Source organism: Ruditapes philippinarum, unplaced genomic scaffold, assembly GCF_026571515.1.
Source record: "Ruditapes philippinarum isolate M1 unplaced genomic scaffold, ASM2657151v2 ctg148_1_1_1_1, whole genome shotgun sequence".
Taxonomy (NCBI): domain Eukaryota; kingdom Metazoa; phylum Mollusca; class Bivalvia; order Venerida; family Veneridae; genus Ruditapes; species Ruditapes philippinarum.
This window is the reverse complement of record NW_026862686.1, coordinates 1-113125: the sequence shown is the minus strand read 5'-3', so window position 1 is coordinate 113125 and position 113125 is coordinate 1. Positions and strand designations below refer to the sequence as shown.

The following is a 113125-nucleotide window of genomic DNA, read 5'->3' as shown; positions in this document are numbered from 1 at the left end:
TTATGTAGTCAAATTTATTTATGACAATTGTTTTACGGGTAATGAATGCATTGCGGCCTTTACAATTCGCTCAACACGTGAAGAAAATTATTCATTTTTTTTAGTACAAAATATTGCCGAGATTGTCAATATTGCAATATTCATAGAATAATTAAATTTCATTCATCATTTATATCATTACTTTTTTGTAAATCTGTTTTCAAATGTCGGTGCAGTGAAGTAGACAATTATCGTAACAGTAAAGTACTCTCGTGTGGCTGTCTCGATTCCGGCCTTTTTAATGTCACTCGTAAATTTAATCCGTATATTTTAATTATTCTTTTTATTTGAATGCCTGTAAAAAGATATATCTGAAACTTTTTATTGTAAAGCTAGAAAAACAATAAAAATCTGTACAGTTTGAGTCAGTATTTTGCGAAATAAAAGTAACTTTTGATTATTTTTTACACATCGCTTAAATTTCCATCAAGTTTAATTATTTTTGAATGGGGTAATTACCAGGTAACAAGCGATAATTGAAAAAGTTTATTTTCAAACTTTCATTACCAGGTTACATGTGATAATTGCAACACTCAATCTTCAAAAACAAATAGAATTTGAATGTATATTTTGTATCTGCGCAGTCTCACGTGTGATAAGAAAATGATTCTGAAGAGGATATATATAAATACAATGTAAATCTATTTTCTTTATTAACATTTATAAATGAAATTGAAAATAAACAACTTAATTTGTATAGTCCTTTCTTTAAAAAATAATGAAAATAAATATATGGGAAATAAAACATTTGACGTCAATTATGAAGGATAACTATGGAAAAAAACCAGTTTCAAAATAAAAAATAATATTATAAAACAGCTGTTCTGTATGCCACTAAAAATTTCTTCCTTGCCAACCTAATGAATTCATCTATATATGAACGCTTGTCTAAAATGATTTGAAAATATATTTAAATACTAATTAGTAGAGTAGTTACTATATTTATACTAATATACAGGTAATCAAATAAAAAATGTACAAATCATTTGGAAATAATTCACAAAAATAAAGACACATTTCAAACATGAATTTCTTTAAAAGTATTTTAGCAATCAAGAAACCTTTTTTTGCAATGCCACCATTAAACTATGTAAAAAATAATTATCTTAATCTGAATCGCGGTAATAATTTATGCTTGAAGTAAAAGGGCGTCAAAATGTAGAAAGAATGCCTAAACAATAGGCGAATATTTTTTAAATTAGGTACTTTTTAAATAAGCGTTGCAGCGTTATATCGGCATATTTTCTTATATAAATACTTTAGCGACACAAAATAATATTGTATCAATGCATTCATATGTGTATAATTTTTCACAAAGCTGCAATTACACCACATACTCTAGTGAAAATATGTCATATTTCGCACTCTGCGCGTTCCGCCCACCTTTATCCGATTCCGCGCATGCGCGCAACGGGACTTTTAGCTAAACGAAAGTGTCCGATCCTTGTAATATAAATCCGTGGTTCGATATAGTTTATCAAAAAATTATCGAAAGTATACAAAATAACGAAAAATAAATTCAAAAGCTAAAAAATATAAAATATCAAAATATCGTCTCGGTAGAAAATAATCTCATAATTTTTAAAATTATTTCTAAATTTCATATTATTTATTTATTTATTCATAAACATTGTTAAATAAATGAGAGAAAACTTATCTGATAGATAAAAGCAGTAGATAAAACAATTTTTGAAAAAATATAGTATATCAGAAATTCTGATATATAGGGACCTTGGTGGCAGAGATCTTCGCCGAAGAATTAAGGGGAGATCACTGTGTGGAGATTGTTTCGTTCAAAGCCTTGATAATGGCCGTGTTGTCACTTCGGTATTTACAGCTAAACTCTGGTATTTTCGATTACGGTAAATACTCTCAAGTAGGGTTATCATATAATTTAATAAGGATTATGAAAAGGAAAAAAAAAATCTTTTGGATGAAAAAAAAAAAAAAAAAAAATTAAAATCTTTTGGATGATTTGACAAATTCATTTGCAATGTTTGACAACTCTTGTCTATGGTCTTTGAATTGGTCTTCTTGTATGTCTGACAGCAACAGTTCTTTTGTAAATACACTTATTCCTGTCTTTAAGAATATTTCTTTCTTCAGGTTTTCTCTTGATGTCTCGTACAGGGTACAGTCCTCTATAAAATGTGTTACTGTCTCCACTTCTCCACAATTACATAGACTTGTGTTTTTAGCCCCAATCTTGTTCAAATAATCATTGAGGCAATATCCACTTTGTAGTTGAAGTAACTGTCTTTGGTTGCTCAAGCCATGGAAGTTAATTTTTTGGGGTTTAACTTGAGGCTTGAGTCCATAGAGATGCCTGCCAGTTTCAACAATTTCCCACCTTCTCTGCCATTTAATGCGGACTGATTCTCTAGCTGAGTGGCGAATGTCACTTTGACTTGTTATAATGAGTGAATCTTCTGTTTCCATTTCCTCAGCTTCTTTTGCTGCTTCTTTTGCAAGTCTGTCAGCCATTTCATTCCCTTTTATGCCAGCATGACCAGGAGTCCAATCAAAATTAACAGTAACATCAGCTAATTCAAGCTCTTTCCTCAACTGAATTATCTCTGTTGACAGGAATTTGTGTGTCTTATTTTCCCAGGCAAGATCAATGATACCAACAGCTGATTGACTATCACTAAGTATTTTTATCTTTTTTATTTCAAATCTTCCTATCTCAGTAAGTAGGGCTTGAAGTGTTATTTTAATGGCAACCTAGAATTGATGATAATTTTGATACTGGTTGTTTCAGTTCTATAACTTCTGTGTTTGGAAGAAGAATGCAGGCTCCAGCACCACATGGACCTGGATTTCCTCTACAGGAACCATCAGTAAATGCTACAGCTGTTTTGGTATCTACATCAAAAAGAAGTGATGAGATGTGTTGTCTTGCATCTTCTTCTTGTTTAAGAGTTCTTGATTTGGAAGACCCTAGATTGTTCCAGTAATCTGGTCTGGTTCTAGATGGTTGCAGGTATTCAAGATATGAAAACTCTGGTTCAATACTGTTCAGTGTGATGGTGGTTAATGATTTCATGTCTTCTACCTGTGTGAGCATGCAAAAGAATGGAGATTGGAATTTTTCTCTAACTTTTCCATATCTATCTTGACAGCTTTTTAGACTTTTTGCAATGTTTTGCCTGATATTTTTTGCAATTATTTTCCCGCATTCTCGAATGCTCAGTTCTTCTCGCCTCAAATCAAGTGGAAGAACTCCAGCCAGTACTTCAACTGCATCTTTACTGGCTGTGTTGTGTAATCCAAGGCAATAAGCTAAACCTTTCCTTTGTATCTTGTCCAGGGGCTGACAGTTGGCAATCTGCCAAACAGGGACTGCATACTCCAACTGAGGTAAAACCAAGCTTGTATAAAGATTTATCATATTTTTGACACTGATCTTCTCTGTTTTGGCTACTGACATCAAGGAAGCCAATGCTTTAGTGCCTTTTCTTTCAGTGTATTCTATATGCTCTTTGAATGCCAATTCAGAATCTAAGATAACACCTAAAATTTTTGCTTTATCTTTCTGTTGCAATACTTTCTTGTCTAAGCAGATCTCTATTTGGCCTAAGTTTTCTTTTTTCCTATTAAAGATGGTGTATTCAGTTTTATCTAAATTTAATTTCATTCTCCATTTCTTTGTCCATGTGTTTATTGTTGTTAGGTCTGTATTGATTGATTTCTCTAAATCATGTTTATCATTTCCAGACATCCAAATAGTCCCATCATCTGCAAATTTGATACTATTGCTTTTTATGTTTTGAAATATATCAGTTAAGTATAGATTGAACAAAAGAGGGGAGAGCACTGAGCCTTGTGGTAATCCAATTGAAGTTTGGAAGGTATCTCCCATTTCACATGCTACAACACATCTTGCTGATCTTCCAGTTAGGAAGTTGGACAACCATTGCCACATTTTCCCTCTTATTCCCAATCTTTGTAGCTTAACAAGTATACCATCCCTCCATACACTGTCAAAGGCCTTTTCCAAATCTAGAAATACAGCTAGTGTGTACTTCTTTTCATTAAAACCATCAAAAATACCTTGCACCAGCCTTAATAGAGCTTGTGTAGTGCTGTTATATTTCCTAAAACCTTCCTGTTCTTCGTCTATGATGTTCTTGTGTTCAGAGTATGCATATAATCTGGCATTTACTATTTTCTCCATACATTTCCTAAGGACACTTGTCAAGCTTATAGGCCTGTAGGATCCTGACTTATAATAGGACTCTTTTCCATGTTTTTTTAAGAATTTGACTGTTGCTGTTTTCCAGGCCTGGGGAAGAAAACTGGTATCCCAGGAAAGTTGAAAAATATATGTGATGGCTTCAAGAAGGTGGTTATTTGAGTATAAAAGTAAATCTGTATATATTTTATCTGGTCCAGGTGCTTTATTATCCGCCGCCGAAAAGACGGCGGGGGATATAGTAATAGTCTCCGTCCGTCCTTCCATCCCACATTTTTGTCCGGAGGATATCTCTAAATGTATTTGAGTTATCAACTTGAAACTTCATAGGTGGATAGACCTCATTGAGGAGGAGTGCAGTGCACAAGAATGATAATACCCTGCATAATTTTTGAGTTATTGCCCTTTGTTATTTTTCAAAATTAATTTTTGTCCAGAGCATACCTCAAAAAGCCTATATATAAGATGAGATATCAACATGAAACTTCATAGGTGCATAGATCTCACTCAGGAGATGTGCAGTGCACAAGAATGATAACTCTACCTTTCATAATTTTTGAGTTATTGCCCTTTGTTATTTTTCATACTTTAATCCACCTATGACATTTCATGTTGATATCTCAAACACTTTTTGAGTTATCAAGGGGCAGGACGTGAAGTGGTTGCACACTTGGTTCAAGCGAGCGAATTGGTTGCAAACTTGACAAAATGGCAAACACGGCGTGATTTTTTGAAACGGGTGAACGAATTTTTGCCAGGCAAGTGGGTTTCTTTGTTATTTTGAAGTTCATTAGTATGTCTATTCCATAATGCAATATATATACCACACTCGGTTTAAAGTTTCAACATCCTAGATTCTGTTTTGACGAAGTTATTGAAGATATAAACTGATCATGTAGATATTTTGAAATTTGACATGTGACTGTTCTGGTCGGTTTTTCTCCTAATTTATTCGAATTTGTAAGTTTTGAACTGCATTTAACAATAACAAAATATGTTTCTGTCACTGCAGTACAAATGGTTTAGTTCGCAAGTCCGAAGATAACGTTCAATACACAAAAATATCTTGTTCAAGCACATTTTGCAGGCTTTCTACTGGTCCCTACTTTTCCTACTTTTCCTACTTTTCCCTACTTTTTTCTTTTGATCCCTACTTTGCCCTACTTTTTTCTGAAATAGCCCTATTATCCCTACTTTTTCATTTTGAAATGAAATGAAAAAAGAAGATATTTAAAATGGTATTTCAGTTGTATTTTCAGTTGCAATTGATTAATAGTTCAGGTGTGTGTGTGTCTCCTTGTGATGTCCATCCTTGAAAGACTCATGGTCAGAGCTGCATTACTGGTACTGGTACTGCAGTATGTACTGCAGCGATTTTGCAAGCACTGATACTGAATTACTCTTACAAAATTTTGCTACTACTGGTACTGGTACTGCATTTCTGTCTTTAAAAAGTAGTACTGCTACTGCATTACAAGGCAGTATTTTTGGTTTTGATAAAAATGTCATTATTTTTACTCATATAGTAAAGCTGTTAATTCCATGTATTATTTTATTTTTGTGAAAAAGTAAGTTATCAAATCTATAAATAATTTGCTGCAATATTCCTTCAAATGTTAACATAATATTCATCATAAAAAAACACCAAAGACTTAAAGTAAAATTAAATTGAGATAAACAGAGTCAATAACTCTTTACTGGTAAAAAAATCCTTATTGCAATCTTATTACAATGTATTTACTAGTAAAAAAAAGAGCAAAATAAACACTAATTAATTACTTCTATTGTAAATAATCCTATTTCAAGTGATATTGTTAGCACCATAAAAAGTTTTACATTGGTATAAATTGAACAGAGGTGTGAAGGTGTGAAAGGCAACAAAAAGACTGGTGGGTTTAAAATGTAAAATTATTGCATTGTATTACAGTTGAATGGTTACTCAACAATAACATATGATATGAATATATGTTGTAATTATTGTTTGTAAAAAGTATGTTCGTTCATTTAAGTTGTAAAAATGTAATGTCAACTTTAAAGTAAATGATTTTATTTCTTTGTTGAATAATGTTTGCAATTATTTTGAATGACACTGTGTATTTATTCAAACTTTGATGAATATATAAAAGTATTAGTACTGGTACTTAATTACTTCCCCCAAAAAAGTACTGGAACTGCAGTACCAAGCTAAAATCAGGTACTGGTACTGGTAATGGTACTGCAAAACTTGGCAAGTACTGGTACTGGTACTTAAGTACTACACCCTTAGTACTGATGCAGCTCTGCTCATGGTGCCTTGGCAAAACATTAAGCAACATTTTGGCTATGAGTTGCCTGTCTTTCAAGCATGGACTGAACTGAAGTTACACACAGCCTGATGTGTTCTTGGTGATGGTATGTTTGCTAATTCGTAACTAAAATGGTAAGAAATTCCTACTTTATCCCTACTTTTTAACATCAGAAATCCCTACTTTGCCCTACTTTTTGGTAAAAAAATGCCCTACTTTTTCCCTAGTTTTTTTGGTAGAGGCAGTAGAAAGCCTGATTTTGGTTGCAGACTTATACTTCAAGCATTTTTGGTTGCAAACTTATTCTTATTCTATTGAAATCCATAGTAAAACTTTGCAAAAGGATTGTAGTAGTTTATATTTATTAACCTATTTTCAATGGCAATTATTGACATTTATGTTCTTTTACTTGTTTTTGTTATAAATGTTATTTATACTTTCTTCTTTTACAATAATATGCACTTTATGTTTCAAATTACATGGTTCTCAGTTCAATACTATAATTCATCAGCAAAAGCCTGCAAACAAAATAATAGCACATAGAAGAAAAATATTTATTGATACTTCAATTCTAAAATATGTCATCATATGTAAAATGCAAATGAAAACTACATACAAAAAAACGTATGTGAGAGTACTGCTGTATGTAAGTGAATTATTTTCATTATAAACATAAGGACATGTGCTCACATACGATGTTACTCGGCAAAATTTCCAAAGTTTATCAAAACCACAATAAATGTTATTTTGTTTCTTTCGTATATAAAGATCAGCAGTTGCTTTAGACATAAAGTATGTAAATGTACTTATAAACCAAAAGTTAAAATGACATGCTTGTTTACAATATTTCGGATTTGATGTACATATCATAATTATATGTCAATTGGTATTCTAAAAATTATTTTGACTATTAGATCATAATATAACTGATATACGATTGGTAATTTACATTGACTGATATGTGACAAAACCTCTTTAAAGTCATTGTTCGAGTTAGGGAATTTGGAAGATGTTTCGATTGTTCAATAATAAGGAACAATTTAAAGACACATGTGAATAATGCCCTTGTGTCAATGTTAATATAGTTTGTATCTACTATACAATCAAATAATTTCAAATCTCAAAAAAAAAAGAACAATAATGAAAGCTGTTTGTTACTATTTTTCTCTTCTTTTCCTTTATAGTTAGTCATGCCAAGATATAAAAAAGTCCTAAGACTTTGTAAAAAGAAAAGAAGTATATCGAGGAAAAAAACGATGAAGATAAACACAACTGAACTTCAATTTAGCATATTGTGTTTTCTATCTATTTGAAAGACCCTGTGTTAGGATATATCTGCACGCATGCACAATTTGTATATATATTTCTTATTAGATGAACGGGTATAATTGCCTTAATATTGCTAATTATTTAAAAAAAAGATGAGTTATTCCTCGCTAAAAATATGCATGCCACAATATTGACACAAAAGTTTGCAACCAAAAATGCTTGAAGTATAAGTATGCAACCAAAATGTGCTTGAACAATATATTTTTGTGTATTGAATGTTATCTTCGGACTTGCGAACTAAACCATTTGTACAGCATTGACAGAAACATATTTTGTTATTGTTAAATGCAGTTCAAAACTTACAAATTTGAATAAATTAGGAGAAAAACCGACCAGAACAGTCACATGTCAAATTTCAAAATATCTACATGATCAGTTTATATGTTCAATAACTTCGTCAAAACAGAATCTAGGATGCTGAAACCTTTAACCGAGTGTGGCATATATATTGCATTATGGAATAGACATACTAATGAACTTCAAAATAACAAAGAAACCCACTTGCCTGGCAAAAATTCGTTCACCCGTTTCAAAAAATCACGCCGTGTTTGCCATTTTGTCAAGTTTGCAACCAATTCGCTCGCTTGAACCAAGTGTGCAACCACTTCACGTCCTGCCCCTTGGTTATGCTCCACTCAGGTGAAAAATTAAGTTACTTAATTTTTCACCTGAGTGGAGCATAACTCAAAAAGTGTTTGAGATATCAACATGAAATGTCATAGGTGGATAGATCTTATTGAGGAGGAATGCTGTGCGCAAGAATGATAACTCTTCCCTATACAATTTTTGAGTTATTGCCCTTTGTTCTTTTTCATGCTATTTTTTCCTGAGCTTATCTCAAAAGTATTTGAGGTATCAACTTGAAACTTCATAGCTGGATGGATCTCATTGAGGAGGAGTGCAGTGCACAAGAATGATAACTCTACCCTGCATAATTTTTTAGTTATTGCCCTTTGTTATTTTTCAAAATTAATTTTTGTCCAGAGCATAACTCAAAAAGCCTTTGAAATATCATTATGAAATTTCATAGGTGCATAGATCTCACTCAGGAGGTGTGCAGTGCACAAGAATGATAACTCTACCTTTCATAATTTTTGAGTTATTGCCCTTTGTTATTTTTCATACCTAATTTTTCACCCGAGTGGAGCATAACTCAAAAGTGTTTGAGATGTCAACATGAAATGTCATAGGTGGATAGATATTCTTGAGGAGGAATGCTGTGCACAAGAATGATAACTCTTCCCTATACAATTTTTGAGTTATTCCTCTTTGTTCTTTTTCATAATATTTTGTCCGGAGCTTATCTCAAAAGTATTTGAGGTATCAACTTGAAACTTCATAGCTGGATGGATCTCATTGAGGAGGAGTGCAGTGCACAAGAACGATAACTCTACCCTGCATAATTGTTTAGTTATTGCCCTTTGTTATTTTTTTCAAAATTAATTTTTGTCCAGAGCATAACTCAAAAGGCCTTTGAGATATCATTATGAAACTTCATAGGTGCATAGATCTAACTCAGGAGGTTTGCAGTGCACAAGAATGATAACTCTACCTTTTATAATTTTTTGAGTTATTGCCCTTTGTTATTTTTCATACTTAATTTTTCAATTCAATTTTTTTCTTTAAAAGTATTTGAGGTATCAACTTGAAACTTCATAGGTGGATAGATTTTACTGAGGAGGGATGCAGCAGCACAAGAATGATACCTACCCTGCCATTATTTTTCCCAGTAATTGCCCTTTTGGTTATTTCAGCCATCAGTATTCACATAGGTTTCAAATCTGTAATCACTATACGCCATCAGTTTTCAATTAACCCAAAAACCCCTTAAAAATGGAGTTATTCTTGCTCTACTACATATAAATTCTTCCAATGAAGCAAACACATTCGGCGGGGGGTATGGCCCATGTTTTGACATGGCTCCTTGTTTTTCTTTAAATGCTGGATAGCTTGCTTCTACCTCTTCGAACTGTAAATAGTCTATTAAGGAAACTTTGAACTTTCATCTTCTTCTTCTTCCTGTATCATGATGTTTTACTTTCCTCTGATGTTAAACAGTTCTTCTTCTTCAATAATGCTATCTTGAAATCTTCATCAAAAGGAAAATTTTTGATTTTACACAAAAAGGTCTTTTTCCTTTCATCCGATACAATATCTGATACCTCATTTTCCCCTAGAAAAGGGTTTTTCGGGCTTTCCCCTTTTAATACTATGACATCTTGAACCAAAAAACCCCATAGGGAAAGTCCCCCAAATTTAATCGTGCCAGGAATTTTGACACCCTTTCAACATCAACATGCCTTGAAGAAAAGTAAAGCAAAACCTAAATAAAATTTATTATAATCGGAAACCAAGGAGGGACAAAAAAAAAATTCTTATTACAAACAAAACACCAAATTTTTTCCTTTTAAAGGAAAATTTTTTGGAAATTTGGCCGCCATATTGGAGGCTTCGCGTAGCGTTTTTTTCCTTTGGTCTCCCTAAATCGTTGACTCGTCCTGTTTCCCCAAAGACGGTTTTTAAGGGTGACTAATTGTAGTTTTGGCGATTGAAATGCCGACGACAGCTCTTGCCTAACCGGGGAGCAAAACCTAAAAGCTTTTTGGGACGTACCAACTTCCCGACCCCCCTTTGGAATTTTTTGGGGATTTTAAAATTTTGGGTTATTTTGTTTATGGGTAACAGCTCAAAACAATGAGGACTTTATTTCGATTTCACCCCTCCCCGAAATTTGCCGTGTTAGGCACGTGTTTTTCGACAAAGTTTCGCAAAAAAATAACAGGGTTTTTCAACAAACAAAATAGATGTGTAAAGAGCTTTCGAAAGTACATCATTTAATAAAAAAAACGTTTTTCTTTCGAAAGCTCAAAAAGAAAAAAAAAAAAGGTGTAAAAAAATTTTGCTAAACTTTTTTTTTCAGTATATTTTGGAAAAAATTTTTTAAAAATCATTTTTTTCTTTTGGCATCTTTGGATTTTTGGATTTATTTTTTTTTAGTTAATTTGTTTAAAATTTATTTTGAACCAACCCAGCCCAATATTTTTTAACGTATAAATTTTTATCAAACAGCTGGGGGAAAGTACTTTCGAAAATAGGGGCAGGGGTTTCCGGGATCAAAACTGATTTCGGGCCTGTTTTAAAAATAAATTGGGACAGTAAACCAAAAAAAACCCTTTTAAAATAAAGAAAAAGGAAAAATTTTAACTTTAATTAATTACATTATTTTGCTGAACTTCTGGGCAAAAAAGTTTCAAAATCATCACTTTTAAAAATATTGGTTACTGTAATGTTTGGCTTTGGGCCTGCTTTTTTGACCTCTATAAGTACTATAATGAAAAAAATGTTGCAATATGTCCTGAGGGAAAAATAGGCCAAGTTTTTTTAATGATTTAGGTCTTTTGCGGCCAAAAGTTTTTTTCCCCCTAAATTTCCCCAAAAGATTTTTTGGCCCCACAGGGTTTATCCATTCTGCTGTAGCCGGGAATTAAAATTTTCAAGACATTATTAACGGGCCCTTTGGGTCTTTATGAAATTTAATTTGCCCATGGTAAAGTATATATGACCCGGGCCGCCACGAAAAAAACCAACAAAATTCTTTTGGCGACCTTTTGATGAAACCAAAACCGGCCTGCGCATCCCCCGCAGTCTGATCAGGACCCTTGCTGTTCGCTTAAAAAACCCTAAAAGCAAGTAGAGAAACTGATAGCGAAAAAGCATGGTTTCCTGACGGGACTCCCCGGGGGGATGTCCAGTTTGGTCGGGACCCATGTTTGGTGCAAACCCATTGTTTTTTTGGCGTGACGCGGGTTTCATAAAAATAAAAGGTAACAGTCCTATCAGAATAAAAAATTTAAAAATTTTATGATTTTTCTGTTTATGGGTTGGGAAAAATTTTGCCCCTTTTTAATTTAAAGTTTTTAATATTTTACTAATAGTAAAAAAGCCATGTGTAAAAATTTTGGTCTGTAAAACAAGGGTACGGGATTAAAAAATTTTTTTTTTTTCTAGGACCAAAAATGTGTCTTTTTTTTGTCTGAATTTTAAATTTTGAAAGGATGAAAGCTAGAGAGTCAGACTTTGGGTAACTTGTAAGCAAAGTGTCATATTTTAAAATTTCCTGGGGTTTTTGAAAAATGAAAACCTTTACATGAATTTTTCAAAAAGTAATAAATTTAAAAATGTTTTATTAAAATTAAAATAAAGTGTAAAGATCTGAAATTAGTCTATTATGTAAATATATCCCCAGTGTAGATTATTAAATAATTTTATTAATAATGAAAACCTTTTCTTTTTTCGGGTTTAATGAGATTTACCGGAAACCAGTTTTTGGAGCTAAAATTTGCGCCCTAGTATTTCCCTTTGCAGTAAATTTAAAAATTTCGTACAAATTTTCCCATTTTGGAAGAACTGCTCATATGAAGTTTGGCCCAACATTAGTGCCCCAAAGCACCAGTGAATTTGGTCCGTTCCATTTTTCTTTGCAATTTTTTAATTTCCTCTTGGAAAGCAAGTTTTAAAAATTGGGCCCCATACCATTTTTTCCCCAATATATCTAAGAGGTTGGGTCTTTCTGCAAACCCCGACTGGACTTTTCAATTGGACAAAGACCCCTCGTAGGGCTTGTTTTTGCACCACTATGGTCGAAAAGTCAGGACGATGTGGCAGGAGACGATGTGTGTTTGATGTTTTTAATTTTATTTAAAGGGCCACAAAAAACTTGTCGCTCACTGCCCGTACCAAAACATGGATGATGAAGCATTTTCTCTCCCGTGTTTCAAGTACAAAAAATGAAACGATTTAACGTGTCTCAACGCGGGCAAAAATTGATTTAAAAAGAAATTCGGCCCAAACCTGCCCCAAAAACTTCTTGGACACTTTATCCAAAAAGCAAGGGTTTTAAAAAACTGGTGGGAAGTGGGCAACACCCGTTGCTAAAAAATGTAAGTTTTTTAAAATGTCAAAAAATCCTTTTTTCTGGAAAAACAATGCTAGTTTAGAAGGTTTGGGAAAAAAAAAGTTAACCCGAAGCAAAGGGGTATTGATACAAATGTTGCTTTGTTTTTAAAATACAACAGTTTCGCCAACAAATACTGAAGAAACTTCTGATTTATGATAAAAAAATTGGACAAATTTCTAAAGAGAAATATTTTGAAGCAGTTGGGGTGCCAGAACGAAAATTACAGGGGCTTGATGAAAATAAATGATGGGGCTTATTTAAATTTTATTTTTAAAAAGCACTGATGCCGACTGAAGCTCTTTAACAAAGCTATTTTAAAACATTCCCCCGTAGAACCAAAACTTCTGGGGGGATTTTCGCACGTAGAAAAAGAGCAGTTGATTGATGATTTTAGCTGCTAATACGGACAAAGAAAAATGTGAAAGTACAGAAAGTTTTTTTTCAGGGTTTCAAAAAAAACCTTTGGGCCAAAAAAATTTTAGTGAAATTCGTTTAGCACATAAGAGTTAAACAAAAGAATGAGATGTTCGTTGTTTTTATTTGTTATTTTTGATGATTTTTGAATCACTTGCTGTCCCCTCGAAAAGATTGCCGATACGGTGGTTTGAAATTTCCTTTGGGAAAATATTACGATATGGAAAAAATCGGAATGCAGAAATTTTGGTCTACCTTTGGGATTTTCATTCTTGTAAACCCGGGTTTTTGTTTGCCCTATTAATTTACAACCCCTAAATGTCTTTTTTTGGACTATCGTTTTACCCCCTTTATGGGTTTCATTTTTATTTGTTCGCAGGGGTTTTCCCCGGGGTTTAAATTTCCTAGTTGCATTTTTTTTCCCCAGGTTTCAAACAGAAAAGTACAAATAGCTTTGTAAATCATGAAAGGAAATTTGGGTTGTTTGGGTGTAATATGAGAAATCTTATGTTTACAATTTCTTTGGTTTTAAAAAATGGGGAAACATATACGCTAGTTACTACAACTTTTTGTTTTGGTTTCTGTTTTTATATGGGAAAACAAGGAGATCACATTTGGTGTCTGTTTATGATTGCCGCCCTAAACTGAAATTCCAATGTTGCTGTTTTAAAAGACAAGTTAATTAAAAAAAAGGGAGTGGAAGGGGGTTGTTTACCCTCTCTTTCCTTCCCTTTTGTCAGCCCGGTTTTCTTTAAATTTCCCCAAATTTTTACCCCAAAAAACCCCTTTTTCATTTTTTCCGGCTGAGGTTATCATGCGTTTTTCCCACATGCAATGTGGTGGGCGGTGCTTAAACACCCCTTTCCCTTTAAAAACTTCTCCAGCCTTAAGTAGAAGCAAACAGGTAATCTTGTCTTCCGTTTACTTTTGGGCCCAGGGGTTTCTTTTTGGAGCTGATTTCTGGTGTTTTTTTATGATACTTACGGGGGCCCCTGCCTGTTCCAGGCTGGATCTGTTTTGTCTGTTGGTTTGGTTCCCCCAAATTTTGTTTGGGGGTAAGGGGTTGGGAAGGAAAAAGACAGGAGGGCCCGTTAAAGTATACACGTCTGCTGAACTCGGGTGACGCAAGTGATTTACTCTGATTCAGTGGAAGATGATTGGGTTTGGGGGTTTCCTTAAAGATCCCGGGAGATTTCGCCAAGATAATTTTTAAAAGAAAATATTTTGGGCGTAAAAACATGATTTAGAAAATCTTTTGAGATGTTTTTTAATATTTTTTAAGTTTTCTTTAAATTTTTTTGGAAAAAAAATTTTTCCCTTCCAGTTTGGGGCCACATATAAGCCCTTTTAATTTTTTTAGATTGTGTTTTTTTAAATGTTTCTTTAATGATTTTAAAAACGTTTTTTTAAAAAATATTCATATGTTATCTAATTTTGGGATAAAAAAATTTGCATTTCCCTTTAGAGACAGGGATTTTTAAGCATTTGTTTATTTTGGTTTTGTTTAATGATGGGGTTGATTTATAGATTTTTAAAAGGTGTATAAAGTAAAAAAACAATGATTTTTTGCATTAAGGTCACTTGCTCCTGTATGAAAAAAAAATTTTTTTTATTTTTTAAATGTTTAAAAAGATATGTAATGTATAGCAGGGAAACTATAAATTTTTTTCATTTTTTTCCAAAAATTTTTGTTTTACAAATCTATTTTGTTAGATCTAGACTTTTTTTTTTGGTAATTTTTTGTGAAAATTCAGAAATCATGTGCCCAAATTCCCTGAAAAAAAAAAAAACAAAATTTATTTTGAACAAAAAAGCTTCAATGATATACCCCAAAGGCTAAAGCCCGAAAAAACCCTTTATGTTTTTCTTGAAAATGGGGTAATTTTTACTTCCCGGGGAAAAAAAGCCCCAAATTTAAAATTTTGTTTTTTCAAGCTTGTTTTCACATTATTTTTTAAATTTTTTTTTGGGGAAAAAAAATCAAGGTTTTTTTAAAAATTTTTACAGCAAATTTGGGAATAAATGTAGTTAAAAACAAATTTAAATTTTTTTCTTAAAACGAAAAATTTCCCAAAAACCCAAAAACTTTTCATTTTTGTGCACTTATTAACATTTTAGAGGAAACTATTTTAAAATAACCCAATTGATGTGGAGTACCCTAGTTTTTCCCTGTTCATTTAATTGTAGAAAATTTTTATCAAAGTTATACTAATTAAAATTTTTATTTTAGACCTTTGCACAGTAGTTTAAATTTAAATTTAATGTTTTTTTTTCTTTTTGTTTTTTTTTTACATTTTCAAGTTTTTACCATTTCCCCGTAAAAAATAATGTTTTAATGGAAAAAGCAACCTATAGGCCCCAAACCCCTTTCTTACAACAAAAAAAAAAACCCAAAAAATAATGGGGGCCACCGTTTTCATACAAATTTTTCTTCCAGCTATTTTAAAAAATAAAAATGTATTATTATATTTTCTTCCCCAAAAAATTATTGAGACGTCAAAGGAAAAAAACCAACATAATGGGTTTGCGACCAGCATGGGCCAGACCCGCCTGCGCCTCCCCCAAGTCTGATCAAAGGGTCCCCTGCTGTTTTGCAAACAGTTTTTCTACTTGTAATGGGGTTTTAAGCGAACACATGGGTTTTCCTTTTCGGGGCCCTCGGGGGATGCGCGGGCTTTTTCTATCCTTGCTTCGCAAAACGATTATTTTTTGGGGTTTTTGTCGGGGACGGGGCCCTCAATTTTACTTCCTTTCAAAAACATTTTGTTTTTAAAAATAAATATTTTCTTCCTTTCTGCATGAAATTTCTATTTTAAATTTTTCTCAAAAATTTATGTAAACAAATGTTCATTTTTTTGGTTTTTAATATTTTTTAAATTTTTGAAATCCAGACAAATTTACTTTTCCATATGTGATAATAATAAAAGAAAATTTAAATTGGGGATTATTTCTGGTAGTTTAAAATTTTTTTTGAGTTTTTTTAACCCCTTTTTCCCTTTTCCCGAATTTTAATCATAAAAACATTCTTTTTCGGGAAAAAATTTTTCAAAAGGAAAAGGGCACTATAACCCTTTAGTTTTTTTTTTTTTCAGGTTATTCTTTAAAATTAAAATACATATTTTTTATGGGGAAAAGGGTCAAAATTTAGGGAAAAAATAATTTTTTTTCTAATCTAAAAGTTTTGATAATATAGTAATATTAACCGTAAATACCTTTGTAAAAATACTTTTTTTCATATTCCAAAAAACGGGAAAAAACCAATTATTTTACTTGTAAGCAAAAAAATTTGATTTTACTTATAATAATTTCGGGGGTTTTTAACCAAATTTGTACCCGGGAAAGGGTTCCCTTTTTTATAAAAATATAGCTAATCGGGTTTTAATATTTTTTTTTACAAAAAAAATTTAATGCATGTTTTTTTAAAGTGGTTTGGCCTACAAGGGAAAACCTTTTTCCCAAACAAAGACTTTAAAAACACTAATAAAAAAATTTAAAAAAGAAATGTTTTCATTTGGTTTAAATTATATTTTTTTTATAAAAAATTTTGGGAAAAAATTTTTTGATAAAAAATTTTCTAAATGATATTAAGTTTTTTAAACGAAAAGATAAAAATTTTTTTAAAAAAACAATTTTACCTTCTGATATTTAATATTTTAAAATAAAAATCAGTATTTAAACCCATTTTCCAACAACATCCGAATTCCTTTTTTTAGGGTTTGGGTTTTGTGCAATACTAAAAATTTGCATGATTTTTTATATTATTATCGCCCTTTTCCTTTATGGGGCCAAATTATTTAATTTTTAAAAAAAAACCTAAAAGTAAAAAAAAAGCCAGTTAAAAAAAATTTTATTATTTTGAAAAAACTCGTCGGGCCAGTTTTTTATTTTCCCTTTTTAATTTTGTAAAATTTTGGACATGTCTTTCTTTTTTTTTGGGGACATTCCATTACAATTTTGGGGGGATTTAAAAACATGAATGTTTTTTGAAAAATTGAGTGCGAGAAACTTTGGGGTTTTCCATTTTTTGAACTTTAGGGGGCCTATTTCAGGGACAACAGTAAGGCGGGCCCTTTGGCTGAAAAAATTTAAGTGGCTAAAAAAAAACTCAATGATTTTTTCCCCTTAAAATACCCCAAAAAATCCTGTTAATAAAAATTTTTTTATATTTGGGTTTTCAAAAATTTTGATGCTCAAATTTTAAGATTTATTTTTTTTTAATTTCCCAAAAAACCCAAAAATTTTTTTAAGGGATAAAACCCAAAATTTTAAAATTTCTTTAAATTTAAAGGGGGGTTTAAAAAAAAAAATTATTTCTTTTAAAAAATCTAAGTTCTTTTTTATGAATGCATATTTTTAAAATTGTTTAAAACAATCATATACAAATATTTGCAGTACAAAAATTTTGCAATTTTTCGACTTTTGGAAAAATTTGGTTTTTTTAAGCATAATATAATACTTTGAAAAAAAATTTTCATTTAAACTGGGGTTAAACAACCCAAATTAAAACGGGACAGGATCTTTAATTTTGAAATTTTACTGGACATGAAAATTTTTTATGCCTTTATTATTGTTTTTAATTTTTTTTCCCCACTTTTTTGTCGATTAAGGAAGCTTTTAATTTATTCTGTTGCCAAAAAAAAAAAAAAAAAGAATTTTCTCTTTTTAAAATTTTTTGGTGGGTTTAAATATATATTTTAATTTTTAAAACCCTAAAAAATGAGGGTTTGAAATTGATTGTTGTTGATTTTTCATTTTGATATAATAATTTTTTTTATTTTTGAGGTGTTTTGGAAAAAAATCTTAAGCTGACTTTTTTTAAAAAAATTTATTGATGGGAAAAAATTGAAAAAATTTTGTAAAAAAATATTTTTAAGAATTTGAATCAAATGGGTTTTGAAAAGAAGTTTTTTCTGACAGTTTTTTTCCCTTTTGTAGTTGGGGGTTTGTTGCCTTTTTATATTTTTTTTTATCAAATTTAACTTGTAGAGAAGTCTGTTAAAATTTTCCCAACAGTCATTAAAACCTTATTAAATTTTGGGAAGGTTTACCCAAAGGGGTTTGTTGTAAAAAAATTTTTAACGGTTTCCCCAAAAAAAAGACACACCCTCCCCCCCAAAAAAAAAGAAATAAAACTTTAAATGGGATGCTTTTTGATTTTGTTTTTTTAAAACCTTTTTTTTGGGAAAATAAAAAACCAATCACGGGAAAAAGAATGTTTCTTGACACTTTTTTTGAAAATTTTACTATATAATGATACCTACTTTAAAAAAATTACTTTTGTACAGAAATTAAAATTTTTTTCCCGGCACGGGTTTAAAGCTTCTTTTTTGGGGAAAAAAAATTTCTTTTTGGGGTTCGGGAATTTTTACGGTCCATTTTCCCTATAACCATATAATTGTGTATTTTTTCTCTAAAAAGTGTTTAATTTTTGAAATTTGTTAAAAACCAAAAAAAAAATATTTTAAAAAGGGGACGGTTTTTTTTTTCCAGGGAAAAATTATTTTAGTAAAGTTTTAGTTTTTTTTTGGGGAAAAAAGGAACATAAAAATTATGTTTTTCCTTTTAGTCCCTTTAAAATATTTTTTTGATTTTCTTTTTTAAATTTATAATTTTGGGTTTTTGTAGACTGTTTTTTAAAAAACTATGTCCTTTAAATTGTTTGTTTCCCATTAAGCATTTTCCCCCCAAATTTCGTATTTTTTTTAAAATGATTTGTTATTTTTAAATTTAATGCATTGAAAAGATACTTTTTTTTATGTTTAGGGGAGGGAAAACAAAACTTTTTGTTTTTTTCCTAGTTTTAAACCCTTTAAATTATTTTTATTTTTATGCATTACAGGGTTGGTCCGGGTTTTTGAAAGGTTTAAAAAGTTTTAATAGGTTTAGGATACTGGCCCTGTTGTTCGCAAAAAAATCTTAGCAAAAAAAACAAAATAATAAAGGTTTTGAAAATTTGCTTTAAAAAATTGGTTTTACAGAAACAATAAAATTTTAAAAATTTGGGAATTAATTTAAGTTTTTTCTTATACCCTGAATATCTTGTTAAAAACGTTTTTAAACCTGTCTTTAAACCCATTGTGTAAAATAAAAATAAACCATATAAATGAAAAAAATTTGATTGTCAAAATTATAAAAAATTTTATATAAAATTTCACCATATAATTTAACTTTCCTATTAAAGGCCCTTTTAGCCTTACTTAAAGTTTATCATGTTTGGTGCTACAGTTTCTGAAATGGTTCTGAGACCTTTACCATTATTTTAGCTTATCAACTTTTGCTTTTTGGCTTAAGTAATTAAAGTTACAGTAATTCAGTATTTTTATGGAATATAAATATATTGTACAATTTTATATAAAGAAATATTGATTATTCCACATTCAAATTTTCTTCAAAATAAAAAAGGGATTTTGAAACCCGGGTTGAAATCAGTTTTGAAAAAACATTTTACGTATAAAATAGGGGTTTTTTTTTCCTCAGGGGAAACATTTTTCATTTCTAGGGTGAAAGTGCCCTTTAAAAACTCAAATTTTTACGCCCGGGAAATTTTAAAGTGTTTGTCATTCATTTTTTTGTACCCCATTTTAGGGATTTTTTCACGTGTTTCACCATTTAAATTCCCCCTCTTCTCCTTTAATTTTTACACATTTATTTTAAATATATTTTTCTTACAGATTTTTTAAAACAAAATTTTTTTCTTTTTTAAAAAAGGGTGTTTACCAAAAAAAAAAGAATATTTGGGCTTTTTCCCCCAAGGGGGAAAAAAATTGCGACCGATATTTTTCTTTTTTAAACATGAAAAAAATTTGGGTGTTTTCTATACCAAATATTGGTTTATTTAAAGGGCTTTTATTTTTTTTAAAGTTCCAAAGTTTATTTTTTTTTTTTATAAAATTTGTATTTACATTGGGAAACCTTTCCAAAATTTTCACATTTTAATTTTTTTTCGACTTATCCATTTAGTTCCCCTTTATTATTATCACAATTTTAATTTTTTTTCAACTTTAATAATAACCATGAATTTATTTCTTGTAAAGACAATTTAATTTTTTGCTCATTTACAAAATGGGCGGGTGACTTTTTTGGGTCGCCCTTTTTTTGTCCTTTCGGGCCGTTTCCCTCCCCTTTTAAAATTTTACTTTTTTTAAAGACATTTTTTCATAAAAACCCCTAAACCCCAAAAACAAAACCAAAAATTCACAAAAATGTTCCTTTTTGGGGGTCACCTTTAAAAATTGTTTTAAAGAATTTTAAATTTCCCTGCAAACCCCTGGTTGCCCGGCAACCGAAAAAAAAAAAAAAACTTTAAAAAATTTTTCTTTTAAAAAAAACCCTTTAAAAGCTAGAGCTTAAAATATTTTTGGGAAAGAAAATTTTTTCTATGAAATGTCTACCAAATTTGTTTAAAAAACCCCGGGTCAAAATTTTGGCCCCCCCCCGGGGGGTTTATTTATTTTCCTATTTTTTAAATTATAAAAAACTTAAAAAAAACTTTTTTAAAGAACCCAAAAAAGGCTACACAAAAAAATTTTGCATGAAAAAATGTTCTAATGGGGGTTCCCAAATTTGTTTTTTAAAAAAAGCCCCCGGGGTCAAAATTGGGCCCCCCCCCCGGGGGGGTCATTGATTTTCCCTGTAAAGGGTATTTGTAAAAAATTTAAAAAATTTCTTTTAAAGACCCCAAAAAAAACTATGGCTAAGGGTATTTTGCAATCAAAAAAAATTTTTCTAATAAGTGTCTGGCCAAGTTTGTTTCAAATTAAAAAGCCCCGGGGGCCAAAAAGGGGCCCCGCCCCCCCGGGGGTCCCTTGATTTTCCCATATGATTTTATAAAAAATTAAAAAAACTTCTTTTTAAAGGAAAACCCAAAAAAGGGTTTAAAGGGTAAGATTTTTGCTTTTAAAAAATGGTTTTAATTTAAAGGGCCTTTCCAAGTTGTTTTAAAAAAAACCCTTGGGCAAAAAATTTGGCCCCCCCCCCGGAGGGGCATTTATTTTCCCAAATACATTTTAGTTTAAAAAATTAAAAAATTTTTCTTTTTAAAAAACCCTAAGGCTAGAGCTTAGATATTTAGCATTTAAAAAATCTTTTTAGTGAGGGTTTCCCAAATTTTTTCAAAAAAAAAGCCCCGGGGGCAAATTGGCCCCGCCCTGGGGTCAATTGATTTCCCTATAAAAATAAAAGTTTTAAAAAATTTTAAAAAAATTTTTTAAAAAACCCAAAAAAAGCTAAGCTAAAAATTAATTTTTGCCCTGAAACATGTTCTAAAAGGGGTCTACCCCAAATTTGTTCAAATGAAAGCCCCCGGGTCAAAATTGCCCCGCCCCGGGGGTTTATTGATTTTTCCCCATATGCCCCTTTTGTAAAAAAATTAAAAAAATTTTATTTTTAGAAACTTTTAAAAAGCTAGCTAAAATATTTAGCATTCCAAAAATGTTCTAATAGGTTTTCTACCAAGTTTGTTCAAAAAAAGCCCCAGTTTGTTCAAATAAAAAGCCCGGGTAAAAATTTGGGCCCCCCCCCGGGGGGGGTTCTTTTGTTTTTCCCTATTGCATATAGTAAAAATTTAAAAAAAATCTTCTTTTTAAAAAAATTTTAAAAAGCTAGGGCTAAAAATTTTTACATAAAACCATTTCAATGGTGTCTACCAATTTTTTTAAAATAAAACCCGGGGTCAAAATTTTGGCCCCCCCCCCGGGGGGGTCATTGTTTTTCCCCTTTATATGCTTTTATAGAAAAAATTTAAAAAAATCTTCTTTTAAAAAACCCAAAAAAGGGCTAGACTAAGTTTTTTAGCTTTAAAACATTTCTAAAAGTGTCTAAAATTTTGTTAAAAATTAAAAACCCCGGGGGTAAAAAATTGGCCCCCCCCCGGGGGGGGGTCTTTTGGAATTTCCCTATATGCATATAGTAAAAATTTAAAAAAAATCTTTTTTAAAAAACTCAAAGAGCTATGGTTTAAGATATTGGGGGCATCAAAAATTTTTCAAATAGTGTCTATCAAGTTTTTTCAAAAAAGCCCGGGGGTAAAAAATTGGGCCCCCACCCCGGGGGGCCCTTTGATTTTCCCCTATATGTTTTATAGAAAAAATTTTAAAAAATCTTCTTTTAAAAAACCCAAAAAAGTTAAAGCAAAAGATTTTTAGCATGAAACATTTTTCAAAATAAGTGTTTTCCAAGTTTGTTCAAATTTTAAAACCCCGGGGGGTAAAAAATTCCCCCCGGCCCCGGGGGTTTTGGGGTTTTTCCCCTATTGATATGGGAAAAACCCTTAAAAAAAATCTTTTTTTTAAAAAAGAACTCAAAGGGCTAGGGCTAAAAAATATTTAGCATAAAACATTTTTAAATTTTAGGTTTTTTCCCAAAAGTTTGTTCAAATAAAACCCCTGGGGTAAAAATTTTGGCCCCGGGGCCCCGGGGGGCCCAATTGTTTTTCCCTTTATATGTGTAAAACCCAAAAATTTAAAAAAATTCTTTTTTTAAAAAAACCCCAAAATATTTAGATTTAAAGAAAATTAATTTAGAAACATCTTTTGGGGGGGTTGTTTTACAAAGTTTTTCAAAAAAAAAACCGGGGGTAAAAAAAGGGGCCCCGCCCGGGGGGTCTTTTGATTTTTTTTTTATATGTTTAGCAAAAATTAAAAATCTTCTTTGAAAAACCCAAATAGCTAGGGGTTTGGGATATTAAGCATAAAACCCATCTTCTAGAATTCTACAAAGTTTGTTAAAAATAAAGCCCTGGGGCCCAAAACGGGCCCCCCGGGGGTTCTTTTGGTTTTAACAAATAGGGTTTTATAGTTAAAAATTTAAAAAAAAATTTTCTTTTAAAAAACCCCAAATGAGCTAGACCCTTAATGTTTACATGAAACATTTTCTTAGGGTGTCTACCGATTTTGGGGGGGCCAAATAAAACCCCTTTTTGGGTTTTTTTGGGGGCCCTGCAAGGGGGGGGGGGGGGGGTTTGGGGGGGCCCTTTATATACGGGTGACGACCTAAAGGGCCATCATGGCCCTTTTCTTCATTTCTGGGAAATTATATCTTCACATAACAATATTCCTCAGTGGTTAATTGCAAATGTATGAATTTTTCGTTTTTTAAATTAGATACCGCAGTAACATTAATTAAATTCACCTATTTGGGCCAATAATGCTCAAAGAAAACCTAAATTTAATTAAAAGAATATTTAGTATTTGATTTAAAAAATTTAATTACGATGCATTATTTCTTATTTGGTTCTGTTTTCCCTTGGGCTTTTTTACTGGGATTTCTTTTTTTCCAATTCAAATTATTTGTTTGTATATTAATTTATTTGATTATCGATGCATCACATTTACTCAGAATTGTAACGGCTGTCATTTTTGCTCCCTGCTTTACAAATGTACCCCCCATTTTTCATTGATATATATTATTTTTTTGCTTTTTGATCAGCCATAATAATTTTGTGTATGTGCATAGAATGGTTTATTTATTGTTTTCTTTACTTGCAATATAATAATGGCAATACTAGTGTGCAAAGGGGCATGCCTATAACTTATTATGCATAAGAAAGTATTAAGGGATATGTTGAAATTTAATTCCATGCTTTTAGATAACCATATAGATGACAGGGGTGATGCTAAGATATTGGCCATCAGAAATAATTAACACTGTTGGCCATCATAAAGAATTAACAGTTCAATCAGTGGGTTTTTGTTGAAGAGAAAAAATTCCCTTGAAAAATATTGTATTGTTTGAAGGTTAAGTTCTTAAACAATTTTATGTGCAACGTTAAGTTTCAGTTTATATGTACCCTGTGTATATTTCTATGCTTTTTAATATACAAAAGTAATACATTTCTTTCTTTAATTCAGTTTTGTTATTTTATTTACATTTTTGTTGATATTAAGATTTTTGTTAATTTTGATTTTTGTTTATTTCTTTATTACAGCTTTATATATCTGTTATGGTTTCTCATGAAATCCATATATATATATTTTATACAGAAGAGTTGTTCAAGAGGTCTTTGGTTGTTATATATATATATATTATAAATGTTCTACGCTACAAATTTTATAGTTTCTGATCACTTTTGATCAACTGGTGTTGGTTACAATAAAAATAGAAAACTTTTCACGTTTTGTGTTTTTGCTTTTATCCTTCCCGAGATGCTGTACACAAATATCTGAAGTGTAGATGGCATTGTGTATTTTTTAGTTTATTTATACATACTCGCCACCGGTTGCCCATTTTGGAGAATAGTGCAACATACAGATGCAGAAAGATGCCCAATTCCAGAAGTTTCTTCTGGTCCTTTAGCCAAGTGTTTAAGCACTCCTATTTGGGACCTCGATTTGAAGTCTTGTCCGATTTGAAGTCTTGTCCGAAAGACTGATTAGTAATTCTGGTTGGTCAGCCAGGGAATCGAACCCACAATTTCGAGATCGCATGTTTTGTGCTCCCACTGATTTAACTGTGCGGACTGGCTGTAAATGACAACCTCTGTTCTGTTCAAGTCGCAGGTATTTGTCAAAGAAATGTATGGCATGCAGTGGCAAAGTCGTTGATAACAGGAGGGCACTTAGCTACTCTCAGTGCTTGAACCAAAAACCAGGGCAAGGATAATGTAGGAAATGACTAAGAGGAAGGTTTTATGTGAAATACATGACAGAGTTTTTGGATATTGATATTTTTCACAAAAGACCTCTGAAACGTATAAGGTACTAATAAAGGTATGTGTGAACATAACCCTAGCCGGTGCTAGCACAAGCTGGTCAAGGTCACGCTCGACTTTTTCTTGTTAGTAAGTCAAAAACATTCATTTTTGTAATTGGTAAAAGAATATTTTAGTAAAAAATTCTTCAAGAAAACATTATACTAGTATTATTATTTTATGAAAAATATTATTTTTCATATTTGACCTTGACAATCAAAGACATTTACAACGTATGTCAAGGACATACTTAAATTATTCAGCATGTTGTTTTACTTGTTGTTTTGTCCCAGTATATGAATAGGAATTCTGTCTGTTAAAATTAAATACAAAGTTGTGTCAATTTAAGCAATTTTAAAACTGACAATGATGGTCAAAGTCCCTTTGAGGTCAAGGTCAAACTTATATAAAACAACATGACAGTTTTGCATTAAGTGTTGTTTTGTCCAAGTATAAAACAAAACTGTTTACGTCATAAAGTTTAAACAAGATTCAATAATTTGACCTTCAAGGTCAAGATCATTTTAAAGTCAAGGTCTTATTTGAAATATTCAACTAATCTGTTGTGTCATAATTATACGTGTGGCGTTTTGTCTACGTATGATCCCTAAATTAATAATAAAGTTATGATAATTTAAGCTGAATTTAGTTATTGGACCAATGTCAAGGTCATATTTGAATTATTCAACATGTCAGTTTAGACCTATGTAGAGTTTTGTCCAAGTATGAATCAAATCTGTTAATAAATAAAAATATGACAATTAAGCAATGTCAATAATTTTACCTTCAAGTTTGTGGTCAATGTAGTCAAACTTGAATTATTCAAAAAAGTCGGTTTCACCACAGGAGCTTGGCATTCTATCAATAATTGAAAAATATAAGCAACTAATTACGAAATAACGGCAAATATACCCTCTATGTAATACATATATATAAGCAAATAATTAAGAAATAACATTTCTTAATTTTTTGCTTATACATGTTTTTTTCCCCAATTATTGATAGAAGCTCAAGCTCCGGTGGTTTCACTTTAGTGTTATATTTTTGTGGTCCTCTGGGATCACTGATTCCAGAACTTTATAGTTGAAAATTGAGTACCTCTCAAGTCGGTGCTAGGGGGCGTGAGGGATGTTGCACTTTTTCTTTCTTTTACCCTCAAGCACACTTAATCAAACCGAGTCGGCATTTCATTTTCATGTAATTTTGTTGGGATTTATGCTTAAGAGGGATCACCGAGGACGTATTCTGTCAAGAGATGACCCTTGACAATCATGACAAAATTATAATCTTATAGAGGGCCAATATAAGAAGAAACAAAATAATGTAGCCCGTGCAAAAAAAAAAAAAAAAAAAAAAAATAAATAAATAAAAACTAGATCTACAACAAAACGGTAACACCTTGAATGACAGGACCACCCACAAGGACTAGACACAGTATTGGGATTGTGTAAAAAGTAATTCTAGAAAAAAATATACATGTATACTGAATGTATGTTTTTCTAGAATTACTTTTTTACAAAATCCCAACACTGTGCCGAGTCCCTGTGGAACGGCAATGATTGAAAAAAGCGCGGATAAAATCTATTCTCACGGTTTAGAAAAATCGGAGCAAATCATAAGTCCTGTAAGTTTGGAAACTTTAGACTTGAAAATATTTGGATAAATCACAATTTTGGTTGCATTTTTAAATACTTAAGAAAACAATTAGGGAAACAGTTCAGAAAAGTGGCCATAATTAACTCGTTGACCGTATGGTAAGGTTTTTCTTACTTAGCAGACTGGCGTTTCCGTGTGTTTTACCCATGCCGGAAATTTCATCTGGCATGGGGGGAACCAGACGAGTCGCGTGCATCGCGTACATGATGACGTCATATTACCGTTATGAATGAAGTTGCAATTTCATACGCTATTGTAAGAAAATAGTTACGGCTGTAATGATATAAATTTCCGTTGAAAATAAAGATAAAGAATTTAAATTATAATGGAATATTGTAGAATATGCAAGAAAAAATTTCTGACATATGTTTGCGGTTAGAATCGGAATATCCGTCCCTCGGTAACCCGCCCAATAGGCGGGTCACCTCGAGACGAACCGTAACATATGACAGATTAATAATATCTGTCATATTTTGCGGTTCGGATCGGAATATCCGTCCCGAGGTGATCCGCCCATTAGGCGGTAACGAGGCTTGCCGAGTTACCGCCCTTGGGCGGGTGACCATGGGACGGATATTCCGATCCGAACCGCAAACATATGTCAGATATTTTTTCTTGCATATTCTACCATATTCCATTATATTTTAAATTCTTTATCTTTATTTTCAATGAAAATCTATATCATAACAACCGTAACTACTTTCATTCAACAGCGTATGAAAATGAAGTAAAATGAAGTCATCTTTATCGTGCCATTGTACAGCACGCAACTCATCTGGAACCCCCATGCCAGATGAAATTTCCGGCATGGGTAAAACTAACGGAAACGCCAGTCTGATATGCAAGAAATTATTAGTATAAATTTTGCATGCAGATGTCTTTATATAATCTGACATATGCTGTCAATTTAAAAGTTCCTTGTAGTGCCCGTTAGTGTGATAATTAAATCGCTGGTAAATTATTCAAGTTTTACAATGCGATTTAATGAATATGATTTTTTTTTGAAACACTTTTAGATCTCTAGTGATAATATAAAGATAATTATTACTATAGGTGTGTGCAAAAACGGGTTGCATTTTATATAGAATCTATTTTGGGTATATATAGGTGTCTACAAAAAACGAACTGCACTCTTAAAAAGAATCTATTTAAGGTATGTAGGTGGTAGCAAAAGCGGGCTGCATTTTATATAGAATTTATTTTTGATATATAGATTGATGTGTATAAAAACAGGTATACTTTTAACATAATTTACAGTAAACAGACAATTCAAACACTAAAATATATTCTTTCAAAATTTTCAAAAAACACAATAAAGTTTTGGTGGCACATAATATGATGTAACATGATTAACATCTAACACTTGCATAATATGATCTAGTTCTTTTAGGAAAAGTTTTGTGAACTAGTCCTAGTCATTTTAGCGGATCGCGGCGAATCTTTTAGCAAACCATAAGGTTAAAAAACATATACATTTAATTCAACAGACTAACTTTGGAATAAAGAAAAGAGGTTTTGTTTATCTTGTTGTTTTCACTTTCACTGATTTTGTTGAAGCAATTTTCGACCTGAAAAGTATTTTTTTTGGGGGGGGGGGGGGGAGAAGTCACAAGGAGTAATTTCAGATAAATACGGAGGATGGGGTTGCACAACGACATTAATGAGCCGCGTCACGACAAAACCAACATAGTGCGTTTGCGACCAGCATGGATCCAGACCAGCCTGCGCATCCAGTCTGATCAGGATCCATGCTGTTCGCTTACCAACTCTATTACAAGTGGAGAAACTGACAGCGAACAGAATGGATCCTGATCAGACAGCGCGGATGCGCAGGCTGGTTTTGGATGAATGCTGGTCGCAAACCCAATATGTTGGTTTTGTCATGACGCGGCTCAAAATCTTTTTCTGCTTCACTATAGACGACTTGTACGATGACTAGTTGTTATGCAGCAATCTGACATTGGCCAAACCTGTTACAGGTCTTCGTTTTTGGAAGTATTTATTCTTTTAGTTTTCGAAAACCTTTGTCTTGTAAAATTTTGCATTACCACATTTGTCAACAATTTAAATGGCGGGAACCTTAGTTGTAAAGAAAATGACATACATTACTTTCTTTATACATGTACTGATATACTGATGGATATTATTGCACGTATCTTTGTTAGCGAAAGTCCATCGATCGGGTATTGATGTCCAGACTTCAAATCGTCTTATGAAACCTCTCTCCAGCTAAATTTCTGCAGCCTTATATTCATTTATTTTCTTTGCTTTTTACATGTTCTGGTTTTTTACGTGCTATAGCTGGGACAAAAAGTTTTTAGTTAGTCGTTAGTGAAAAAATGATACAATTAATTACTGGTAAACAATTTTAAAAGCAGTCTGATCTAATCTATGGGAACTGAACAGTTTAAGAGAAAATTATATGCAAAATTTGTGATGTACGTACACATTATGAAAATTGATAAGATTTATGTAAACACTTTATTTATGCATGATAAACTTTCATTTCCAGTTAAATGTATAAACCATTAATTCAATGCGTGTTTGAAATACGAAACGTTTTTTCTTCCTTTCTATATATGCTGTATATGCTCGTATTTTGCAGGTAATGTCTAGTTACATGTCTAGTAAAGTGAACCCAACTACGAATCTAGCATTATACATCGAGCTTATGGCAAATATAACTCAGACAATAATGTTACTTATGGGTGAAAACTAGGCTTACGAGGTAAAACCTTGTATTTCAGGACATTGGACTAAATTATCTTTGGTTGTTCCAAAACGATATTGTTGATCATATATTGATTTTACATATCAAATAAAGATTATTCGGCGCCTCCTATGAGTCATGGTATAGCGAGATTAACAATTCTAAAAAATATAAGTATATTGTTTATTTAAACATTCACTCAATCGGGAGAAATATAAATACACCGTAATTGCATAGCACTAAGTTCATAGTACCAGGTAGCACATACCCTAGCTACATAATTATGATTTTACTCTGAGAGAAAATAGATTATGCAAATGCTGTTCAATGAGAGATATTGAATCCGAATATCATTTTCTTCTCGTATGTCCGTTACACAGACATCTAAGAATGAAATTGTTTAAAAATTATCTTTGCAGATGGCCAACACAAAAGAAATTTGAAATCTTTATGAAAATGTTACCAATTTAGTAAAATATATTTACTTTGCAACAAAGTCACGAAACGACAGACACATTAACAAATACAGATGTATCAATTTTTGCTTTTTGTTTAATTGAAAATTAAGTCTCATATGTTATCATAATTGTATTTTTATGTACTGATTGATTGATTGATTGATTGATATTGATTTTCGCGGATTGAGACCGTTCACCGGATATAATCATATAACTCAAAACAAAATCAGAAAAAATAATCACCAGGGGTAAGAATTTTTTTTATTTCTCAGCTCATATGAAACTTATTTGACCTGGGTTTGGCTTTATATTCAACTTAATACATGCCAAATGAGAAATGCATAGCAATATCAACAAACAATCAACATTTGACGTTCTTTTTTATTTTGCCAAGAAAAAATTAGATAGACTTATGTTGAAAGTAAAATTAAAATATGCAACTCCATTATAAACCACCTGAAGGAAAATGTAAAATGAAAGCATAACGTTTCGGTTATTTTATAAATACATTGTAGAGTGAATTTGATACCTGTATTTTGACTTAGAAGAATGTGATGTCTGTTTCTTTTGAAATATAGAAATTTGATATTTGTAATTTTAAGTCTAGAAAATTAAAATCTGTGTGTTTTAAAATATACTTCTCTAAATAGATAAGACTTTTGAACTCTGTACTTGTATTTTAACTTAATAAACGAGGATGAAAAGGCCACCATCTTGTTTCTGCTTCTACGAAAGAAATATTCCCCATTAAAGGGACTCTACAGAAAATTATTTTTGTATTTTCTGATCGCAGATCAGGAAATACAATGCTGACATTCAATCACTGGCACAGAATTTCACGACAAACCTAACAACAAGTAGTTCTCAAAACAGCTTAAAACTAGCTATGTAAAAGAAAGAAATATTTTTATTTTGTTACAAGTATCCAACAAATTACAACGCATTCAAAGTTTAAAAGTAGCGTTGGCTTATAGAATTGTCAATAAATGCCCAATCATAAATTACGCGGTTGAATATCATTTTAATCAATGAAAATGCTATTTTAGCGATGTTGATTAGCGAATACTTCAGTGTATTACACAAATGAATTTGACTGTCGAGTAGTGGAATATGTACATGTCGGACTGTTTTGGCGAGAAGATTTTCATTAAATTATTTACATCAGTGTTAAACAACAGGTTTATCGTGAACAAAATTCCCTCGAAATTAATAATGATTACAAACTCGAAATGGAAATTTCAAATTTAGAATTATTTGATTTTATTCAGGCTTTCTTCGTATAACTTCTCCGTGGTGCAAAGGTAATGCGCTTGTTTAGGGTGTGAGAGGTCTGGGGTTCAAATCCCTTTCGAGGCATTTTTTTAAGGAAGTAGCCACGATATGCAAGGATAAAGTGTGGTTGTCTTATACAACTCTAGTCATGCAATATTCCGTATGTATCAAACTCAAACTTATAGTAAAAAATATAAACGCAATCGCTGCATCTCGGTGCCCTGAGGGATGAATTATAGTATATAAAAATAAACTTATACAGAAAAATACATACATATATACAGTACGATTAAGATTGCAAAGATCAGAAAATACCACAGAGCTTACAGCCCTTTGATTTAAGATTAATGTTACTTTTGATAAAGGTTTAGATCAATTACTTGTGCGCCAAATTTCAGAAAAATGACCCAAAATTGAAAAGCGCTGCGAGGCGTTTCACTGAAATTTAAATTTTCACTAAGAATAGCATAAAATTACGATTTTCAATTTATTTCTGAGTATATTTCTTCCACATCACGTGATTTTCGTGACTTAACCAGACTTAACCAATTCATCATGCATTTATTTTGCTACTTATTCGATTTTTTTCTCCCAATTTTTGCTTGAACTCCCATCAAAGACAGGTGCAGGCAATTTAAACTTATATAGATTTTATGGTGAGAAAGCGATGGCTAATTTGCATTTTAATATATAAACACTTACAGCAAATGTATGAGTCTAAAATTTAAGTCTGCTCATCATATTCGTCACTTTACAGCCACATACCTCGCATATTGGATTAATTTTGACTGACATCAAGTTTGGTTACACAGTATTTATATAATCAAATAGTATATATATATAGTATATCGTTTTACAATGTTTTAGACACGAATTATAACAACCGGATAAGAAAAAGGAGGACCAAGGGGAAATAGTTTTTAGAAAAGGTATATTGTTAATAAAGCAAGAGTTGCAAGTAATTAGTTGGTTAAAAGTTTAGATATAATTAAAAAGATTAAGTTTGTTAGCTTAATGAGAGAAAATAGTATTTTAATACTTGCAACGTTTTAAGAATAATTTCAGCAAATATACAAATGTTACCTTTATGTCAAATTTGAAGAATGTTAACTTTATAGTTATTGTCAAATTTGTGTATTTGAGTAATATATAAAAAAAATAACAAATCTTATCCATTTATCGTGCCGCTTTTGCGACTCCGTATAAACGGTACTGCACCGTCCATGCATATGCATGTGTTTTGACGTGACGTCATTTGCGTTATACAAACATAGTATGTAAAGACGTGCTAAATGCAATTAGTGGTTAGTTTTAACAATAAACAGTTCTTATTTTCCATATTTGATAAATCAATATTATATTCGTGTAGCTCTATTACTAAATTTATTGAAAATGTTTAATAGAAACGGAATATTATTTTAAGTAGCCTTCTTAGGCTTTTTATTTTGCTAAGAGCAGCGGTGGAAAATTAGCAAGATATCAATTTTTCCAACGTTGCTATTAGCAAAATACATAACCTCAGAAAGCTACTGCAACATATTTTTTAAATATACCTTTTCGTTTTAAGTAAAAAGGATTTTCAATATACTTCACTTCTATGAGTCATTTCAGAAAATGAAATGTTTTTCCATATGCTACGTTATAAACAGGTAAGAGCGGAACCAACGTCAAAAATAGCCCGGCACATTCATATATGGTACCGTATTTGTCACCAACATAGTGCGAAATTTTCTATCTGTTAAAGCGTATTTTCGCGCTTCAAGATTTACGTGTATTTTAGTGGTATATAATATGGTGGCTGATTTGGAACGCTTTTGTGCGTCGAGTTGTCGCCAAACGGCGATTTGTTGGACTTTTGTTGTCGTCCTGCCGCTAACGATGCATGCCAAACGGCGCGTTGTCTTGCGATGTCACATTGTCGCTCGGCTCAAATCAAAGGATTGACTTATATACCAAGCGCCAGGGCGACATCCCAAAAACGCGCCGCACGACAACGCGCCGTTTGGCGTGTTTCGCTAGAGACAAGACGACAATGCGACAAGGCGCCGTTTGGCGTGTTTCGCTAGCGACAAGATGACAAGACGAAAATGCGATAACGATATAGGCTGTGTTGTCGCTATCGACAACGCAACGCGTAAAGTATACCAAATCAGCCACCATAATATAATAAAATAATATAATATGCGAGCCTCTGACGAACTTTATTCATCTCGTTAATTTTATATCCTTTATTTATTAAATTTCATAAATAATAATGCGCAATAAATGTGATAGTGCGTGGAATGTTAATGTTGCAATATGACGATGTCAGCGATTAATTTGTTTGTATAAGTGAATTCAGTTATGCAAAAAGGATAATGTTGCTTAATATTTATACAAACACTGAAATAAAGTCCCATTAGTTATGTCTCAGAAATGCTAAAACTTTTACTTCTGAAAAACTTTTTATTTTTCATATCTTGTTACAGTTTCCAGAATATAGTCATTTGCCATATATACACCTCTCTTTTGCTTCTTCTGCTCTATTTGAAATTAGTATGCTTAAAAAAAAGTATTTAGTAAGGAAGTCAAAATACAAATTTGTGTACATTTTCTTACCTTTATGACACATTACTGCACATTCAGCGTTACATTACAGCAAACATACATGTTTTAATCTATTATTAAAACATTACCAAACACATGTTTGACATTCCTATAGAATTAAGAAGTATAGATATCTGGGGTTTAATGTGCCTTTAAATAAACAGAAAATAAATCACGAAATGAAACTGATCAGATACATAAAATGAGAAAAAAAATCACCTAGTGAGAAGTTTCTGATTCGATCAAGTTGGCGGCCTAGCAGCTTAAAACTTTAATGATGTAGAAATTTGTCAAAGAAATTAAAACGACTCTTAATTAAGTTTTAAAGACATTTCTTGTCATTTAAAAATTACATAATATGAAAAAAAGCACATGCATAAAGTTTTTATTTTCAAGGGCCTGGCAGTCTGAAATTTTAGTGTTGTAAAAAAAAAAAAAAAAAAAACAAAAAAAAAAAAAAACAGACAAATATGCAAAAGTGCAAAATGCAAAAGTGCAAAAGATAATTATAAAATATACTCAGAAATATATTAAAAATCCGTATTATTTTAGTATTTTAGCCCGATTTCAGTGAAAATTGTTGCAACGCTTTTCAATTCTGGATCATTTTCACAATCAGCATAATTATTTTGGAAAAACGATGTGAGCAAATGATCTGAAATTTTGCACACACATTATTGATCTAGACCTACATCGAATTAAACATTAACTTAAAAAAAAATTTCCAGTCCTTTCTTATCTAAAAAAAAATCTCAGTGGGATCCCTTTTTGGCCATAATTTGTGAATATATGCCTATTCATTCTGTTAGAATTAAGCCATTTAACGGGCAAAAAAAATCAAAAAATCAAGAGTTGAAAAATGCCTTGATGTATGATAAAAACCTTTCTAAATTATGTCTATTAGATTAATTTGTATTCTATGTTTTAAGTCATTGGCATTTTTTGAAGAATGACTTCAATTTGACAATAATTATTGTGAATTTTCAGTACAATTATGAAACAAAGATACATTTTGGCTTTGTGAATAGGGTCAGAACAACGCCACTGAATTGATATGTGACATCTAATATCTGTACACTCGTGTTTACCTTATTGTGTGTTTGATAAAATCTGTCAATCACAAGGTTGAATTAGAGTGAGAAAATGCAAGCTGAGAACTTTGAGGAAGCCCCTGTATTTGATAATATGCATACCGGCGATAGAGATGCTAGGGTAAACATGATATCAGCATCATCACAACGTGAACAAGTTGGTGCAGGAGCATGTAAAGAACAAAGTGGAGAAGTTGTGATCAGTGGTGTGTCATGTCGATTGCCACAATCTGACAATATGGAAGAATTTAAAGAAAATCTGATGTCAGGTGTTGATATGGTAACAGAAGATGATTCTAGATGGACTCCTGGTAAGAACTTGTTATTAATTTTAATATTTTCAAAAGATAACAATCAAGAAGTAGTTATCCTGTTACTGATCTTTGTTTGCAAATAAGTTTTTTTTCAATTATATTACAACAATTCATATATAATTGATATTGCAAAGTAAAGGATTCTGTTCGTGTTGTGCATATTCTTTAACCTAGGCATGTATGGTTTGCCGAAGAGAAGTGGAAAATTGAAGGATCTTTCAAAATTTGATGCCTCATTCTTTGGTGTGCATCCAAAACAAGCTAACAGTATGGATCCCCAATTAAGGATATTATTGGAAGTAACTTACGAAGCTATAGTTGATGCAGGTTTGTGTTGTAATATTACTATATTCGGTTTGATCATCAATATAATTATCTTCTGAAACTCCAAAAAATCTTATTTCTTGTTATTACTAAAATATGCAGATAGCTAGGATTATCCTTTTTAAATATGTTACAAGTATATAAAATGGTTTCCTGCGGTGAACATGATAATGATATAAAGATATTTCATTTAACTATTTTCAACATTATTTGGGGGGGGGGATAAATAAACGTTTGTATCAGGAATATAGTTGACAATTGAATAAACGATCAATATAGAAGAAGGTCTTTGGAAACTGGTGACCGTTGAAGACCGGAGAAGGTCGAACATAAAACAATTATTTCTTTTTAAGAAAATGATTAAATAGGCCTACCATTTTATGAATAATTCCGAGCAAACAATAAATAAAGTAAACACACAAGTTTACGCAGAAAATATCTCTATTTATTATGGCAGATGCCACTACGAATATTTTAATTTTGTAGATTTTCAGTATAAACAATTTATTGTTTGTAAAATTTGAGATAGATATTAAAGAAACATTGATAATTTTCAAACACATCATTCAAGTTTTTCCACCTTAAACGGTAAAATAATTATAGAAAATTAGAAATATCACGTAATAGTTTTTTGTTCTTAATTAGGTGTAATTCGGACTAATTCCCTACAGGTAAATCCGTAACGTACCGGCAAACGGTATTTAGCTAGGTTTTCGAAAAGGTCAATTAACCAATCATGTACGGTTTACAGATCACATGCTCCTCCATGTACCGAAAACAGGTCACGTGCTCCTCCATGCCTCAAAAGTTAAATGCGTACCAATACCCTGCGGTCTCCAGACCGCAGGGAATGACCCGCGCCATGACAAAACCAGCATAGTGTGTTCGCGACGCGCATGAATCCCGACCAGCCTGCGCATTCGCGCAGTCTTATCAGGATCCACGATGTTCGCTATCAGTTCTCTACTTGTACTCGTAATAGCTGGGTTTGTAAGAGAACAGCATGGATCCTGATCAGACTGCGCGGATGTGCAGATATTTTCTACCTATATAATTAATTTTGTAAAGAAATGATTTGGGAAAATCTGAAAAGCAAAAATTAAAGGAGATTAGGGTTAGCAGTTACAATAGAGCGTAGGTTTGGAGCCAAGAAAAGGAACCATTATTTGTTGGCCTGATAAGTGGAAGTATCATTTTATACAGTAAGTTACGACACGAAACGTAAGTCAGATGCTTACTTAATTTTGACAAAATAAAAAGAAGTTATATCTTTATATCTGGAACTTTTCTAAACGTGTTGCCATCGTTTACTGTATACTAATATCCCCTGTTAAAGACCGAGGTATATAGATTTGGTGTTGTCTGTCCGGCTGGAAGTCCGTCATGAAATTGTTCATCAAGGAATTAAATCGAGCATTAAACTTAAACTTTTCTTATGTGGCTACATCTCATCGAGTAGTAGTGCTATACATAAGAATCGTAACTCTCTAAATCGCATTATTTAAGAGCTATTGTTTTATTTGCAAGTTTCCTTACTTTATAATTGTATAGGGCATAACTAAAATGTATACTCTTAGGAACAGTAACTCTACATTTTAGCTTTGAGGAACAGAATACCTAGGAGCTTCAATTAGATTACTTGAATCATTTGACTGGATATATCGATTCAAGGAATTCCTTTATATATGGCATTATTTTCACCAGAGAATGTTGTCTCTTTTTATTACTTTATTTTTTGTCTTATTTTAAGCAAAATTTTGGTAAACTAGGAAACAGGAGATTGTGAAGTGCCAGTAAGATGGTTAATATAAATATACTGAACAAAAAAGAGGAAATTTCCCATGTGTTTAAGAGGAGATATAGTGTTATTTAAAAAGAAAAGATGAAAATGCCAAATGAGAGCTACAAATATTCATGCGAACGATTTTGTGTCGATTTTAACTCGTTTTTGCAGGAGTAACCAGCTGACCGCGCTTTTCACGTGCATACATGGACCAGTAGATTCGTTTGTATTTTATAAAACATTTCATTGTCCTTTTATAGTCTTTCATGTCAAAAAGAAAAAGACGTTGAAAGATATTTTTTTAGATTTCTTCATCTTTGATATGCCCAGAATTCCGCAAAATTTACGCGAACGTGCGATTGGCATGCTTAATGCTGGAATGACGATGAATGCCGTCGCTATGAATATTATATATTCTACTCGTGCTGTTCGACACCTTAGGTAACGTTTTCAAGCAACAGAACGTACAGAAAATCGATCACATAGTAGACGTGTGCACGTCACGACGCGTGTCCAAGATCGCTATATTCGGAACACCCACCTGCGCAATCGCTTTCAAACTACCACAGCTACTGCTGTTAACACGCCTGGTACACATATCAACCATATAACTGCCCAAACTGTGCACAATCACTTGCGCGACGATGGGCAACATGGATGTCGACCGTACGTTGGTTGTGTTTTGAGGTAACGTCGCCGCGTAAATCGTGTCAATTCGGCAATTGCACACCAACGCTGGCTTAGACAAGAATGGAATAGCGTTTTTTTCTCTGACGAGTTGAGGTTTTCAATTCACTGATATAATGGCAGGGTTCGAGTATATCGTAGAAGAAATGAACGTTATGCCGACTGCTGCGTACTTGAACAAGATCGTTTTTGGGGGTTCTGTCTTGGTCTGGACAGGCCTTGGACAACATTTAACAAGCCAAAATCAAGACCATGATCAGTTCTACGCGCCAACGATGCCAGACAGTCCTTCATATACCCGATATTGATTTGTGATTTTGTTAGGCGACCCCTTCTGCATTTAACTACCATATCATTCTCAGCATTTTTTTTCTTTTCACAAAAATGCAATAAAATTCATATAAATTTACTTTAGTCCTAGTTTTTAATATTTGTGTATATCTGCACTTAAATACAGGGGAAGTTTCTTTTAGTATATGTATCTACCATTCAATTGAGTAAAAAGAGAGTAATGTTGGTTATGTTAATAAATTAAATAAATACTCAAGAGAACTTTCTATGATATCTGTGAAAGCATTCTCACTTGTTTTAGTCTGAAAATCATGCGTTAAAATTTTGATTTACAGATATATAGATTTTGAATCATGATTTTACATGCTTCAGTGCCTCTTGCTGATATCACCAGTATAGAGCCCAAGACTAGCCTGCACGTATATGATATCTGACAGGGGTTCTGTTGGTTGCTCAGTTTTAATATTTTTATATCAGAATTCTTTAAATTTACAATGGACAGTTCAAAAACCACTGTCAGTTATTCAAAAATTAGCATTGTAAGTAAAGAAAAATGAAATAAAATCATGACTGTTTTTAAATATGATGAATCCAACTCTTTGAAAGACACAGTCGATTGTTAATTTAAATGTACTAAATATAAATTCTATTATTTGTATGTGTGTTAGGTTTGAACCCAGACAATATTAGGGGAACAAAGACAGGTGTGTTTATTGGTGCTAATACATCTGAGAGTCATGAGGCGTGGTCTATGGATGTAGAAGATACAGTAGGATATGCGATGACAGGGTGCACACGTTCAATGTTTTCCAACAGACTCTCGTATTTCTTTGACTTTAAAGGTTTGTATACTTTTACCTTAATTTTCTGATATTTCTCAACCCTTGCGCGAAGCAATTTTTTTGTTTTAAAAAAGGTTGTTTTAAAGCCCTTTAGAACAAATAACTGTAAGTTTGTATACTTTACCATTTCTTTTGGTATTTCATTGCCTCTACTAATAGAATCATTATTTGCATACATAATGGCTGTGCTTTTCTTTTTGAAAATAGGCAGTTTCAAGGTATAATAGTTTACTTAGAACAAGTAGCTGTAAGTTTTTTTTTCCAAGTGGAGTAATTTACTAGCGGACTTTATACAGATTTTCTGTATATAGTCTTTATTTAAAGATGGTCTTTTGTACAAATTTGATTGGTAGTATAATTTAAAAGGCAATCTTATTTCCTCATATTTATACAGTGTAAACCAACAATGACATTATTCTTTGTTAAAGCATATTGTTCGGTAAAATGTTAAAATCAGAATGTAAAGTCGGCCCTTCCGTGGCCAAGAAAGCGTGAGAAAAGAGCCCAGCAGTGCAGATCAATGCTATGGTTTCATTTGCATAATTGCATTTATGGGCATCAATATAGACTTGTTGTTGGAGGAGTATGATAAATTACTAAATTATTTATGCTTTATGAACATGTTTTTTTCTAATTTGCAATTGTTGACGTGTGCATCAATATACACCTGTTGGAGGAATATAATAAAATCATGTATACTATATAAACATAATTCAAAATTGTCTTCTTATTGGAGCTCTATACATATTTTAACATGTGATAAGTACAGGTTCATATTTCTTCTTGTGTCAGCACATATGACACGATGCCTTTGACACATCTACGTATATTGTAATTTATTTGCAAATGCATGTATTATTTAAATTTTGTTACATACATTCTTTCACATTTTTATTGCGGTTATTATGAAATATGATAAACAAGATCAACAAGGAAAGGCAATGAACACAACCCCCAAACGACCTAGCAACTTGAACTTTTTCCAGTTTTATGTTTTCTTAGTTACAGATTTATTTGAATTTATGTTTGAAATAGTGACCTTGATACAATTCTTTTCCAGGGCCCAGTTACACCATTGATGCAGCATGCTCATCAAGTTTATTGGCCCTGGACCAAGCGTTACATAGTATTCGCAGTGGGCATTGTGATGCAGCAATTGTAGGCGGGGCTAATCTGTGTTTGAAACCAGCTCTAGCTGTACAATTCATGAAGCTTGGCATGCTATCACCTGAGGGAATGTGTAAATCTTTTGATATTGAAGGTTTGTGTAAAGGTTATATTTTGTTACAACAACAAATCATTTTCATTCAAGGCAATTCCATCCATTTCTTTACATATTATTTCTTGGTGATATATATGCTATTCAGTTCAAACTTTCACATATTTCTCTTCCGTTTGCACGGGGTCTTGGTCCCACAATATTAGGACTTCTTGAATACTGACTCTCTTGTTTATGTATTTGATATCTTAATCCCAAGTCCATTAATCCCTCTAAATTTTATAGTTTGGTGGTTTCAAGGGAAACGTTATTTTTATGTAAATTTTATTTGGTCAAAATAATAAGGAAATTTAATTTCTGAAAAGTTCACATAAACTTATTTACATAGAGAGATTACATTAATTACATTAATATCTAAACAGTCAGGTTTGTTGGAAATATCATAGATAAAAACTTAGTGTTCCATGTTTTAAGGCCATTTTAGATGTAATTTTTTTTACTAAAGAACACTGTTTACAGGAAACGGATATTGCAGAAGTGAAGGCATAGTGGCCATCTATCTACAGAAAGAATCTGGTGCTAAACGTATTTACTGTAATCTAGTTCACTCGAAAACAAACAATGATGGAAACAAAGAGCAAGGTATGCTTACTTTCTATATGTATTTAATATTTTTTCTTGTCAACTGTATTCATACGCCCGAAAAAATTCGGGATACATTGTTATGTACCTGGTCGTCCGTCCGTCCGTCTGTTAGCAATTAAGTGTCCGGTTCTATATCTTTAGAACCAAATCGAAGGAAGGAAATTGAAACTGCTTGGCAAAAAAATTAACCATAATGAGACGATGTGCGGAGCGTAGGTTTGTCTTTCTTCATGTCCATGTCACAGTTTCAAGTTTCGTATCCGCTCTGTAGCATTCAAACCGATGGAAGGAAATTAAAACTATTCGGCAGAAATGTTGCTGATAATGAGACAACGTGCAAAACCCAGGCTCACATAGGAAATCCCTTTTAGACTTTTTCTGTTAAATTATAATGTTCAGATCTAAGATATTTGATATGTAGCATTACCTTGTAGACCTCTACAAAAGTGATAGTAATTGTGTCACAAATTTTAGGTATAACATTTCCATCTGGAGACATTCAAAAGAGACTGCTAGAGGAAGTATACAGCGAGGCATGCATTGATCCCACCAGGTATCTTACGTGGAAGCCCATGCAACCGGTACGAAGGCAGGTGATACCCAGGAAATGAATGCAATATGTGATGTTTTCTGCAAGGGCAGAAAAGGGCCTCTACCCATTGGGTCAGTGAAGTCAAATATGGGTCATTCAGAACCTACATCAGGTATTAATTATTTTGCATTATAGCATTTTAAAAATATTGCAATGTTCAAGAAAAATAACTGAAGTGTATTTGCATCAATATCAGAAGAGGATTACTAACAATAAAATTATAATGAAGACACTTGTGTGATGTCGTCTGGAGCTAGAGAGATATTATTTTTTGTAAAATAATTTTGTAGCTATTCTTTTAAAGGATTCTTAATTAATTTAATATAATCTGTTATTAAAGTCAATATATTAACCTTATAAAACTAATAATTGTCTTCTTTAAAATGAAAATAATATATGTTGTTCAGTTTTATTTTGATTTCTCAAATGCATTTATATTTTTTGTCCTGTCATACTTTGCGAAAAATTACTCATTGACCAATAACTTGTACCATCATTTTGCTTCTGTTGCATTTTGGAAATAAATAAAAGTTTATATAGCGAGTTAGTTTAGTATGAATTTTCCTACATGTTTGATTAATAATTTCGTGTTCAGTGCCACTCTCCTCAGGGGATAGGCATCTAAAATTCTCTCAGGTCGTTATACAAATACTCATATTTGCATTTTCTGTAGAATGAAAATAATATTAATTTCTAAGGCATAATTTGTCTTCAAAGTGGTATTATACCCATCCTTGTGTAAAGGAAGACATATTAACTTTACATTTTGCCATAATTGTATGCAGTTTAATATTTAAAAAAATATCAATAATCCATGTGGCTCACGGAAATGTCTATAAATGTTGCTCGGAAGGTATCGGTATCGTTCACTTTTTAAAAAAAAAGAGTGGGACAGTCTTTCATAATTTATGTAGTTTTTATATTCTATCTTTAATGTTTTTCACTATCAGTTATTTGTCCGTGACCATTATAATAGAATTTCTTTTGAAATATATTACTAATTCAGCTAAACTTTTGAAAAAATCGGCATGATGTAACTTTAATAATCTTTAATTTCATGCTTAAAGATTCATTTGAGCATGATTTCAGTTTGCGAGATTAGGTATGTTCCTGTGTCCACAGGACTTTGTAACCAAAGGTACACTACTGATTTTCACTTTTTAAAATCAGGTTTGTTTTCTTGTCGTGTTTCTTTATTACAGGTTTAGCTGCTGTTGCTAAGGTGATTGTTGCTATGGAGGAAGGAACCATCCCTGGCAACCTACATTATAACTCTCCAAACCAAGACATCCCAGGTTTGTCAGATGGAAAATTAGAAGTTGTTAGTCAGAACAAGAAAATGGATGTTGGACTGGTTGGCGTGAATTCATTTGGCTTTGGAGGAACTAATGTCCACGCAATTTTTCAGGCAAAAAGAAAATTCGAAAATACTGCACGTAAGGAGTGCAAGAAGAAAAGACTATTTTTGTATTGTTCAAGGTCAAAGGAAGGTTTGAAGGAAACTTTAGAAATAGTTAGACGTCATGGAAGTGATCTTTATTTACATTCTTTAATGAATGAATCTGCCCATTTGCCATCTGCCACACATCCTTATCGGGGTTATACAGTGCTTAATGGCTCAGATGAAGTAAATGTCCAGGTAAAAATATTTTTGTAGAGTACTTTCATAGGACAGTTTTTCTGCATCTTTGTTTACAGGCTACTTTAAATTTACATATGCCAATAGTTTATTGCAACACTACACTTATTAATTGTGTATCGAAAGAACATAATATCACAATGTTGCTTTGAATTCTTATTTTCAGCTTCACTATAGTATAAGAAAAATATTTTTGGGTCATAATATTCATCTTGGTGTTGACTTAGAAATAGATTTTACCGTCAACATCACATAATAATCTCATTAATATTTTAAAATATTCTCTATATCAAGGTCATTGGCACAAATGAGCTTTTTGTTTCATCAGAAATTTAGTTCCGAAATGCGTCCAGTATGGTATGTGTTTGCTGGAATGGGGACACAGTGTTACGGTATGGGTAGGAAAATGATGGAGATTGACACATTCAAGTCCTCAATATTACGATCAGATGCTGTTCTTAAACCATATAACTTGAACTTGTTTGATATGTTAATGAATGGCGACGAGTCTACCTTTGAAGATACAGTCAACTCGTTTGTAGGAATAGCTGCAATCCAGGTAAGATTTGTATACAGCTTTTTATCGATATATTTTTTATGAACGAATGTTGACTCTATCCCAGAAAAGAAACATCCATCTTTTTGTGAGGATCAAATAAATACATCATTTTTGTCCTTGATATCAATCTTAGAACCTCAACCTTTAACGTTACCATGGTAATAAAATATATTCTTTTCTTTAAGAATTAGAAAAAATGATATTGGAATATCAGAAAAGAATAAATGTTTCAGTAGCTTATTTAATTGAATGCTCAAACCATAACCTGGTGGAACTGAAAATGATTAGCCTTTGACACCTGTCTTTAAAATTGTGGTCTCGTAAACTCTATGATTACTACAAGTATTTTGACAATCTTGACATTTGATATTACATGCATTTTGTATAGAATATAGAATTAAGAACTAATCTGTTTAAGAGCATATACAAATCTAAATGAAAAAAATCTAGGTAGCTCTTGTAGATGTGGTGACAGCACTGGGAATTCGCCCAGATGGTATTGTAGGGCACTCTGTCGGCGAACTTGGTTGCGCCTACGCAGATGGAAGCATGACAGCAGAGGAAACAGTTTTGACTGCGTATTGGAGAGGTCACTGTATACAGAATGCCAGGCTTCTACCTGGAGGAATGGCTGCTGTGGGTTAGTACAGTTAGAATTCATAGTTTTATATGAAAGGAATCTTACTGAATTGAGAAACATCAGTCTTTCCTACACAGAATAGGTCATATCACTGTCCATCATTACTGGTGGAGGAATACCTCAGGAGCCTATCCGGGCATTATTTCAGGCACAAACGAGCACCTGAGTAGAATTACGGCAGTTCCGTAAGCTAGCTGGATAGCGTCTTTACATGAAATAAACCTAAATCCCTCTGGGATGGGAATAGACAGCGGTGAGAGACAAGTTGTTTGAACTCAACGGCCTTAATAACTCGGTCACGGACCCCCAAACTGAGACCTTTTTTTTTTACAAATAATGATAAAATGTGACGTGTGGCCTTGATATTGTATAGACACTCAAAACTAAATGAGTGTTCAGAAATCAAAAAAATAATTGTGATACAATACAAAAACTTAGTTATTATAGAAAATATAACAAATATCTTCATTAACAACTATGAGGATTGATAGTTTAACATTAATTTGTTTGTAAAACAGTCTAAAGCATAGGAAAATATTGTTTTGCTGTAGCTTTTATAGAAAGGCAAGATATAGATTCCTAGTACAAAAGTCTTTTTTTACATTTCTTACTATATGGACATTTATTTCCAGTCCATTAGTAATAACTTCAACAATATGTTTTTAAACTCACCATATCACATTGTTGTTGATACGGTAACCTTTTCCATCCTTGTAAATGCTTTGATTCGCAGGCACGATAATTTAACCTATATCAATTACAAAATTGATGCAGGTTTCCAAATAAATTGCCTCCAAAATCCTATATTTACGAAACTGAATCTAAACAACCCCCTGGAAGCCTCCAACGTTAACATCCTATACTGGAATACCATTGCTTTGGAAATAATGGTTACATTGTAAATTCAATAATAAAAACAACAGTGAGTTCCGCATCTTATGTATTTGAAAGTTCTGCTACCCTGATATTTAGCCTAAAAATATGACTTTGGTAAATTTAGGTCTATTAAGATTAACGTACAAAGTCAATAAGATTGAATCTATTGGCTCATCCGACATCAGGAAGGACACCGTCGTGGCGTTAAGGTATAAAGTATTCACGTTGCGTCTTCAACTCTTGTTTTTATGTTTTTTATAATCTAAAAAAAGAAAAACAAGGAAAACATTTGTGACGTTGATATATACGATGACGTCTTCTTGATTCCCGCGGTCAAGACGTCGTATGCATTACCATCAAGCGTAGGTCTTGTCGACAACTGTACTGACAGTACAAAGAATTGTTTTATGACATAGGGTTATTTCATCGCATTAGAATTTGAAGGCAAATCTACCCAGAAAACTACCTTTTGGACATATCGGAGTCAAAACGAATTATTTGTAAGGTTACAGAACCTACAAACTGGGTATATCCACATAATATATGTTTTGAAAACCCGTCAACATGTAAGCTTAAAATCTGTTCTGTCACGAAAGCATTCAATGAAAATGTACAATGGCTATATTATCCATTACGTTCTATTGATAACATATGTTCAAAATGGCATGGGCGCTAGATACATCAGTGTATTAGACGCGACCAAAGGTAACTGGTAAATTAAGCCAGACTTCGTTACTCATGACATTTAATTCAGTATTTGGACTATGCATTTATTTAGATTGTCTATATGTACAAAAAGACATTTTCTAAAGGAAAATTGGAAAGACATTTGAAGGCTTATAAGGTGTGACGTCCATAATTGACGTAACAATAGCGTTTGGAAGCATACGCCCAGAACATAATATTAACCCTTAGAACGTACTCGACCGAGCAAAGACAGTAGGTATACGATTTAATCCTGATAAGGTTAATATAAGTCTAACAAAGGTTATATTTTTCGGTCACATGATAAGTGCCGATCGACTGAAACTTATCTGACCCTAAGGAACTTAGCGCAATTCTCGGTTTAAAAAAATCCAATGTTTTTAACAAGGTCAAACAAGTCATTGCTCAAGCACCTGTGCTCAGTTACTCGAATCCTGTTATATTGAAGTTAGACGCTTCGTCTAAAGGGCTTGGCATTTGTTCTTTCAGAATGGGAAACCAATAACATACAATTCAAAGACACTCACATTGACCGAGACAGGATAAGCACAAATAGAAAAAGAAAACTGGCAATATAGTTTAGTTGCGCTATATTTAAGAAATAATATACCCCAAACTGTGATTTTATTGCTCAATAACATCACTGTTTGGAGTTCGGATGCGGGGAATTATATCACGAGGGCGTAGCCCGAGTGATAAAATGATGGCATCCGAACGACAAACAGTGATGTTATCAAGCAATAAAATCACCGATTTGGATATATTATTTCGATTCTAACACGACATCAACAAATAAATGCTGCCGTACCTGATATTTAGCTAATTTTCGCCTGATCTTTTTCCGTACTTTTTGTCAGCGCGTCACATTTTTAGTGGTTACGTCACGTGTATAATGATTACGTCACATATCTAAATATAGAACGTCAAACAGTGATTTTATAGCATAATAACACACAGTTTCGGTTCTTCTATGTTTAATAGGGAAAAATGCGGGTCGTGTTAGAATAATCAACAATTTCGAATTGGCCATAAATGGAACATTAAAGATGAAACTTCAAGTTCTACAAATGTCAATTCAAATTGCCTAAGTAATGTGTAGGTTACAATTACGAAAGACATATCTACTTCAGAAAGCTAAGAATGAAAATATAGATCTTTACTCACCCCTGTTAGAAAACAGAGATACACACTTACATGTAGATGGACACCCGCTGAACTTTTGATGGACACGACTCAAGTCGCTTCTCCAGACAACTAAAAAGTAGCTATTTCCGCAAACAATAAATCATCGTAAGCAAGGAAGGAAATGGTAAAAATACTATTTCAAGAAGCACTGCGATAAAAATGCGCACAAAATGAAACTCAAACATTACAGAAGCTGTCAGAATTTCAAGGAATAAGTACGGGAAGCAGCCAAGGTTAAAATCAAGCAAAATTATTACTCACATCACGTGCAGAGCCCTGACGATACAGTTTATTGTAGAAATCGCCGTTTCCTAAACAAAGCTCCGGACCTATCTGATCTGTCAAATCAAACACAGCCACCATTTGAATTAAATACATTCCAGGAACCTATTTTAAGTGAACAAGTACCCCCAAAATACCCCAACTTAGCTTTTTGTGCTTATTATTTTGTAAGGGGAATGTTATTTATTGTAAATGCTTAATCTTTATACTATATAATACTGAAATGCGTATGTCCATTTTCTTTCCACCACTCATATATCTGGAACATTCATTGTCATTAAACGATAGAACTAGCAACACGTGTTTGTGTTATATGTACTGAACAAAAAAAGAAACTTCCCCCGTATTTAAGTGCAGATATGATATACACAAAAATGAGAGAAGATTTTTGAGATGTGTATTGTATTGAGGTTTTTGTATATTAAGTAATTGCTGAGGATTTGTCCACAATTAGATTAGTGAATAGGTAGTTAATTGTATTCTATTGAACACGTAATCGTTAGTTTCTCCAAATGTACTTAAGTTCGATTGTGTTGGAAGCTAAAAGCTTATTGAAACACTCCTGAATCCGTTCCAGGAACCAACCACTACGAACGAATGAATGTAAAGTTTGAAAGTTTAGATTAAGGTAATAGCATCTTGCTCCGAACATGGTTTGAACCCTCGCGGTCAGCAATCCTCAGATTACTACTCCGACGCGTAAGCCAATCGACTATGATTATTTTGTTTCAAACTTTCAAAATATCGGTAACCATAATTAATTAATTAGTTGAAAGTGATCATGGAGTAATCGATTACTGAAGAAAAAAAGAGTTAAAAATAGAAATAACGTCTTAGATTTTACGACGGCTTGAACTTGAGACAGAAATAAGCTTTCATGCTTCAGGTATTAATGAACCTCTCATGAAAAAATCTTGGTCCTTTACAAAATTTGTTAAAATGAGTTCATGCACATTGCGAAAATATGTCCTCTACCCCTTGGATTATTTTGATATAAATAATTTAATATGAATGTCCATTTGAATGAATCTTGTCCATGTAGACCATAACCTCTAGGATGACCCTCTTGTTACATTTACATTCATTTATCTTTTTTTGCCACCATTATAGTATTTCACTTATCCAACCGTCCGTTCATTTATGTGTGCGTGCATTCTTTGTTGTGTCACATCTAGCTCTAAAAGTGTTTAAGCTAGAGTTAACAAACATTAGGATTGTTAATCAGCATATGTAGGGGTACCCCTGTGTTTTAGTGTGTAGATTAACTCTGTATTTTAGAGTTATTGCCCTCGACTTAGTAGTAAAAGTTTGCAATTTTCGCACGTAACCTAAACAGTACCTTAGCATGACTTAGAGTCATGAAACTTCACAGAAATGTTGGTTAGTCTGTGTAATGTGCACCTGGGGGTTTGATTATGCATTTATTCAACATTTGTAGAGTTATAACGAATTTGATTTATGTCGCGTGTAGCTCAAAATGTATGACCTTGAGTCATGAAACTTTAAAGAAATGTTGATCTGCATGTCTAGTTGTGCACATCATGTTTGCATGTGCATTTATAATTATTTGTTAGTGTTTTTGATCTTGACTTAATTCAAGGCAATTTAACAATTGGTTTTTAACTTGTAACAAAAATTATTTGACACCAAGTCATGAAGCTTTACAGGAATGTTGCCCAACATCTTTCTCTATAGCATACTTTAGAATGTAAAATTGAGATTTGAAACTCTTGCAGATGAAAATAGGGAATATCAAGGTGGCAATTGGCTGTCGTTTTCATGTCCCAACCACCAAATAATAAAGGGAGTCATGCAATTTTTTTTTCTGTTTGTCTGTCATACTGTCCGACTGTATCTCAATTGACTGACACACAGTAGAATGCTACTACATATGTGTCCAATGGACACATTTCTAGTTTGTTTCTGTTTAAATGTAAAAATATTCATATGTCAGGTTTAACATGGCAAGAGGCCCTAGAGCAATGTCCAGAGGGCGTAGTACCAGCTTGTCACAATGCCATAGATACTGTGACAATCTCTGGTCCCAGGGATGCAGTCAGGCAGTTTGTAAATGAGCTTAAAGAGAGACAAATATTTGCCAAAGAAGTAAATACTGCAGGAGTGGCTTTCCATTCTTTCTACATGCAAAAAGTAGCTGCTTCACTAAAAACTGCTTTAACTAAGGTAAGATACTTATTCTTATCAATTATTTTTTGTAGTAAGTAACGTAATGACAATACAAAGACAGTTTACAATGAATTAGAGCAGATAAGTCCTATCTTTATTTATATATTTATATGTATATAATTTTAACAATTTTATCACAAATGCATAGAAAGAATATGTTATTCACTTATTGGGCAAGCAATACCTGTGACAATGGAATTATTATCGGACTCAAGATTACATTGTTTTGTTGAGCTAACCATGTTGGTCAGAGATCAGTGTTATAAAATTATTTTATGTGAAATTCTGGTAGTTCTTCTTGTTATTTGTTCGTGCCTTAAATAATGCAAACTTACTTAGCGTAAACATGAATTGGAAGCCAAACCTCGATCTTTATATGTTACAAGAAATTTGTTATTTTTACTTGAGATCAATAAATCAAATAAATTTCTTTACAATCTTACAATCTTATAGGTTATCAAAAGCCCCAAGGAGAGATCAGCAAGATGGATAAGTTCCTCAATACCGGAGGCTAACTGGTCCACTGACCTTGCCAAGCACTCTTCAGCCGACTACCATGTGAACAACCTTGTCAGTCCGGTACTGTTCCAGGAGGCATTGAAGCATGTACCTAATAATGCTGTTGTGATTGAGATTGCTCCGCACTGTCTTCTACAAGCAATCTTGAAGAGATCACTTTCAAAGGATTGTTGTATTGTGGGCTTGATGAAACGAACACATGCAGATAATGTAGATTTCTGTCTTTCAAGTCTTGGAAAGTAAGTTGTTTAAAGTCATTGCAATAAATGTACTTGCTCTTTAGCTCGACTTTTCAAAGAATAGTTAGGGTTATCCTAGTCACCCGGCCGTCGGCGTAAGACTTTGATGAAAGTTTTGCATAAACATCATTTCTCATCAACCACTAATGATATTTGCTTGTAACTTCACACACTTATTTGAGAGTATAATAGGAGATCGTATTTTGAAACAATTGAAGGTATTCAGTTTAAACTTAAAATATTATGTCTTTGAGATCATAATTGGAGGTCACTGTTCAAGGCCTTTAACACTAGTGTGGAATTCGAGAAAATTATTGCCCTTTTTGAACTAACAAGAATGTTTTATTAAAGTTTTGCGTGCAATATCGATCTTCCAAAGTATTGAAGGTATTTATTGAAAACTTAATACATCGCTTCAGGATCATAATAGAATGCCACTTTATAAGTCTTATAACTCTAGCATTATTTTGCCAGCATTATGGTTCCTTTGAACTTATATTATATCTCGGTTAAAGTTTTTCTTGCAGCATCAATCTTTAATATTACTGAATGTATTCTCTTGAGACTTAATTCATCACTTTAAGATCATATCGAGAAAGCTCTTTCCAAGGCCAGTAATTCATACATGGATTTTGATTGAATTATGATCCTTTATGTACTTCGAAAATTCTTGGTAAAAGTATTGTGTGCAACATTATGTTTCAAAACAACTATTCTCTGAATACTTCAAACTTGTTTGTGGGATCATAATTGGGTGTTACCATCCAAGACGCATAAATCTCTAACGTATTTTGACTAAATTATTACCCTTTTAAAATAAAAAAAAAATTAATTCATTTTACTGCAACATCATTCTTGATAAGTACTAGAGGTATTCACATAAAACTTAATACATGTCTTTGTGACCACAGTTTAGAAAAAAGGTTAGCCCGCATTATTAATCTGTGACAGTCATAAACCTAGTTTGTAATCACTCGAAAACAATTCATGGTCACTGTTCAAGACCCATAACTCTGGCATGAATTGAATGAAATAAGGCCCTTTATGTACTTTGCACAATTCTTCGGTCAATATCCAAGACTTATAGCTATGTCATGTATATTATTTGTATTGTTATGTATTAAATCTTTGTAAAGAGTCTTGTTTGACTTTCAAGCACTGAGAACAAGTCCTACCGACAGCTGTTGTCTAAATCTGTTTCTTTTTTTAAATGGAAATTTCGATTTTGAAAAAATAAAGGGTTAATAACTTTACAACTCTTTTAAGAACTTTAATATTTATGTTAAATGTTATAGGTTTGTAGCCATGTATTATTTAAAATAATGCTTAATATTTATTAAAATGATACTCAGTTTTAAGCAAAATGCACCTGGAAACTGCATTGACCAATAATAATTTTAAAATGAATAAATTTCAGGTGTTATCAACACGGTGTGAAGTTGAATCCTTTACGTCTCCTCACTCCTGTATCCTATCCTGTACCTAGAGGAACACCAATGATCTCGCCTTTAGTCAGGTGGGACCATTCACAGCAATGGAATGTGCCAACTGCTGATATGTTCATTGGAGGCGGAGCTAACTCTTCAAATGGGTGTGGCTTTGATATTGACATGTCACATGGCTCTGAAGACAGGTACCTTACTGGGTATAAGATAGATGGGCGTGTCCTTTTTTCAGCAGCTGGATATTTGTTGTTGGTTTGGAAAACTCTGGCTAAGTCTAAAGCCAAGCAGTATGATGAATTTGCGGTACTGTTTGAGAATGTTGACATTCATAGAGCCACAATCTTGCCAGAAACTGGTATTAATATATATGTGTTTTTATTATTCTCTTTTGTTATTCATGAAAGATTTTGTTTGTTATTGTTTGTGTTATATTTAATTGCAGTTCACTTATTAGTACTATTATTTTTGCATGTTAATGTATGATTGAAGCAAGTTAATGAGCAAACAACTGCTGGTGTTTTTACAGGTTATGCTGTGTTTCATCTCAAATGCTCTAAATTTGTAATGTTTAATTATTCATTTTAGGCACAATTTGGTTTAAAAAGCATTAAAAGTGTTCATTTTCATTTTGTTACTGAAAATGATATATTAGATTTTTATTTGTATCTGTTTGCAGTAACATTGACATATCCTTGATCTGGACATATAACTATTGTTAAAACCAATCGTGATAGATAATCACTGTTAATTATGAATGGCTCTGTATATATCCTTATGCTTGCATTTCAGGAAAGGTACATTTTGATGTGAGATATATGCCAGGAACTGGGCACTTTGAAATACAAGAAGGTGGAACGTTGGTTGCAAGCGGGAAAGTTACTTGCCCTAATAATACAGATTTGACAAGACATGAGACTGAATTTGACTTCACAAATGAAGAGTTTGAGCTTAAATCAGCAGATATTTACAAAGAATTGAGATTGAGAGGGTACGACTATGGACCTACATTTCAAGGCATTAAAGAGGCAGATATTACAGGTGATTTTGGCGTATATTCCTGTAGTGTTGTTAGTATTAAGAGATAAGGTATATCTTCTTAATTAGATATGCTCACCCGGTAAATTCTATCTAAGTCCACTTTGATAGACACTTTACATTATACACGGAGTATGAGCAAGACCTATGTAAATACATCTGTAAATAAATATTAGAATAGCATTTGATATTAAGTTCTTAATGCCCATCTGATGCATTCTATTTTAAGCATTATTTCAAACATAATTATTAGACAATAACGTAGACTGCTTGCCTACACTATAATATTTCCGGTTTTAGATCGTTTATGTCATTTTTATGGTAAAATTTGTATTTTTTACCAACAAAATTAAACAATTTTACAGCAATGTTTTTTTCTCTATTTTTGCAGGAGTCCGTGGAAAACTTTTGTGGACAGGAGAGTGGATTTCTTTCTTAGATACAATGCTACAGATGGCTATGCTGTCACAGCCTGGTTTTCAAGCAAGAATTAAAGCTTTGACTATAGACCCACTGTTGCATTATGATAATATTGTTGATATTGGAGATACTCAACAAGGTATTGATAATTGTTGGCTCTTTTTTGAAAACTTTAAACAAATTAGGATGACACCATCAGGAATAGTTCAGTTGGAGTGACCAATCTGGTAGTATGGATTCACAGTTATACTGGAATAATGAACATTTAAAACTTGTCACTTTAGCTGATAAATTTTTTTTCCGTTTGATCAAATATAAGTCTAAATGACTCTTTTCATGAGACTTAGTGCCGATAATGATCGTTTATTTGCATTCCCCTAGACTGGTTCTTATGGACAACTATAGATATGCATAAATATTTCGGCCCTTACTGTTTACTCAGATGGCCAGATGCAGAGGCACATTTAAAGTTACTATAAAACTATGAAGTAATTTTATTTTGAAAATTTGAAATAATAAAATTTTCATTTGGTTTATTCTAGATAAGATGTATTTCTTTTATAGAAAAAATAGAAGCACATGAAAATACTGCTGGACTATCATTGAATAAGAGAGAATGAAAATATAGAGAAAAGAAACTCGGCTTTATCGACATTGTCTTCAAAATTCTAAACTTTACCAGTTCATGTTAAATGTTGAATTCTGCTTAAGCCGGTGCTAGGGGGCGTGGACGGTAGTTTGCACTTGACAGTACCGTCTATGAACAGGCTCAATCAAACCGAGTCTGCAACATTTTCAATTTTGCCGCGCTGGGCTTTCTTTAGGGATTCTTATTTCACTCTATTTTATTGTGCTATTTGATCAATTGAAAAAATATTTTGAGATCTTCATTTATCAAGCAAATTTGATAAATATAATACTTTAAAATGTTTTACTCTACAGGATTCCATGTAATTGTTGATCAGTATTGTAATACATGTATTACAAGGGGAGTAAAGATTCTTGGTATCCAGTCTGCACCAGTACCACGTCGTCATGACTACCGTCATCCAGTCACAGAGAAGTACATTTTTGTACCTTACCAATCAGACATTCCTGTACAAGCATCAGTTTCACTTCAGAAGTATGCTGCACAGTGCTACAAATGTGCTCAAGAGGGTCTTACAAATCTGTTAAAACTACATGAGAATAATTGGCTAAAGAGCAAGCACCAAATCAGGGCAGTTGTCAAATACTCAGAAGAGCATCATGCAAACACCACAGCAGCAACACCTGAACAAAATGACAGTCATGGTTTTCTACCTACTTTACAGAAAATCTTCAGAATTGATTATGATGAGAAATTTGCCGTCAATGTTGAAAAGTTTGTTGCAGAAAATCACGAGGCACTTACATCGGATCCTCTTCTTAATTGTCTAATCACACCTGATACACTGAAGCCATGTTTTGACCTTGTGGTCGAAAATTGTTTGAAGCAGAATTTAAAAGTATTGGAACTATCCAACTGTGATTTGACTCAACATTTAATGCAATTTGTTACCAGTCATTCGTTGTTACATACATCATTCACAGTAGCCACGGCAATGGGAAATGAGAGTATAGATGGGGTAGAGGTTATTAAATGGTTGCTAAGTGATCAACCTATTCAGTCACTGAAGCAAAAGATACAGCTCGTGGTTGCTAATAATATTCTTCATAAACAATCCAGTATAAAATCTGGGTTGTGTAATGTTTTAGAGTATGTGGAGGTGGGTGGTTTTCTCCTGGTACAAGAGGTCACCAAGAACTTCCACCTTGCCTTACCTTTAGATGGCTTCCCCAGTAATGATGTTTATGATGATCTCATTAGCAGAAGCTGCAGTCTTTATTGTACAGTTGGAAAATGGCGGGAAATATTCAAAGAAGAAGGCTTAGAGATTATATATGAAAGATCTGACGAATTTTTAAATACGTTGTTCTTATTGAAGAAAATTGAAAAACATGCTGGCCCTCAGAAAGTGATAAATGTAACAGATCTTGGATGTACCTGGGTGGACACATTGAAAAAAGAATTTATTGATATTCAACCAAAGCCAAAGAGAGAGAATTTGTGGTTAGTTGCAAAAGAGAACGTCAGCGGTATTTTGGGAATGGTGATTTGTCTAAGACATGAACCTGGTGGTGAAAGAATAAGGTATTTGCAAAATTGTGAAGGATAAAGAATAAAATGTTACCGTACAAACTTTAGTTTTAACCATTAATCTGCTGGAAATGTAATTGATGAGCCTGATGAACCTGCATGGCTCTAATCACTTTTGGTAGCTCATAATTTTTTTCCATGATCTAAATCACTAGAGCAATGCATGGGATGTTCAAAAATCAATAGTAGGGCACATCCATGACACAAATTCAGCAGGTTAAGTGTTAAAAATGTGTGTTAACTAAAACAATTGGAGTTTACGAAGCTGATATGAATTTCTTAAATCTTTTTTTATAGCATTGTTAATAAAATTAATATTTAATTTTCGTTTACAATATTTTGCCAGTGGGTGTTATTTGGCAATTTTGGCACTCCTGTTTTGGCATTGATTTCATTGCTACGGTACATGAGTTGATGTGATGCATTACTCTATTTCTACAGATGTGTGCTAAATATTGGTAATGAACCATTCCCTGATATAGAGGCAGCTGTTACAGAGCTATCAAAGAAGGACCTGGTTATGAATATCTATAACAATGGTGTCTGGGGGTCATTTAGACACCTTCCTTTATCTCCTGGTAAGCATTGATTTTTAAAGTGATTTTTAATTTAAAATGTGTGCCTTTTGAAGTACACATTCTGTTAAGCTAATGTTTACTTGCATGAATTGGACCAATTTTTATACTTTTAGAGTCAAATATTCATTTGGAAGGCATGACTTACTATATGTTTTGATTCTCCTTTATTTGTCATTCAAATTATATTTGATCTATAGGCCTATTAAAAATGTCAAGAAAGGAAGTGTGTGCATTTTTAATAACGTATGAAAGGAATATAAGGATGTTGTAAGAATGATCATTGTAAATATTACATGTATGTTACAGAATAAAGGTACGTATTCAAAGTGTACGAGTCAAAAACATATACTTTTGATGAATTCTGCATAAAGTTACTTTGTAATAAGTCGAAATATTTTGTTTTGTTCTAAATTACAGTAACACTACTCCAGACAGATCACGCTTTTGTCAATGTTCTGACTAAAGGAGATCTATCAAGCTTACATTGGATAGAATCTCCCCTAAGGTACTATAACACATCTGTTGAACTGCAATCAGAGCTTTGCAGAGTTCATTATGCTGCCCTCAACTTCAGGGATATAATGTTAGCCACAGGAAAACTCCCACCTGATGCTATTCCAGGAGGCCTAGCAAATCAAGAGTGCATGCTGGGTATGGAAATTTCTGGCACAGACTCCAAAAGCAGACGTATAATGGGATTAGTACCAGCAAAGGTATGTTTTTTTTTCCAAAATGAAACGTTTCATTTAAATAAGAATTTGTCTTAATATTGGTCAGTTGTTTATTTTGCCTAATTTTCAGTTGTTTATTTTGCCTAATTGCCTATATTTACTATTATGGTATTTAAGCACTTATTTTAAAAATAAACATTTATGTAGGGTTAATTTTGATTTTTTTTTTGGGGGGGGGGGGGGGGGTGGTTTGGATTAATGTGGTTTGCCAATACGCCAAAACTTGCTCGCCATCACGCCTCCATTTCATCAATAGTTTATCATGAAGAGGTATTTCTGAATTTAAGGGTCTAAGCTACAGTTGTAGATGTGAACAGTCATTTTATATGGCCTATCCCAGACTCCTGGTCACTGGAAGATGCTGCAACAATCCCTGTAGTATATACTATAGCTTACTATGCTCTGGTTGTTAGGGGCAACATTCACCATGGTGATACGGTACTGATACATTCAGGAAGTGGTGGTGTAGGTCAGGCAGCTATAGCCGTGGCCCTTAGTTATGGCTGTACAGTATTCACAACTGTGAGCTCACAGGAGAAGCGCAATTACCTGAAGTCAAGATTTCCTCAACTCACAGACAAACATTTCTTCAATTCTAGAGACACTACATTTGAAAGTGGAGTACTTAAAGCAACTAAAGGAAAAGGTAAATCTTATCATGAAAATTTAGGAACCTTTCGTAATAGTTGTTTAAATTAATTACATTCTAATTTTAGATCAAGAAGAGTGAAATATCTTTTCTAAGATTAAAGTAGTTTCTTTTCATTAAGATATGCCACATCAATTTCAGTCACCATAATTTTGTAATCATAGAAATTGTTTTACAGTACAATACAAGTACAGCAATGTCATTCAGAAATCGAACACTTACAGAACTATTCACTTAACATATACATTTGTATGCAATGGGCTAGCGGTTAAGATGGCTGCCTGCAAGTGCAATAATGGGCAGCTGAACAAATGATCACTAATATGTTTATTCAAGTTATACCAATATGTGCAACAGAAAAAAGTTTGATATTTTATTTTTAAGACATTTTTTTCATTATAACAGGAGTAGACATTGTGTTGAATTCCTTTGCTGAAGAAAAAGGTCAAGCAAGTTTGAGGGTGCTCGCTCAGCATGGTCGATTCTTAGAGATAGGAAAGTTTGATCTATCAAATGACACGTCCCTTGGTAAGCAAGAATTGTATTCACTCATTACTTTGCGTAAGTTATTTAAAGCAACCCTCTTAGTTCATTTATTATTTGACTGCTTATCACAAGTTTGAATTTATTGACAGTTTAAACAGAGCAAAGGTTGCACGTTACATTTAACAAAATTTCTTCTTTTGTTTTCTGATGACCATCATATATGTATATGCATTTGTAACACAAAAAACTGTCATACTTGGAAGGAATTTATTGATTTCTTTTAACAATTTATCAAATGATTATATTTATAGGAATGTCTATATTTCTGAAGAACATCAGTTTCCATGGTATTTTACTGGATGCTTTATTTGAAGAAGGGAATCGAGACTGGTCTTTAGTTTCTCAATGTCTAACAGAGGGTATACAGTCTGGAGCTGTGCAGCCATTAAAAGCAACGGTGTTTGACAGGGATAGTGTTGAAGAGGCTTTTAGATTCATGGCACAAGGAAAACATATGGGAAAAGTTTTAATAAAGGTATTGTTTTCTGTATATTTTACATTTGTTTTGAGGAACTGTACATTAACTGTATGAATTAGAATTCCTGATTTCTGTATAATTTTTACTTTGAAATTTTAACACTGTACAATAAAAAAGTAAAACAAATTTCAATAACCAGATCTTTATGAGCCGTATTTTAGAATTAGACTCTTAAAATCTTGTCAGACATTTTGTATACAAATAATAAACCAGTTTAAAATTTTTCAACTTGATAGTAGGTTATAAAACTTACATATGCATTCAGGTTCAGGATGGTGCAACAAACATGCCCTTACGTATACCAGCTCTTCCTCGTACCGCATGCGATCCCGGAAAATGTTACATTATAACCGGTGGTCTTGGTGGATTTGGGCTAGAGCTGGCACAGTGGCTGGTAGACCGAGGAGCCAGAAGTCTCATTCTTACCTCAAGATCGGGAGTTAGGACAGGGTACCAGAAAAGAAAAATACAACTGTTACAGGTATTTTGATATATTATTAGAAATATAAAACATGGATTTAGTAAACACATGATTATGATAAACAGGATATTTATCTGATTTTGAATAATTTTATTTCATGTGATCTATGGAAAAGATATTTTCAGAACTGTTTATTAATAAGCGTGTTTTGAAAATATCTCGAGTATTCATAGTATAAAATGAAAAACAATTATGCACTGAAGTTAACACAGTTTCCTTTTATTTTATATTTTAAATTTTTTGCATAAGAACATGTAAAGGAATAAAGTAAAGGGTATCATATAATACTATTTTTGACATTTGGAATCTTCAATCATTACCTTTTCTATGTAGAGACAAGTTTCTGAATTGAAACAAAATTACAACATACATGAACACTGGTTTTATATACTTTAGAAAGTTAAAACTTTTAATGAAATATGTTGTCATTTCTATAAAAAAGCAATGGATAAGAACCTGAAACTTATTTCATTTCTGTTTAAAGTTTAATTTTGAATATACAATGTATATAAAAACATACAACTATGCATGTTGTTACAGAATTTAGGGGTAGATGTTATAGTATCAACAAGAAATGTGACAAAGAAAGAGGACGTTAGATACCTGCTTGCCAAGACCAGTACTAAGCCAGTGGGAGGAGTCTTTCATCTTGCAATGGTGAGCTTATTTCCCGCTTTAATTGTGTAAAGGAATAAAAACGTTAAATATTCCTGGTGATTGTTTGAAAACCATGTTAAAAGATAATTAGAAACTGTTATAATAAATGAATAATGACTTATTTCGCTTAGGTTTATCATACAACCTGTCCAAAAGATAACAGAATAAAAAATACCAATAACTGTAGAACTGGTTTCATTTTGCTTAATATTCGGTTTCGATCAATTTCTATGCAAATTCATTGTTATCGAAAATGATTATGTTAGCCCGGAATTTCTAATTTCTTATTTTATTCGACAACACTCCCGACTGTAAATATGACGATTACCCAAATTATTGAATATTAAAAATAGAGCTGATAAATGATAAATAACATTACAAACTGGTTTAAGGCATCAACATAGAACCAATATAAATATGTTATCAACCTTTTCGCAGATGAGTGTTGTATCTGAATGTTTTTTTTGTTGCATTTTGAGTGATTTATTGATGATTGGATGAAAAATGAACATCAGGCATTATATATGTTTTTCAACTTGGCAATTATTACCTCCACTGGCCGCCATTTTGTAGCACACTACCATCCAATATTTATATTATATGCCGAAGATTTATGATAAAAACCTCTCATAAATATATTATATTCATAATAACTGATAAAAATTATTTACATATACAATTGGGTGCTATAGTAGAAACATATTCCTTCATATGAATAAAAGAATTTGATTATTCACCTATATCAGATGTTTTATATTGTTTTTTTTTATTCTGTCAGTTATGTAATATACAATATCGACCCCTCCCCCACCCCTGCCAAACGGTTGCCACTTTTGGCAAAGCGGTAAAATTGTAGAAAACAGGACCTGTCTATACAGTTTTGGTATATATTGATTTGTATTATTCTAATATTTTATTTTTTAATTCAGGTATTAAAAAATGGCTTTTTAGAAAACTTGACTCTAGAAGACTTCCAAAAGGTTTGCGAACCAAAAGTGACGGGAACAATAAACCTTGATCAGGGTACCAGAGAGTTTTGTAAGGAGAGTTGTGATTGGTTCGTTGTGTTCTCATCTATCAGTTGTGGGCGTGGCAATGCAGGCCAGACAAATTATGGCTTTGCAAATTCTGCAATGGAACGTATTTGTGAGAAAAGGAAAAAAGATAGATTACATGGTAAATTAAAAAAAAGTTTATCTTGTTAATCTGCAGCATAACTATTAAAATGATATTTCAAGGTTTACAAGTGAAAATGCTTTATATTAGTGACCTACTGCACTAGTAGTGATATATTATATTAGTAACCTACCTACTTTCATAAATACCATGCATCAAGGAATGAGGAAGATTAAGAAGGTCATTTGTTCTACTTTGGTACCCTCATGGCTCATGCTTGAAATAATTCACAAAGATGCATTTGATTAAAGCCTTTCTCAGAAATTTTACCTTAACAGCGATGGTGTGACTTATCATTTAGTGATTAAACTGTCCGTGCTGACTTGTGCCCTGTCCTGTTTTTGTTTGGGGTCCGCCTGGGCTCCTTGCCACTAGTACTTGTTGCTGGGTCATATGGGGGTTGCGTTCATTGAACGCCGCCTTTCCTTGTTGATCTTGTTAATCATATTTTGAAATCTCTACCACTTCCCCTATCCCTCTACAGAAAGGACCATTAGTAGTATTTTGGTATGGTTTCTGCAGATTTTGTTTAGTGTCTCAGACCAAAAATGTTGTAGAAATAAGTTTACTTGTAACATTTACCATATTTGTACGCCACTTATAGGAATAAGGATGTTTTTAGCAGCTTCAAATTGACCATTAAATATTATTCAAAGATGCATATTTGAATTTTTATACTAAAGAGTATCAACTGACTCTCACAGGTCTTGCCATTCAGTGGGGTGCTATTGGTGATGTAGGGATAGTTCTTGAGTCCATGGGAGATAATGATACTGTTATTGGTGGAACACTTCCACAGCGCATCGCTTCCTGTTTGAATACCCTTGACATGTTCTTGAACCAGTTGGAACCAGTTGTGTCAAGTTTTGTGCCAGCAGATAAGCAGATAGACAGTAACAATGCCAGTGACTATGAAATTGATCTGGTTTTAGCTGTTTGTCATATTCTTGGTAACATTAATCATTTTCTTGTCTTTTTATCTTGAAATGATACAAGTTTAGAGCTGTGATAAATTTAATTGAATCTCAATATGAAAAAAAATGATGTAAAAGAAATTTAGAGATCAAGTTAGTCCAAGGAAAGGGTTTAAATTTTATAGAGAAGTTATGAATAAACTGTTCTTAAAATTTGTATGGAAGTACCTGCACAGGTTACGCAGTTGTGTTTGTAAATGCTTAAGTGTTTCTTTTAGAAAGTTTTGAAAAGAAATTTCACTTTTCTGATTGATGTTGTTAATTAAATTGTAGAGTAAAACACATTTAATGTCTTGTCAACTAAATCTCTGCTCTCAATATTTGTTTTAAAACTGAAAAATATACGGTACATAATTTGCTAGATGCTAGACTTTTGTATATAAAACTTATTTTAAATTTATATTAAGGCATTGAAGAACCAAGCTCTGTTAATCCTGATGCCAGCTTAGGTGACCTTGGAATTGATTCATTGATGAGCGCTGAGGTCAAAAACACTCTGAAAAGGGGATTTGATATTGCCATGGGAACAAAAGAGATACGAGAGTTGACTATTTTTAAACTCCAGAGCATAGCAAACAGTCTGGCGGCATAGCCGAGTTGTTAACGCGCCTAGTAACCTAAGGACCCCTAGCCGTAAGGACTCGAACGCTGTCAGAGACAAGGCGTTATTTCATTGAGCAAGAAACTTTACACTCATTGCTCAGGATCCGATAGTATGTTTATACGCTTTAAGTTCCTATACAATCGCACGAAAATAAATTCTGTATAAACTAAACAATGACAGCGCCCTTGTTACTGTTGGCAGCAAGTTTAATGGACAAGTATATAAAGACAGTGGTAAAAATGTGGTAGAGCTGATGCCAAAATAACTTATCGTAAAGATAAATGGCAATAAAAAAAGATCTTTGCCGTTGTACATAATATACCAACCGCATGTCCAAAGAGTACTATATCTACAGATACAAACAATATCATTTTACACTTGTAGCGAGATTCCAAAAAAAAAAAAAAAACAAAAACAAAAAAAACAACAATATAACACATACATTAAAATATGCTTTTTTGGGAGGTGGGAGGGGAGTGACTTATCAACCACATTCAGCCCCTTGTGAATTCGGTTTTAGATTTCTTTTTGACATTATGTTCATCAAAAAAGTTTAAAATATTCTACATTTTAAACTGCAAGAGCTGCTATCAGCATCTTAGAATTCAGTGACAACGATTAAATAAAAGGATTCATGACCTAGTCCACAAAATGGGATCATGTAGGCACCTCTTCCTCAATTATCATGCAAACTATCTGTCATTTATTTATTTTTAACTGCTGCACAAAGATGTCAAATCTTAAATTTTTATTTGATATAAAAGACACTGAGTTTCAAGAGGACAGTGTCATTATTGATAAAAAACATAATTATATTGAAACAATCAAAAGCTGGTAATTACCTTCAGAACATTGTGTTACAAAGATGTAAAGCCAATCCTTTGATTTGTATTGTAAGGATTGTAGAAAATATATTCGAAAGAAAAATTGCATTACGACACACTGAAATAAAATCATTTATCAATACTCAAAAAAATACACAAAGCAGTATCACATCAAACAATTTCAGTTGGGTGAAACACATTTTAATTAAGGCAGGAATTCATTGTAAATATGGACCACATAGTTCGAGAGCGGCTTCACATCAACAGCTAGACTACGTGGGGTGCCACTAACAACAATCGCAAAAACATGAATGGATGGGAGCAAAGACATTTGTCAAATTCTACAATAGGGAGGCGATATATAAACAAAATAAATTATATGTGTATTTAATTGTAGTCTATAACATAACGTACTGTGCAAAGTACATTGACAAATAAATTTTTCTTCTGCATCTTTTGAATGAAACTAAGAATTTTGTAACAGGAACATTAGCTGGACGGTGAAGCACATGCTTTCTTTATTTATAGTAGAAAGGATAAAATGTGTACATAGATTAATAGATATGAAATGTTTACTTTTATTAGAATGATGACAGCAAAATAGTTATTTTAATTTTACCTATCATTAAAAAGAAATTTGCGTAATTTTATATGCATTAAAGAATCAATTCTAAAATGAATTCCCAAAAGGGATATGATGCAGTTGATAAAATAGAAAGATTTAACGAAACTTACCTCAGCGATCATACAACCAACCAATTATCCACCTTGTCAAATACGTTTGATTCTTTGTCACTAGATCATGTTTAAAAACTTGACATGATCTGTTGATGACTCTAAAGACTGACCAGTGTTGCTGATAAGCCAGCTTCCTCTCTCTCTCTCTCTGTGATCCCAAAAAGTGATAGAGGTTGATAAAATTTCAAAGTTCAACTTTCTAGGGAAATTTTTGCATTAAATAAGATTTGTAGTAATATCATATATTGAACTGAAGTAACAGGTGATCGTGCTTGCAATAGATCATTCATATTGAATTATATAGACTGGTAATGAAAAAAAATCGATTACCTACTGTGTATATAGTTTTCCATTCAAGTAATAAAACCTTAGTGCAGTGCCTTCAAGGTCAATCATCAATTTATGACTAAACTTGTGTCCATCAATCACTTAAAGCACAATGTGCTTCAGGTCTTGTAATTCTATTTGTTTCTATGTACCGTGGAGTTCTCTCCCTAATTCTATTTGTTCCAATGTACCCTATGTGAAGTTCTCTCCCTAATTCTATTTGTTCCAATGTAACCTATGTGAAGTTCTCTCCCTAATTCTATTTGTTCCAATGTAACCTATGTGAAGTTCTCTCCCTAATTCTATTTGTTCCAATGTACCCTATGTGAAGTTCTCTCCCTAATTCTATTTGTTCCAATGTACCCTATGTGAAGTTCTCTCCCTAATTCTATTTGTTCCAATGTAACCTATGTGAAGTTCTCTCCCTAATTCTATTTGTTCCAATGTAACCTATATGAAGTTCTCTCCCTAATTCTATTTGTTCCAATGTACCCTATGTGATGTTATCTCTCAAAGTTATTGGAATTTCAGTCAAGAAAAAAATAAAAAATGCTCAATATATATTAGGAAGAAAATATGCTGGATTCTTCTTTGTATCAAAAAAATTATATAGTAAAGTGTTGTTGTTGTTTTTCGAAAATAGTAGATATATGTGCTGTCAAGTGTGCCTTAGTTATTGATGTTGTCTCTCTTTTAATTGATTGTGGATGTACTGTACATGTATTTACAACTATGTGTATTTTATTGTTTTGTTTACCATTTAATATATCCCCCTTATTTGTTATTTGTTGATATATTAAGGTTAGATAGTTTTAAAAGAAAGCATTGATTAATATATCTTGGTAAATTTGTTTTAAGGTTGTTAAGTGGATGAATAGCAAACATGTATCTCCTAATTTTTACAGTGGTCAACACTGTTTGTACGCATTTCTTGTCCACTGTCGTGAAATGATAGAAAGATAGGGTATAATGTGTGTAGTAGTATACTTGTAAAAATCATTGCTCAGTAACTATATGAATAAAAGAAATGTTTTTTTTTGTAAATGTGGGTTGTACATACACTAAATAATTACAAATTTATCTTAAAGCAACTTAATATACATGTTGCAGTTAAAACAAAAAAATAATCGGTTCGGAAAACTTTTAAATTTTTTTGCATTATAAATAACTTTTTTGGGTTTTCTTTTAAAATATTTTAAATTTTTACTTTTCCATTTTCAATTTATGAAACTAGTAATTTATGCTGCATTTTAAAAATATTTTCGTTAAATTTATTTTGAACAAAAAATTTAAATAGTAAATTATAAAAAATTTGTTTAAAAATTCATTTTTATAAAACGATTTTTTCAATTAATTATAATGAAACTTCGGTCCTATTTAACGGAACAAAGACTTTTCGGTATGGGCTTTTTAATTTCTTGTCAACAATCTTACTTATTTTCCTTTTACTGCTCGTTTGTGTAAAGTCCTTTATCATAACCCCTCGAGCAAAAATTCGAATGTCAGCCATTGTTAAACACTTTAGACCCTAACGCTATATTTACTATTTAGGTGCGAAAATTCAATAGCATAATTACTCAATTTCTTGGTCACTAATGAGATAATGTATATAGGGAATTCCAAAATAGTTATAAATCAGAGCGGGCGCTGTGGTGCAGTGGTAACACTGTCTGACTACAAATCTAGGGGTTGCGAGTTCGATCCCCCGCAAACTCCCACTAAAATTACTAAATCTTTTCCCCACACAAATACACTACTACACACAACAAGACCAAATCCCAAAACCCAAACACAGGACACTACTCACAGACTGACCTGAAAAACCCCCCCCCCCCCCCCCCCCCCCCCCCCCCCCCCCCCCCCCCCCCCCCCCCCCCCCCCCCCCCCCCCCCCCCCCCCCCCCCCCCCCCCCCCCCCCCCCCCCCCCCCCCCCCCCCCCCCCCCCCCCCCCCCCCCCCCCAAAAAAAAAAAAAAAAAAAAAAAAAAAAAAAAAAAAAAAAAAAAAAAAAAAAAAAAAAAAAAAAAAAAAAAAAAAAAAAAAAAAAAAAAAAAAAAAAAAAAAAAAAAAAAAAAAAAAAAAAAAAAAAAAAAAAAAAAAAAAAAAAAAAAAAAAAAAAAAAAAGAACAACTACTCACGATACCTTTACAACACAGGAACAACTCACAGACTGACCTGACAACAACAGGACACTACTCACAGACCGACCTGACACACCAAAGGACACTACTCACAGAGACCTGAACCCCAGGACACTACTCACAGACAACCTACAAACCCCAGACACTACTCACAGACTGACCTGACAAAACAGAATACTCACAGAGACCTGACATACACAACAATACTCACAGGCGACCTAACCACACAGGAAAAATCTCACAGATGACATATACACACAGACATACTCACAGACACCTAACAACAGACGCAACTCACAGACACACAGACACTACTCACAGACTGACTACTCACAGACAGAACCTGACACACACAGGACCACTACTCACAAGGTAGACCTATACACACAGACTCTACTCACAGACTGACCTAGACACACACACAGGACACTCTCACAGACTGCCTGACACACACAGACACTACTCACAGACTTGACCTGACACACACAGGACACTTACTCACAGACTGACCTGACATACACAGAACACTACTCACAGACACTGATACACACAGGACACTACTCCACAGACTGGACCTGACATTACACAGGACACTACTCAACAGACTACCTGACAACACAGGAACTACACACACTAGACCTACAATACACAGGGACACTTTACTCACAGTAGAACCTGACATACACAGACACGACCTCAAACTGACCTGATAACAGACACTACTCCAGACAGACCTGATAACACACAGACCACTTCTCACAGACAGACCTGACACACACATGAAACTACTCACAGACAGACCTGACACACACAGGACACTACTCACAGACTGACCTGACATACACAGGACACTACTCACAGACTGACCTGACACACACAGGACACTACTCACAGACTGACCTGACATACACAGGACAATACTCACAAACTAACCTAACAGACACAGGACACTAGTCACAGACTGACATGACACACACAGGACACTACTCACAGGCTGACATGACATTCACAGTACAATACTCACAAACTAACCTAACAGACACAGGACACTAGTCACAGACAGACCTGATACACACAGGACACTACTCACAAACTGTCCTGATACACACAGTACTTGACACATTAGACACTACTCACAGGACACTACTAAAAGACTGACTCACAATAAACACAGAGCACTACACTGGCAGACTGACTTAACACACACACAAAAGACACTATTCACATACTGACCTGACACAAACAGATACTACTCACACACAGTCTCACAATGCATTATTCACAGACTGACCTTACTCATATGCGCTGCTCACAGACTGATCTAACTCATAGGACACTTCTCAAACACTGACCTGACTTACACACTTACCTATAACATTATACACATTCACATAGTAGATTTGGCACACAGAGCACTACCCACATAGTAGACATGGCACACAGAGCACTACCCACATAGTAGACATGGCACACAGAGCACTTCCAACATAGTAGATATGGCACACAGAGCACTACCAACATAGTAGATATGGCACACAGAGCACTACCCACATAGTAGACATGGCACACAGAGCACTACCCACATAGTAGACATGGCACTGCCCACATAGACTACCACACATGCCACACAGAGAGCATCATCATTGAATTTTGAATTATTGAAAAACACACAACCTGCGGCCTGTCGGCGTGAAATTGGCGGCCTGGCGGCGTGAAGTTGGCAACCTGGCGGCCCAGCGACCTGGCGGCGTGAAGTTGGCGGCATGGCGGCCTAAATTTTTAGTTTGTAGTAATGTTATAAAAAACAATAAAACGGCAATTAATGATGTTCTTAAGACATTCCTTGAGAAAACTTTTTTATTTAATCTTATTGTGAAGTTGGCGGCGTGGCGGAACACAGCCTAGCGGCCTTAAATTTAAATGTTGTGAAAGTTTGGAAAATAATTGAAAAAACACACTTAATTAACTTTTAAAGACATATCATATATACAGTTATATAAAAGAAAAAATCACACTTAGAAAGTTTTTTTTTTCTTTAGCGACCTAGCAGTCGGAAATTTTGCAGTTGTAGAAATGTTTAGCAAATGTTAAAAACGGGACTTTATGAAGTTCTTTAGACTATTCTTGACATATTAAAAGGTATATAAATTCAGAGAACTTTTTGATTTTATCTTTTTTTGTGAAGTTGGCGGCCCAGCGGCCCGGCGGCCAAAAATTTTGATGTTGTAGAACTGTTATATGAACAATTAAACGGCTTAAATGAAACAATTCTTGTTACTTAAAAGATAAATGAAAAGAAAATATCACTTGAGATTTTTTTTTATTTTATCATTATTTGTGAAGTTGGTGGCCTTGCCGCCCAGCAGCGTAAAATTTTACGGTTATAGAAATGTTATAAAAAGAAATGGTATTTAATAAAGTTCTTGTTATTTAAAAGATATGTAAACAAAGGATCACTTTGAGAGATTTTTTACCATTTTGTAAAGGTAGCGGCCTAAACTTGTCATATACAATGTATATGGTTAGCCTGGGGTTCAGACGTTGTATTTGTTTGCATATTCATAGCATACGCGTTATTTCATACTTATTCGTATTTTTGATAATATGGATTTGCCGAACAGAAGCACATAACAAATTTACAGACTGGAACCCAGGCTAATATATGGTGTACAATTTATGTTACAAATATGAATGGTTCTTAATGAAGTTTTAAAACAATTTTTTTCGGGTCCCATTCAATTTATTCTCCCCGTCCAAACGATGATTAAAGGTTAGGTATATAGTCATCCTTTACTAACTTTATAAAATAACTTCTGCTTTCACATTTATTAACAATAACTCATGATTATAGCATGGGGTTATTGTCATACCCTAAATGATTACCTCCTTGTTATTGGATGAAACTGAAAGTTTGAAAAAATGGACCAATGGTTGGGATTCCGATTGCTAACACAAGTGTAAATTAGTCGTTATTCGGGTGAAAAATCGTTGCCAGGTTGTATTGATTGTTTCTATGTTGTCATTTGAACGCTATTATTTGATTAAGTTCAAAACGTGATCTTGAAATTTTTAAACATTGATTAGTATTAACATTTGTATATGTTGTATTTTGCTTGTAGATGTATATTGTTGTTTAATTTATTATTATGAAACACATGATTGCCAATATATCGTTTTTGCTATTGATGTATATATTTAAACACTTTATTCCTATGGTGTTGTATATACGGACATTCCCAGAATCAATGTACAGTATGTTTGCTTTCTAGTTAAAATAATTAAGGTGTTGCTCCCATTTTCGATCTGCATCGCATAATGACATAGTTATACCTAAACATCGCATGAATTTTGGTAAAAAAATACATTGTTGTCACAATGGTGCCAATATTTGGAATAGAATCTTATTTTATATTCGTCCTACTTGTTCTAAAAAAAAATAAAAACATAACTTGCAGATGAAATAAATGAGCCGCGTCACGACAAAACCAACGTAATGCGTTTGCGACCAGCATGGATCCAGACCAGCCTGCGCATCCGCGCAGTCTGATCAGGATCCATGCTGCTCGCTTAGAGACCCTATTACAAGTAGAGAAACTGATAGCGAACAGCATGGATCCTGATCAGACTGCGCGGATGCGCAGGCTGGTCTGGATCCATGCCGGTCGCAAACGCATTACGTTGGTTTTGTCATGATGCGGCTAAAATCTCTTTATAACCATATCATTTTGATATAATACTTATTATGCATGTATATTCATAATAAATTAAAGTATTAGTATGGCGAGTGGTGGGCGCGTCGGACTAGTCATCTATTTATCGCTCGCCCCCGCGTGCCGAAGTTTTATTTATTCAACCCGCGCCCCGGCCTCGCTAATCAGCGCGTTTTCGCTGCGCGCCTCCGCCATTTTAACTCGTAAATTTTCGAGTTTTCGCTTGGTGGGGTCGCGGGGCGAAAACACGAATGGCACAAATCAGCCACCATAATTTTAAATACATGTAATACATGTTCTGTTTTCTTACATGATTCATGTGTGTTAAAAAACAGAGACACTTCAGATATGAACATAAGGATATGAAAAATGATTGTACTTTTAATGAAAATTTAATAGTATATATGCATTTTGCAATAAAGAGCTTAATCCTTAGAGGTTCTTTACGTCCCAAAATTACTTTGATTTTGCAAAAGCTTTTTATTTTTGATGCAACAGACACATGAATTTTTTTGTTTTCCTCATATTTTTGTATCACCATTATCATAACGATTATTTATTCACTATTTTAGCCGCTCTTATTCTTTTATCGTTTACACATTTATTTACCTAATTTTATCCTTTTGCAGACACAGTACAGTCTCACCCTGTGGGAGACAAAGATTTTGGCTCTTGTTGACAGGTTTTGGTCTAAGGAGGTTAACTTTATTGTTAGAAATGGAAAAATTGTGGTTGTCTTTTTCTCGCAACAAAAGAGTTGTCTCAGATAGTAAGTCATTTCTCTTCAGGAAAAAAATAGCTGTGTTCTATACAAAATGTTGGATAATTTATCAAGACTTCCGTGAATTATCTGGATGATAGCTTTTAAAATTATATGTTAAAGCTACGCAGTCGTCCTTTTATTTGATTATCGATACATCACATTTACTCAGAATTGTTACGGCTGTCATCTTTACTCCCCGCTTTACAAATGTAATTTTTCGTTGATATACTCGTACAAATGAGCCACGTCACGACAAAACCAACATAATGGGTTTGCGACAAGCATGGATCCTTCCACGCCACATAATGGGTTTGCGACCAGCATGGATCAAGACCAGCCTGCGCATCCGCGCAGTCTGATCAGGATCAATGATGTTCGCTTACCAACTCTTTAACAAGTAGAGAAACTAATAGCGAACAGCATGGATCCTGATCAGACTGCGCGGATGCGCAGGCTGGTCTGGATCCATGCTGGTCGCAAACCCATTATGTTGGTTTTGTCATGGCGCGGATCATATGTTAAAGCTTCGCAGTCGTCCTTTTATTTGATTATCGATACATCACATTTACTCAGAATTGTTACGGCTGTCGTCTTTACTCCCTTCTTTACAAATTTAATTTTTCGTTGATATACAGATTTTAATGCTCGTTGATCTGCCATTATAATTTTGTGTATGTGCGTAGAATGGTTATGTTTATTTTTTTTACTTGTAATATTATATGTAATATCAGTGTGTAAAGGGTCACGCCACAAACTATTACATGTATGCATAAGAAAGTATTCAGTGATATTTAGAAATTAAAATCCATGCTTTTAGACAACCATATATTTGACAGAGTAATGTTAAAAGAATAACAATTTGAACACTCATAATCAAGGGTTTTTGTTGAAGATAAAAAGAAAACTATTGTTTTGTTTGTAGGTAATCTTCTGAATTTTTTTATGCATTACTTGATTAAATTGCAATTAATATGTTTATTATCAATAATAAATTCATTTTTTAATATATAAAAGTTATGCATTTCCTTTTAGTTTCGTTATTTTGTTTTTACTTTTTGTTGATATTAGGATAAAAGTAATTGTTTATTTTGATTGTTGTTAATTTCTTTACCGTTGTATTTTCTCATGAAATCAATACATATCTTATACAGAATAGCTTCTGGTTGTTATATATACATGTACATTGTATATACTATAAATGTTCTACCTTACAAATTTTATAGTTTCTGATCACTTTTGATCAACTGGTGTTGGTTACAATAAAAAAGTAAACTTTTCACCGTGTTTTTGCTTCTATCCTTCCCATGATCTACAGTATTATTTATTGCATTATTGAAGAATAAAAGTGGATGTGGTCACATTAGTCTGAGTAGAGCAGTGGTTAGAGAATTCAGGTTATAAAAAATCCTAGTTCAAATCTGCAATTGGGCACATGCTGTGAGTATGGTTACTTTCAGGATATAATTTTATAGTTTGTGACGTAACTTTTGATTTTCCGTTTTATTAATTTAATGCTTTGCACAATTAAAGGTTAATCTTGTAACTTATTAGGAACTTAAATCCCGTTAGTTGTCATATATCCAAAAAAAAGCCTTTTCCAAGATTTGAACCAGTCATGAAGCGAACACTACCACTACGCTATTACGTATAGGAAACGAGTGTAAAAGGAATAGCAAATTCTACCTACATAAGTTTTGTTTGCATCACCAGATCTGTCCGTTAGTCGTAAAACTAGAGAACTTAGCTTTATCAGTTTTCTTTGAGACATGTTTTTTTTGGTAGTCGACAAAGATTTAACGAATAATTTACGAATCATGCAAGATTTTTGTTTGAAACCACCCATTCAATGTAGCTTTACTGATTTATGAAGACCTGAACAATGTTTCTGGCCCACTGAATCCGTAACGTAGATGGTAATGCAATTCATTTCACAAGTAATAAGTGTAATCAAGTCATATAATGAATAAGCATTGAATGACATAATTACATGCACTTTAGCCCGAACAATCCAATACATGTTTATATTTATTTTAGAAGATTTTAGCGCAAAGAAGAAAAATGATCTTATTACCTTTTTTATTAAGTCCATCACAATCTGGAGTCATTTTTTACAAAAGTGTAAACTTGCTTTTGTATTATTTGTATACATTTGTAATTATATTTGGCTTTAAAATTTCAAGTACAATAAAACGGCCAAAGTTTTGGTTAGAGCGACCTTCCATGCTATTGCAGACACTCCAGTAGAAACACCAGAATTGCTTCTGAATTAACTTTAGAAAGGATTTTACAGTGATGTGTCAGTGATCTTTAGTTATCATTCACCGGTCAGTGATCTTTAGTTATCATTCACCGGTCAGTGATCTTTAGTTATCATTCACCAGATGACCTGATGATTGCCTATAATATTTTACACAAAAAAAACAACATTTTTTTTCCAAAACAATTTTATTAAACAAAAAAATATCATTTAACATTAAACATTGTATATTGCAACAAAACCAAGTATATTACATAAAAATAAATAAATTTAGCACTTTCAGACATACAAAACATTACCAACAATAAATTAAGAAACAACAATAAATGTATAAATGCATGTTTACAAAATAAAGTATTTTATCTTCTTTTTAGACTTTCATCAATAAAAAAACATCAATAACGGTTAACCAATCTTGTACACAGTTGTCAATACAAAACTTTAATTCATATATGTACGTTATTTTTCTTTGAGGTTGTCTTTTTACATTTAAGGTAACACCAACACTGTAAACGTCATATGGTTACTTTTCAACTTTATCAGTTAATGAATAGTGGCAAACGGTGCTACCCCAGCACCATGCTTTATTTTCACTCAGTTCAAGAAACCACTAACCTTCTAAAAGCCATCTGAACAACACACTGTGTACATGTACATAATTAGAAAAAAAATTAATGAATACAAATGTCAGTCCATAAGTAAATTATAAACTTTCTTATTGTGATAGTAAATTATATTATATTTTTTGTATTATATATAAAATTATGCTACAAGAATAATAGTCTGCACCAATTTTTATAAGAAATATTAACATCACAAATGGACTTTCAATTCACATACAAGACATCAAAACAAGAATGGAATGAGATCATTTGAACAGTTTTACATGGTTCTGAAGTTTGAACCATGTCATCAATTATTTAAATGTAAATTATTCAAAATGTCTGCCACAGATTTCCCAGAATCCTCTTGCAGGAAGGTCACATGGTCACCTGGCACTTTGTGAATCACAACCTCAGCTGAGCAGACCTGAATGAAAAAGAAACAAGATTTTATATAGAATTTTTGGTTTAAATCGAAATATCTTTAATACATATTTATTTTGCAACAGTACAGTATGCAGGAAATATGAAAGAATAAGTGGTGCATGAAATTAAATGAAAGTATGTTTATTGGCTTTACCATTATAATTTGTGGCATATTTTATATTCTACAGTTATTTGGCTCTTTGTTGATTTATTGATTAGCCAATAAGGGCAATTGCAATTTGCCCTAAATACTGGACCTTGAAGGTCAAGGTCAATATAGGGCAGACATTGCATTTCAATATGTCTAAATTTTTCTTTGTCCAGAAGTATGTTTTATCTAAGTATAAATACATATGCATGATAGTCTAATGGGCAGCCAGAAGAACAGACAAATAGACAGACAGGACAAAAAGTCAAAAGGGAAACCCTAATCAATGCCAAGCACAACTGTTATAGTCCTTTTGACATGATAGGTCAAAACTCATTATTATGTCCCATGGCAAAGCAATATTTTACCTGAATAATATTTCTATTAATTTACAGACAATGCATTTCTACTGACATATCCATTTTTTCGTTTTCAATTGTTTTATTCAAAGAAACAATCATTAGGTATTGAGTGAAATACTAAAAACATGTACAAACCTCTTTCAAGCCGTAGTCATGTCCTAAAGGACCATTCTGTTGCAAACTTTTCTCTGCAGTAACCAGGGTAACACTCCAGGGATACTGTCCGTCTGTGTGATATGATTCACCAATAACAAGTTTCTGGTAGAATGATCTTGCTGCCAATTTGATATCCTCTAAGTAATACTGTGAGTGGACGGAACAAATTACGGAAGCAACAATTTCTAGTCTGTCATCCAGAGAAGATGCTGACAGTATTCTGCTTGAAACCTAGAACAGATATCATAAAATATACTTTCAACTTATGTATCAATCTACATAAGATTTCCTTTCTAATACTGTTACATTATATGACAAGAAATCACCGGAGTTCAAGGTTATGAAGAACTTTTTTTCCAAGCACAATCTCAAATCTTGTGTATTTGATTGAATAGAAACTGGTACAGAATGTGCAATATTAACTAGTGAAAATACAAAAGTGGGAGACAGATATCAGAAGAATAGGTTTAAAGCCATTATACATTTAATATCATCTCATAAAAAGAACATTACATTTGTTAACATTTCATACAGATTTACTAGTACATTTAACACATCCCAGAAAGTTATAAAGCTGGTCATATCTTCCTAAATCTGTTTAAAATAAGTCTGTACGAAATGAAAACTCATGTACATGTATGATTCTTTATTGTGTAATTTTCTTTAAGTTAAAGGGACTCCACTGAGGTTTTATGACATGATGGGACTGAAAATATTTTTCCAGATGATCTTAGTTTATACCAGTAATCTTTGTGCAAAATTTCAAATCATTTGCACACTTCATTTCAGAATAATTATTCAAATTGTAAAAAAATGACCCAAAATGAAAAGTGTTTAAACACTTTTCACTCAAATCTGGCTTAGAAAAGCATTAAAATACGATTTTCAATTTATTTCAAAGTATATTTCTTAACTATCTTTGCATATATTTCTGTTTAACATGTTTAAAGTGCCCCAGTTCATTTATGTAAGAAATTCAAATGATATGTTTTTAGACTTTTAAACCTCAGTGGAGTCCCTTTAATACATTACAATCATTTTAGTGCTAAAACATTGCATGTAAAGAAACAGCAGATATTCTAGCCTTTAGAAAAAGAAAATCCAGTCAATTTACCACATAGATCAAAAGTTAGTTAATTTCCAGCATTTCATTAGTTGTTATTTTTCCCCATGAACCAGAATTATGGATGTTTTTTAATTGTCAATATGATTATTTCACAAATGAATTGGTTAAAAAAACAACTTATCCACTGATGTACCTATGTTTTCATTAAAATTAAGCACATGGCTATTCAACATGACATTATTACATTTTTATTAAGATAAGTAACTAAGATGTGTACACATACTTCATTTAAATCTCCTGGCATGAATTTCTCCATAAAATTACATAAAGCCACTGTCTCTGCCTGGCTCCCTTCTGTAATTGTCATGTGTTCTCTATACGATCCAGTGTGAGCTGCCACAAACTTGTGAGAACCATCCAATAGGGTCAAAGATAGCAAAGTACCAGTGCATAATTGCCCTGATGTAGCTTTTGTCATGGATTTTGATTGGCTAACCTGAAGTGCCATCTCTAAGGCAACACATGCTCCAAAAGAGTAACCAGCAAGGTGGAATGGTTGCTTTTTGTTGTGATCAAATGCCATCTAAGAAATACAATAAATATATCTAAGATTACATTAAACTTCATAAGCATCATAATAAAGAATAATATCTACTTTATTTACTTTTATTTAGTTTTAGGCCATATGGTGCCAAAACAGGAAAGCAATGATTCAATGAAAAATGAATTCCAACTTGGTTCAACCTAGAAATTAGTGAATACTTAATTTATTTTAGTTCATTTGAGTTGTAAGCTATAAGCTTAATAAAACACTCTGGAATCTGTCCACGGTGCCAACCAGTACTAAAGAACGAGTATAAAGTTTCTTGCTCACGGACACAATGGTGCTTGCCCTTAAAAGGGTTTGAACCCACATGTCCAGCAATCTGTTGAGTAAACCACTTGGCCATGCCACCTAGGGGCATTGAATATATGATTGTAACAGGGATCTTTATCACATTTGTTCTTACTACACCAGTTTAGGAAACTGTCACAAAAATTTATATGCAAGCTGAAAACGGCAGTTTCAAAGACTGGAAATCGGTGCAGTCCAAATTTCCTCATGGGATAAAATTTTCATGTACATGTATCTTAAGAACTGAATATTTTCACACAAAAATAAAATTGAGCCGCGTCACAACAAAACCAATGTAATGCGCAGTCTGATCAGGATCCATGCTTTTTCGCTTACCAACCCTATTACAAGTAGAGAAACTAATAGCGAACAGCATGGATCCTGATCAGACTGCGCTGATGTGCAGGCTGGTCTGGATCCATGCTGGTCGCAAATGCATTACGTTGGTTTTGTCGTGACGCAGCTCAAATGCTTGCAAAGTATCTACAATAAACACATCTGTAAATTTAACGGAACCAGAAGTAGAAATTTGCAAATATTTATCCATGCCAATTAGCCAGGAATTTTTATTTTCCGAAATGTTGACTTCAGTATAAAAGGTAAACTAAACTATGAAAATTACTAGAACAAACCTGTAAGTAGTAAGCTGCCATGTCCTGAATGCTAGAGGAAGGTACAGCACTGGTACACTGTACACCATACACAGGTCTATCTACAAACCCTGACATAAACTCTAGACTACTCACTGTACCTGCAAAAAAACAAAACATTGAAACATTGATATAATCTGTGTATATATCAAAATTTTTCTGTAATAGAGATCAAAATAAAAGCCTAAAAGAAGTACATTTTTAATCTTTGATAATTAGGATTTTGGATCAAAATAAATTTTTCCGAAAACCTTTTTCATAGCTCACTGAATATTTTTTTAATCTTTATCTTTAAAATTTCACAGAACAACTGTAAATTATACAAATATGAAAAGGGTTGCACATCTGTTTTTTTACACCAACTCCAACACATTTTTTCATATGCAAGCAGTCAGTCCACCTAACAGGCTTTCCTGAATACTAAGCAGCAGCTACCAAATTCTTCTAAAGTGACCAACTACTAATCACATAAGATTTCTTAACCAGCTGTGAGAGACGATTGACCAATAGGCTCAATGTCCAAAGTTCAATTGTCAAAGAAATTTGAGCCGCGTCATGACAAAACCAACATAGTGTGTTTGCGACCAGCATGGATCCAGACCATTCTGCGCATCCGCGCAGTCTGATCGGGATCCATGCTGTTCGCTATCAGTTTCTTTACTTGTAATAGGGTTGGTAAGCGAACAGCATGGATCCTGATCAGACTGCACGATGCGCAGGCTGGTCTGGATCCATGCTGGTCGCAAACCCATTATGTTGGTTTTGTCGTGACGCGGCTCAAATTTTTGCCATGCTAAAGGATCAAACCAGCACGCCCTTGATTATAAATCAGACACTCTACCTATCGAATTAAGCAAGCAGACAAGTAAGTATGAAAATCAAAACCGATTTAAGAGATGTCAAATAGCTAAAGAGTTTCAAAATCTACACATACATAGTATTTTTAAAGCTGAATGATCAAAAGCGTTTGGTATTTTATAAATGCAATAGTATTACTAAACAGAATAAAACATTCCCTTTCAAAATAATACATTGCCATTTTAAGAGGTGTTAGCACTAGTTTATTTTGTGCTTGTTCCAGTTGCTTTCATGGAAAATGTACAAATAACTCACTACATGGTAGCATATATATGTATATCATGATTCCAACAATTATCATGCCAATTTCAGGCAGCCAAAGTATAGCTTTAAACTAAATTTTTACACTATACTGGTAGGTATGCTTTATACACTTTTACTAACCTTCTATTGGATGTATAATGTACAACGGCAAAGAGTTGGTTGTGTTGTCATTCATCTTTACAATAAGCTCTTTTGGCATCAGCTCTACCACATTTTTACCACTATCTTCATGTACTTGTTCCAAGGACTTGCTGTCGACAGCAACAGGGGTGCTGTCATTGTTCGCTATGCTTTGAAGTTTATTAACAGTCAACTGTCTTATCTCCCTTGTTCCCATGACAATATCAAATCCTCTTTCAAGAGTTTGTTTGACCTCAACACTCATCATGGAATCAAGGCCAAGGTCACCTAAGCTGGCATCGGGATTAACAGAGCTTGGTTCACTAATACCTACATGTGAAATATGTATATAGTGTTAGCATGTAGTAAATCATGTACACATTAAAGTTTTCACTTTTAAAACAAGTGCTGGTATTGAGACCAGAGATTCAGTTTTTAAGATATTAAATGAGTTATTTTTATCATTCACTTTACAAGATCAATCTGAAAAGAGAAAATTTCTATTCAAAGGAACAAGAATGAAACACTCTAATTAAGTTATTACACCATTTGACTTATTTAAAAGCTTTTTTACTTTTTTTAGGATCATATAAAGCTGTGCAGGGAGTTTATTGCCAAAAAATAATTTATTTCTAACAAAATCTTAAAATTCAACTTTAACCATTTTCTTGGTCCTGTAAAAAAGTATAACATTATGTTTGTCTTATTTCTTTCACATCATTCTTTATATTGTGATTCAAATTTGTTTAACACAGCTCTAAACTTGTTGTATTTCAAGATAACAAAAAGACAAGAAAATGATCAAAGTTACCTAGAATATGACAAACAGCTAAAACCAGGTCAATTTTATTGTCACTGGCATTGTTACTGTCTGTCTGCTTATCTGCTGGGACAAAACTTGACACAACAGGTTCCAACTGGTTCAAGAACAGATCAAGGGTCATCAGACAGGAAGTGATGCGCTGTGGAAGTGTTCCACCAATAACAGTGTCATTATCTCCCATGGACTCAAGAACTATCCCTACATCACCAATGACACCCCACTGAATGGCAAGACCTGTGACAGTTAATTGACAATAAGTAATAAAGTTAAACTACTTTTTAATAACAGTAAATAATGAGCTTTAAAGACAACAATTCACACCATATGATGTACGATAATTAAAAGATCCTTCCTCCTTCAAATGGTCTATGATTATGGTAAATAAGTTTTGCCAAGTACAATGTTCCAAGCGACAATGTTTCTACTGTTTATGATAATTTGCAGCTTTTTGTTTGCTGAACATGCAAATTCTGTATATACCAAAACAAATACTATTAAAGTGTTGTTTTCTTTTTTGGGGGTAGGGGGGATTGTGGTTGGTTTCAAGTCACAATGTCAAGGTCATACTGGTGAAGGATGACCCAAGACAGATCTTCATGAATCATTTCTAGCATTAAAGGGGATACCGAAGAAAACGGTTCAACCAATGATCAATCGTTGATAATCTTCCTCACATGTCCTTGATGGGATTTAAGTTAGGTTCTTTAACCACTCCACCATAGAGACCAATATTTTAGAGAAATTTTAGTTATTAAACTAGTAATGTGAGTTCATTTCTCACTTCACAATAACACGATAAACTTTTACCTTGTAATCCATCTTTTCTTCTTTCCTCACAAATACGTTCCATTACCGAATTTGCAAAGCCATAATTTGACTGGCCAGCATTGCCACGCCCACAACTGACAGATGAGAACACAACAAACCAATCACAACTCTCCTTACAAAACTCTCTGGTACCCTGATCAAGGTTTATTGTTCCCGTCACTTTTGGTCCGCAAACCTTTTGGAAATCTTCTACAGTCAAGTTTTCTAAATAACCATCTCTCAATACCTTGAATGAAAAATGAAATAACACTATATTTGGATTTTTGATAATATGTAATATTTTTTTGTTTGTTTTGTTTTGGGTTTTACGTCACAGCGACACATTACAGGTCATATCGCGACGTTCCAGCTTTACTGGTGGAGGAAGACCTCAGGTGCCCTTCTGTGCATTATTTCAGGCACGAACGGGCACCTGAGTAGAACCACCGACGTTCCATAAGCTAGCTGGATAGCTTCCTCACATGAAAGAATCCAAAGTCCCTGTCGGGATTCGAACCCACAGCGGTGAGGGGCAAGTGGTGATAATATGTAAAGCCAATGCTTACAGTAAATAATACAACAAAACTCTTTAATGCCTGATGTTCACTATTGAATATTTTCTGTTAATCCTTAATCATTAATGAATTTAACTCTGAATGATATACGAGGAATTCAATTATAACAATCAGCAGGGAAAATGCAGGGGAATGTTTTACAGTAAGTTATCAAGGTCTAAGCAAATGCAAGACTTGAATGCTTCCAAAAGAGTAATAGAAATTTTGTTTAAGCAACACTCATACTATTAAGGTAACATGACAATTATCAATCTTTGATAGTGGAGGAAGATTTGTACATTATTTCTGGCACAAGCATGCATCTGAGACCCAAGAGGAACCACCAAGATCACTTTTCATTCTGCAATCTATTTTTAAAGGCATGACATAATCAGATTGTATGATAAATCATTCCGTAAGCCAAACACCCAGTTAGTCATTTCAGCTTGATTTAAAAAGTTACTTATTATTATTATAAAAAGATTTCCAAACAGAAACCAAGCACTTCTTTATGTTATCTCTTTAATATTCAAACCGTTTTAAAGGCGGAAACATAGAATAAATACTAATTTAATGTATAGCAAATATGCTCACCATTGCAAGATGAAAGACACCTCCCACTGGCTTACTACTGGTCTCTGCAAGCAGGTGTCTAATGTCCTCTTTCTGTGTCACATTTCTTGTTGATACTATAACATCTACCCCCAAATTCTGTAAAAAATAACATACATGTAAGTATTATACATGTATATAAAGTACAACTTTAAGCAGAAAAAAGAAATTTTTTTGAACTTATTTTATTTGTGGTGTTTTCTTTTAAAGAAGTACTTATGCTAATATATTTCTTTTAAATAAAACTGAAATCTCACTGTATGAAAATCAGTGTTTATCACACACAGGTTTGACTTTTGTGACTCTGTTAAAACAGCTGTGCATATATTTTGATGTGACGTCATTCAAACATGACATTAAGACGCACTTAATGTTATTTTATAAAATGAACACATGAAAACGTTTTTTTTCAAATTCGAATCAGACACTCCACGAAATCAAATAAATTTACACACTAAGTAAGACAAATATCCTGTATATATCATTTATATTTCATTTTCATATGTTCACTAAATCAATATTTTCATATTTAACAAGAGCGATCAGTAATCACATGTGTCGCCTCATGATGGCCAATTTTATGTTGGGACAAGTTTTGTGACAGACGGACAGACAGACAGACGGACAGTGCACAACTAGACCTGGTACTGATCATTCCTGTAAAGTTTGGATAAAATTGCACCAGTAGTTTATGAGGAGTAGTCCCGACAAGCTTTTGTGTATCTGGCAACACACAGAAAAAAACACCTTTTTATCAAAGGGCCATAACTCGGCCAAAAATCATTCAACTGGAAAACCCATGCAATATTCGCAAGGACTTGAGCTACAGATCAATCCTGTAAAGTTTCATTGAAATTGCATAAGTGATATAAGAGAAATAGTCCAGACAAACTTTAAAAATAAAAATTATTAAAGGGCCATAACTCTGACAACAATCATTGAACCAAAAAATTCTGACAATATGCACAACTAGACTTGGTACTGATCATTCCTGTAAAGTTTGGATGAAATTGCACCAGTAGTTTTTGAGGAGTAGTGCGGACAAGCTTTTGTGTATCTGGCAACACACAGAAAAAAAAACACCTTTTTATCAAAGGGCCATAACTCGGCCAAAAATCATTCAACCGGAAAACCCTTGCAATATGCGCAAGGACTTGAGCTACAGATCAATCCTGTAAAGTTTCATTGAAATTGCACTAGTGGTATAAGAGAAGTAGTCCGGGCAAACTTTAAAAATAAAAATTATTAAAGGGCCATAACTCTGACAAAAATTATTGAACCGTAAAATGCTGACAATATGCACAACTAGACTTGGTACTGATCATTCCTGTAAAGTTTGGATGAAATTGCACCAGTAGTTTATGAGGAGTAGTCTGGACAAGTTTTGTGACGGACAGACAGACGACGGAGAAGTGATCCCTATATGTCGTCACTACTCCGTAGAGGCGACACAACAATATATCAACAAAATACCTGTAACAGTTGTATTTTTCTTTTCTGGTACCCTGTTCTAACTCCCGATCTAGAGGTGAGAATGAGACTTCTGGCCCCTCGGTCTACCAACCACTGAGCCAGCTCAAGCCCAAATCCGCCAAGACCTCCAGTTATAATGTAACATTTTCCTGGATCACATGCAGCACGAGGGAGGGCTGGTATGCTTAAAGTTGCACTTGTTTCACTATCTTGAACCTTAAGTTATTTATAAAGTTTTTTAGTTATATATAAAGTTTTACATCTATGATCAAAATGAGAAATTGTGACAGAATCATATACTTAATCTGTTTATTAACTGTACAATAAAATTTCAGACACAGTTTTGAGAGTTTATGTCTTAAGTATTGCACATAAGTCTCCATAAAGATCTGATTTGGGAAAATTGTTCTGTATTATTTATTTTCAAGTTAAAATTACATTGATTTATACTTATAAATACTCATACAGAATGCAGGAGTATTCATTTAGTTACTGCATTTTCCTGAAAAAAATAAAATAAAAAAAAAAATTGTAATCTCAAGGTAAAAATACCTTTATTAAAACTTTTCCAATATGTTTTCCTTGTGCCATAAATCTAAAAGCATCTTCAACACTATCCCTGTCAAACACTGTTGCTTTCAATGGCTGAACAGCTCCTGACTGTATACCCTCTGTCAGACATTGAGAAACTATAGACCAGTCTCGATTCCCTTCTTCAAATAGCGCATCCAGTAAAATACCATGGAAACTGATGTTCTTCAGAAATATAGACATTCCTATAATTATAATAATTTGTTAAAAGAAATCAATAAATTTCCTCCCAGTTTGACACTTTTTGTGTTACAAATTCATATACATATATAATGATCATCAGAAAACAAAAGAAATTTTGTTAAATGTAACATACAATCTTTACCGAGTAAAAATATATCTTGCTTACCGAGGGACGTGTCATTTGAGAGATCAAACTTTCCAATTTCTAGGAAGCGACCATGCTGAGCGAGCACCCTCAAACTGGCTTGAAGTTTCTCTTCCGCGAGGGAGTTCAACACAATGTCAACTCCTGTAACAGTAAACAGTTAGTGCCTTAGATAATAAGAATCAAATACTTCATCAGACCATATTCTGTTGACCAAAGTTGTGTTTAATATATTTGCTGACTATATTATGATGAAAGCTTCTAGAAAATATTTAGCAGCATCAACATCTAATCAGTCAGTATAATATTACTTAAGTCATTATATTAATGACTATTGTGGGGGTTGAGCTATAGATCCTTACATTGCAAGGCTTGGAGCCTTATTTACCACGCAGGCATCACTTATTTGTAAATATATTTGTTCAATTTCTGGATACAAAATGAATTTATTTTTACAATTGTTGTATTGTACATGTATACAATTTCTATGCTCACAAAATTATCATAATTGAATATGATAAACCATATCATAATTAAAAGAAACTTTTTTTTTTTGCTTAAAAGTGTTAGCTCATCAAGAATATCTAAATTCATTTATCTTAAATAAGACAAACACTGTTGAAACAGGTTCCTAGATTTTCATGATAATATTTACCTTTTCCTTTAGTTGCTTTAAGTACTCCATTTTCAAATGCAGTATCTCTAGAATTGAAGAAATGTTTGTCTGTGAGTTGTGGAAATCTTGACTTCAGATAACTGCGCTTCTCCTGTGAACTCACAGTTGTGAATACTGTACAACCATAACTAAGGGCCACGGCTATAGCTGCCTGACCTACACCACCACTTCCTGAATGTATCAATACCGTATCACCATGGTGAATGTTGCCCCTGACAACCAGAGCATAGTAAGCTGTAGTATAGACTACAGGGATTGTTGCAGCATCTTCCAGTGACCAGGAGTCTGGTATCGGCCATATAAAGTGACTGTTTACATCTACAACTGTAGCTAGACCCTTAAAAGGAAAAATACTTCTTGATGACAAGTAATATTGAGGAAAATGGAGGAAACAATGATGGCGAGAGAGAAGTGGCAAAATATATTTACAAGTATATGAAGTTTAAAGAAGATACCTTAAGTAAAATAGTAGTTATAGTAAAAAAACAACATTTTTTAAGGAAAAAAAACAACATGATAAACCAAATGTATAAATACTGTAATTATAGGCAAAATAAACAATTGAGTTGAATTGACCCATATTAAGACAAATTCTTATTTAAATGAAATATTTATTTAGAAAAACAAAATGCCTACCTTTGCTGGTACTAATCCCATTACAACGTCTTCTTTTGGAGTCTGTTCCTGAAAATTCCATACCAAGCATGCACTCTTGATTTACTATGCCTCCTGGAAAAGCATCGGGTGGGAGTTTTCCTGTTGCTAACATTATATCCCTGAAGTTGAGGGCGGCATAATGAACTCTGCAAAGCTCTGAGTGCAGTTCAACAGATGGGTTATAGTATCTTAAGGGAGATTCAATCCAATGTAAGCTTGATAGATCTCCTTTAGTCAGAACATTGACAAAAGCGTGATCTGTCTGGAGTAGTGTTACTGTAACATAGAAAATAAAAAAATTATAAATTTATTACAAAGTAACTATTTGCATAATTCATCAAAGTATATGTTTTTACCCCTACACTGCTGAATACCTTTATACTTTAACATACATGATGTAATAATATATACAATAATCATTTTTACAATGTGGTAATATTCCTTTTATAAGTTATTGAGAATGCATACATTAACTTTCTTGACATGATTTATAGGTCTGTAGATCAAATTTGAATTAAAATCACAAATTAAGTAGAATCAAAACATCTTGTGAGTTAGTCTTGCCTTCCAAATGAATATTTGACTATAAAGGCCTTAAAAATTGGCCCTGTTCATGCAATTTAACATTAGCTTAACAAAATGCGTACTTCAAATTGCACTTTTTTAAAATTAAAAATAACGTGTGAATCAATCCTTACCTGGAGATAAAGGTAGGTGTCTAAATGACCCCCATACACCATTGTTATAGATATTCATAACCAGATCCTTCTTTGATAAGTCTGTAACAGCTGCCTCTATATCAGGGAATGGTTCATTACCAATATTTAGCACACATCTGTAGAAAGAGAGGACTCCATTAGAGTAAAAATCAAATCGATTTCAAAACAGGAGAGTTGAAACAGCCAAATAACACCCACTGGTAAATTATTGTAAAAGAAAATTAAATATCAATTTAATAATCATGAAATAATTGAAACAATGCTCTCACAAATGATTGTAGAGATTCTATATCAGCTTCATATAAACTCCAAAATATAATGTTTTATTTCACATTAACATTTGTAACATTAAACTTACTGAATTTGTTTAACGGATGTACACTACTTTAATCTAGCTCTATACTGGTGGCAAAGGCTTATCAATTACAGCTCAAACAGGTTAAGAGTTAAAACATGGACTACATGTACATATATACATGTATCATTAGCCTACTCAATTTTGCAAATACCTTATTCTATCACCACCAGGTTCTTGTCTCAGACAATTTACCATTCCCATAATGCCGTTGACATTCTCATCTGCAACAAACCACAAATTGTCTCCCTTTGGCTTTGACTGAATAACTAGAATTTCTTCTTTCAATGTCTCCACCCAGTTACATCCAAGATCTGATACATTTATCACTTCTGAGGGGCAGAATGATTGTCAATTTTCTTCAATAAGAACAATGTATTAAAGAATTGGTCAGATTTTTTATAAATAATCTCTAAAGCTTCTTCCTGGAATATTTCCCGCCATTTTTCATCTGTACAATAAAACGCTGCAACTTCTGCTTACTGAGATCATCATAAATATCATCATTGATGAAGCCATCTAAAGGTAAGGCAAGATGGAAGTTCTTGGTAACCTCTTGTACCAGGAGAAAAACCTCCAACCTCCACGTACTCTAAAACATTACACAACCCAGATTTGATATTGGATTGTTTATGAAGAATATTATCAGCAACCACTAGCTGCATCTTTTGTTGCAGTGACTGAATAGGCTGATCACTTAGTAACCATTTTATAACCTCTACTCCTTCTATACTCTCATTTCCCATTGCTGTGGCTACTATGAATGATGTATTTAACAATGGATGACTGGCAACGAAAGGCATTAAATGGTGACTCAAATTAGAGTTGGATATTTCTAATACTTTCAAATTTTGCTTCAAACAAGTTTCCACCACTAGGTCGAAGCATGGCTTCAATGTATCAGGTGTGATCAGACAATTAAGAAGAGGATCTGACGCAAGTGTCTTTTGATTTTCTGCAACAAACTTTTCAACATTCACAGCAAAATTTTCATTTATAATTCAGTCCTGAAGATTTTCTGTAAAAGTGGATAGAACACCCTGAGTTTCACTGTCACCTTGTTCAAATATTTCTGAGGTTTCTGCATGCTCTTCTAAGTATTTTGGGACAACTGCTTTTGATTTGGTGCTTGCTCTTTAATCCATTATCCCCATGTAGTTGTAACAGATTTGTAAGCCCCTCTTGAGCACATTTGTAGCATTGACCAGCATACTGCTGAAGTGAAACCGATGCTTGTACCGGAATTTCTGATTGGTAAGGTACAAAAGTGTACTTCTCTGTGATTGGATGATGGTAGTCATGACGACGTGGTGCTGGTGTAGCATGGAGACCAAGAATCTTTACTCCTCTGGTAATACAAGTGTCGCAATACTGATCAACAACTACATGGACTCCTGTAGGGTAAAAATTTTAAAATCTTTTATCTACATAAGTTGCATAGGAAATGAAAATGTTAAAAACCTATAAAGATTTAACTTGATCACATAGAACAATGAAGCCAAGTCAGATTTCTCCTTAATGCCTTTCACACTTATTAAATAAACTTAAGCAAGATTTACACATACTTTTATTCTTCGACAAATCAAATACAGTAGAACTTCTATGAGTCGAACTTCAATTAGTCGATTTTCTCGATGTGTCGAAGTAAAATGAAAGTCCCGATTTTTTCCCTTATATATTCCTTATAAAAACCTATTTTTGAGTCGAGATTTTACGTGTCGAACTTTTCGATGTGTCGAAGTTTTTTCGTGGTCCGTATAGAATAAATCTAGTACAATTTACCACAAATAAGTCGAAGTCCTTCGATTATTTTGACACCTTCGATCTCGAGACATGTTTCACACCTTTTCTGGCCGCGATGACGATTTCCAATCAACTTTAGTGACAGGTGTTAATTACACAGCCAAGTGTTCAAACAGCCTTTGTATGCGTTTAAATGTGTGAAAAAATGCTTAAATCGTTACTATTTTAATTGCCGTAGTGGTATTTGAAAGTACATGTCAACAGTAAGAACTATCATTTGAGTGCTTCCGTGACCCGGTGTCGCGTGATAATCACACGCGAAATATTTACTACAAGCTGGTTTAGTTATTGCCCTTTCATATCGTTACGCCTTTTGTAACTTCATTGTTTACGTCAACAGGTAGTCCAAATCATTACCCGTAAAAAGTAACTTAACATGTCATATTTATCATTTTTAATTTGAAATATCAGATTAATGAATGAAAGAAAAACATGAAATATGTTACGTTGTAGATCTTATAATTAGGGCTAGTCACGGGTTGAAATTTTGTCATGAAATTCAGACCGATTCATGAGTCGAAGTCCCGATGTGTCGAAGTTTTTACGCAAGTCCCTCCAACTTCGACTTACCGAAGTTCTACTGTACATCTAATCTATAATATACCAACTGAAAGCTTAATTTAACAAATGAATATTTCATTGACATAAAAAACCTTATTATTTCAAAGTCTATTATAAGCAACTATTATAGGTACTTCTGCAATCAGACCATGTGAGTATAAGGGAAGGGCCGGGATATTTAAATTACTAAGTTCATCTTGTCCATAAACTCAAGTCTAAGAAAAGGAAAAATGATAATCATAGACACTCAATTGAATTCATAAAATGCGTCATTTTACACTTTAAATGATCAAAAAGGTGTCAGCTATATACATGTATGACATATTTTCTTTCACATGAACATTACCGTAGTCAATAATAAGCAAGGGTTTAGCGGTGTATTCAAATTTCCTGATAGGTCACCCAAACTGAACATTTTCAGCTAGTCTAATTTGATATAAAAGTTTAAAAAAAAAGAGGCAAAAATGATCAATACCTTGTTGATTATCTCCAATATCAACAATATTCCCATGATGCAACAGTGGGTCTATAGTGAGAGCTTTAATTCTTGTCGGCAAACAAAGACCATGCCCGGGCTGTGACAGTATAGTCATTTGTAACATTGTATCCAAGAAAGAAACCCATTCTCCTGTCCATAAAACTTTACCATGGACTCCTGAAAACATATAGGTAAAATATATTTTTTTGTTGATAAAAAAATACTCTTTCGTATTTTGGCATCAATTTGATAAATAATCTGAGATGAACCCATCAAACTAGTAACACTTTACGGGAGTTGTAAAAACTTCAAGTACCAAATCAAAGCTAACTGTAAAAAAGAAACTTAAAAATCATTCAAGTAACCGAAGTGATGCCTGTGCAGAACTACATGTTGTAAAACAAGAAGTCAAAGTGTCTGCAAGCAGTGTATTTTCATATTATTATGTCTAAAAAACAAAGCTTTATGTAGTGCAAAAAATATAGAGTGAATCAGAGAAAGAATATATGCCAAAATCACCTGTAATATCTGCCTCTTTAATGCCTTGAAATGTCGGTCCATAGTCGTACCCTCTCAATCTCAATTCCTTGTAAATGTCTGATGATTTAAGCTCAAACTCTTCATTTGTGAAGTCAAATTCCGTCTCATATCTTGCCAAATCTGTATTTTCGGGGCAAGTAACTTTCCCGCTGGCAACCAATGTTTCACCCTCTTGTATTTCAAAATGTCCAGTTCCTGGCATATATCTTACATCAAAATGTATCTTTCCTGAATTGCAAGCATAAATATGTGTGAAAAGGATATATATAGAACCATTCACAAGTTGGTGATTATCAATCAGGATAGGTTTTAGCAATAGCTATATGCCCGCAGATTGTCAATAATACTGCAAAAGATTATACATTTTTAATGATATGCAAATTAACACTTTGGGGGGCAGGGGGGAGGGGATTGGGGAGTTAGGGCCCTTTTCTTAAAGATTTTTCTTTTCATAATTTACATGGCATCATGGCATTTGAATCAGAGATAATGAAGAGCATATAAAATATTTAAAAACAAGAGCCCGGTTTGAGCCGGGTGATGCTCCCCGAATAGGTTTTGGACACAGGAAAGTACACCTCTTGAAGTTTTCAGAGTTTTGTCCGTGGAAAAAGTTCAAAGTGCAATTATTCCAAAATTAGGCAAGGCAGAGTTACAGTTCTTTGCACTGCACTTCTAATCAATGTGATCTATCAACCTACAAAGTTTCTTGATGATATCTCTTATGATTTCCGAGTTATGTCCTGGACAATTCAAAAAGTAAAAATAAACAAAGGGCAATAACTCCAGAATTAGGCAAGGTAGAGTTATGATTCTTGTGCACTGCACATCTACCCATTGAGATTTATCTACCTACAAAGTTTCATGTTGATATCTCTTACAGTTTTACAGCTATGTCCTGGACAAGATTTTTCTAAAAGGGGAGATTATTCAAAAATAAGGCTTAACAGAGTTATGGTTCTTTTGCACTGCACCTCTCCTCAATGAGATCTATTTACCTACAATGTTTCATGTTGATATCTCTTATAGTTTTAGAGTTATGCCCCGGACAAGATTTTTCTATAAGGGGAGATAATTCAAAAACCAGGCAAAATAGAGTTATGGTTCTTTAACACTGCACTCCCCCTCGATGCCCTCTACCACTGTATGAAGTTTCAACAAATTATCTCCAAGGGTTTTCAAGTTATGTTCCGGACAAAGTTCAAAATCAAAGTATTAAAATAAACAAAGGGCAATAACTCCAAAATTAGAACAAAAAGAGTTATTGTTCTTATGCACTGCACATCTACGCATTGAGATCTATTCACCTACAAAGTTTCATGTTGATATCTCTTATAGTTTTAGAGTTATGCCCCGGACAAGATTTTTCTATAAGGGGAGATAATTCAAAAACTAGGCAAAATAGAGTTATGGTTCTTTGACACTGCACTACACCTCGATGCCCTCTACCACTGTATGAAGTTTCCACAAATTATCTCCAAGGGTTTTCAAGTTATGTTCCGGACAAAGTTCAAAGTATTAAAATTAACAAAGGGCAATAACTCCAAAATTAGGATGAAAAGAGTTATTGTTCTTATGCACTGCACATCTACCCATTGAGATCTATTTACCTACAAAGTTTCATGTTGATATCTCTTATAGTTTTAGAGTTATGCCCCGGACAAGATTTTTCTATAAGGGGAGATAATTCAAAAACCGGGCAAAATAGAGTTATAGTTCTTTGACACTGCACTCCCCCTCGATGCCCTCTACCACTGTATGAAGTTTCAACAAATTATATCCAAGGGTTTTCAAGTTATGCTCCGGACAAGACAACGGACGGACAGACAGACGGACGGACGGACGGACAAGGCGCCGACTATATGCTCCCCCGAAATTTTTCGGGGAGCATAAAAAAAACAAAACAAAACAAGATTGCATTTGAGAAAAATGCTATGCCACCGCATTAATACCTAAGCTCTAGGCCTTTTGGGTCTTTACAAGAAGGTATTTTAAGTTTTTGAAGCCTTGTACCTTGTACCATCAGACAATAAGATTTTTTTTGATTTTTTACTATATGTATATATTGAAAATCAATGACCCTCGGGGCGGGGGCAATTTTGACCCCAGGGCTATAATTTGAACAATCTTGCTAGAGGTTCACTACACAATGTTTCATGCAAAATATCTAACCTCTAGCATTTGCCAATTGCTAGAAGAAATTTTTTTAAAGTTTTTACTATAAGTTTTTACTATATACATATAAGGAAAACCAATGACCCCCGGGGCAGGGCCGATTTTGACCCCAGGGCTATAATTTGAACAATCTGGGTAGAGGTCTACCTCACAATGCCTTATGCAAAATATCTAAGCTCTAGACCTTTTGGGTCTTTACAAGAAGGTATTTTAAGTTTTTACTATATGTACATATAGTGAAAATCAATGACCCCCAGGGCAGGGCCGATTTTGACCCTAGGGCTATAATTTGAACAATCTTGGTTAGGGTCTACCAGACAATGCCTTATGCAAAATATCTAAGCTCTAGGCCTTTTGGGTCTTTACAAGAAGGTATTTTAAGTTTTTACTATATGTACATATAGTGAAAATCAATGACCCCCGGGGCGGGCTGATTTTGACCCCAGAGCTATAATTTGAACAATCTTGGTAGAGGTCTACCAGACAATGCCTTATGCAAAATATCTAAGCTCTAGGCCTTTTGGGTCTTTACAAGAAGATTTTTTAAATTTATTCTTATAATTCCTTTTGGTTGCCATGGCAACCAGATTTCTGCATGGAATGAAATTCTTTGAACAACTTTGGAAGCCCTTCACCCAAGGATCAATCCTGCCAAGTTTGGTTGGAATTGGACTAGTGGTTTTTCACAAGAAGATTTTTTAAGTTCACTATATAATCTATATAACACACAAACAAACAAACACACACACACACACACAGGTGAATCGCTATATGCCACCGCATCGCAGATGCTGCGGTGGCATAAAAACAAAACAAGCAGAATTCTGCTCATCAATATGAATCAACCATACATAACCTAAAAACATGTGAAAAGAATAGCTAACTTGGTAACTACAACTTATGAAATACAATTAGCCTAATAAAAAGAATTCAAAAGAACTAGGAAGGTTTTATGTCAGTAACATTCAAGAGAAAAATAAAACAAACATGAATATAAATTACCAGTTTCTGGCAAGATCGTGGCTCTATGAATGTCAACATTCTCAAACAGCACAGTAAGCTCATCATACTGCTTAGCTATAGACTTAGCCAGAGTTTTCCAAGCCAACAACAAATATCCAGCTGCGGGAAAAAGAACACGCCCATCTATCTTATGCCCAGTCAGGTATCTGTCTTCAGAGTCATGTGACATGTCAATATCAAAGCCACACCCATTTGAAGAGTTAGCTCCTCCTCCAACGAACATATCAGCAGTTGGCACATTCCATTGCTGTGAATGGTCCCACCTGACTAAAGGTGAAATCATAGGTGTTCCTCTAGGTACAGGATAGGATACAGGAGTGAGAAGTTGTAATGGATTCAACTTCACACCGTGTTGATAACACCTGAAAATGATATATTGAAAATATCTAAGTTTTATTTTTATTTTCTCTTTATTTATAACACAAACAAAGTACATTAAATGATGACTCCACTATAATTGGTGAAGGAATTCCTCAGAAGTGTGTTCCTTAAAATATACTAACATTACAAATGTTGAACTCTATATTTCATAATGTAACAAAATCAAGCTACAACATCTACCATAAATATTCAAGTTTTTAAAAGAGTTGTAACATTGTGAAGTTATTCATTCTTCTTTTTCTATTGCTGTAATTTTGCTTTTCAGTTTCAAATTAAAAAAAGATACAAAAAAGAACAAATGCAATTATTGTAATAACTGAAAATAAAACTTACTTTCCAAGACTTGAAAGACAGAAATCAACATTATCTGCATGTGCTCGTTTCATTAAACCCACAATGCAACAATCCTTTGAAAGTGATCTCTTCAAGATGGCTTGTAGAAGACAATGAGGAGCAATCTCAATCACAACAGCATTAGTTGGTACATGCTTCAATGCTTCCTGGAACAGTACCGGACTGACAAGGTTGTTCACATGGTAGTCAGCTGATGAGTGCTTGGCAAGGTCAGTGGACCAGTAAGCCTCCGGTATTGAGGAACTTATCCATCTTGCTGATCTCTCCTTGGGATTTTTGATAACCTAAACGATTAGGAACGAAATGATTTGATATTAAATTGGTCTCAAAGAATAGTCAGGGATTTCTTGTAACATAAAGATCACAATTTGGCTTCCAAATAATGCTTACATTGTATAAGGTTGTGTCCTTACTGAAAGAAGATTTAAGGGGCCCTTATCTGCATTACCTCAGGTGTGAACAATATGCAAGGAGAACTTTCAACTTTTTCAAGCTTACTCGCATACAAAAGTCCTTTATTTCATGCTTTCCAGTGTTTTATTGTAATATATCAGATGATTATTTTCTGATAAACCACTAGTGAAATTTATAAAATATAATTTTCACTGTAGCCGGACTATATCTGAATGCGGATGAAAAGAGAATCATAACTAAATGGAATAACAAGCAGAGATAAATGCTGTCATGCGTAAAATTTGCTTCTTTAGGAAAAGAAAGTCGATGTCACCATACATCATGTTAAAAATGTAACAAAATTAGAGAAATTTAACAGAACTATATTTCGAAATTGATGATGTGACGTCATGATGTGATGACGTCACAAAGGAGAATGCGCGACGTTACGCGGCAAAATCAGTAGAAAATACTCAATATCACTTAAAAAGCGTGAAATAAAAAGAAAATTTATTTGTTTTACATATAAGATTGAAATATATTTCATTCGTGAACACCAGCTATTATATTTTCACTCGTGGCTACGCCACTCGTGAAAATATTGCATCTGGTGTTCACTCAGTGAAATTATATTTCAATCTTACATGCAAACAAACAAATATCCTCTATATATCCCTTATAGGATATAAGCCCACAATGGCATTGCCAAATAATTACAACAACCATAATGTTCCATTTTGTATCAATACACACAGGTCCAGTCCTATTCAAAAATATCATATTTCAATGCTTTTCGACATAGTTACATAAATTAAAGACATGACTTGCACAAAGTTTTAAGTCCAATTATGGGCAGAAGTTTGGTCAGATTCTACTCCTGAACAAATATGTTTTTTTACCAAATTATAAAACAATCTTCCCCATCAAAATTTTATAAAATATGGAAAATGCCCAAAATGTTTTGGGGTGATTTAAACAGAGGAAAGCAGTATCAAAATGCCCAAGGCTATCATGGTTTTTTATTATTTTGAAATTAAATTGATTATTAAAGATTGTGTCAAAATTACTCCCCACCCAATTCTCCCCTTTACCAATTGTCGATAACTACACATTTTCCCCACCTAATGGCCACCTTTCCCAAACTATGAAAAAAAAACAATGTTACTAGAACAGGCTGATTCGACTGTAGCGATTTAAATTAAACAAGAAAACATAAAATAACAAGCATCATACCCTATTTAAAGCAGTTTTAAGTGAAGCAGCAATTTCTTGCATATAGTAAGAATGGAAAGCCACTCCTGCAGTATTTACTTCTTTGGCAAATATTTGTCTCTCTTTTAGCTCATTTACAAACTGCCTGACTGCATCCCTGGGACCAGAGATTGTCACAGTATCTATGGCATTGTGACAAGCTGGTACTACGCCCTCTGGACATTGCTCTAAGGCCTCCTGCCATGTCAAACCTGATGGATGAATAATAATTTCTAATTTAATATACGAAGGCAAATGTAAAAAGTCAAAGTGCTTAACAATAAATAATACATCTGCCAAACCATAGTGCATTAATTTATAAAGGACTGGACTAAGAAAATGATAGATAAACTTCATTATTCAAAGAAATAGGTCTATCTTATTCATCATAACATATCTAATTTAAAAATATATATGATGAATATATATGATAACATGAATGACATGATATAAGCAGTTAAAAGACAATTTTGTTTTTGAACTCAACTTGCATTTCTACAAAAATGGCAAGAAATAACATATTTCTTCATTTTAGATAGTTTAAGAAAAGAATGTTGAGCTATATACTTGTACTGTTTCCCCATAGACAATCTGGAAAATGAAGTGATTGTTTTTTTCCATAATAACCAAGTATTATAATGTACCATATTTGTTTAAATCTTTAAATACTGATTAAGTCACTAAACAAATCAAGGTAATCAGTCAACTATAAAGTTTTATAAGTTTTATTTGTAAATGAATATTTCAGGAGCATAAGAAATGACTGGATGAAAAGAATGGCATTCCTCTACTGAGCTGGATAAAAACTTCAATTCATATAAATATTTAAAGGTAAGATTAACTAACCCACAGCAGCCATTCCTCCAGGTGGAAGCTTGGCATTCTGTATACAGTGACCTCTCCAGTATGCTGCCAGAACAGTTTCCTCTGCTGTCAGGCTTCCATCTGCGTAGGCGCAACCAAGTTCGCCGACAGAGTGCCCTACAATACCATCTGGACGAATTCCCATTGCTGTCACCACATCTACAAGAGCTACCTGGAAGTTTTTCATTTAGATTGCTTGAATAAAAGAAAAGTTTTCATTTGCTCTAAAACAGAATCCATTAAATGTTAAATTTGTCAGATCAAATGTTAAGTTTGTCAGAACACTTGTGAAAATTGCCTCTTCTTTTAGGAACAATTTACCTTATTTGCATTTGAAACAAAATTAATGTTTACCCCAAAACCTGATAAATTTGTGTAACAGATTAGACCGGCTTTGAATCTGGAACAGCATATTAAAGGTTTAAATAATTTCAATGTCAATTTACAAAATCAAAGCTACCAGTAGTATGAAGCCTGATTAGACTACACTGTCCTGGCTATATACTGGTGGCAAAGCTTAATCATTTTCAGTTCCAACAAGTTATGGAATAAACAAGAAATCTGAGTCAGATACTGAAGTGAGTCTTTCATTTCTTATCTTTATTCAAGTCTTTTAAGAAAAAAATCCCTTTAAAGCCATGGTAACCTAGAGGGCAGAGGTATATGATGTACAAAAATTAAGTACAAACTGTGACTAATTGATCCCTTCAAAATATTGTACCTTTTTCTGGGACCATAAAAACAAACGCGAAAGCCCACATTGGTTCAGCAAACAAGGTCTTGACAAAAAGGTGTCAAATGGACAACCTTTTGCACATAAACTAACTCCGTAATTAATATTATTCAGATTTTCCCAGCTAATCTGTAGGTACAAACAAACTTTTACAGTTACAGCTTCGAAAATTAGCGCAACAGGTTGACTAATCTATTATGACGAGTAATGTACCATGAAGATATAATGGTAAAAGTTTGTTTGTATTTATGGATTAGCTGAGAAAAAAAACAACACATTTGCCGAGTTCAAGATCTATTTGTATACAGCAATATACAAATGTATCTTACCTGGATTGCAGCTATTCCTACAAAGGAGTTGACTGTATCTTCAAAGGTAGACTCGTCGCCATTCATTAACATATCAAACAAGTTCAAGTTATATGGTTTAAGAACAGCATCTGATCGTAATATTGAGGACTTGAATGTGTCAATCTCCATCATTTTCCTACCCATACCATGCCACTGTGTCCCCATTCCAGCAAACACATACCATACTGGACGCATTTCGGAACTGATTTTCTGAAAAACACAAAAAAGTGTACATAATTTGTGCTCAATGCAACATAATAAAGTAGTTAAAATTTCTATACCTTTATTTCTGTACTCGAAAATTTTAGTTTGCACATCAAGAACACAAAAATATTTTAGTTTTCATATGATAATTATTACCTACCTAATAAGTAAGCCTAGAATAAAAGTAAAATTATATGTTAAATGTTTTAAAAACAAAAGCTTTCAAGCAGACAGCGTGTTTGACTTATAATACTTAAGTGTTTTGACAGTTAAACAAGAGCGGGGCAGGATTTTTTTTTAAATTCATAAAGGGGGAGAACTCTGTGAAAATTTATGCTAGAGTTAATGGTCTTGGTCAGAGCTACAATAATGACATACTTTTAATGCTTAATGAGATTATTATGTGATGTTGTGGGAAAAACCCAATAAAATGTGTTAAATCAACACCAAATTGTATATGTAGCTCAAAATATTCTTCTAATAGTCAAGCTGTAAATGAAAATTCAAAGCAAAATGGTAGTATCTTGTTCTTTCAATACAATGAGTTAGTGTAGTGTTGAAATGAACTCTTGATATGCTTATATTTATAAATATATCTAAACTTAACACAACTGTATATAACAAAATCATGCATCCAGAAGATTAAGCTGCAGAAAAACTGTATGATAATAACAGTCCACAAAAATATTATTACCTGGATATTTATTTCATCTGAGCCATTAAGTACTGTATAACCCCGATAGGGATGTGTGGCAGATGGCAAATGGGTGGATTCATTCATTAAAGAATGTAAATAAAGATCACTTTCATGACGTCTGACTTTTTCTAAAGTTTCCTTCAAACCTTCCTCTGACCTTGAACAATACAAAAATAGTCTTTTCTTCTCACACTCCTTACATGCAGTATTTTCAATTTTCTTTTTTGCCCGAAGAATTGTGTGGACATTAGACCCTCCAAATCCAAATGAATTCACTCCAACCAGCCCAACATCCATTTTCTTGTTCTGACCCACAACTTCTAATTGTCCATCTGACAAACCTGGAATATCTTGGTTTGGGGAGTTATAATGTAGGTTACCAGGGATGATTTCTTCCTCCATAGCAACAATCACCTTAGCAACAGCAGCTAGACCTGAAAATAAAAATTGTAAATTCGAAAAATTAGGGAATAATCTTGTCAAAATCCTAGAAAGAACTACATATATATGCACTATCTTAGAAATGGGTGAAAAATTCATAGTAAAGGAATTTCCTATGTTTCAAAGCAATAACTCAAAAGGTTAGTATTAAAAAAATTGGTGGTACTTAAACTTAATGAAGTTTGTGCAAAAACAATGTATCTGTTTGAGTAGAATAGTTCTCCCTATAAATATCAATTTTTAGTCAAGCTACGAATTAAATAGATTTGGTTTAAACATACATGTATCTATTTAAGCTTGATTGCAAAACAAGTTCTTGCAACTTATACATGTATTAATCACTTTGAGTCTGCATCCTGGAAACCAACCAGTACTGGTATCATATGGAGAAACATGGTTGTGACCAGATTAGGGCTCGAGCCCATGATCCACAGGGTGAGATGCAGACACCTTAACCACTAGGCCACCACTCCACAGTATTCAATACCTGATGCAGGCTCTGAATGACCCATATTTGACTTCACTGATCCAATGGGTAGAGACCCCTTTCTGCCCTTGCAGAATACATCACAAATTGTGTTCACTTCTTGAGGATCACCAGCCTTGGTGCCAGTCCCATGGGCTTCCACGTAAGACACCTGGGTGGGATCTATGCATGCCTCGCTGTATACTTCCTGTAGCAATCGCTTCTGAATATCTCCAGATGGAAATGTTATACCTAAAATATGTGACATAATTAGTTCAAAATATAATAACTATAATGAGAAGAAATATTGCCAATGGTATTAAATGATGATCAAATATAAAATTATCATGAATTCCAAAGTATACAAACGATTTAAACACTTATACCTATGTGTGAATAATGCATATATCAAAATAAAACAAGGACATACAATTTTGCATTGGACCTTTAATTTGTACCTATGTATTGTATAAAGTTTAGGTTCTTGTATCTATAATTTTTTCATCAAGTATAAACTAGATACAAACATACTGTATCATCCTTAATATTCAGGTTTATCAAAGAATTGGGCGTTTGCCCTGGAGTTGTCTCCGAGACAATTTTCCTCCAAATAAACAAGAGCTCTATGATAGGACAACAGGCTCGACTTTTCTATTCTCAATGCTCGATAGTAAAATACTAGTCTCGATAATTCAGAATTTTTCTAAATTCAAAAAGGACCGTAATTCTGTCAAAATCCATGTTAGAGTTATGGGCCTTGAGTAGTGACCTCCTATTATGTATATTTTAAAGTAGTGAAATAAGTGTGTGAAGTTTAAAACCATTCCCTTTAGCAGTTTAAGAGAATACCAACTCGCATGCAAAAAATTAACCAGAGCATATTAACGCAGACATCAATGCCTGTGTGAATACAATAGCTCTTCCTATTATCAGAATAGTTGAGCTAATAATAAGTTCACCAAATATATAAAGTATATTTGTTTATTCTTGTGTGAGATGAAAATTTATTTCATCAAGTGAGCTACATACAATAGTGACAATTATATTTTGGATTGTCATGAGGCTCTGTTTTGTTTTATACGTCAAGGACTTTGGTTGACAAGAATATCTCCAACAGCATTAACTTTTTTTCTTAAATGATGTTATACATACACTATGTGGACACATATTTGCGAGGCACTGAAACTTACAGATAAACAGGTCAACTTGGGTACCAGAACCCTTGTTAGGTATCTGCCCATCAGTGTTATAAATAAATGAAAACTCTTTACCACTACAGTACACAGTATCTTCCAAGTGTATGAATTAAATGTGTGCCAGGTCTAGCAATAACAAGTACCTGCTACTACTGTACCTTTTGGGAGCTTATAATTATATTTTAAATCGAATCTTCCTTGCCACACAGGAAAAAACTCATTTGTACACTAAAATACTGCTGAAAAACTGGTGCTTAAGCAAACAAAATATACATTTGACTAGAAAAATAACTAAACACACAGCAAATAAGCATACCTTGCTGTTTGTTTCCATCACTGTTTGTTTTTGAGTGAACTAAATTACAGTAAATACGTTTAGCACTAGATTCTTTCTGTAGATAGATGGCTACTATGCCTTCACTTCTGCAATATCCATTTCCTGAAAACAGTGTTCTTTAGTGAAAATTTACATCTAAAATAGCATTATAACATAGAACTGGAAGTCTTTTTTCTATGACATTTTCAACTAACTGTTTTGATATATAAATGTATTGTCAGTAACTTTATAATATAAGTTTAGGTAAACAGTTCAGAAATTAAATTTCCTTACTACATGTATATTTATGTATTTGACTAACTGAAATCTAATTAAAAATAACATGTACGAGAGACAGCCCTTTCCCTTGAAACCACCGTTTTATATGACTTTTGTGATTTATGACTTTGTGATTAAAAAACATTTCAGTCTAATAGACAACTGGGTGAGTGGATATTCAAATCCTAATACTGTGGGATCAATAACCTATTTCAGCACCAGACCCAACAGTACCTGAGGAAACTGAAAAGTATTATGACTCTAGAATGTTAAAGTTTAAACTGAATAGAAATAAAAAAAAATAAAAATAAAGAAAATGGCCTTGAAAAGGAATTTCGTAATTTGAAAGATACAAAAATTAGAATCCTGTACAAACCTTCAATATCAAAGGATTTACACATTCCCTCAGGTGAAAGCATGCCAAGCTTCATGAATTGTACAGCTACAGCTGGTTTCAAACACAGATTAGCCCCGCCTACAATTGCTGCATCACAATGCCCACTGCGAATACTGTGTAATGCTTGGTCCAGGGCCAATAAACTTGATGAACATGCTGTATCAATAGTGTAACTGGGCCCTGGAAAAGAATAGAACCCATATATAAAGGCCACAAGTATATTTTTCCACTTGAAAGTTGTCCAGTTAGCTCAATAGGTAGAGGGCTGGACTGTAAATCGGGTGACCCAGATTTGATTACCGGACATGTAGGTCACTTTCGTTGTGATTGATCATCCCTTTTTTACCATCATTTGCACTGTACCTCTGCTCTGGCAAGTACAGAAGTAATCAGTTCCTTGTGAGGGCAACTAGTACTGGTAAACGGTTTGACAGCATGCCCAGGAACGATGCGGTAGCTGAACTGTGCTCTGGTAAATTCAATGTGGCTTACTGCTGTGATCCAGAGTGAAAACTACCAAAACCACCACATTTTCCACTACAGCTACTTCAACAGTTTTAAAGGCCTTGAAGCAGCCGGTTTTTAAAATAATGAATAAAGATGCTCCAGAGCAGAGGTTGAGAAATATCAAAAGAATTATGGTAAGTGAATACAAACCTTTAAAATCAAAGAAATACGAGAGTCTGTTGGAAAACATTGAACGTGTACACCCTGTCATTGCATATCCTACAGTATCTTCTACATCCATAGACCACGCCTCATGACTCTCTGATGCACTAGCCCCAATAAACACACCTGTCTTTGTTCCCCTAATATTGTCTGGGTTCAATCCTACACAGAGAAAGAGATCATTAATATTACACCAAGTAAATAGAAAATATTTGTTTATTTTGAGTAAATATAATGCTATATATATATCACAATGAGAAAACTGAAAGTTGCACTATTTTCATAAGTGAAAGTGAAAATGTGGTTATAAATAATTTTTTACAACAATGTGCGATTTATAGCATATTCAAGAAAAGAAACAAATTTTCTTTTTTATTTTAAGCCTACGAGTAATTTTTTAATGTTAATGTTGAAGCGCAGGATTAGATAAATGCCAGATAGATGTTCAAACAAAAAGTATAAGAAGTTTGAAGTCACTGCTGCGTAGTTAGTAAAATAACGGTATTTGAATCAAGGAATATGCCATGTAGAACAAAAATGCAACAATTCACTTTTTATGTAAATTTACAGAATCATAAAAAACATAACAAGAGGGCCATGATGGCCCTGAGGTCGCTCACCTGTATATAGGCCCCCCCAACCCCCCAAACGTTGCAGGGCCAATTTAACCAAAGGGCTTTTATTTGCACAAACTTGGTAGACACCCATAAGAAGATGTTTCATGCTAAACATCTAAGCTCTAGCTCATTGGGCTATTTAAAAGAAGATTTTTTAAAAGTTTTTACTATACACATATAGTTAAAAACAATGACACCCCTGGGGCCGGGCTAGTTATGACCCCAGGGTTTTTATTTGAACAAACTTTGTAGACACTTACTAAAATATGTTTCATGCTTAATATCTAAACTCTAGCTATTTGGGTTTTTTCAAAGAAGATTTTAAGTTTTTGCTATACACATATAAGGAAAATCAATGACCCCGGGGCAGGGCCAATTTTGACCCCATGTCTTTTATTTGAACAAACTTTGTAGACACTCACTAAAAGATGTTTCATGCTTAATATCTTAACTCTAGCTATTTGGTTTTTTTTTCAAAAAAGATTTTTTAAGTTTTGCTATACACATATAAGGAAAATCAATGAACTCCGGGGCGGGGCCAATTTTGACCCCAGGGCTTTTATTTGAACAAACTTAGTAGACACCTATTAGAACATGTTTGATGCTAAATATCTTAACCATAGCTCTTTGAGTTCTTTAAAAGAAGATTTTTTAAGTTTTTACTATATGCATATAATAGGAAAATCAATGACCCCACGGGGCGGGGTCAATTTTGATCCCAGGGCTTTTATTTGAACAAACTTGGTAGACACTTATTAGAACATGTTTCATGCTAAATATCTTAGCTCTAACTCTTTTGGTTCTTTAAAAGAAGATTTTTTAAGTTTTTACTATATGCATATAGGGAAAATCAATGACCCCCTGGGGCGGGGCCAATTTTGACCCCAGGGCTTTTCTTTGAACAAACTTGGTAGACACCTATTAGAACATGTTTGATGCTCAATATCTTAGCCATAGCTCTTTGAGTTCTTTAAAAGAAGATTTTTAAGTTTTTACTATATGCATATAGGGAAAATCAATGACCCCCCGGGGCGGGGCCAATTTTGACCCCAGGGCTTTTATTTGAACAAACTTGGTAGACACTCACTAGAAGATGTTTCATGCCAAATATCTAAGCTCTAGCTCTTATGGTTTTTTAAAAGAAGATATTTAAAGTTTTTTCTTTCGGTTGCCATGGCAACCAGAGTTCTGCATGGAATTAAATTCTTTGAACAATTTTTAAAGGTGACCACCAAAGGAACATTCCTGTGAAGTTTGGATGAAATTGGCCTTGTGGTTTATGAGGAGATGTCATTTAAAGTAAAAGTTTACGGACGACGGACGGACGACGGACGCCGGACGGACGCCGGACGAAAAGCGATCACAAAAGCTCACCCTGTCACTTTGTGACAGGTGAGCTAAAAATTAAAAGGTACAACAGAAACAGTCTGACAGACCGAGCTATATCACCCGCCGTAACTATCTACCTAGTATAGCAAAAGCTAGAGACAAAATTGTTTTCTTGACCTTACGAGATAATTATAATGCTGATCAAACAAAATAGATCAATATGACAACACAAACCTGCATCAACTATAGCTTCGTAAGTAACTTCCAATAAAATCCTTAATTGGGGATCCATACTGTTAGCTTGTTTTGGATGCACACCAAAGAATGAGGCATCAAATTTTGAAAGATCCTTCAATTTTCCACTTCTCTTTGGCAAACCATACATGCCTAGGAATGAAATATGCACAATATGTACAAAACAGAACAGAATTGTTTACATTGCAATATCATTTATACTGAATATATGAACTGTTGTGATATATAAATTGCAAAAACTGATTTGTTTACAAATCAGACAAACAAAAAGATCATTAACAGAATACCTATACTTCTTACTCGTTATCTTTTGAAAATATGTAAATTATTAACAAGTTCTTACCAGGAGTCCATCTAGAATCATCTTCTGTTACCATGTCAACACCTGACATCAGATTTTCTCTGAATTCTTCCATATTGTCTGATTGTGGCAACCGACATGACACACCACTGATCACAACTTCTCCACTTTGTTCTTTACATGCTCCTGCACCAACTTGTTCATGTTGTGATGATGCTGCCATCATGTTTACCCCAGCATCTCCATCGCCGGCATGCATCTCATCAAATACAGGGGCTTCCTCAAAGCTCCTAGCTGGCATCTTCTGTCTGTGAATTCTCCCTTCCGAGTTATAAATTTTATCAGTCAATACTTTAAACCTGAATGTACAGAATGTAAGGTTTCACATATAAATTCATGTACTGTATAGTATTTTGTTTTTTTCAAGCAGTTTTGAAGCCCTATTCACAGAGCCAAAATGTATCTGAAAATTCACAATTGTCAAATTATTGTAGTCATTGAAAAAATTGAAACCAATACATTCAACTAAAAACCTAAAGTTGACATCTGATTCTGATTGAGCAGCGCAAGCATTGCCGGATTTACATGTGAGAAAGCTATCCAGCAAGCTTACGGAAATTCGGTGGTTCTACTCGGGTGCCTGAGGTCTTCATCCACCATTAAAGGTGGAAAGTTGCCATATAACCTATACTGTGTTGGTGTGACATAAAAACTATCCAAAAAACTAAAAGACTTTATTCAAAGTGTATAAAGCTATACTTGTACATCTGCTGCAAAAATCATTGTTTAAATTTTAAAAAGAAAACTTTTAAAATGCTTAATTGTATGAAATAAATATGGTACGTAGTTATAATTGCCCTAAAATAAAATGGTGCATGTACGAAATAATTGCTAAACGGATAAAAACCTACTTAAAAAATATGCAGAATAATATTTTGTTCAAGAACATTAGATTCTGTTCACATACAGTACTCATATATACATATAATACAATGTATGTTAAATACCATGCAGAGGCATTTCAATTGTTACAACGTTACCTCTTTCAAAGATTGACCATATAGGATTATATGTGTTAAATATAATTTTTACTGTCAATATATTTTATTAATATATTTCATATGATATAGTTATTACCCTTTCATAAGGTATCTCCCCAATCTTTCATGACATGATTTTAACAGAATACATATAGCAATACTCAAAATATTAGCTTAATTAGGCCTACATAATATAAAGGTCTTCGGTCAGCATACCCGTTGTCTACTATAACAGGACATCATCTGACGGGGAAAAAATGGTACAAAAGCAGCTTATAAAGTTTTGGATGCCAGAACTAGCAGAAATATGATGGAACTAACATTTATTCAAAAAAAAAAAAAAAAAAAAAAAAAAAGTAAAAAAAAATAAAATAAAATAAAAAAAAAAATAGATCTAAATTCTATTAATCAATAATTAGTGCTGCATATGTTGACTTGTGTTCGGATTTTTTTTGTGGTAAGATTTTTTTAAAACACGTCACTTCTGGGTTTAATTTTAAACAGTTAAATATCTGTGACATGCTGTAAAATGCGAAATGGAAACCAACTGGCAGTATACTGTATTAGCCCTGATTAGGAGTAACAGCAGTATTTTATGCTAGTTTCTTCAACTTTCTTGGCGAAGAAAAGTTTCAAAGACAAAGTTTCATTTTTACATATTTTTTATCGTTAATTTTCTTTGCTTTTGACAGAAAGTTGTCAAAAAAAGTAATTCTCCCAACCTCAAACATGTCTACTTTCATTTTCTAAAAATAGAAAGACGCTACTCCTGCATAAACCATTGGTTATTTTCTGTTAAACATGTTGAATTTTATTATAAAATACAATATTTACCTTGAAAATACGTGCTGTCTTATCCGTAGCAAATTTGTAAATGAAAATACTGATGAAATTTACTCGTGGCATGTTTTTGTTTATGTGAGCTGACCTCTCCCTAAACTCGTATGGTGCGATGTAGGACGATTTCCAACAGCCAATGAAAATCAAGCATGAGTTTTTATGACATTGTGGCGGGAAAACGCGCGTTGATTTTCTTGCTTGATGAATTGAATCGATTTTAAGGTAAAATAACTGTTAAATGAATACTGGAAACACCACACCACCGCAGTAGTTTATGGTAATTTTGTAAACAACTTGTCAGACGAGTTAAAGGTTCTCTGTCTCATATCTGAGCTACATTTACTACCGTTTTTTTCGAACCCAATCTTTTTAAAAAGACCCTCCTATAGAAATGATTGAGAATCTAGACTTCGAAATGGCATCATTTTTTAAACAGCAAAATAAGTTACACAATAAATTAACATGCTAAAATAGTTAACATTTAAGTATACACACGACTTTGATTGGTATAGGTTTATGTTTATTAATGAGCATTTACAAACTTAAGTTGGTTAAATTATGACAATGGTTATTATATGTATGGCGAGTGAATTTTAAGTGTATTAACAGTTCATTTAACTTGATATTATATCTGATAGTAATTCAATAAGGTTCTTATTACAACAGCCTGCATTTTTTTCTTCTTTCTTTTCCTTCTATATTTCATTTTCTCAAAATCTATTTGCATTCTGTTTGTTTTTGTTATATTTGGCAAATGTACATGTTTTCTAAGTCAATGATACGCAAATCATATAAAAATCAGTTAATATCGTTAAACACTATTCAAGCTAGAGAACATGTACACCCAATCATTTTTATTGTTCTTTCTTATCTAAAATCTTTTTTTTAAAGCCAAGTACCATATATATGTGCTGGGACATATAAGATAATTATCTTATGTCCCAGACATGTGTGAGTTTTGTTACTTCTATCTAAGTGATATATAGTCATTCTTGTAAAATATGTTATTGTAATTTATTGCATCAGGGAAGACCCGTTGCTAATGTTGAGAGAACTTGTGGGTCAACCCTTTTGCCAAATATGTCATGTCATTGTATTGTTACTGTCTACATGTCTGTATATGTCTTATTTTTGGCAATAAAATATGTTTAAATCACAGGCTTGCATTATGCATATTTACACCTGAGAAAGCAATACTTGGAAGGAAGGATATTATAATTTATCACATAAACCGAGGCGCAGGAGTGTAATAAAGCCATTTAATAAAAACGGTATTACACTAGACGATATTACACTAGTGTAATAACACTTTGACGTCACGTCATTTGCGCTATAAACATAGCGTTAAAGCGCGCCAATGTTAGCGTTACACTATAGGCGCGTCAAAGAAAAATGACTCTTGATAACAGTTTACCGTTCTTATTTTATATATGTGATAAATAGAATATTATATTCGTGTAGATTCAATTCTAAATTTATTGAACTCGTTGAATAAAACAATATTATGCTCGCCAGAGGCTCGCATAATATGATTTTATTCAACTCGTTCAATAAATTTAGTATTAAACCTACACTCATTCAATATCCTCTATATATATAACGTTTGATATTTTTTTGTTACCCTCCCACCCCCACCAAAAAAAAAAAAAAAAAAAGAAGAAAAATAAAGAAAAAAAGTTGCATTTCATGCACTATCCACTTGTTTAAATCTACGACCTATACTGTAAATTTTTAAAAGTAAAAAACCAAAATAAAAATTACACATTTGCTTTCAAATTCTTTCTTACCTTTACATCAATGTAAGCGTAAATTACCAACCAATTTTGCGAGCGTCTTTACCGGATGAGATCTCAAGTATAAATGAAAAATAAATCAAATCATTAGAGAAGTAAATGCACGATGAAATGATAAAGTCGTGCGCATTCGAACACGAGAATATCATGGTCAGTGTCCCGTCATGCTCAGTTGAAGGTCATATTATAAATGCTTTAATGATGCGTTACTCGTGTAAAGATTGTCCTAGATATTTTACAGCATATCGATGCATGATAATTTGAGCCGCCTCATGACAAAACCAACATAGTAGGTTTGCGACCAGCATGATTCAAGACATTCCCGCAGTCTTATCAGGATCCATGCTGTTCGCTATCAGTTTCTCTACTTGTAATAGGGTTTGTAAGCGAACAGCAACTGCGCGGATGCGCAGGCTTGTCTGGATCCATGCTTGTCGCAAACCCATTATGTTGGTTTTGTCCACAGGCACGAGTATCGGACCTGGGAAGAAAAAATATGACCAGATTGATAAAAAAAAACCTGTGTTCATCTTTAAAAGTGTCAAAAAAAAAAAAAAAAAAAAAAAAAATGTAAATAATGACCCCTTTAAAATATACTATAAGTTAAGAGAAGGCCGGAAACTCCAGATTCGAGCCTACGAGCAAGGGATTCATTTCCCCGGCCGTTGTTGAAAACAATTGGCCAGACAATCAAAAAAAACTTTTATCACTATTTCACGTTTATATTAAGCTTCAAAATGAGACCAACCCAAGTCTCTAGCCCTTCCCGTTCATGAAATATCTATCAGGAAACGAGCGACTTCGTGCTAAAAATCCTTGGTAGACATAATTGCGGCACAACAATTCGGTACGTAAACATAGACTAATACATGTATGTCAGCTGAGTATGGGTCAAAATCACTTGAATTTACTAAATAATATTACTAAATACATTAGGTTGGACCACTCACAACCGTCAGTAGCATCTGATACACGCAAAATTCGAATTTCAAACCTTTCCACGGTCTTTAGATTACTTTCTACGCCATTGTCAATCAGCTGTTCGATATTTTGTAACGAGTCTTCTGATTGGCCAATAGCAACGAAAACCGCAACGTTTCACACAAGATGCCTAATGGCGTAGAAAGCGATTGAACGACCGTGTAAATGTTTGAAACTCGAATCTCGTGTGTATTAGATGCTACTGACGGTTGTGAGTGGTCCAACTTAATGTATTTAGTAATATTATTTCGTAAATTCAAGTAATTTTGACCCGTAGTCATCTGACATACATGTATTAGTCTATGTTTACGTACCGAATTGTTGTGCCGCAATTCTGTCTACCAAGGATTTTTAGCACGAAGTCGCTCGTTTCCTGATAGATATTTCATGAACAGGAAGGGCTAGAGACTTGGGGTTGGTCTCATTTTGAAGCTTAATATAAACGTGAAATAGTGATAAAAGTTTTTTTTGATTGTCTGGCCAATTGTTTTCACAACGGCCCGGGAAATGAATCCCTTGCTCGTAGGCTCGAATCTGGAGTTTCCGGCCTTCTCTTAACTTATAGTATATTTTAAAGGGGGTCATTATTTACATTTTTTTGGGGTTGTTTTTTGACACTTTTAAGATGAACACAGGTTTTTTTTTATCAATCTGGTCATATTTTTTCTTCCCAGGTCCGATACTCGTGCCTGTGGTTTTATCATGGCGCGGCTCTTTTAACAATTCTTTTTTAAAGTACATTTCAACATTTCAATGTTAAAGTAAAATGACTATTGACATATTGATATGTGGCGTAAAGATTTACGAAACTTGTACTCATTTGAATTATAGAATAGTTGAGATTTACTAACTGCCGTATAAAAAAGGTATATATTGCAAAAAATATCTTTACGTTCATTGGACTTAAAAAAAGAAACAAAAGAAGAAAAAACCCAGCAAAAACAAAACAAAACAAAACAAACAAACAAACAAACAAACGCTGGTTATTCATAAATTCATATCAAATGAGGTATGTACTAGTGTAAAACAAAATAATTTATAAAGCTTTACTTTCAAAATGACTTAAAAACTAAGATACATGTATAGTGTAGTTCTAGTATAGTTCTATTTGAAAGACCCTGCATTGACCTACAAATGATAGGGTGACAATCAGTATATAAATAGCCAGTAAAAGGCTTAAAATATCGTCTGCCTACAGTATAAGCAGCGATTTGTGTTTACTGTATAAAGATATTTTGTTTTTGTAACAGTAAATCATAAAAGGGGAACCGCACAGGGTAAATGCAAATATGAATTCACATTTGTACGCGCACCTAGCTATAAATAGACTTGGGTTTTAAGAAAACCGATGTGGATGTTATTTCTTATCAAAATCAAAGTTAAGAAAATGCATAAATTGCCTTTTTCGTAACTTAAGTATCGGTTCCAAGCAAAGGAATCATTTCTTAATGCCTTGGACGAAAATTATGTTTTTCACATAAATTATAAACAAGGCATTGAACATTTCTTATAAGTATGCATGCATCAATTTGCACGGCTTCATATGCTCCTTAAATAAGACTTAAAGTGCAACATTTCCTGTAAAGGGAAACTAATCACAACACAAAGAGTATACAATACCTTCAGATTAATCTCCCTTACATTTACGAGAGTACGAGAGGGCGTAGCCCTTGAATATAAATCAGATTGCTAATTTCTCTTTTGTTACATAGTCAAACATTTAAACACGTTCCCTGTTATCACAGTATGTGGCTCGAAAATACTTGGAAGTGAATGGGGTTGGAGGTGAATGGGGTTTAATTAATCCTGAGACAAGAAGTCAAGCAAGGTCTATTGTCAAGGGAACAAGGGAATAATAATTTAAGGCCCGGTCACACCGCAAGAACTTTGCTGGAGCGTTCCTGGAGCGGTGAAAAGAATTCATCACCGCTCGTTACCGTTCACCAGAAGTTGGCCTCCGTTTAGGCAACGCCGTATACGCTCGGTCACCGCTTATGGTCCCTCCTACCGCTCCGAAAGTTTTGAGCTGCACAAAATATTGCGAGCGGTGAGGAGCGGATACTTTTCTGCTCCGGCAAAAGTCACCACCACTCCAACAACGCCCAGTCAAAGTTTGGTACCGCTAGACGCAAGTTCGTGGACTTTTGCACCCGCTAGACTAACGCAGAAATCTTGAACGCTGGTCCACTGGTGCTTCGCCAGCTTTGCCCGGGCGGTGATTAAACGTTGCACAAACTATGGTGGAGCGGTTGTTAGCGTTTTACGAGCGGACACGGGGTTGCTGAAACGGTGTTGGGCGTTGAAGCAGCGATCCATTGCGGTGATGAACTTTGGTTTGGCGTTGGTATGGAGGTGTCGGAGCGGGACCAGAATTTAGCTATAATAACGGGGAGAAATGGACCAAGAGCCCATTTGGATTCAAGCTGCCTTTGCGTGCAGACCTCATTTACATCGAATTTGCTCAAAGTTACAGTTAAACTGTATTATCATGGATGCTGAGAGACTTGCTATGATTGGTGCATTAGTCCAGCAGCAGAATCAGAACCTCCTCAGATTGCAACAAGCTGTTGAGAGAGAAGGAGAGACAGAGTTGTGTGGATCAGACAGTAGGTACTTCAAAGGCCTGAACATGGACTGTATGACAAGCTGATGGTGGAGCTGAGGAATGATCAAAGCTATCCATTCAGCTCCGTAATCAACAGCGGTATACTGCTAAACCAACTTTAAACTCCAACCGAGCCAACGCCCGCGTGCGCAGAACGCCGCTTTATCAACGCTCGCGTCACCGCTAAACCAACGCTCGCTACCGTTAAGCCAGCGCCATTGCAACGCCGGCTTCAGGCCAACACCCGTTTTCGATTTTTTTCCCATTTTGTGTGCGGTGACGAGCATTCGGTCGAAATTCGGTCCTCTCTCCCTACCGTTCAAGGAACGCTCCAGCAAAGTTCTTGCGGTGTGACCGGGCCTTTACACTTACTATCGATGTAAATTACCAAAAGGGTTGTCAAATATGCAAAATATTCAAAGTAGACAAATTCAGTAATTCATAGATTTTAGTAATCAAAATATTTTAATGCATAAGGATAAGCCTTTTTTTCTTTATGTTTTTTATGTGTTTTTATGCCCCCACAAAGTGTGGAGCATATAGCGTTGCACTTGTCCGTCCGTCCGTACGTCTGTCCGTCCGTCTGAACGTCCCGAAATCTTGTGAAGGCAACTCCTCTTAAACCGGATGGCAGATTTTGCTTAAACTTCCAGGAATGAAGAACCTTAATGTGTAGATGGCAGTAAAGGAAGGAATTTTTGCTGCGACCAAATTTAACAGAATTATGGCCCTTTGTTGATTAATTCACTATATGCCATATAAAATTTTGTGAACGCAACTCCTCTTAAACCGGATGGCAGATTTTGCTTAAACTTCCAGGAATGAACAGCTTTAATTAATGTGTAGATGGTAGTAGAGTAAGGAATTTTTGCTGTGACCAAAATCACTGCACCATAGCGCCCGCTAATAACTGTTTTTGAAAGTCCTATATACATTATTATTTCAATGGCTAACAAAAAATAAAAATGTACTGAAATTAAATTTGAACACCTCTTCTTATTTAGCCAACCCATGTGACCTTTTTATATAACGTCAAAGAGAATGTTACTCGATTTAAGTAATATTTATACATATAACTTTGACGTTATTCAAGATACCGTGGAGGGTAACCGGAATTCTTAGGTATATCAGATGGTGCGATAATCTTCTGGTAAAACTTTTTTTTTTTTTTTTTTTATTTCATTTTACGCCTTTTCCTAACAGTATTTCAGTCATTTAGGCGGGTAGTTTCCTAACCATTGTTCCTGGAGAGTTACATCAGTACTAGACTACCTTCCTTCGCGCCAAACTACCAAAGCATCTCCCGGGGATCGAACCCACGCCAGAGAGGTAACTGGATTAGAAGTAATCGACTCTAACCCCTCGTTATTTTCCGTCCCTTCTTTTGATTCTCGAAACGAACTCGTGATAACACGACGGTGTGCGTATTAGTTACTATTTTCGTCAGAACTCCACAAGATAGACTTAAGGCGAAAATACATCTGTAATAAGTATTCATATTAATTTTACGAAAACTTAAATGGTTAAGAAATGCAAAATCTTATTTTGTCAATAGAGTAATTTAAAGATCCTGCATGAAAGAGTTTTTACCGATACACCAAACTGTCTTGCAACAGACTAATAAATACGTCATGCAGGGTTATGAAATTTAAAATGACAAACATGTTACCTATAGATTTCGTCTCAATTGCCAATTTATTATTATTTCAAACAATTTTAGCTTATATTTTTTTA

General features: G+C 33.5%; 2 pseudogenes; one reads left to right on the top strand and one right to left on the bottom strand.

Moving 5' to 3' along the window:
• Positions 1 to 34696: 34696 nt before the first annotated feature.
• On the top strand, positions 34697 to 62535 carry LOC132719875 (fatty acid synthase-like; annotated as a pseudogene).
• Positions 62536 to 73086: 10551 nt separating this feature from the next.
• Positions 73087 to 106157, bottom strand: LOC132719887 (fatty acid synthase-like; annotated as a pseudogene).
• Positions 106158 to 113125: the final 6968 nt, after the last annotated feature.